Genomic DNA, 144179 nt, shown 5'->3' on the forward strand with positions numbered 1-144179 from the left:
CTGCACATCATTAGCCATGACCTGGTGGTAACAGCCTTCAAAGCTAATATAGTCATCGCTGGACCACGATCATTCCCTCGAGTTTCCCCCTTCAATTGTTTCTTCAAGTCCCATGTTCCCAATTGTGACCATTACTGGACCTCAAGCCTCCTGTCAGCAAATCTAAGGGCTCTTCACCCCGGTAATGCTAGAGTGTCACAAGCTTAATTTGAATCTCCAGTGGAAAATGGGGCAGGGGGATAGCAAGATAGAAAGCATATTGAGAAGGACGAAAGCATTGGAATAATACCGATGCTCAACTGGGCCCCTCAAACAAACAACACTATCCAGGGTAGAATATTTACTATGGTGCCGCAGATTAGAGATATAAATCAAATGACTCTTTCTGGCTCTCCCAGAGTTCTTTAAGCTCAATACAACAGAACTGAAACTCACTACAACCATCCCTCAGTCACTTATTCCTTTTCCTCATCCCTGTCTGATTATAATTAATGAAGCTTCATCTAATTAAGAGACCTGGGAATTATTACCAGTGCTTCTGTCCTCCTCACCACCTCCAAGTAATTAACTGCTGGTGAGCTTAGTCAGCTGATCCACAAAGACTTTGTGTAAATTTACTTTCGTTAAACTCACAGTAAGACTTCTACACACAAACAGGTTCCATTCTGAGAGCTCATTCGTTAACTCAAATTTGTTCCTAAGTCCAACAAAGTTAGCCTAGGTACCCAAATAACACAACTGGTTGTATAGTACTCTACTGTAATAGAGTTATAATACTTTTCATGCAAATAATACATAAGAAACAAAAAATAAAGGAAATATTTTTAATCACATAGTACAGTACCTTGAAAAGTACAGTAGGACAGTACAACAGCTGGCATCCAAGGGCTGGCATCGAGTGAACAGGCAGGAAGAGTTACTGACTGAGGCGGGGAGAGGAGGTGGGAGATGACAGAATTGGAGGATTGTCAGCAATGGGAGGTGGAGGGCGAGCTGCAGTTTCCCTCCTGCCTGACACGACTGGATGTGCAAATGCACATTCGCATCTTTGAAAAGTTCGCAACTTTAAGGTTCATATGTAGGGGACTTATTCTATCTGTTAAACAGGCATTCAACAGTGCAAAGGTGATACACAAGTAAACTTGGACCCAAGTAAGTGGACCTGACCGGCCAATAGCCTCCTTAATTCCTTCCAGAGATGTGCCAGAAGAATGATGATCAATGCTAGCCACATAGAATGAAAAAATTCTACCAATCAGAGAATCCCGCCTTTGCGGGTTTATTCTGTACTCTTCGGCTACTGGAGGGACCATGGCAGCACACAAGTGTTCCCCGCATTACCAGAGAAATAACCATATGCTGCATCCCAGACATACTTTTGTGATATTTTTCCTACGGAATCACCAGGTCTATTGAGGTTGTTAGCACTGCACAGGGGTCCATGACCCGTTCCCCACACCGATGCTAGCAACTCTTCCTTTCTGAGAGCTGTGACACTGTTGCCCCCGTTCATATCCACTGCCACTGCTTCAGATCAAGTTCTGATCTTGTCTTATGCTTTGGCCCCATCCCCCTCTACCCACCATCTGCACGGCAGCCTCTTATCTTTCAAAAGTGCAAAGACATTCCTGCCGTGTTCAGGCTAAAAACATTTTATTGCCAAATAAAGTCTGAACTCCTTACTGTGGCACAAAAGGCCTTTTATTCCCTCACCACTGATTTTTTTCTCTGATGTTATTTCCCGTATTATTTGTCCTACTTTTACTCTCATTTCCAGCGAATGCCCAAACTACAGCTCTACGCCATCCCTGCCTTCACATACATGTTGCCCTCACTATGAGGCTGTTATTCAAGATCACATAGCCCAATGGAATACTACTCAGCCATTAAAAATAATAAAATCATGCCATTTACAGTGACATGGATGGATCCAGAGATTGTCATATTGAGTGAAGTTACGTCAGAGAAAGGCAAATATCATGATATCGCTTATACGTGAAGTTTAAAAAATGATACAAATAAACCTATTTACAAAACAGAAAGACTTGCAGATACAGAAAACAAACTTATGGTTACCAAGGGAAAATAGGAGGAGGAGGGATAAACTGGGAAATTAGGATTGACATACACACACTGCTGCTGCTGCTAAGTCGCTTCAGTCGTGTCCAACTCCGTACGACCCCATAGACAGCAGCCCACCAGGCTCCCCCGTCCCTGGGATTCTCCAGGCAAGAGCACTGGAGTGGGTTGCCATTTCCTTCTCCAATGCATGAAAGTGAAAAGTGAAAGTGAAGTCGCTCAGTCGTGTCTGACTCTTCGCGACCCCATGGACTTTAGCCCACCAGGCTCCTCCGCCCATGGGACTCTCCAGGCAAGAGTACTGGAGTGGGGTGCCATTGCCTCCTCCAATACACACACTACTATATATAAAATAGGTAATTAACAAGAACCTACTGCATACCACAGGGAACTCTACTCAATACTCAATAGTCTATAATGATTTATATGTGAAAAGAATCTGAAAAACTATAGGTATATGTATATGTACAAGTGACTTACTTTGCGGTACACATGAAAGCAACATAACATTGTAAGTCCACTTAGTCTAATAAAAATTAATTTAAAAAATAGATCATGTATTTCAGTGATCACATATTTAAAAGCTTTATGCCCAGTACTGTGCTAGGTGCTAAGGATCCAAAGTCAGGGAGATGTGATCTCCTGCAAAGAATCTGCAATTTGGGAAAAATCCAAGCACATAAATCAACAGGTATGATATAAAGAGATCCATTCTTAAAAAGGTCATACTGAGAATTATTATGTGGTCCCAGAAGAACATCCACTTAAGGAGATGATGGGGAGCCCTGAAAACTTGCCAGTATTTTTGTTCGATTTTAAGAATAGAAGCTAACTTAAAACTGAACAAAAATATTGGCAAGTTTTCAGGGCCTCCCCCCTTTCCCTTGTAGCTCAGTTGGTAAAGAGTCTGCCTGCAATGCAGGAAGCCTGTGCTCCATCCCTGGGTCAGGAAGATCCCCTGGAGAAAGAAATGGCAACCCACTCCAGTATTTTTGCCTGGAGAATCCCATGGACAGAGGAGCCTGCCAGGTTACAGTCTATGGGGTCACAAAAGTCAGACAGGACTGAGCTAAGCACACACACACAGAAGCTTTTGGTTAAATGGAACCTTGATTTCTCCCAGGAGAAGTCCTGAGTTGGTTCAAAATCAGATGCTATTTGAAACATATACACTACCATATGTAAAACAGATAGCTAGTAGGAAGTTTCTGTATAACACAAGGAGCTCAACTTATTGCTCCATGACAACCTAGAGGGGTTGTGACATCCCTAGAGTGGGATGGAGGGGTATGGGAGGGAGGTTCAAGAAACAGGGGATATACGTATACTTACGGCTGATTCATGTTGTTGCTACATGGTAGAAACCAACATAATATTGTAAAGCAATTAGCCTCCAATTAAAAATAAATTTTAAAAGATTAGATGCTTGGTGTTTTTTTTTTAATTTTTATTTATTTTTTTATTTTTTAAATTTTAAAATCTTTAATTCTTACATGCGTTCCCAAACATGAACCCCCCTCCCACCTCCCTCCCCACAACATCCCTCTGGGTCATCCCTGTAGACTGCCATCCTCAACTTCTAGGTAGATGGAAGTATCACTTTCTAGTCTAGTGGGATTGGTGAATAGTCAGGACCTCTTAAAAGGTTTTTTTTTCCTGTTGGGATTTGGCAAAGCCTCATTACATAAGGGAGAGAAAAAAAAAAAAACTTCTGAGGAATGATCCATGGGTACCAACTTTCATGAGGGTAAAATAAAGTTATCAAAGATTAGTGGCACATTACTGATGTGCCACAGGAACTAATTTGCTAGTGTGTGGAGAAGGACAATACTGTGCTTAGTCTGTGAACTGCTAAAACAAAACATCACAGAAGGAAATGGATTTCTCACAGCTCTGATGGTGAGAAGCACCAGTCAGAGTGCCAGCCTGATCAGATCCTGGTAAGAGCCGACTTGCTGTGCCCTCACATGGTAGAGGGGAAAGGGGTCTTTGTGAGGTCTCTTTTATAAAAGCTCTAATCCCACTCCCACAGGCTCTGCCTTCATGACCTAAGCATCTCCTAAAGATTCCACTTCCTAAAATCATCACAACAGGCAATAGGTTACAATACTGGAATTTAGGGTGAGGAGTACCAAACATCCAGGGCACAGAATGTGGGATGGGATGACAGCTGGCAATTTCCTTATACTGAGTATACACCCCTTTGCCTGTCACCTACAGGTCTTGACCCACTGCCTTGGGCAGGTTCCAATCTCCTCCAGCCGAGTACCTTATCCCATTTTTCTCCCAACTACCCACCTAAGCAACACCCACCAAATCTACCTGGGATTTGGCAATCTTTCTCTAAAAGTTCATGCATAATGCTAAATGGATGCATCAATGGATAAGTGGTATGCATGTATGAATTACTATTTATGGGATAATACCTGCTCTATGTCCTTCTGTTAGAATAGCCTTAATTATTTCTAGGATAATGAATAATTTATGAGATGCAAAGAGGATGTTAATGGAGGACATGTACATATACTTTTATTAAAACCCCTGTTTTATGTACATTTCTTCCCTGATGCGTGTCTATTACTTCTTTAAGACCCAATTTAATAATCTCTATGAAGTCCTCCTGACTCCCAAGTGACTTGATTCTTCCCTCCTCTATGATAAAACTATATTCTGTATACCATTACAGTTGCAGTTCTCACACACTTATTTTTCACAAGCCCCACTGGATGGAGGCAGTAAGGACTGCAGCTTGTGTATACACCGAGAGGTTCCCCATGTCACACAGTCCTACAGGGCCGTGCCATTGGTCTGGCTTTGTTGAGGGAGGCTTCCTCCAGATTAGAATGTAAACCTGATACCTGACATAATTAGAAGCAGGTTTTCATCCCAAATTATGACCATCCTATCTTTTCAATCAGAGTACATTGAAATTAATTTTACTTGTCTTTTTACTCATGACCATTACTTAGAACTGTTGCTACAGATGTGTTTCTAAAGTCTATCAAAGTGTGGCATGCTTTCTTGCGTGTTTTACAATCATTTTTACACTACTTCTCTTTTGCTTTGCTATAAGTCTGATCTTTCCATTCTTATTGTTAGTATAGCTAAGGATATTGTTAGCATGTTCTTAGGACAGTGCCCATCCTCAGGTTTCTTCAATGTGCTGCTGCTTTTCTACTTCAGCTTATGAATCCAGAAAAAGTCACTGGGGGTGCACCTAAATAAATATAGACTTTGGAGTGAGAGTTAAGGGGACTTTCTGACAGGCAAATGACATGACATTAACTTGCATCTTTGCTGTTCTAAAACTTGTAAAGGAAAAAAAATAATTATTCTTCAGTCTCAAGTCTCCAAGTCTATTCTGGATGAGTGAAGTCCTTCCAACAAGTGAAACCCACAAAGAAACATTGGGGACCTAAATACTGTAGTCAACAAAAGCATAAATACTATACAAATAAACACTAAAAACTAGCCCCCCAAATTCCCACCAATGTAACTGTTTAGAAAAAATGTTAACCCTTGGAAATTTTAGTAATAGATATAATCCTTTTACAGCCTTACATCTTTGGCCTGAATTTATTCATTTAATTTGCACATAAAATAGTAACATTTCAGTGCTGTGTGTGCATATATGTGTACACACATACTCTCAAGTGGCAAGTACACATCTGTAATCAGGCAAAACTTCTGCTTTATTGAGACGGGAATTAAAGGGAAAGAACAGATGTGGGAAATACTGAGGGTGAGTACAGAGCATGTATGCCTAGAAATTTAGCAGTATCCTTGCTCGAGGAAATAGTATCCTTTTTCTTCAATTCATTAAACATTATTGGAAATCATCTCTTTACATCAGAGGAGACATTTGTTTCATGATCTGTTGAACAACCTCTATGAGACATTTCAGCTTATTAAATTTTCTTAATTCCAATGAAATTAACTCAACTTTCAAGCAGCAAAATGCTCAGATGCTTTCCCATAGATGTTTCCTAATACAAAACAGTATCTTTTTATTGTCTGCAAACACATTCTAGCTTTCACCACTGCATAGTACACATAAAAATAAAGACACAGCATGATAAGAATTATTTACTGTTTGCAGAGTACTTTACAAACATTAATTAATATTTTTTGTGCCTGATTTTGCATATACTAAATTTTTAAATAGGAACTAATCTATGTTGAGATTTTCTCTAGAACTAAAATTAAATTCTGCTCTGCCAATGGCAGACATTGCTATTTCTCATTAGTATAATAAAGAATTAATCTACGTGTGGTAGTTTAACTGTAAATAATTCATAATGTAAGCAGATATCAGTCTTCAGGACTTGATGTTTCATCACTACAGTTTTATAATTTCCACTTGTAATAAAGCAGAATTTCTTTGAAAATCAGATGTGTATTTGTCAACATTTATATTAGCAAAAAAAGTCATCTAAATTTTACTATAACACCTGAAAAATTATTTTAAAAATCAGCAGACATCTCAATAATCATCAATGAATAAAGCTGCCTTGAAGCTCACTATTTATTAAGAGAGAGAAGTCTTATTTATGTTGTGATTATTATTTGCATATAATTTCACTAAATGTTACTGAAAACATTATGAGTGCTTTTTTTTTTTTTTTTTTTTTTTGCCATTATGGGTTTTTTCTTTTTGCTTTGGTGGCATATTGACATCATATAATAGAATTTGTAAGCCATTTGCTTTGTTCCTATATTCCATGAGGCAGTTTGTTTTTAATCCAGAGCCTTGCTCTTCAAAGTATACTCCATGAGCCAGAAGGATTAGCATAACCTGAACGCTTCTTAGAGACACAAAACCTCAGGCCCACTGGATCAGAATCTGTTCTTTAACAAGATCCCCTGGTGACTTGAAAGCACACTGAAGAACCACTACCCTAAAGCAATAACTGTGTGTGCATATTATTGGAATTTGTAATGTGAACACTTAATACTGAACCTGGGAACTGTTGCAACTGAATTTTTATATTGAAAGAAAAGAATTGTACCAAAATTATTGTGTTCACTTAAAAAAGTTATGTTGATGCTGGCAAACTTACATCCCTTAAATGTTTTTTTGCAATAAATAATATATAAGAGAGTAAAACAATCCTAAGGCTAGTGCAGCATCAAAATCTATATGTCACTTATATAACAGTATTTGGCAGGATCTTCAACAATCAACAGCACCAGGTACTCGGACTGTGGTAAAGGACAGTTCAGTCACTCAGTCGTGTCCAGTTCTTTGTAACCTCATGGACTGCAGCATGACAGGCTTCCCTGTCCATCACCAACTCCTGGAGCTTACTCAAACTCATGTCCATAGAGTCGGTGATGCCTTCCAACCATCTCATCCTCTGTCGTCCCCTTCTCCAGAAAAGCAAAAATGTCTAACATACAGTTACCAACCTCAGGGAGATCATGTTCTGATTCAGATATGGACCAATAAGCAATTGTGCAATAAAAAAATAACCACAGCCAGTTGGAGTGTATATAGTGAGATACATTATTCTGAAATATTAATCATTTCTCCAACATTTTCATCCAGCTGATATCAGGGTGTATTCACACTATTATATCAAGATGGCAAACAAACAACATAAAGAAGGTCGTTCTTATCATTGTTATTAGCTGTGTGATCTTCCAACTTGACTGCAGAGTGGGAAGATGAGAGGTGGGGATAAAAAGAAGATCATAGTGGACTACCTCTCACTTAACTGACCAAACAGAGAAGAGGGAGATCAAGGGTGGCTCCAAAAGTCTTTCCTCTCCAGGTGGCAAGGAGTAAGGAGATAGGTTTGTAACCTCAGGGAGACTGAGATAAGAGGTCTGGATGGGAGACAGCAAGGAAAGGAGGTGAGGGGTGGGGGAGGCAGCATCAGAATCTGAGAACACCACTCCTTTCAACCCCTAGCAGCTGAAGTGAACCTGAAACCAGCAGAACAGCCAAGAAGCTGGTCCTCCAGTGACTGTTGGCTGTGAACACCTGCCTCAGTAGCTGCCTATAACTCATCCTCAGTTTGGCTCGGCAAAATGCTGACATTTTCCTTTTTAATGACCCCAAATCACTGTATCACTACCAAAACAAACAAATGACTTTAAGGAAAAAAAATAAAAGGATGGATCTCTTTAACATGCAGGGCAGTGGACCATCAAAGTGGGCATGGAAAAGCCACATAATCCTAGTGGGACTTCCTAGCTTCCTAATGGGACTGAACAATGTGTGTGCTTACTGTGTGCCAGGCAGTGGGTATGTACTGCATCTTATACTTACTGCCACCCTAGAGTGCAGGCATTAGTAACAGTAGCCTTGTTCAGGGAAAAATGACATCATTAAATGATGCCACTTGCTTACTCAAGAATACACAGAATTCAAATGTAGGTAAATGGCAGACCTAGACCTGATTCCACAGAAGTGCTTTTAACCTCTATGGTATAGAAGCAAATCATAAGAGGGAGGAACACATTTTTATTGGGAAGTTATTATACAGAAGGTTTATTTTATTCTGACTTTGGAAGAGAGTAGAAATATGCTGGAAAAGGTGACATCTGTGCCCCGTCTTTAAAATGAGGACAGGGCTACTAAGACGGGGACGGGAGACTCCAACAAAAGGGAAAGCAGGAAGCAAGCTCCAAGGAAGGTCACAGCCTGGAACCTAGGGCAGGGAAGGGGAGGACCCAGTATTCAATGTTGCTGGAGGTGAGAGTCACTGGGGGGAGAGGTAGGGTCAAAGGACTAAGGCTGAAGACATGGGGGTGGGAGTCCATTTTACAGCATGTGAAATAATGTGAGCTATAAACATTTTAAAATAGATATATAAACTAAAGACTTTAGCCCTGGAAAATAAAACAGATAAAATGCTGTTCCAAAGAAAGCAACATAACTTAGGAGTCATAATAATTAGAATTTGTGTCAGAGATGAAAACACTGAAATATGGTTCCATACAGCACATTTTATGTATCACTTATATAATCATGTTGTATCACTTATTATTGAGCAGTTTCATTATCTGCCACTCCCATCTGACCCCTTTCCCTAAAGTAAATTTTTCCATGGCTAGCTTAATAATTGGCATATTATAGGATATGTTGGCTGGACATTCAGTAAAAATAGTAACTCTTGAACATATTTGAACAGATCATTTTTCAGAAAAGGAAACAAATGATCATAAATATATGAAGATATGCTTAACCTCATTCATATTAAGAGAAATAGAAATACAAACTACAAGTGAAGGGGAATACCTGCTTTGTCCTAACAGATGGTATAAGTCAGAAAGACATGCCAATTTGACAAAATCTGTCAATATTTTAAATTCATTATCCTCCAACCCAGTAATTCTACTTCTAAAAAGTGATTTTGCAGTTCTACTCAAATGTGTGTTCAAAAATCTTCACTCTGTCATTGAACGATGATATTCTCTTTGCTCTATGTTCAATCCCTGGCTTTCTGGATCCTTCTGCTTCTTTTTTAAGTCTCTCATCTTGTTGTGACAAAACCTCCCATCTACTCCTAAGATAGCCAGAATAATCATTTTGATTCCTTATATGTTTCAAATGTCTTTATACCACTTTCACAAGTATATCAGTGTAGCTGGGTATGGAATTTTAAGCTGGGAATAACTGTCCTGTCTTTTAGCTCCCAGGGTTAAAACTGAGAAGCTTAAAGCTTTGTATATCTGTTTTTCTCTTCTAAAAAGCTTCAAAATCTCTTCTCTTTCATTCCTTCAGTTCTGGAGGAACTTCACAATGATGTGCTGCACTGCTTTTATTTCCTATGTCAGTATTCAATGGGTCCTTTCCCCTTGGGTTTTTTTTTTTTTTTTTAAGATTTTTTTTTGGACATGGATCATTTTTTAAAATCTTTATTGAATTTGTTACAATATTGCTTCTGTTTTATGTTTTGGTTTTTCGGCCACAAGACATGTGGGGTCTTAGCTCCCCAACCAGGGGTCAAACCCACACCTCCAGCCCTGGAAGGCAAAGTCTTAATCACCAGACCACCAGGGAAATTTCATCTTCCCTCTTATTGCAAATAACACCATTATGTTCTAAGTTACATTTATTAGCTCATTTAGTTCTCACAATAATTCTATAAATAATACTATAAAAGTATTTACTATTAACTCATTGTACATATAAGGAAACTGAGAAGGAGAAACAGCAGATACTAATAATTATAACGATTAGCCTAAAGTCTAGAAAATAGCAGAGCCAGCCTCTTAATCATTTTTCCTCACTGGGGAGAAACTTCTATGAGCAGCTTTATAAATTTTCAGTGGTTATTTTTTCTGCTATAAAGTTGTATTAATTTCAAAAATTTCTCTCTAGCTTTATAATTTTATCTTTTGTGTAGTGATTTGTTCTTTTTTCATATGCACAATATATTTTTTAGAACTTTCAGGTTTTGGAGTGTCTGCCTCCTTTACACATTGTTTCTCTGAATCTAATATTTTTTTATTTTTGTTTTCATCTCTTTCACATTAAAATGTATACTATCATGTAAGAATTGAATCGCCAGTCTATGTCTGATGCAGGATACAGCATGCTTGGAGCTGGTGCATGGGGATGACCCAGAGAGATGTTATGGGGAGGGAGGTGGGAGGGGGGTTCATGTTTGGGAACGCATGTAAGAATTAAAGATTTTAAAATTAAAAACATAAATAAATAAAAAATAAAACATTTTAAATCTTAAAAAAATAAAAATAAAAATTAAAAAAAATTAAAAAAAAATAAAATTTCCTTCAAAGGCTTAGTGATAGTGAGGGAAACACTAAGGGGCAAAGTGGCAGCTCTGGGGATAAGGACACTATTGTTGACTGATGGGCATCACTCCAGGGCGTGGTTCCCAATCCTGGCTGCTGGTTGCTTTAAGTACTAATACTTCAACCCCAAAATATCAACCCAGATATTTTGATTCAACTAATTTGAGGCAAGACACAGGCATTGGAATTTTCTAAATCTCCCCTAACAGATTCTAACATACAAATTTGAAAATCACTGATCTTGGAGGGGTTCTTGACATTATCTTGGGCTAGTCATTTTATGCATGGGAGAGATTTTACAATCCCCTTGGAGTGGGGAATCAGGTGAGGTTGACAAAATAAACTGTGCACATCCAAGCAATGAAGATGGGAAAGCAGTGAGATAGTGGCTAATCATTATGTGAGTAAACTTATTAAATCTCTACTTTTAATAACAAATCCCACCTCCATCCTAGAGTGTGTCAGATGTCTCAAGTGCAAAAACCTTCTAATGTCACAACTATCCCACTCCTAGGCATATATCCAGACAAAACTGTAATTCAGTCTCCCTGGAATTTTCTACATCAGAAGAAATTTTCTTGTTTCCAGGCTTGCTCCATGTACTACAACACAGTAGATTTCTGTGATGACTGAATCAGTATGTATCACTTGCTTTTCAGGTTCTAAAGGACTGATACTTTTCATCAGCTGATCTCTCTTTGCCCATCTGTTGTCTTGTATATTTGTGCCCTTTCTTTACTCTCTAATTTTGAAAGGTTTTAGATGAAATCTAATTTCTTAATCATAAATCTCCCTCTTACTGGTTCTAAATTCAGCTAGGGATGACTGATAAAGAACATGAACCTAGGGACTCCCCTGGTGGTCCAGTGGCTAAGACTCTGTGCTCCTAATGCAGAGCAATCCCTGGTCAGGAAACTAAACCCCGTATGCTACAACTAAGACCCACTGCAGTCAAATAAATAATTTTTTTTAAAGAACATGAACCTATAAGCCACAAAATAATATCAAAACATGGAAGATGATAGCAAGTCATTTGAAGAAATCCTGCTGATATTTCACCTGTGTTTAAGCTGCAGGAAAAGATTTTACAGCTGTAGTTCCAATAATATCAACACATGTGTTTACTATGCCCGGGGCTGGTCATTCTTCAGTCTGAAAATGAGAAGACTATTTCATGAATCATTGATTGAAGATATTCTTTTCGATGTTTGCCCCAGACGAAACTGTGGATTCCTCAGTTTTGTTTGGAGTGTGTAGTATAGAATATGATACCAAGTGGAAAGCCATTTTGTTGTTGTTTTGACAATAAATTTTGTCAGAGGAGTGGGGAGGGAAGGGAATACTTGTTCTCAGTAACTTATTTAAGATCTAGAGATGTGTGAATAATGAGACTGCAAGTTTGATTAACTCAGTTATTGGAGATTTGCTATGTGCCAATCCCTATGCTACACACTTTTCATATATCCTATCGTAAATTGCTTGCTTGACAATACTAGTAGGTAGGAGATAGCTTCAAGTTCAAGGTTGGGAAACCAAGCCTCTGGAAGGATAAGTGGCCTGAGCTCACAAAGTTAAACTGGTTTTGGAATATACTGATTTTTCTGATCCCCAAGCTTACACCGGTAACACAATACCACCTCAACTGATGAGTCAGAAATGAAACTCAATGCACTATAGTTGTCTTCCCCTCACACACACAGAATCACCCAGCACATAAAGAATGTCCCTACAGCATGGCAATCAGCTTGAGGAAAGGATTGGCATCCATCATTTGCAGGCCCACTTGTCATCAGTGTGTCTTTAATGACCCTCACATACTGATCAGATCTACTTAAATAAAATAGCCCTGTGGAAACAAACTATGCCTAACCCAAATTCCTTCTACTACAATTTAAGCCCACATATTCTCTTTATCCTCAGGAGAAAGGGGAACTATCTCATAATCTTCATTCTTTTAATTAGAGTGCCACACTTTTGAAACATTGTAATTTATAGTGTCTCTTACACAGTAGCAAAAAAAAAAAAAAAAATCTTACTGTACTCAGCACTGGCCAGACTTACTACTTAAGTATTCATTTTTTATTGGATTTATACAGTTATCTTTCCCCTGAAGAGCTCCAGGTTCTACGAGAGAACTTTTAAGCAGCAAACATTATTTCAACATAATGAGCCTGACTCTATCTCCTAGAGAAAGCAGAATATCATAAGCTTAGCCAGAAAAGGATTGCTGACCCGTAACAAGCCAAGCCCAATTTATAAAGGCAAAATGCCCAAAGAAGGGCATTGCCAGTGAGAACAAGCATAGGAGCAGAGCCAGAGGGGAAAGTATGCACTGAAAGGCAGAGAAAGCACCAGCGTTCTGTAAAAGAGAAGCACCAGTCCTCCTTCCCCGGGAAGCTCATCTGTTGCCATGAACACAGGAAAGAGTGTGGATGAGGTCCCGTGGTGGGAAGAAACAGGAATGGATGGGGACGGGGGCGTGAAGACTACAGAAACAGCTGTGTTGGGAGAGCAGCCATTCCGGGGGCGGGGCGGGGCGGGGCGGGCGCATGCGCGCACGTGCTCAGTTCCTCAAAGAGTCATGTCTGACTCTACGACCCCGTGGACTGTAGCCCACAAGGCTCCTCTGTCCATGGAATTTTTCAGGCAAGAGCACTGGAGTGGACCTTTAGTAAAGATGACAAACAGAAGAGAAGCAAGAGTGGAAGGTGAGTGACGTCATACCTTTCATGGAGCACCGGGGAGCAGGGGACTGTAAGACACCCTGACCTTGACATTAATCCTGCCATTATCTGTGGCTTAAATACAGTCATCAATGGCCAAGATGATAAGCTACCTTTTATTTCTACACACCAGCTTTGTTCCAGACACTGGTATTATAAACAAATTAACTGGATCATATGGTTAAAACTACAGTCTCCTAAATTAAGAAAAATTCCCACCTGTGGAGAATTTCATTATTTGTGTTGGGGTGGGGGTACATGGGGGTGGGGGGCGTCTAGCTAGGAGCCTGGACAACCCAGATGCAAATTCTCCAGAGTGCTGGAGTCTGTTTGCCGGGATTCATATGCCCTGAGTAGACCAAAGACCTCATCAGACTTGAGGTCTTTGACTGATCCTGGGTCACCCTGGCGTAATGACTCCACCACGGTGGTCCCTGAAGCAGCTGGTTTAAGGGTAGGCCATCCAGTCAGATTGCCCATATCAACTGACTCTTTGAGAGAGAAAAATCGCATTGGTTGAGCCGATTTTACTTCCTAACTAGAAAATCTTGTTTAATAACCTCAAGGAGGGGACATCCCTGGTGGTCCAGGGGCTAAGACTCCACACTCTCAATGTAGGAGGCCCAGGTTCAACCCCTGGTCAGGGCACTGGATCCCATATGCCACAACTAAGAGTTCACATGCTGCAACTAAGACCGAGAACAGTCAAATAAATAAAAATGAGTTTTTTTTTTTAAACCTCAGGGAAAATACTGTCCAAGTTGGAAGAAATATCTTACAAAGCTACTTAGAGTAGGGTGATAGTGTGAGATTCTCCCCCAAGGGAATACTTGAGAAGAAAAGTTAGTCATGAAATAGCCTTCTGGAAAGAGTGCATCTTATCTTAGCAGGACAAAGCTACAGAAAAAGCAGAGAATTTATTTTTCCATACTTATACCAATGGCACCATATGAGGGTTAAAAATTTAAGCTGTAGACTCATAAAGACTTCATTCTGCTTCCAGGCCTTGCTATGTAATGGCTGGATAAGTTACTCAGACTCTTCCCTAGTTTTATCACTAGGAAATGGGACTAGTAATTATATCTGCTTTGTGAAGTTTTTGTAATGATGTAATAGGGAAGAATCTTTTGTATTCTATTACAAGTTAATCACTAGAAGGATGTTGCCTGTAAGATTAAATTATACATAAATTAAACATCTCTAGGAACCCTGGCTGCCAGATAATGGGCATTAAGCTAAAAAACCTTTGTTTAACTCCCAGGAAACATCCTGACCAGGCCCACCTGTGAAGGACTACAGGAAGGAAGAAAGTAATATATCTCCTCCAGAGGATGACTGAAACCAGGAGTTGTTTAACTTTACTCCCTTCCTCTTTACTATAAAACAATTTTAGTTTATACTAAACTTAATTCTAATTCCAACATGATAATTCTTTGGAGCACAAGTCCACCATCTTCTGGGTCTGCTAGCTTTCTGAATAGAGTCACTATTCTTTGCCCCAGTAGCTCATTTCCCATTTCATTGGCCTGTTTTGCAGTGAGAAGTACGAGCCTAGACTCAGATAATCAATGAAATAATTCATATACAATGGCCTATATAATGGGTGATTGTCTGTGAGCACCCAATGAACATCAGCTTTTATCAGCATCATTATTATTATACTATTAGAGCTTCAGACTTTTAGCTCTCAGGCAATAAAGTGAAGAAATAACCATACTTCTTACTTATTGTCCCGCGTGCCTAAACATCCTTCTATTTCATAAGTGCTTTATTTTTTCTTCTCAGTGTTCATACTTTATTTTCTTTTTCGTGATAACTACAGTTTATTTAATCCTAAAGGAAATCAGCCCAGGATATTCATTGGAGGAACTGATGCTGAAGCTGAAGCTCCAATACTTTGACCACCTGATGGGAAGAACCGACTCACTGGAAAGGACCCTGATGCTGGGAAAGATTGAGGGCAGGAGGAGAAGGGGGTAACAGAGGGTGAGATGGTTGGATAGCATCACTGACTCAATGGACATGAGTTGGAGCAAACTCCAGGAGATGGTGAAGGACAGGGAAGCTTGGCGTGCTACAGTCCATGTGGTTGCTAAGAGTTAGACACCACTGAGTGACTAAAAGAGTTGGACACCACTGAGTGACTAAAAGAGTTGGACACCACTGAGTGACTAAACTGAACTGAACTTGACTCCCTCATGAGAATATGAGCACCAGGTGGACAGGTCTGTATTATTCACTCCGTATCACCAGCACAGCCAGGAACACTGCAGACACCAGTATAAGTCTGCCTAATGAGAGAAGCGGGCCTGGCTCACAGTGCCTACTACATAAACCTGTAATTTGATAGGTATGAATATAAACAAATGCATGAGTCCAAAGAATAGTTGGAAACAACTCCATTTTATGTGTCCGTGACTGTTCTGAACAGGCCACTTCTTATCCAGCAGGCTCCACAGTGAGTGGCAGCTGCTTTATTACTGATTGAGGACTGGTTAATGAATTATGACTGCTTAGCATAACTGAGAGGTGAGTAAATTTGAAGAGGGCCAGGTTGATCAGCAGAGTGATTTAAATGTTAGAAAATAGGATTTAGGATGAGAGGCTAAGGGAATTGGGGGTTATTTAGCCTGGAGAAGAATATGGGAGGAGGTTACGCAGCAGGCGAAGGCCAGCTGTTCTCCATTTTTAGAGACTAATCCATGTAATAAAATGCAGGAGGTGATGTGTTAAAGTAAATTCACCAAGGGACTGAGGATTTTTTTAAACATACATTTATGTTATGACTTTGGGGAACTCTCGAATTTTAAATTATAGAAAAGGATTTCAGTTGAAAAAAGTCACAATTAAAATAGCCATAATGAGGTATTTGGGAATACGTATGTGGGTTTATATTAAGTAAAAACACAAAATATACAAACAAACCTGAATACCTTAATTGTATATGTGAGTGTTAAATCGCTTCAGTCAAGTCTGACTCTTTGAGGCCCTATGGACTGTAGCCTGCCAGGCTCCTCTGTCCATGGGGATTCTCCAGGCAAGAATACTGGAGCGGGGTTGCCCTGCCCTCCTCCAGGGGATCTTTCCCACCCAAGGATTGAACCTGAGTCTCTTGTATGTCGCACTAGCAGGCAGATTTTTTACCACTAGAGCCACCTGAAAAACCCAAAATGTATATATAGTCCTCACTTAATACATCTGTGGTACATTCATTATTTCCAAGATAATTTAAATACAGTAATATTTTGATTTAATTCTGATTCATCACAGAGTTTCTCCCCAGCAAATAAACTAATCTAGAACTTTATGGGTAAAAGAAATAGATAAAGTAACATTTCACATAAACTTGATTCACTACTGAATGTACTAGAATATGATGATTTAGAATAATCATCCTAATTTTCATCTCACTTTATGTAATTTATAGAACACGTCAATTGTATCATATTATGAATGCTTGAAAACAAACTACAACTTCAACATGTATCACTTTATGAATCTCTTCAGTTCAGTTGCTCAGTCGTGTCCCACTCTTTGCAACCCCATGAATCACAGCACGCCAGGCCTCCCTCTCCATCACCATCTCCCGGAGTTCACTCAAACTAATGTCCATCGAGTCAGTGATGCCATCCAGCCATCTCATCCTCTGTCGTCCCCTTCTCCTCCTGCCCCCAATCCCGCCCAGCATCAGGGTCTTTTCCAATGAGTCAACTCTTCGCATGAGGTGGCCAGAGTACTGGAGTTTCAGCTTTAGCATCAGTCCTTCCAATGAACACCCAGGACTGATCTCCTTTAGGATGGACTGGTTGCAGGATGTCCAGGATGGACTCTCCTTGCAGTCCAAGGGACTCTCAAGAGTCCTCTCCAACACCACAGTTCAAAAGCATCAATTCTTCGGCACTCAGCTTTCTTCACAGTCCAACTCTCACATCCACACATTACCACTGGAAAAACCATAGCCTTGACTAGACGGACCTTTTTTGGCAAAGTAGTATCTCTGCCTTTCAATATGCTATCTAGGTTGGTCATAACTTTTCTTCCAAGGAGTAAGTGTCTTTTAATTTCATGGCTGCAATCATCATCTGCAGTGATTTTGGAGCCCCCCCCCCAAAAAAAAAAAGTCTGACACTGTTTCCAGTTTCCCCATCTATCTGCCACAACTTAATCCTCAAATGCATAATTCTGAAACTACGTGTTTAACTAATGTTTTAGAGTGGAGCAGACCTATGGTCAAAATATATGTTCTAAGTTTACTCAAAGGATGGAATGTTTGCCTTAGTAATTTTCTTCATAATAATTTCTTTTCACGCAGATGATTTAGAGCTTGTGTGTAGAATGAAATCACGTTTTATTAGGCATTTTTTGAAAATAATTGCTCTCATAAACTGAGTGTGTACTGATTGTAAGCACTGTGTGAATTACTTCTATATCTCACAGCACTCCTTAAAGGAAGCACAAACCTGCAGTTACTTTCCAGATAGAGAAATGTATCTTAGATGAAAGCACTTGTGGTGGCAATCAGTGGCATTCTGTCCAAAGATGCAGGACTCTAGAATAGATATACCTACTACTTTCAAATGTTTATGAAAAATAATTGGCTACCCATAAGAGTAACAGTAAACAAGGGATGTATAAACAGTATATTCTATTAATCTGGGATTCAGGCTTCCCTGGTAGCTCAGATGGTAAAGAATCCACCCACAATGCAGGAGACTGGAATTCAGTCTCAGCCTCAGGAAGATCCCCTGGAGAAGTAAATGGCAACCCACTCCAATATACTTGCCTGGAGGATTCCATGCACAGAGGAGCCTGGTGGGCTATAGTCCATGGGGTCTCAAAGAGTTGTACATAACTGAGTGACTAACACTAACCTGGGATTCAAATTTTAAGTAAAATCTTTACAGAGCTGATAGAGCCTAGTGGTTAGGAGTATGAGTTTTGAAATTAGCTGCTGTTGTTTAGTCTCTCAGTCATGTCTGACACTCTGCAACCACATGGACTGTAGCCCCCCAGGGTCCTCTGTCCATGGGATTTCCCAGGAAAGAATACTGAAGTGAGTTGCCATTTCCTTCTCCAGGGGATCCTGGCGACCCAGGGCTCAAACCCAGGTCTCCTGCATTGCAGCCAGATTCTTTACCATGAAGCTACCTGGGAAGCTGGCATGGGTTCAAATATTGGCTCCCAATATTTGCCATCTTTAAACTAGCTTCAACTTTCTGTAAGATGGATTTGATGAGAGTGATACCTACGTCTCAAAGCTTTTTGAGGATGAAGTGAAATCCTGAATGCACACCAGATACACAGCAGATGCATAATGATGGTTGCTGGAGATGCTAAATGACACGTTTAATGCAGACACAGAAAGCCCATATTCATCTTATATGGCAAAAGAATGAAATTCTGAGCATCAGACTAGCACATATGCCTTTGATATATTGTTTTACTATTTCCTTTTTTGACATTCTCGTACCTTCATTCCAGCATTGTTGTTGGAAAGAACAATGTTTGCAGAATCCTGTATCTTTGAAAGTGCTTTGATTTGGTATGTTAACTGTCTTGTGGGCGGCTGCTGTTTAATAGTACACTTGCAAGAAAGCCTCTCTCTTAAATTAAGTTGTTTACATTTCAAATGCAATATGGAAAAATGCAAGTATATTGTTGTTATGCCACAGCCTTAGGAGTCATGCCTTCCAATTCTTGGAAAGGATGTTGTTTTTCAGCTTCATTGCTGCCTAAATGATCTTAACAGATACATGAGCACCATCTTTTGGCAAACATGAATCATGAACTTAATTTTTATCCTAACAGCTCTTTCAATTCCTATCTTGTAGGTGGTCATTCTAAAATGGACTCAAATGTAGATGACACTGAAATAGTGTCAATTTTTCTTTAAAGTGACTTTCGCTTTGAAAGAATGAATCAAGCAACTTCTTTAACTTCTCCTATGATAGCTCTAAAGATAAATAACAGTGATACAGTTTAATAGTAAATTTTGTGGATCCAGAAATCTCATTACCATTCTGCTCACAAAACACATCCATCCAGGAATGGAAGATTCACAGAAGAGCACAAACTCCCAGTGTTAGTGCTATGTCATGCATGCCCAGATCTTATTCCAGAATTCCATGAGATTCTGCCAGTATCCCCAGAAGATGCTCCACCAACCCCTGATGTTCCTAGGCCAGAATAACTTCATTCTGAGGCTGCATGGGTTCCAGCCCTCTGCCTTTCTCCACAGTGTGTACCACTGACACTTTTCCACTGTAACACTGTGAAAGGCCTTGTTCTGACTATACCACTATTTAATATTTTAAAAATAAATCTACAAAAAATACTAAATTTACACATATTCAACTTCTAAGAGGACCCTGAGTTGCACAAATACAATGAAGTCACTATGTTTCGAGTGTGTGTGTGTGTATGTGTGTGTGTGCTTGCACGCTCAGTCATGTCCAACTCTTTGGGACCCCATGGACTGTAGCCTGCCTGCCTCTTCTGTCCATGGGATTTCCCAGACAAGAATACTGGAGTGGGTTGCCATTTCCTTCTCCAGAGGATCTTCCCAACCCAGGGATCGACCCCATGTCTCTTGAGTCTCCTGCATTCGCAGGTGAATTCTTTAACCAGTTGAGTCACTGGAGAGTGTTCATGTCTTTAGAGAAGCAATAAAAAGGGGGGAAAACCTTCCATGTTAAACTCTTATTTACACCTGTGCTTGCATGCAGTAAAATATGTTGAAGATTATTTGTTCACAGAAAATAAGAACTTTACATTTATTATTTTTAATGCTAAAATATTATAGGTACTAAGTGTGTGGACCATCATTTTCAGTAGTACAAAATGTTCCCATATCTCAGAATACATGTTGATTTTTAATGGAAAGGGAAAAATGTGAGATACTAAGTTAGTCCCTCCCTTCTTCACCCTCCCCCTCTCATTATATAAAGGAAAAAAATGAAAATTTATTGGGGAAATAAGACATGCTCAATCTATTTTTCCTAATAGTTTGTATGTAGTATAGTACAATGGCATTAATAGAACAGCATGAGTCCAAAAAAGTAAGAAATTCATCCTACTGCCCAAGGGTACACTCACAAGTAAAAATAATATTTTGATTTGAAAGCATTGTATATGATCACCTTACCAGCATGTCAGATTACAATCTCTGGCTCCGCTCTTGAGATGGAGATTTGTATGCAGTGAATTTACTGAGGAACACAGCTGGTACCCAGACCTCTGAGTGGATGGGGAAAGGAAGATTAGACAGAGGGGAACAGAAGTCCAAACCGATTCTTTGGGGAGTCTAGGAGCAGCCATGGCTCCTCAGAGATGTGCCCAATTTAGGCAAGGGACCTGAGAGCTTGTATGGGTGCACTCAGCAGTCACCGGATGTGGGTGTTGCCCCAAGGGAGAGGATATAACCTTGTGCAAGGCAGCAGATTTGGACCACATGCAAGTCCCAGGAACCAACAGTCAGCACCCCAAGCAGCTGTGGAATGTTTCTCATCTGGGGGGCAAGGTGGAGATGCCCTTCAGCGCCCCTTGCATCGCAACAGAAAGATAAGTGAGAGTGTCCTGTTGTTTAGTTGTAATTCTAGACTTCCTCACTAATTTGATATATCCAGTCCATCCTGTCAACTCAAATACCACTTTATGTAGAAATTCTTAGACTCACAGTGAAGTCTAAGATAAGAACGTTAGACTTACAGGCTCTCAGCTCACAGTGGCTTACCGGTTACCATGTCTTGAACAGATCACTACATTTCTAAGTAAAAGAATGGATTATCACAGTAGTTTCCAATGCCAGGCTCTTAGCATCACTGTTTCCAAACTATGTGCCAAGGCACTCCGGGCACTGAAGCAAACTCACTGGAGAAACCTGGGATATTTTTAAAATTCCAAGGAAATGCAGCAGTGTCAGACAGAATGTGAAATACTCCCTCAAGGTTGTTCACAGTTTTAACATTAGGTTTAAGAACGGCACATTCTTTTTGAAGATGTATGTTTGTAGACCTGTGATTTCTCAGTAGAAAAGCTAAGATTGTGAAAATATCCATGTGGAAAGACAAAGGAGGGTGGCCAGATCCGATCTAATCAAAGGTTTGAGAAGGGAGGTACCCAACAGAAGCATGCATCCCCCTGATAAGTAACTGTGGTGAATAATTGCTTCCCAATGTTGTTTTGGTTTCTGCTGCACAACAGCATGAATCAGCCATAAGTAGACATATATCCCCTCCCTCTTGAGCCTTTCCCCTGCATCATCCCACTCATACACAGGTCATCACAGCAACTTCCCTCTCACTAGCTACTCTACACATAGTAATGTATGCATTTCAATGCTACCTCTCAATTCATCACACCGTCTCCTCCAATTAAAATAAAAAATAAGTAACTGTGGTGAATAAAGAAATGTAAAATGCACAACTGTGTATAAAATAGATAACAAAAGAGAACCTACTGTACAACACAGGGAACTCTACTCAGTGCTCTGTGGTGACCCAAAAGGGAGGGAAATCCAAAAGTGAGGGGGTATATATACATATGGCTGATTCACTTTGTGGTACAGCAGAAACACACCATTGTAAAGCAACTATACTCAAATAAAAATGTTTAAAAAGAACTGTAAAATATTACCTTTCTTCCAACATAAGCATATTACTTTTTTTAAATGGCTACTGAGTTGTTAGGACATAAATATGCATCAATACCAACAGGCACTATTTAAAAAACTACTGAATCATTAAAAGCATCATGAGCCCAGCAGCTGTGGGAACCCTTGACTAACATTCAGTCACAGTTGGGAGAAGGATATTCCAAGAGGAAGAAGCTCCATGTGCAACAGCCCTGAAGTGAGGGAGTGTCCGACGTATTTAGACCAACGTGTCTGTTCATTATAAGAAGACACTACTATTCATGGGATGGATTGGCACAAGAGGATGCGGCAGAGAGAGAGAGCTGGCCAGTTCTGAAGCACACTGCAGACCTATTAATTTGATATTATTCTCTGAAGACAATAGCGAGGGTTTTAACACAGGGGTGAGATATGGCCTGAGTTGCGTTCTAAAAACGTAATTCTGGCATCACTGTTAATAACTATAGTACTTTGGAAGTGTTCCAGGTGATTTAATGACCCAGGAGAGACATAAAGAAATAAACCAACACACATTCAGGTAGAGTAGAAAGGTCAGATTTTTGATATATAATGAAGAAAGACCAGTTATCAACTGGATATGAGTTATAGAGAAAAGAGAAATGCAAAAGTGACTAGCAGACTTTTGTCTTGTAGGCCTTGCAGATCAGGCTACATGACAAGAAAAGGAATGCAGTAAAGGAACATGCTTTCACACAGAGACGTTGAGTTTTGCTTTGGCACATGGAGTATTTAAGTAGAGCTCTCTAATAGAGCTATACACAAGGATCTGGAGCTCCATGTTAGATCAAGTGCTATTTTACGTCATTCGAGTGGAGGATGTTACCCTTCCACTTTGCAAGTGGGAAGGGAAGGAAGGCCTAACCTCTGGGATGGGATTTGACCCCTGGGCTTGGGCAAAAAGAAAAAAATTTCAGAAGAATGGTAGGAGTGTAATACTGAGATGACTTCACACCAGCATCAGGGACTCGAGGCCCTAGTTTCTGTTTCCTCAAGGTCAACCCAAGCTCCAAGATGGTGGCTGCAGCTCCAATAATCTCATCAGGCAGAAAAAGAAAGGGAGCATGCCCACACTCTAAAGGGAAAGCTATGCCCCATGTGACATGGTTGGTCATCCTAGTCACATGATCACATCCCAGAGCAAAAGAGGCTAAAACAAGCAATTTTTAAGCTATTGATAAACAAACTCAATTTAAATGGGTTTTGCTGCTAAAGAAAAAGGGAAAAATGAACATTTCAGCATATGGGAAATGCAGTAGATATGGGTAAGCAACCAGCAATGTCTTCTATAATGGTGATCAGTGTTCAAGACTTGGAGCTCATCAGTACTTATGAGATGAATGGAGAAAGAAAAGGTCGTTAGGAAGATTGGAAAAAAAGTACCATTTGAAATGGAGAACAACATCAAATGACAGAAATTACAACCCTATTCATTATCAGAAGACACTACATTTGTCATTATAATAGTGTCATTATAATAGAAGACACTATTACAAAACAGACAAACAGCTCATGTAGCTCAATATCAAAAAAGCAAACAACCCAATCAAAAAGTGGCAGAAGTTCAAACTAGACATTGCTCCAAAGAAAACATACAGATGGCCAGAAAGCACATGAAAAGATGCTCAACATCATTAACTATCAGAGAAACGCAAATCAAAACAATGAGAGGCATCACCTCTCACCGGGCAGGATAGACATCATCCAGAAGTCTACAAGCACTAAATGCTGAAGAAGGTATGAAGAACAGGAACTCCCCTGCACTGGTAGTGGGATTATAAACTGATATAACCACTATGGAAAATGGTATGGAGGTTTCTTAAAAAACTAAAAATAGAATTACCATACGATCCAACCAACTCTCTCATGGGCCTACATCTAGATAAAACCATAATCTAAAATGGTGCATGACTCCAATGTTCCTTGCAGCACTATTGACAATAGCTAAGACATGGAAGCAACCCAAATGTCCACTGACAGATAAATGGATAAAGAGAATGCAGTATGCACATGCAATGGAATAGTCGGTCAGTTCAGTTTAGTCGCTCAGTCGTGTCCGACTCTTTGTGACTCCATGGACTGCAGCATGCTCAGCCTTAAAAAAGAATGAAATGATGTCATTTGAAGCAACACTGATGAACCCAGAGGCTAGCATACTAAGTCAGTCAGACAGAAAAAGACATATATTATATGATATCACTCATATGTGGAATCATGTTTGGGAACGCATGTAAGAATTAAAGATTTTAAAATTTAAAAAATAAAATAAAATTTTTAAAAAAATGATACAAGTGAACTTATTTACAAAACAGAAACAGACTTACAGATATTTAAATCAAATTTCTGGTTATTGTTTAGTTGCTAAAAGTCATGTCTGACTCTACAATCTCAGGAACTGGAGCACACTAAGCTTCCCTGTCCTTCACTATCTCCCAGAGTTTGCTCAAACTCATGTCCATCGAGTTGGTGATGCCTTCCAACCATCTCATCATCTGTCGTCCCCTTCTCCTCCTGCCTTCTGTTTTTCCCAGCATCAGGGTCTTTTCCAATGAGTCAGCTCTTTGCATCAGGTGGCCAAATATTAGAGCTTCAAGTCCTTCCAATGAATATTTAGAGCTGATTTCATTTAGGATTGACTAGTTTGATCTCTTTGCTGTCCATAGGACTCTCAAGAGTCCTCCAGCACCACAGTTCAGAAGCATCAATTTTTTGGTGCTCAGCGTCTTTATAGTCCAACTTCATATCTGTACATGACTACTGGAAAAAGCATAGCTTTGACTATATGGACCTTTGTCAGCAAAGTGATGTCTCTATGGTTACCAAAGGCAAAATGTTGGGGGGAGGGATAAATCAGGAGCTTGGGATTAATATACACACACTACTACCTATAAGATAGATAAGCAACAAGGACCTACTATATAGCAGAGGGAACTCTATTCAATTTTCTGTGATGAACTATATGTGAAAAGAATCTGAAAAAGAATGGGTATATATATAATTGCATCACTTTGCTGTAACCTCATACTAACATCATAAATCAACTATATGCCACTGAAGCTAAAATTTTAAACAACTATCTTTACCATCATCTTTGTCATTGAAGAATGTACTAAGCCAACAACACCAACAACAAAAAATTACAAGAAAAGAGCAAATTTTAAAAGGAAAGTTTCACCATATAATCAAATGTTACAGATAAAACCTGAAAAATATCTCCCAGTTGAGTTATAGCTAAAAAGTAATACAGCCCTAAAGTTGGGGTAAGTGTGCTCGGGGTATCTATCAAGAGAAAAGTTATCAAAAACTGGAAAGAAGTGGGAAAAGGAGGGTAAGAGGCAAATAAAAACAAACCCCACTTCCATTAAAACTTTACCTATCTATTTATCCATTTGTTTCTAATGCCAATCCTGAGAGAGGGTGGGCTTCAGTTTTTTCTCAGTTTCACTGAGCTGACATATAACACTGTACAAGTTCAAGGTGTACAACATAATGATTTGCTGCATATTTTGCAAAATTATTACCTCGGTGAGGTTAACCCATCCACTACCTCACATGGTCAGAATGTGTATGTGTATGTGGTCTACTCTTAGCAGCTTTCAAATATCCACAACAGTGGGGTTAACTAAGGCCACTATGGTATACATTACACCTTGAGAACTTATTCATCTTATTGATTTTATAACTGGAAGATTGTACCCTTTGACTACATTCACCCAATGAGCTATTGCCTCACACCCATTAGGATGGCTATTTTCCAAAAAAAAAATAAATAAATAACAAGAACTGGCAAGGGTGTGGAGAAAAAGGAACCCTCATGCCCTGTTGTGTGTGTTCTCAGCTCTTTGCAACCCCATGGACTATAGCCCATCAGACTCCTCTGTCCATGGGATACAACAGGCAACAATACTAGAGTGGGTTGCCATTTCCTTCTCTGGGGGATCTTCCTGATCCAGGGATCGAGCCCGCATCTCTTGCATCTCCTGCATTGGCAGGTGGATTCTTTACCACTAACGCCACCTGTAAAGCCCAAGCACTGTTTCAGGGATATAAACTGGTTCAGCCACTACGGAGTACAGTGTGGAAATTTAAGTTTCTCAAAAGATTAAAAATAGAACTACCATATGACCCAGAAATTTTACTTCTGAGTAAAGCCTGGAAGGAAATGAAATCAGATCCTGAAGGCAGATCTGCACGCCCAGGCTCATTCCAGCTTCATCTGCGCTAGCCGAGCCCTGGAATCAGCCCAGGCGTGCTCCACAGTCACCCTACACTAGTATTTCAGTACTCTCTGAGCACACACACTTGCTTTGCCTGGAAACCTTGTTTCTTCTGACAGAGAGCTTCCTATAATTTAGGCGCTCCATCCCGGCTGCCTTTTGCTTCCTGGCAACCTCACAAAGTACTTTGTGCCTGCGGTAGGCACTGCCCACTGTCAACATCTGTTCAGTGAGTGAGGAAGGTTCAGGGGCTTCATTCCTAAGCTCTCCTGAGTATGATCAGAAGATTCTGGACATGATGTAAAGTGGCAGAGGTTACGGGTTTTGATGGCAAAAAGAAACATAACTCCGTGAAAAAACAGGACCCCCCACTTCCTACTTATTCCAGCTTGCTCACTCAATTACTTCACCACACAGGGTTGATCTTCTCAGGATTTGAAGTTCCTCAGCCACCCTGATGCTTTGTCCTTATGTACCAGCATCCCATGGCCTTCACTTCTTTTCCTCTCCAGCTTAGAGGTCATGGCCCATCACATCAACCACGCTTTTTTCCAACACCCTCCTTTCCCCTCTCCTCCTCCTGGCAAATCTCCACCTTGATAAACCCAGCAGCCTAGCTTGTCCATCCCAGCTGAACAGCACTCAAGTGCTGCTAGTGAAACTCACATTATACTCTTTGCCTCTCAACGGGGAGTCTCTCACCCATTCTTCACAAAATACTACTTGATTCTCAAAAGTCAGGCCACTTTCTACAGTCCCCTGCATTTTAAACTCAGCAGACCATCTCCCCTTCTACCTCACAGATCAAAGAGAAGCCATCAGCTAGGAATGGCTTCAACCCCAGCACAGCGACAAAATCTCCCTGCTGTAATAGAGGAGGTGGCTTTCCTATCTCCCCAGGAGTGCACTGAACTCTCTTTCTTTGGAGTTTCTTCCTTTTTCTTGTTAACTGCCCTCTCTTGCACACCATGGTATTTTTTTCCTTTTTTTCCACAAGCAGGCAAAAAAAAACCTCTCCAAATTAAAAAAATTTTCTTTCTTGATTCTTTTGTTCTCACCCTCTCTTTATAATCAAATGCATGAAATACGTTGTTTATGTTCACCATCTCTCATTTATAGTCTTCCCAATCATTCTACAACTTAACCCAAGCTGGACTCTGCCCCTATGGCTCCACTGAAATGACACTCAGTGAGGTCACAAAGCCCTGTCATGTGACTGCTGCCAATGAACATGTTTTATACTCTTTTTACCAAACTGTGAATCAGGACATGATAGGACTCAAAAGTCAGATCTAAGTTCAAACCACGACTTTGCCATTTGCTAACTGTGAGATGCTGGGCAAGTTCGTTATGATCTACTTTTATCTCTAAAATGGAGACAAGAAGGAAACTTGCCTAAAAGAGTGGTTTTGATTAGTAAATGAGAGAAATAATACTCAGTACAGTGTAGAGCTCAAAACATACGTCAAATGTACATTAGTTTTGGTTTGTAATTATTTTCTCTCTCCCTTTGATGGGTGACAAATTCCAGGGATTCCGCACATTGTTGCATATCATGAAAGCAGAGGCACAGACAGACTTCTGTTCTGAAATCCCTTCTCAAAGGTTCTTGTACATGTTATCTTCTTGGAAGATAGACTTTCTCCAGACAGAGGGCAGATTATTTGCTGCCCTGCACCCCCGATGGCTTAGTGGGTAAAGAATCTGCCCTCAGTGCAGGAGACGCGGGATAGATCCCTAGATCTGGAAGATCCTCTAGAGGACGAAATGGCAACCCATTCCAGTGAGTTCCAGTTGCAACCCACTGAAAAAAATCCCATGGACATAGGAGTCTGGCAGGCCATAGTCCAAAGGGTCACAAAGAATTAAACACAACAGAGTGACTAAACACATACAGAAAAAGTAATGTCTCCTGAGCAAACTTGGGCAATCTTGCTTAAGGTCCACATTAAAAGACTGAGGTTTCCTAAGCTCAGAGATCCACAGCTATCAAACAAACTCACTGTGTGCAGCACACACCTAGGCCCACCTTTCACCACCTACCATGGAGTACAGGGTTGGGGGGGCAAGCGAGGAGAACAGACACAGACATGAACTTCAAGTGGCCTTCTCAGCCACAATTAAGTCCTTTGGCACTGACTCAAGAATCTCGTGTCCTTACAGATGGCCAACAGGCAAGTGAAGAGTCTTTTAATATCATTAATCATTACAGAAATGCAAATCAAAACTACAACAAGGTATCACCTCACACCAGGCAGAATGAACAAAGTTAAAAAGACCACAAATGATAAATTTTGGGAGACTTCCCTGGCTGTTCAGTGGTTAAGACTCCATGCTTCCAATCCAGAGGGTGCAGGTTCCATCCCTGGTCAGGGAACTGAGATATCACATAAGTTACTGCACAGCCAAATAATAATAATATTCACTGGAGAGAGTGTGGAGAGAAGGGAATCCGCCTACACTGTTAGCTTTGGGATGCGAAATTTTTATTTAATTGAGATATGACGTAAAACATCATATTAGTTTCAAGTATGCAACATATTAATTTGCTATGTGTATATGTTACAAAATGATCACCACAGTAAACCTAGTCAACACCACCTTCATACACAGTTAAAATTTTTTCTCTTGTGATGAAATCTTTTAAGATTTACTCTCCTCAGTTCAGTTCCGTCGCTCAGTCGTGTTCGACTCTCTGCAACCCCATGAATTGCAGCACGCCAGGCCTCCCTGTCCATCACCATCTCCCAGAGTTTACCCAAACTCATGTCCATCAAGTCAGTGATGCCATCCAGCCATCTCATCCTCTGTTGTCCCCTTCTCCTCCTGCCCCCAATCCCGCCCAGCATCAGGGTCTTTTCCAATGAGTCAACTCTTCGCATGAGGTGGCCAAAGTACTGGAGTTTCAGCTTCAGCATCAGTCCTTCCAATGAACACCCAGGACTGATCTCCTTTAGGATGGACTGGTTGGATCTCCTTGCAGTCCAAGGGACTCTCAAGAGTCCTCTCCAACACCACAGTTCAAAAGCATCAATTCTTCGATGCTCAGCGTTCTTCACAGTCCAACTCTCACATCCATACATGACCACTGGAAAAACCATAGCCTTGACTAGATGGACCTTTGTTGGCAAAGTAATGTCTCTGCTTTTTAATATTCTATCTAGGTTGATCATAACTTTCCTTCCAAGGAGTAAGTGTCTTTTAATTTCATGGCTGCAATCACCATCTGCAGTGATTTTGGAGCCCAGAAGAATAAAGTCTAACACTGTTTCCACTGTTTCCCCATCTATTTCCCATGAAGTGATGGGATCAGATGCCATGATCTTCGTTTTCCAAATGTTGAGCTTTAAGCCAACTTTTCCCTCTCCTCTTTCACTTTCATCAAGAGGCTTTTTAGTTCCTCTTCACTTTCTGCCATAAGGGTGGTACAATCTGCATATCTGAGGTTATTGATATTTCTCCTGGCAATCTTGATTCCAGCTTGTGCCTCTTCCAGCCCAGCGTTTCTCATGATGTACACTGTAGCTCCTCCATCCATGGGATTTTCCAGGCAAGAGTACTAGAGTGGGATTCCATTGCCTTCTCCCACTCTGCATTTAGTAACTTTCAAATATGCAATACAATACTATTAACTATGAAAGTGAAAGTGAAAGTCACTCAGTCGTGTCCGACTCTTTGTGACCCCATAGACTATTCAGTTCATGGAATTCTCCACGCCAGAATACTGGAGCGGGTAGCCTTTCCCTTCTCCAGAGGATCTTTCCAACCCAGGGATTAAACCCAGGTCTCCCACATTACAGGCAGATTCGTTACTAGCTGAGCCACAAGAGAAGTCCATTATTATTAACTGAAGTCCCCACTATCAGCCCTTTTCTTAACTAGATTTTCCTTTATTGAGTGGCTGACCCCAAGCATCAAAACCTATTTGTGCAAAGATTTTGTCTGTCCTGTTCATCACTGTATCTCAGAGTCTAAAAGAACACCTGGCATATGATACATGCTTAATATCTGCTAATTTAATAAATGAGCAAATGGATGGATATACAAGTCATACCAACCACTGACTTCACATGCCAAGACATTTAATTATCTTTAGATATTGATAGATACTTTAGATGCTTAGAAAGGTTTCCATAGAATGTTTTCTTCCTCTCTTCTACTTATCTATCCCTCAAGGCCCAGTTGTATTTTGGGACCTACCTAGTGACTTTTTTGAATAATTCCATCATCACTAATTTTTTTATTTTCTGAATTTATACAGCCTGAGAGATTCTTCATAGAGTCATCATTTCACTGCATATCCTTTATCAACTCAAAATTTAAATTACTGGCGTGCACAAGAGACTACAAGCTCCCTGAGAGCTGTCCTTTTCATATCTGCTAATGTACACATTTTATTGGTGTACATTATTTATTCATTGATTTACAAAATAGTGGATGATGAAATAAACATAATAGATTAAAAGTGGAAAGACAATAACAATTTATAAATTAAGAAAAGAAGTGATAAAAGGGACTTTCCTGATGATCCAGTGGTTGAAACTTTGCCTTCCAACACACATGGTATGGATTTGATCCCTGGTCAGAGAGCTAAGATCCCATATACCTCAGAGCCAAAAAACCAAAACATAAAAGCAATATTGTAACCAATTCAAAAAAGACCTTAAAAATGGTCCACACCCCCCCAAAAAAAAAAAATTAAGAAAAAGAGAAAAACAACAAAAGTATAGCTCTCTAACCATTTGCTGGCTTTGAGTGGTCAAATGAGGTCATTTTTCAGTTCAGTTTTATTTTTCCTATTCTTCTCACTGAAAAAACAAATGGACTTAATATGCTCCTGATTGTTAGCATCTGACAGTCGTTTAATCACCTTAGTTTAGCTTTTCTCCAAAACTGTGAATTGTTCTAAACCATAAAAGAAAGATTGTAGTACCTGGCATTGGCCTTTCCTCTTACCTTATCTATGAATTCTTTAGATGTGCTCAAATTCTTACTGCCCCTAAAGTTTTCACTAGTTGATTCAGTCCAGACTGAGTGTCCTCTAAAACTTCTCATGTATCCCTCTTAGTCTCTGGTACACTGGTAAGTTACTATGCTTAAGTATTTATTGAATAGATTACTTTATAATCACTAAAGCAATTTAGCATTTAAGGAATAAGAAAATCATGTACTCTGAATCAATTAGAACACCAATACATTTCAAACAATTAAAAGAAACACAGAACCCATAAATCACTGAAAAGTGCAAAGGGAACAGATGCCTGACGCTAAACTTAAGCAAACTAAAAAGACACGAGGTACAATAAAGAAGATCAGATGAACCATCACTTTTAAAAACGAGTAGCAAAAAAACAAAACTATCTACTGTGATTTTTAAAAGGAAAAGTGAACCATCCGTTGAGAGCAAAGATGATTTAACTTGGCTGCAACAACATGTGAAGGATTAAGACGCAATGTAATGTTTCTCAGATAGGAAGGTGACAAGAGACGCGGAATGAAAAGAAACTGAGATGGGAAATACAAGAGTTCACAATACAGAGAGAAAGTAAGTGGAAAGAAAAAGAAAGCAAAGACGAAAATAAATCATCTGTTGAAGGGTAGGATAGAAAATAAGGACAATTGTATAAAGGAGAAAAACAGCCACATCTCTCAAGAGTGTCAAAGAATAAAAGCAGACTTACTTGAAGAGACAAACACTAAGTGCCTTAAATCTGGTGAACTACCTGGAACAAAGGAACAGAATATTATTGACACAGACAGGGTAGACGTTGAGATCAAGTGAAGTAGCCGAGATGCAGAGAAGAGATTAAAGATAACCTTGGGATAAATTAAAAGACTTCAACAAAAGTAGGCGAGATACAAAGGGAATCCATTGTCTGCAGAGGAAAATAAAGCACTTATACTGTGCAAAAGGAGAAATCTTGGTTACTGTGAAGCCCGTGTTCAAGAAAATATAATGCATGAGGAGTTAGAAGTGAACACAGGATGTGTAACGTGGATGAGGCAGGAAGCTGCGCCTGCCTAAGAGACCCTGCGAGGGGACTCAATGCATTGGACTCAAAGATAGTGAAGATGACCCCCATGGCACAGACATAGAAAATAGGGTGGAGGTAATCACCGAAACACAGCAAGGCAAAACATAATCCGAGATTGAAAAGCCACAAGAAAGCTTCAGAGTTAAAAGCAAAGACCAACAGGGATGTGGTTGAGACGAAATAAATTTAAGAAGAAGCATCTTATGACATTTGAGCGGGAAAAGGAAGGTCTTTAGGGAGAAAAGGAAGAGCTTTAAGTTGAAATAACAAAAGTCACATTAAATACAAAAGTCTTCATTTAATTACCATGGTAGAAAGTCAAGGTGTCTTCAAAATTCAGAAAGAGACAGCGATTACCTCTGTAATTTAGGGGTGAAGCGAGAAGGGTGAAGTGGTATTGGGGAGGGTGGGAGGTAGGAAAAAAGGATTTCCCCATGCAAATGCCAAAAGCATAATGCAACATGATCTTGGATAGGGAAAAAATAAACTCAGCCAAGAATCAAATGAAGAAAGTTAAATTAAATAAGCAATGCAAATAAATAAACAAAAAATGAGGGTGAGATACATAAACCTGAAAAAGTATTTTGTACATGTATTACACAAAATAAACTTCAAGTCTGTGAAGAACAACAGATTATAGGAAAAGAGGCAATTTGGATCATTCTGAAAAAAAACACTCCAAAATTCTCATTGTACACCCATATTCACTGTCAAATATGGTAGATATTTAAATATTAAATAATTCAATATAAAATATAGTGAATGTTTATCTGGTTTCAGGTATAAAATAATCTTCCTAAGCACATATGTGAAAGTAAACCCATTAACTGGCTTAAAAAGTATTTGCATGCCAAGAATCATCATGAAAAGATACAAAGGTAAGTTTATAGCAAACTAGGAAAACCACTTACAACCTATATGACACAGAGTTACCAATTTTAATATAGAGGGATCTCTTTTTAAAAGTAAATAAGAAAAAAACACCTTAATCAATGAAAAGGAGCAGTTCAAAAAAACAAGGAAACTAAACCTAGAACCACTTTTAAAAGTTTAATTATTTCAGGAAATACAAAATAATACTATAGCTTGTTATGCCTACAATTTGGAAAAGTAAAAAATAAAATAAAAACAAAATTACGGTAAAACTCTGTAACATTAAGATCTCATGTAAACAGGCATTCCCATATACCATAAGTCACATGTAAGCTAATATAAACTATCTGAAAGATGGCAACATGTATCATAGTCTAGCAATTCAATTCAATTGAATTCAAGATAATTTAACTAGAGTTTAAAAAAACAAATCAGGAATGTGAAACAAAAAGTTTCTCCAGTAAGGCTAGCTGCAGAATTGTAAGAAAAAAACATTGGAAGCTAATACATGGTCCACTGGAGAAGGGAATGGCAACCACTTCAGTACTCTTGCCTTGAGAACCCCATGAACAGTATGAAAAGGCAAAAAGACAGGACACTGAAAGATGAACTCCCTAAGTTGGCAGGTGTCTAACATACTACTGAAAAGAGAGGAGAAGTAACTCCAGAAAAAATGAAGAGACAGAGCCAAAGTAAAAACAACACATTATGACCATTATATCTACTACTGTAGGCAACAATCCCTTAGAAGAAATGGAGTAGCCCTCATAGTCAACAAAAGAGTCCAAAATGCAGTACTTGGGTACAATCTCAAAAATGACAGAATGACCTCTGTTTATTTCTAAGGAGAGCCATTCATATCACAGTAATCCAAGTCTATGCCCCAACCACAAATGCTGAAGAAGCTGAGGTTGATCGATTCTATGAGGACCTACAAGACCTTCTAGAATTAACACCAAAACGTGAAGTGAAAGTTGCTCAGTCATGTCTGACTCTTTGTGACCCCATGGACTGTACAGTTTAAGGAATTATCCAGGCCAGAACACTGAAGTAGGAACCCTTTCTCTTCTCCAGGGAATCTTTCCAACTCAAGGACTGAACCCAGGTCTCCCACGTTGCAGGGGGATTCTTCACCAGCTGAGCCACAAGGGAAGCCCCAACACCAAAAAAAAAAAAAAAAAAAAAAAGGATGTTCTTTTCATCAAGGGGACTGAAATACAAAAGTAGGAAGTCAAGAAATACCTGGAATAACAGGCAAGTTAGGCCTTGGAGTACAAAATGATGCAGAGTAGAGGCTAACAAAGTTTTTCCAAGAGAATGCACTGGTCATAATAAACATCCTCTTAGAGATGGCTCTACACATGGACATCACTGGATGGTCAATACTGAAATCAGATTGATTATATTCATTGCAGCCAAAGATGGAGAAGCTCTATAAAGTCAGCAAAAAAAAAAAAAAAAAAAAAAAGGCTAGGAACTGACTATGGCTCAGATCATGAACTCCTTATTGCCAAATTCAGACTTAAATTGAAGAAAGTAGGGAAAACCACTGGACCATTCAGGTATGACCTAAATCAAATCCCTTATGATTATACAGTAGAAGTGACAAATAGACTCAAGGGATTAGATCTGATAGACAAAGTGCCTGAAGAACTGTGGATGGAGGTTCAAAACATTGTACAGGAGGCCATGATCAAAACCATCTCCAAGAAAAAGCAATGAAAAAAGGCAAAATGGTTGTCTGAGTAGGCCTTACAAATAGCTGAGAGAAGAGAAGCCAAAAGCAAAGGAGGAAAGGAAAGATATATTCATCTGTATGCAGAGTTCCAAAGAATAGCAAGGAGAGATAAGAAAGACTTCCTTAGTTATCAATGCAAAGAAATAGAGGAAAACAATAGAATGGGAAAGACTAGAGATCTCCTCGAGAAAATTAGAGATACCAAGGGAACATTTCATGCAAAAATGAGCACAATAAAGGACAGAAATGGTATGGACCTAACAGAGCAGAAGATATTGAGATGGTAAGAATACACAGAAGAACTATACAAAAAAATCTTCATGACCCAGATAATCACAATGGTGTGATCACTTACCTAGAACCAGACATCCTGGAGTGTGAAATCGAGTGGGCCTTAGGAAGCATCACTATGGATAAAGCTAGTGGAAGTAATGGAATTCCAGTTGAGCTAATTCAAATCCTAAAAGATTATGCTGGACCATAAACAAAGCTGAGCACTATGTTGTTGGAGACTTGTGAAAGTCCCTTGGACTGCAAGGTGATCCAACCAGTCAATCCTACAGGAAATCAGTCCTGAATATTCATTGGAAGGACTGATCCTGAAGCTGAAACTCCAATATTTTGGCCACCTGATGCAAAGAATTCACTCCTTAGGAAAGGCCCTGATGCTGGGAAAGATTGAAAGCAGGAGGTGAAGTGGATGACAGAGGATAAGATGGTTGGATGGCATCACTAACTCGAAGGACATGAGTTTGAGCAAGCTCCAGGAGTTGATGGTGGACAGGGAAGTTTGGAGTGCTGCAGTCTATGGGGTCACAAAGAGCTGGACATAAGACTGAAACTGAACCGAACTGATGAAGAAAAACAGACTACACACACTCCCTAGTTAACTCTGGGCAACCATATTGTATTCCAGGCTACTTTAATGGGAGTTTTCTCTAAACTCTTCATAAGAAATAGATATCAACACCAATTCATACTGATGTATGACAAAAGTCATCACAATATCATAAAGTAATTATCCTCTAATTTTTAAAAATTTGATGTAAAAAAAGAATACTGCTGAATAAGTAGTACACCTGTTTTTAAGGCATAACTATTAATAAATTGATATTTGTAGAAAATCAAGACACATAAGCTGCAAAAGTGTCTTTGTGTGTGCAGGATGGAAATAACAGTATGGAATAAGAAAGGTAACTAAGGGAAAGGAAAAACAATGAAGAAACAAGTTGGTTTAATTTGGTTATGAAGAGAAACAACACCCTTGGGAATATTTCAGGAAAAGTAGACATGGAAAATGAAAGGAGAAAGAAAAGTGTATTTTCCTGAGTCGATAATGATGAATAGCCTTTCCTGCAATAACAGGGGACAGGGAATCCATGCTTGACCTGGGCATAAATATGACACATCAAGAGTTCCAATGGTGAGGGGGAATGGGAGGCAGGTCCAAGATGGAGGAAAAAAAATACACACACACACACACACACACACACACACACACATAGCTGATTGACTTCTTCGTACAGCAGAAACACAACACTGTAAAGCAAACATACCCCCCCCCAAAAAAAAAAACAAGAGTATCAATCAAGGAGCAGTAAATAAAAGAATTTTAAAGTTGATAAAAAGATCACGTTCTGGGATCATTTGAAAAATATACTATTGAGCTCTTACTCTTAAAAATATCATTGTTTTAAGTGTCATGGTGGGTACAAAAAAAAAAAAAAAAAGATTTTGAGAGAGAGAAAGAGATATTCTGCCCTTACGATCCATCAATCTAACTGAAGAAACAGGAAATACAAATAAATGCAAATATAAATGGATAAATAAATATGCACATACTTAGACAATATTGGGTTCATATCAAGTAAGCAGTATCAACCACGAGGGAAGAAGGAGCTAAGAGCAAGCTGCAAAAGGGCTGGGATTACCCAAAAAGTTTTCCCAGAGAAAGTGGAATTCTGAATACCACTTGGACAGCAGAACATGGACAAAACCAACATGACAAGGCACCTAGGGTTATTTGAAGGATCACATCTCTGTTGCTTCTTCACAGAGGAACAAAAAGCATCTAAAGCAAGTACACCTGAGAAAAATAACAGCTCAGCTACGAGCCCAGGCACTCTGCCTTCATGTATGTACACGGGACAACAAGGAGAGCACTGTATCTCCATGTATTTGGTAATGCTGGACCAGGCAGAATCATTTCTAGCTCCACAAGTCCAGGATTCTCTAATCACCTTACAGCAGTCCCCAAACTATTTGGTACCAGGGACTAGTTTGTGGAAGACAATATTTCCACGGACTAGGGTTGGGGTATGGTTTTGGGATGATTCACGCATATTACATTTATCACACACTATTTCTAATCCAATGCTGCCACTGATCTGACAGGAGGTATACGTGGCTCAGTGGTGGAGAATCAGCCTGCCAATGCAAAGGACCCAGGTTCAATTCCTGGGTCAGGAAGAACTCCTGGAAAAGGAAATGGCAACCCACTCCAGTATTCTTGCCTGGGAAATCCCATGGACAGAGGAGCCTGACAGGCTACAGTCCATGGGGTTGCAAAAAGTCAGACACGACTCAGCGACACACACAGTGGTCCACAGCCCAAAGGCTGGGAACACCTGCCTAGAGAGCTAAGCCCCCAAAATTGCTGATGTACACACAATTAGATAGAAACAGGGTTGCCAGAGGCAAGCAAAGACAAAGGGACAAAGGGCTTGCTAAGCCAGCCAAGACAGGGTGCCTCTGACAGTCTCAGACATGATTCTCTGAGAAGAGTGAGCCAAAAGGTATACGTGCCTGTATGCAGAAGCCAACTGGCAAAGATGCAGAGGGGGGAGTTCACAAGGCAAGAGTCGGGTTTCGGCCATGCTTTGAAAGCACCGAAGGAGCCAAGGGAGAAGGAAAGCAAATGGAAATGTGAGTTGTTGTTCAGTCACTCAGTCATGTCTGACTCTCTGCGACCCCATGGACTGCACCAAGACAGGCTTCTCTGTCCTTTGACATCTCCCCAAGCTTGCTCAGACTCATGTCCATTGAGGTGGTGATGCCATCCAACCACCTCATCCTCTGTAGTCCCCTTCTCCTCCTGCCTTCAATCTTTCCCAGTGTCAGGGTCTTTTCCAATGGGTCAGTTCTTCACATTGGGTGGTCAAAGTATTAGTGCTTCAGCATCACTCCTTCTAATGAATATTCAGGGTTGATTTCATTTAGGATTGATTGGTTGGATCTCCTTGCAGTCCAAGGGAATCTCAAGACTCTTTTCCAACACCACAGTTGAAAAGCATCAATTCTTCAGCGCTCAGCTTTCTTTATAGGCCAACTCTCACATCCATACATGACTACTGGAAAAAGCATAGCTTTGACTAAATGGACCTCTGCAGGCAATGTAATGTCTCTAGCTTTTAATATACTGTCTAGGTTTGTCATAGCTTTTCTGCCAATGAGCAAGCATCTTTTTTATTTCCTGGCTGCAGTTACTGTCATCAGTGATTGGAACCCAAGAAAATAAAGTATGTCACTATTTCCATTGTTTCCTCATCTATTTGCCATGAAGTGATGGGACTGTATGTCATGATCTTCATTTTTTGAATGTTAAGTTTTAAGCCAGCTTTTTCACTCTCCTCTTTTCTTTTCATCAAGATGTTCTTCAGTTCCTCTTCTGCCATAAGAGTGATGTCATCTGCATATCTGAGGTTACTGATATTTCTCCCAGCAATTTTAATTCCAGTTTATGCTTCATCCAGACCTTCATTTCACATGACGTACTCTGCATTTAAGTTAAATGACTAGAGTGACAATAAACAGCCTAGACATACACCTGTCCCAATTTTGAAACAGTTCTAACTGTTGCTTCTTGACCTGCATACAGATTTCGTATGAGGCAGGTAAGATGGTCTGGTATCCCCATCTCTTGGAATTGTCCAGTTTGCTGTGACCCACACCATCAAAGATTTTCGCATAGTTAATGAAGCAGAGGTAGACGTTTTTCTGGAATTTTCTTGTTTTTTCTATGATCCAACGGATGCTGGCAATTTGATCTCTGATTTCTCTGCCTTTTCTAAATCTAGTTTGAACATCTGGAAGTTCACGGTTCGCATACTGTTGTAGCCTGGCTTGGAGAATTTTGAGCATTACTTTGCTAGCATTGTGAAATGAGTGCAGTTGTGTAATAGGTTGAACATTCTCTGCCATTGCCTTTCTTTGGGATTGGAATGAAAACTGACCTTTTCCAATACTATGAAAAATGCCAAATTTTCCAAATTTGCTGGCATAATGAGTATGGCACTTTAACAGCATCATCTTTTAGGATTTGAATTAGCTCAACTGGAATTCCATCACCTCCACTAGCTTTGTCCATTGTGATGCTTCCTAAGGTCCACTTGATTTTACATTCCAGAATGTCTGGCTTTAGGTGAGGGATCACACCATCGTGGTTATCAGGGTCATTAAGATCTTTTGTTGTATAGGTCTGTGTATTCTTGTCATCTCTCTTAATATCTTCTGCTTCTGTTAGGTCCATACCATTTCTGTCCTTTATTGTGCCCATCTTTGCATGAAATGTTCCCTTCGTATCTCTAATTTTCTTGAAGATATCTCTAGTTTTTCCCATTCTATTGTTTTCCTCTATTTATTTGCATTGATCACTTAGGAAGGTTTTCTTATCTCTCCTTGCTATTCTTTGAGACTCTGCATTCAAATGGATATATCTTTCTTTTTCTCCTTTGCCTTTCACTTCTCTTCTTTACTCAGCTATTTGTAAGGCCTCCTCAGACAACCATTTGGCATTTTTGCATTTCTTTTCTTGGGGATGGTTTTGATCAAGGCCTCCTGTAAAATGTTACGAACCTCCATCTATAGATCTTCAGACACTCTATCAGATCTAATCCCTCGAATCTATTTGTCGCTTCCACTGTAAAATTGTAAGGGATTTGTGTGTCTAGTGGTTTTCCCTACTTTCTTCAATTTGTCTGAATTTGCAATAAGGAAATCAGATGCTGGGCTGAAATACATAACAGAAAAGCCCTGTGCTTGTCATTTCTGCTGCAAATATTTCCCAAATCCCATGTTCTCTTGTGACCTGAGAATGAGGAAGAAATATGATGTTTTCAGAAAAAAACAATATACTAGGGTCTTCACAGGCAGGAGGAAAAGGTTTCTATTAATAAGTGAGGATAAGAGACTCTGTTGGGATAAATTGTGAAAGAAGAAACAGGGATATCGTGTGGCAAAAAGAAAGAAGAATAGGAGGGAAGGAGAATGGAGGGATGGAAGGAGACACAATCCATTAGGAGGAAGTCATCAGTGGGCTGCAGTCCATGGGTTTATAAAGATTCAGACAGGACTGAACAACTAACAACAGCAGCCATGAGAGAAAGAACACATCAGAAATGTTCCTGGGGGCATGAGAACTAAAGTGCACACTTAGCGAAAGGCTTCACAATACAGACTTCACGAATTTCAAACACGTTACAAGGCCCTACCCCACCTGAATCTCACCATCTCTCTAACCGCACCCCCTAACTTCCTCTGCCCTTCCCTGGCCTTCCCCAGGTTTCCCACGCATGGCAGATCATGCCACCAGGTTGGGGCATTTGAGTTCCCGTCCCTGTCACCTGAAATAGTCTTCATCTGGATGTCAACATAACTCACCTCCCGCCCCCCACCTCTCAACTGAAACCTTCCCTAGCCACCTACCAAAATTGCAAAACCTTCAAACACGCACATTTCTTATCATGATTCGTTATTTTTTTTTCTTCATAAGCACTTTCAGCACTCAATACTGTAAAATGGATTTTGCTTAGTCATCCAGTCATTTTCTATCTCCCCTAAGATGTATGAATTATGAAGGCAGGAATTTTTGTGCACTTTTGTGTTATCCAGCCTAGAAGACTGCCTGACACAAATAGGTGCTTAGTCATTCAGTCATGTCTGACTCTTTGTGACCCCATGAACTGTAGCCCGCCAGGCTCCTCTGTCCATGGGGATTTTCCAGACAAGAACACTGGAGTGCGTTGCCATGCCCTCCTCCAGCGGATCTTCCCAAACCAGGGATTGAACTCAGGTTTCCCACATTGCAGGCAGATTCTTGACCATCTGAGCCACCAGGGAATTCCTGACACAAATATGTGCTCTATAAATACTTGGGGAATGGATACTTACTAAAAATATGAACAGTGTACTGGTTTATTCTGCAAATAGTATGGAGGCTTCATGCCCTAATTAAAAAAAAAAAAAAAAAAACCACAAAAGAGAACTAAGTACTGAATAGAAAAGGTTAACTTAGTTGTACAGTTGTTTCAGGTAGCTGAAAACCAAACAAATGGATAAAACCTGATTTCAAAGCAAGTTTCCATAAAGACTTAATACTGAAGAAGAGAAACAATTCCCCTTATAGTACTAAAGGAAATGATGACAACTGTTCAGAGATATTTTCTGCACAAGTGAGACAAGCCGCAGTGTTCCCAGGCAGAACTGTCATGCACATCAATAGAAAAATTAATGAGCATAGTTTATATTTTTAAATGTTATGGAAGCAAAGATGCATAAGGTACCCCACAGAGAATGAAATGTATGAAGTTTGGCTATCTACGGAAAAATTCTAAGCAAGACTCTGAGAAAACCAATTAAATAAGCTGAAGATGGAGGAGACTACATCACTAAAGCATGGCTACATTAGAACAATGGATGAGCAAACTGAATTAAGGAACTTGAAGGGCCAGGTCATTGTGGAACAAGGGACAGAACTAACCCAACTCTACGAAATTGAGGCACTTCAAGAAAAAAAACAGAGTAGTAGTTTATCAGGAACAGTCATATAAGTTATGTGAATTAGAGACATACAGAATGCTGCTTCCTATGTGTCGATAGTCACCCGTCTCCAAAAGCTTAGGGCTAAGATTATACTGTACACAACAGCACATCAGCTATGTCTTCTTCATTTTGATGAGCACAGTACTTGGCACTAGGCCTTGTTCCTAGCAAACTTTGAACAAATGTTTCAGTTCAGTTCAGTTCAGTCACTCAGTCGTGTCCAACTCTTTGCGACCCCATGAATCACAGCACGCCAGGCCTCCCTATCCATCACCATCTCCCGGAGTTCACTCAGATTCACGTCCATCAAGTCAGTGAGGCCATCCAGCCATCTCATCCTATGTCGTCCCCTTCTCCTCCTGTCCCCAATCCCTCCCAGCATCAAAGTCTCTTCCAATGAGTCAACTCTTCACATGAGGTGGCCAAAGTATTGGACTTTCAGCTTTAGCATCATTCCTTCCAAAGAAATCCCAGGACTGATCTCCTTTAGGATGGACTGGTTGGATCTCCTTGCACTCCAAGGGAATCTCAAGAGTCTTCTCCAACACCACAGTTCAAAAGCATCAATTCTTCGGTGCTCAGCCTTCTTCACAGTCCAACTCTCACATCCATACATGACTACTGGAAAAACCATAGCCTTGACTAGATGGACCTTAGTCGGGAAAGTAATGTCTCTGCTTTTGAATATGCTATCTAGGTTGGTCATAACTTTTCTTTCAAGAAGTAAGCGTCTTTTAATTTCATGGCTGCAGGTCCATCTGCGGTGATTTTGGAGCCCCCAAAATAAAGTCTGACACTGTTTCCAATGTTTCCCCCATCTATTTCCCATAAAGTGATGGGACCAGATGCCATGATCTTCGTTTTCTGAATGTTGAGCTTTAAGACAACTTTTTCACTCTCCTCTTTCACTTTCATCATGAGGCTTTTTAGCTCCTCTTCACTTTCTGCCATAAGGGTGGTATCATCTGCATATCTGAGGTTATTAATATTTCTCCCAGCAATCTTGATTCCAGTTTGTGTTACTTCCAGTCCAGCATTTCTCATGATGTACTCTGCATAGAAGTTAAATAAGCAGGGTGACAATATACAGCCTTGACGCACTCCTTTTCCTATTTGGAACCAGTCTGTTGTTCCATGTCCAGCTCTAACTGCTGCTTCCTGACCTGCATACAGGTTTCTCAAGAGGCAGGTCAGGTAGTCTGGTATTCCCATCTCTTTCAGAATTTTCCACAGTTTATTGTGATCCACACAGTCAAAGGTTTTGGCAGAGTCAATAAAGCAGAAATAGATGTTTTTCTGGAACTCTTGCTTTTTCCATGATCCAGCAGATGTTGGTAATTTGATCTCTGTTTCCTCTGTCTTTTCTAAAACCAGCTTGAACATCAGGAAGTTCACCGTTCACGTATTGCTGAAGCCTGGCTTGGAGAATTTTGAGCATTCCTTTACTAGCATGTGAGATGAGTGCAATTGTGCGGTAGTCTGAGCATTCTTTTGCATAGCCTTTCTTTGGAATTAGAATGAAAACTGACCTTTTCCAGTCCTGTGGCCACTGCTGAGTTCTCCAAATGTGCTGGCATATTGAGTGCAGCACTTTCACAGCATCATCTTTCAGGATTTGAAACAGCTCCACTGGAATTCCATCACCTCCACTAGCTTTGTTCGTAGTGATGCTTTCTAAAGTCCACTTAACTTCACATTCCAGGATGTCTGGCTCTAGATGAGTGATCACACCATCATGATTATCTGGGTCATGAAGATCTTTTTTGTACAGTTCTTCTGTGTATTCTTGCCACCTCTTCGTAATATCTTCTGCTTCTGTTAGGTCCAGACCATTTCTGTCCTTTATCGAGTTCATCTTTGCATGAAATGTTCCCTTGGTATCTCTAATTTTCTTGAAGAGATCTCTAGTCTTTCCCATTCTGTTGTTTTCCTCTATTTCTTTGCATTGATCACTGACGAAGGCTTTCTTATCTCTTCTTGCTATTCTTTGGAACTCTGCATTCAGATGCTTATATCTTTCCTTTTCTCCTTTGCTTTTTCACTTCATGCATTAATGAATATTAGTGAAAATGACCAGAGTTTAAGAAAGGCACAATTCCACATTGGTATGGTGGAAGTTACAAGAAAGACGTGCCGCGCCAAAAGATACACATTAGAATAAAGTCATATGATGCCAACCTGGAACAAACAGAAACATCTCTTGCTCTTCTAAAGCAAGAGAAGTGACTTGCTCTAATCTCAATGCAAGAAATACTGGTGGATGCTTGCAATGAAAAACGATAACCCAGCCGGGTGGTGTGTGAGATGAAAGGTGTAGCAGGGCCCGGAGAACTGCACTGCTAGGAGAACAGACGGCGCAGGGCTGTCGAGTCTGTGCTGGGAAAGAGAGGAGACATGTGCACCTGTGACACGTGGGGGAAATACAACAGGCTTGGGCGCAGAAGCAGAAAGATGACTCAAGGGGGTGGCTGATAAAGAGCCCACACTTCCTGAGAAGGGAATACACAGTATCTGGATTATCTGGATGACACTGGAAACAGATGAAACCTATCGGGGCGGGGGGCGGAGGAGGTGCATCTGGAGTCCACAGAGGTGGGGGAGGGGTCAGGAGTGAAGAATGAAGGGGAGGAAGGGGTGCAGCTGATCAGTGTTTTGAGCAAGGTCCTCATGGGAACACTGAAAGAAAAGTAAGTATTCCTGAGTCTCACTAGAGGAACGTGAGGGATTTTGTGCTCACTGACAGATGCAAACCCTGTTAGGGAAGCCTGGATACAAAGGAAGCCTTGAAGAATATGTCAAGAATGGCAATGCTAATTATAAAGCAAAGGGAAGCTGCCATAGGTTTGTGCATTGGTGACAGGTGTGTAATAGGGACCCCATTCCAGCTGAGTGTTTCAAGCCCACAGAGGAAAGATAAGATAACCATGGGAAACATGATTTAAAAAAAAAAAAGTCTATCAAAGAGAAAGGAAAATTCTGGAATGAACTAGAAGTCAGTTAAAACTTCTATAGAACTTTGACAGATAACTAAAATACTTCCAGTGTCAAGGTAGGGAAAAAAAAAAAAATACCCATCAGATTTAGTGATGAAAAAAATAAGAGCCCTATGAGTGAATAGATGGTACATCTCAACTAAATATGAAAGCTGTTTGGCACTTTTAGGACACTGTAACACCAATTCTACTTTTTTTAAGATTATATTTAAGGATTTTAAATGGAAAAAAATGTAAGATTGTCACTGCATTTATATATGCGTTTCACCAGGGAATTTATGAAATATTGCTGGGATGGATTGTACTTACCCTGACAGCACACTCAAGCATGTCTGAAACACAGACACACTCACCTACAGTGTTAATCAACTTGCTTAGTATGAAATAGCACTGATTCACCTTTGAGGGTACAAATATAACAAATCATGCTCTCCCCATATGTCACCAAAAATTTGATTCTGTGGGTGAATCCTTGGATATGTGTAATTCATTTCATGAGCTATGGCTGTGAAATATAGCTACTGTAATTCCAGGATGCATCACTTACTGTTGCCCTGTAATTGTCCCTGGCTGCCTCTATAGAGTGTGAGCCTGCGTTTCCTATATAGAAAATACCTTGTTGAGCTACAAAACAGAAAGTGAATGGACTGAGATTTAGGTGTGTGCTGTGCTCAGCTGTGTCCAACTCTGCGACCCCATGGACTGTAGCCCACCAGGCCCCTCTTATCTATGGAATTTTCCAGGCAAGAATACTGGAGTGGATTGCTATTTCCTACTGCAGAAGATCTTCCTGACCCAGGGATCCAACCCTCATCTCTTGCTTCTCCTGCACTGGCACACAGGTTCTTTCCCACTGCATCACTTGGGAAGGCAGGAAATTTAAGAGGTCACGCTTTCTGATAGAATAGAACCCTTCATTTACAGTACAAAGAAGAAAGAAGCTGACATTCAGGAACGGACAAGTCTTCCTCCAGGGTTATCCGCCTCGACTGGTTAGCTCCTTCTGGGAGCCAGAAATCTGCCCGTTGTCCTACACTCTCTTCTGTTTGGGTCCACATCCCGGCAGGAACATCCTTTCCATCAGCCACTACCAATACTCTGACCCTCCAAGCCTCTCTTCTAGACAAGAGCTTCATAACTCGCCTGGCTGACTCTGCATAGCTACTGCTGCCCTCAAAAGTATCCTTCGCAGCAACCACTTCTCATCCTATCTGACAAAATCATTCCCCTGTCTATCTGCCTTTAATAGTTTCTTCTCACAAAAAGAACGAAGTCTACATGCCTACATACAGCGACAGGCAAGAAATTTCACGGCCACCACCTGGTGCTTTTCCATCCCCATCTCTCACAGTTTACCGGCATCCACCTCCGCAGTGCAAGCTCCAGGAACGCCGAATTCCCTATGAGCCAGCAGAGACCTCAGGCCATTCTACCCTTCAGGAGTTCCCTCCTCCCCATTTCATGTGAGGACCTACTATTTGCATTATCAGCGCTGCTCAGGGTCGCCTGTCTCTGAGCAGCATTTCCTCACATACTCAGCGTCAATTTTCTCCTCTGTCTGCTTATAAACCTTTGCCTCTGTGCAAACCACGCTGGAATTTAATTCCTGGTTTAAGCATATGCCTTCCCTTCTTTCTTGTAATTTTTTTTTCCCCTCTGAGAGCAAAGACTATTCCTTACGTAGCTTTCAAATTTCAACATTTTATAAAATGCCATGTATAGTTAGCTGACAGTTTTTGTTTTTGCATCTATACAGCCCAGATTAATTGAATAAAAATAACCTGGGAAAATTTGGGATGCACTAAAAAAAAAAGGGAGAAAAATAATAAAGCATACATTAAAAGAAAAATTATAGAAACTAATGTGGCCTGGGACAAAAATATAAAATACAATTGCTGGTGGTAGGTTTAGTCGTATCTGACTCTTGTGACCTCATGGACTGTAGCCCACCAGGTCTCTCTGTCCATAGGATTTCCCACGCAAGCATACTGGAGTGGGTTTCCATTTCCTTCTCCAGGGGACCTTCCGAAGCCAGAAATTGAACCTGCATCTCCTGCATTGCAGGTGGATTCCTTACCGCTGAGACACTAGGGAAGTCAAAATGCAGTTCAGTTCAGTTCAGTTCAGTTGCTCAGTCGTGTCCGACTCTTTGCGACCCCATGAATCGCAGCACGCCAGGCCTCCTTGTCCATCACCAACTCCTTCAGTTCACTCAGACTCACGTCCATCGAGTCAGTGATGCCATCAAGCCTTCTCATCCTCTGTTGTCCCCTTCTCCTCCTGCCCCCAATCTCTCCCAGCATCAGGGTCTTTTCCAATGAGTCAACTCTTTGCATCAGGTGGCCAAAGTATTGGAGTTTCAGCTTTAGCATCAGTCCTTCCAAAGAACACTCAGGACTGATCTCCTTTAGAATGGACTAGTTGGATCTCCTTGCAGTCCAAGGGACTCTCAAGAATCTTCTCCAACACCACAGTTCAAAAGCATCAATTCTTCAGCGCTCAGCTTACCTATGAAATATGACTATTACAGCAAAACAGGAGGGGATTCCCCTGGTGGTTCTGTGGTTAAGATTCCATGCTTCCAATGCAGGGGGCAAGGATTCAATCCCTGGTCAGGGAACTAAGATTCCATAGGCTGTGTGGCATGGCCCCTCAAAAAAAAAAAGCCAAAATTTTTTAAAAAAAAAGAATAACATAAAAAAAAACAGGAATCCATCTGTTTAAATATAGATAAAAATATCTAAAAATTATGCACAAAGTCTTGAAGACTTTTAGAAAATGATAGCTGTATAGATTCACCCTCAGTAAAATAAAATACCTCTGTGTTATGGAAAGAGAAACAGTGATATATCACTAAGATAATAAAGAATATAAAAGTGATTACTGACTGTCTGAATGGGAGAATATAGTGCATTCTGCCTGATGTGCCAAATAAAAAGGAAGTTTTATAAGGCAACACAAGAAATAAGATGCTCTGAAACTCTTAATCACGCAAAGGGTATATACAGCAGGCTCAAGTTGTAGGAAGAGTCCCAAACCAAAAACATCACATGAAATACAAAATTGATGAATAATAGATATAAGTGATGATAAAGTTTATTTAGCAAGAGAAGAGAAATAGCAATCCATCTGTTGAACAAGAGGTTTAAAAACTTGAGAGAAATAAAGAGTGATGGTTTCATACATGGAGAAGAAAAAAGAATTTTCTGAACTTGAAGAGACTTAAATAGAGAATCCTAGGTTGAAAGACAAGAGTAGGAATTCGCCTGTGGGGCCGTAATACCAGTACTGGTTTTGGGGATACAATGGAATAGCTTCACAGAGCAAAGGGTGCTGCTTCTTTGTAGCCAAAGGCAGGATGGCCAGGTAGAAAGAGCTGGCCACCCACAATGAAAGAAGAGACCCTAGACAGAGGAGCAGAGTAGAAACCTGCTGGCCTCATTCAAAAACAACATTGACTGATGGATAAAAGAAAGTTTCAAAGAATGAAAGGTATATAGTATAGAGAGCAAAGAAAACACCAGGTATATAAAAGGAAACACTTTGATCTTAGACACTATGAGAGAAATCCAATGATAAAGGCATAAGAAACTCTGATGCACCAGATGTACAAAAATAAGGAAGAAAACATCATTCTTCTCAACTGTCTACTGGGAAGGAGGAAAGTAACTTTTTTAAGCTCAGGAAACTCAACGCTTTCCTGAGAAAAGGAGTAAAATTTTTAAAGGAGAGTTCTGAGAGCACTAAGGAAGATGGAAATATAAGTAAGTGACGAGAGAGTATAAAGGGAAAATTACTATGAAATTTAATAGACCAAAATAGGAAATAATTAATGCCTATAGAGAGTGATCTATATGGTCTTATGTAAGTGTGAGAGTTCTCAAAATCAGGTTTCTTTTCCCTAGATGGGAAATGAGAGGCAATGATGGTACATGGAGGCATGGTACCCAGAGGAAGAGAAAGACACTAGCCCTTCATCTCTCCCCTTCATCTCATCCTCTTATAATCACGTCCTGGGAGACAAGAAAACTATGATATCCTCAAATGAAGATAAAACAAGATTAATATACTGAATAAGAAACCGATATTTTTTTAAATCTGAGGTTTTGTGAATAAAAAGAACATGAAGTTTTTCTGTTAAGTTTGATCATAAAAGTCATGAGGGAGTTCCCTCCTGGTCTAGTGATTAAGACTCAGTGTTCCCACTGCAGGGACATGAGCCCAATCCCTGGTTGGACAACTAAGATCTTACATGCAACACAGAGTGGCCAAAATAATTTTTAAAAAAATAAATAAATAAAAACCATGAGGTCTGCCATAGTTTTTATTTAGTAGCAGGGAAAAAAAAAATTCCTGCTGAATACAATTTAAATGGAGAGTAGGAGACCAATAGTATGTTTCAACTATATCCCTAAAGTGAGTGAGTGAAGTCGCTTAGCCGTGTCCAACTCTTTGCAACCCCATGGACTGTAGCCTACCAGGCTCCTCTGTCCATGGGATTTTCCAGGCAATAGTACTGGAGTGGATTGCCATTTCCTTCTCCAGGGGATCTTCCTGACCCAGGGATCGAACCCGGGTCTCCCGCATTGTAGACAGATGCCTTACCGTCGGAGCCACCAGGGAACTACAAGTAGTAGTTTATATCTCTAAAGTAGTATATATTAAATATGCCAGTTAAATCTATTCATTATTGGTGTGAGTGTTCATGGATATGTATTTGTATATGTATATAAAATGAATCTGTCCACCTGCTTTGTAGAAAGGCTAAAACCTAACTGCCAGAGAAGAAAAAACTAAGCACAAGCTACTATAAGTTTTAGGCATTTATGACCTAATTAAATCATGAAAATAAACATGAAAAAGGAATACTAACAAAGGAATTAAATGATTTATAGTCATAAGGCAACGTTAGAAATGTAGTAATTTCTTGTGATAATTTTTATCAAGTAATTCAAAGGGAGAGTACATGGATTTAGAACAAAATTTCTCAAGTAACCTCAAAAGATTTTATAAGAAAGTCCAATTAGCCGAATCTGGAAGGAAAACATTATTTAATTATATGGGGGGTGGGGAAGAAACAAGGATTATACATTCTGAGGACAGAAACACTGAAAATAAAGCACAAATAAAGGGTTAAATTCTGCATAATATTAAGAGAAAAATAATAAATAATACTTCCCTAGACTATAAATGAGATGTTAAGGTCATGGTGGATTGTTATTGATTCAAACCCCTCTCCATCTTCTAGATTGATTGAGGTTCACTGGGGGAAGCTACAAAGTTAAGATCTGTTTTCCCAGATCTCCTCGCTATGGTCTGAGAACAGGGTGACATTTGATTCTTAAGCCTGAGGCTTTTAGAAAACAGATATGCCTGCACTGTGTTGACTGAAGTAAAGAATGACAAGCCATCAGAGCAGATGCAGGAGCCATGGGACAGAATGAGCTTGAATGCCTGAGCCACCACAAGGAGCAAAGCTGGAAAATCCTTCCTGGACCATCATGGTGAAGGTCTCAAGTTAAAGTCCAATATTCAAAATCCCTGCCTTGTTAATACAGTGAATAGGAAGCTATTAAAACAACTGTTTACAATCTACAGATTCAATGAGATCCCAATCAAATTACCAATGGCATTTTTCACAGAATTAGAACAAAAAAATTCACAATTCATATGGAAACACAAAAGACCCCAAATAGCCAAAGCAGTCTTGAGAAAGAAGAATGGAGCTGGAGTAATCAACCTTCCTGACTTCAGATTATATTACAAAGCTACAGTCATCAAGACAGTATGGTACTGGCACAAAAACAGCAATATAGACCAAAGGAACAAGATAGAAAGCCCAGAAATAAACCCATGCACCTATGGGTACCTTATTTTTGAAACAAAGGAGGCAAGAATATATGATGGGGTGAAGACAGCCTCTTCAATAAGTGGTGCTGGGAAAACTGGAGAGCTGCATGTAACAGAATAAATTAGAACACTCCTTAACACCATACACAAAGATAAACTCAAAATGGATTAAAGACCTAAAGGTAAGACCAGAAACTATTAAACTCAGAGGAAAACATAGGCAGAACACTCGATGTCATAGATCAAAGCAAGATCCTCTATGACCCACTTCCTGAAGTAATAGAAATAACAAAAGTAAACAAGTGGGACCTGATTAAACTTAAAAGCTTTTGCACAGCAAAGGAAACTATAAGTAAAGTGAAGAGACAACCCTCAGAATGGGAGAAAATAAAGCAAATGAAACAACTGACAAAGGGTTAATTTCCAAAATATACAAGCAGCTCATACAACTCGGTGCTAGAAAAACAAATAACCCAATCAAAAAGTGGGAAAAAGACCTAAACAGACATTTCTCCAAAGACATACAGATGGCTAACAAACACATGAAAAGATGCTCATTGTTGGAGAAATGCAAATCAAAACCATAATGAGATATCACCTCACACAGGTCAGAATGGCCATCATCAAAAAGCCTACAAACAATAAATGCTGGAGAGGGTGTGGAGAAAAGGGAACACTCTTGCACTGTTGGTGAGAATGTAAATTGATACAGCCACTATGGAATATGGTATGGAGATTACTAAAAATATTAGGAGTAAAACCACCATATGACCCAGCAATCCCACTCCTAGACATACACCCTGAGGAAACCAGGGTTGAAAAAGACACATGTATCTCACTGTTCACTGCAGCACTATTTACAATAGTTAGAACATGGAAGCAACCTAGATGTCCATCAGCAAATGAATGGATAAAGAAGTGGTGGTACATATACACAATGGAGTATTACTCAGCCATAAAAAGGAATGCATTTGAGTCAGTTCTGATGAGGTGGATGAACCTAGAACCTATAATACAGAGTGAGGTGAGGCAGAAAGAGAAAAATAAATGTCACATTCTAACACACATATTTGGAATATAGAAAAATGGTAGTGAAGAATTCATTTACAGGGCAGCAATAGAGAAACAGGTATAGAGAAGAGATTTATGGACATGGGAAGAGGGGAGGACAGGGTGAGAGTATAGAAAGAGTAACATGGAAACTTACAGTACCATATGTAAAACAGATAGCCAACGGGAATTTGCTGTATGGCTCAGGAAACTCAATCAAGGGCTCTGTATCAACCTAGAGGGGTGGGATGGGAAGGGAGATGGGAGGGATCTTCAAAGGGAGGGGATATATGTGTACCTATGGGAGATTTGACAGAAAACAACAAAATTCTGTAAAGCAATTATCTTTCAATTAAAAATTTTTTTAACCTGCTTCAAAAAAGAAGAAAAAAGAAACCTTTTATCAGATCAACTGAGTCAGAATCTCTAAGGAGGAGAGGACTGAGGATCAATATTTGGTAAACACTTCCCCCAGTGATTCTAATGTGCAAATCTGAACTTAAGAACTACTATCTTAAAGGCAGGGCATGCCCTCCCTATTGACCTTTGCCCTCTTAGATTGTACAAACAAAAAGCAGACCTCAAAAATGAAGAATTGTGGGTTCCTGAAATCTATTAGCTTAGACTTTTATAGATTATCTAAAATGGCTGTCATTTTCTAGCATAATATTTCATGTTTCTCTCACAGTAGCCCAATCTGTATCTTCACTGAAACATATACTTTGATCTTGATTCTATCACTGTCACTTATAGGGTATTCAATAACAGAGAAATTCCTTTACACTTTTCAACTGAACTATTTCATCTTTTAAGATGGGTGCAGTTACATTTCATAACCATTTAGGAGTTATAACAGCTAAAGAACCTGGAGCAAACATTAGGTACTAAGCTAAGTGAACAAAAATTGAATACTCCAGTTTGAATTTAACTTGACTAAAAAGCCTCTTGATGAAAGTGAAAGAGGAGAGTGAAAAAGTTGGCTTAAAGCTCAACATTCAGAAAACGAAGATCATGGCATCCGGTCCCATCACTTCATGGCAAATAGATGGGGAAACAGTGGAAACAGTGTCAGACTTTATTTTCTTGGGCTCCAAAATCACTGCAGATGGTGACTGCAGCCATGAAATTAAAAGACGCTTACTCCTTGGAAGAAAAGTTATGACCAACCTAGATAGCATATTCAAAAGCAGAGACATTACTTTGCCAACTAAGGTCCATCTAGTCAAGGCTATGGTTTTTCCAGTGGTCATGTATGGATGTGAGAGTTGGACTGTGAAGAAAGCTGAGCGCCGAAGAATTGATGCTTTTAAACAGTGGTGTTGGAGAAGACTCTTGAGAGTCTCTTGGACTGCAAGGAGATCCAACTAGTCCATTCTAAAGGAGATCAGCCCTGGGATTTCTTTGGAAGGAATGATGCTAAAGCTGAAGCTCCAATACTTTGGACACCTCATGCGAAGAGTTGATTCATTGCAAAAGACTCTGATGCTGGGAGGGATTGCGGGCAGGAGGAGAAGGGGACAAAAGAAGATGAGATGGCTGGATGGCATGACGGACTCGATGGATGCGAGTCTGAGTGAACTCCGGGAGTTGGTGATGGACAGGGAGGCCTGGCGTGCTGCGATTCATGGTGTTGCAAAGAGTCGGACACGACTGAGCGACTGAACTGAACTGAAACTCCACAACAATACTTTTCACAAATAATAATGTTCACATTTTACAAACAAAAGAAATTGGATCCCAGAGAAATTAAGAGAAGTCCCACGGTTATACAGCTAGTAAATTGTGAAGCTGGGAAACTAAGCAAACATTTTAGCTTCAGAGTCTGTGTTTTTATCAGAGGATCAATGAAATAAGAATTAATCTATGAAAGCACACATTAACATGTTTATCACATAGTAGGCATAACCAAGTCTTTTCTCTTTCTCCTTCTTCAGTTCAGTTCAGTTCAGTCGCTCAGTCGTGTCCGACTCTTTGCGACACCATGAACCACAGCACGCCAGGCCTCCCTGTCGATCACCAAACTAGATAGTACATTCAAAAGCAGAGACATTACTTTGCCAACTAAGGTCCATCTAGTTAAGGCTATGGTTTTTCCAGTAGTCATGTATGGATGTGACAGTTGGACTGTGAAAAAGGCTGAGTGCCAAAGAATTGATGCTTTTGAACTGTGGTGTTGGAGAAGACTCGTGAGAGTCCCTTGGACTGCAAGGAGATCCAACCAGTCCATTCTGAAGATCAGCCCTGGGATTTCTTTGGAAGGAATGATGCTAAAGCTGAAACTCCAGTACTTTGGCCACCTCATGCGAAGAGTTGACTCATTGGAAAAGACTTTGATGCTGGGAAGCATTCGGGGCAGGAGGAGAAGGGGGCGACAGAGGATGAGAAGGCTAGATGGCATCACTGATTCGATGGACGTGAATCTAATCCCCACTAAATACACACACACACACACACACACACACACACACACACACACACAAATACACACACACATTTTTTTTCCCTTTTTGGCCATGAGATTACTTACAGTAAACAGGAGTCTTCCAGAGAATGATAACAAGGTGAAAACTCAAAAGGCAATGAAGGAGAGTTCCTTTAGCATGAGCGTGCATGTGTGCTGTCCCTTCACCATGTCTCTGTGTGACTCTACAGACTGTAGCCCACCAGGCCCCTCTGCCCATGGGATTCTCTAGGCAAGAATACTAGAGCAGGTTGCTAAACCCTCCCCCTAGGGGATCTTTGCAACCCAGGGATCAAACCCCCATCTCTTATGCCTCGTGCATTAGCAGCTCGGTTCTTTACCACTTCAGTTCAGCTCAGTTCAGTCGCTCAGTCGTGCACGACTCTTTGCAACCCCATGAATCACAGCACGCCAGGCCTCCCTGTCCATCACCAACTCCCGGAGTTCACTCAAACTCATGTCCATCGAGTCGGTGATGCCATCCAGCCTTCTCATCCTCCGTCCTCCCCTTCTCCTCCTGCCCCCAATCTCTCCCCACATCAGGGTCCTTTCCAATGAGTCAATTCTTCAAATGAGGTGACCAAAGTATTGGACTTTCAGCTTTAGCATCATTCCTTCCAATGAACACCCAGGGCTCATCTCCTTTAGGATGGACTGGTTGGATCTCCTTGCAGTCCAAGGGACTCTCAAGAATCTTCTCCAAAACCACAGTTCAAAAGCATCAATTCTTCGGCACTCAGTGTTATTTACAGTCCAACTCTCACATTCATATATGACCACTGGAAAAACCATACCCTTGACTAGATGGACCTTAGTCAGCAAAGTAATGTCTCTGCTTTTGAATATGCTATCTAGGTTGGTCATAACTTTTCTTCCAAGGAGTAAGCATCTTTTAATTTCATGGCTGCAGTCACCATCTGCAGTGATTTTGGAGCCCAAAAAAATTAAGTCTGACACTGTTTCCACTGTTTCCCCATCTATTTCCCATGAAGTGATGGGACCAGATGTCATGATCTTCGTTTTCTGAATGCTGAGCTTTAAGCCAATCTTTTCACTCTCCTCTTTCACTTTCATCAAGAGGCTTTTTAGCTCCTCTTCACTTTCTGCCATAAGGGTGGTGTCATCTGCATATCTGAGGTTATCGAGATTTCTCCCGGCAATCTTGATTCCAGCTTGTTTCTTCCAGTCCAGCGTTTCTCATGATGTACTCTGCATAGACGTTAAAAAAGCAGGGTGACAATATACAGCCTTGACGTATTCCTTTTCGTATTTGGAACCAGTCTGTTTTTCCATGTCCAGTTCTAACTGTTGCTTCCTGACCTGCATACAGATTCCTCAAGAGGCAGGTTAGGTGGTCTGGTATTCCCATCTCTCTCAGAATTTTCCACAGTTTGTTGTGATCCACACAGTCAAAGGCTTTGGCATAGTCAATAAAGCAGAAATAGATGTTTTTCTGAAACTCTCTTGCTTTTTCCATGATCCAGAGGATGTTGGCAATTTGATCTCTGGTTCCTCTGCCTTTTCTAAAACCAGCTTGAACATCAGGGAGTTCACAGTTTCATGTATTGCTGAAGCCTGGCTTGGAGAATTTTGAGCATTCCTTTACTAGCATGTGAGATGAGTGCAACTGTGCGGTAGTTTGAGCATCTTTTGCATAGCCTTTCTTTGCGATTGGAATGAAAACTGACCTTTTCCAGTCCTGTGGCCACTGCTGAGTTTTCCAAACTTGCTGGCATATTGAGTGCAGCACTTTCACAGCATCATCTTTCAGGATTTGAAACAGCTCCACTGGAATTCCATCGCCTCCACTAGCTTTGTTCATAGTGATGCTTTCTAAGGCCCACTTGACTTCACATTCCAGGATGTCTGGCTCTAGATGAGTGATCACATCATTGTGATTATCTGGGTTGTGAAAATCTTTTTTGTACAGTTCTTTCATGTATTCTTTCCACCTCTTCTTAATACCTTCTGCTTCTGTTAGGTCCAGACCATTTCTGTCCTTTATCGAGCCCATCTTTGCATGAAATGTTCCTTTGGTATCTTTAATTTTCTTGAAGAGATCTCTAGTCTTTCCCATTCTGTTGTTTTCCTCTATTTCTTTGCATTGATCGCTGAAGAAGGCTTTCTTATCTCTTCTTGCTATTCTTTGGAACTCTGCATTCAGATGCTTATATCTTTCCTTTTCTCCTTTGCTTTTCGCCTCTCTTATTTTCACAGCCATTTGTAAGGCCTCCCCAGACAGCCATTTTGCTTTTTTGCATTTCTTTTCCATGGGGATGGTCTTGATCCCTGTCTCCTGTACAATGTCACGAACCTCAGTCTATAGTTCATCAGGCACTCTATCTATCAGATCTAGGCCCTTAAATCTATTTCTCACTTCCGCTGTATAATCATGAGGGATTTGATTTAGGTCATACCTGAATGGTCTAGCGGTTTTCCCTACTTTCTTCAATTTAAGTCTGAATTTGGCAATAAGGAGTTCATGATCTGAGCCACAGTCAGCTCCTGGTCTTGTTTTTGTTGACTGTATAGAGCTTCTCCTCTTTGGCTGCAAAGAATATAATCAATCTGATTTCGGTGTTGACCATCTGGTGATGTCCATGTGTAGTCTTCTCTTGTGTTGTTGGAAGAGGGTGTTTGCTATGACCAGTGCATTTTCTTGGCAAAACTCTATTAGTCTTTGCCCTGCTTCATTCCGCATTCCAAGGCCAAATCTGCCTGTTACTCCAGGTGTTTCTTGACTTCCTACTTTTGCATTCCAGTCCCCTATAATGAAAAGGACATCTTTTGGGGGTGTTAGTTCTAAAAGATCTTGTAGGTCTTCATAAAACAGTTCAGCTTCAGTTTCTTCAGCGTTACTGGTTGGGGTATAGACTTGGATAACTGTGATATTGAATGGTTTGCCTTGGAGACAAACAGAGATCATTCTGTCGTTTTTGAGATTGCATCCAAGTACTGCATTTCAGACTCTTTTGTTGACCATGATGGCTACTCCATTTCTCTGAGGGATTCCTGCCCGCAGTAGTAGATATAGTGGTCATTTGAGTTAAATTCACCCATTCCAGTCCATTTTAGTTCGCTGATCCCTAGAATGTCGACATTCACCCTTGCCATCTCGTTTGACCACTTCCAATTTGCCTTGATTCATGGACCTGACATTCCAGGTTCCTATGCAATATTGCTCTTTACAGCATCGAATCTTGCTTCTATCACCAGTCACATCCACAACTGGGTATTGTTTTTGCTTTGGCTCCATCCCTTCATTCTTTCTGGAGTCATTTCTCCATTGATCTATTGTAGCATATTGGGCACCTAATGACCTGGGGATTTCCTCTTTTGGTATCCTATCATTTTGCCTTTTCCTACTGTTCATGGGGTTCGCAAGGCAAGAATACTGAAGTGGCTTGCCTTTTCCTTCTCCAGTGGACCACATTCTGTTAGGCCTCTCCACCATGACCCACCCATCTTGGGTTGCCCCACAGGCATGGCTTGGTTTCATTGAGTTAGACAAGGCTAAGTTCCTAGTGTGATTAGATTGACTAGTTTTCTGTGAGTATGGTTTCAGTGTATCTGCCCTCTGACACCCTCTTGCAACACTTACCATCTTACTTATTTATCATTTATCTTTATCAAAATATCTTATTCTTTATCTTTATCAAAATAAAATGATAGATCTTATAGTGAGAAAACAAACATCATAGCAGCAAACCAACACTGGAACTTTTGTTTTGCCAAAAAAAGTTCAAAACATTCACAGTAAGAGTAATCCATTCTCAGGAAATATAGTTGAAATGTAGATGCCCCAAGGGCAGAAAAATGTCACAAACTGAATGCATGCTGGAAAGAGACGTCCCTCCCTGAACAACATTAAATGGCAAAGACTGTCACTCACCAGACATGTAGACAGGAAAGATGTCCTGGTGGGGTAGAGAGGGGGGTGTGCTGCTGGAGCATATGGTAATGAAAGACAAGATGCTAGAATACAAAGGAGGAGTATGAGTGACCCACATGTCATAAGAGATTACACACTGGAGGGAAGAGAGGACTTCTCAGAGAAGTTAGTAGGTAAAATATGGAATGTATTACTGTTACTGAGACAGATGTTGCCTTGTGAATAGCTCTTCGGAGTCAGTTTACCAGGCTTCTTTTGTTTCTTTTCACATTGAGGGGTGGGGCCAAGGAATTACAAGGAAGCCTCCTGAGATCTTCCAGTCTCCCCAGCATTCCCCTTGTTTTTACTGAATGTGTTTAATAATTCAACACAATGAGTTCTCCAAATCTGTTAAGAATAGCAGAATAATTTTCATTCCAAGAAGCGATAAACAAAGCCAGAAATATGAAAGTCTCCAAGCAAGTTTAGGAATGTATAAGCAAAGGCATTTTCTCCAGTAATTGTTACTATGAAACACCTGCCATCTTGGCTTTAAGATAATTGCTGAACTGTCTACTTCTTCATCCATCTTATGCATCTAATCTTCAGTGAACATTAGATGCATTTTTCAGTAAGTGAAAATCTCCTTTACATAACTTTATTCTTAGAAGGTGTTTGGGCTCAGATCTACTGTGAAGGGAGAACAAAAAATCAATGAAATACCACAATGACTATGGTTCCAAGGTACCCCCAAACCATTAAAATTCCAAAACTCAAATTATTTTCAAAAATTATTAATCTTCAAAATAACAAATGTCTGCCTGGTAAAATGCTTCAAAGGAAAAGTTAAACTCAACTTTCTAAGCTGGAGAGGCATTGCCACTGATATCCTGAGCTTTTTAAAGTCCTACCTGTGCCCAAATGTGATAAGAAGGCCACTGCTAAAAAAAGTTGTATCCACAAACAGTATAGATTTTGGAAGAACTGTTTTGGGAGGTGCTGAGTCAGAGCTTTTAAAGTGAAACAGGGCTTCCCAGGTGGCACAGTGGTAAGGAATTTGACAGTCAACCAAGAGACATAGGTTTGATCCCTGGTCAGGAAAATCCCTTGTAGGAGGAAATGGCAATCCATTTCATTGTTCCTGCCTGGAGAATCCCACGGACAGAGGAGCCTGGCAGGCTTTAGTCAAAGGGGTCGCAAAGAATCCAACACAACTTAGCAACTAAACAACAGCAGCAACAAGAAGTTAGGAGATGGTTTTCATTCTGTCTGTGCCTCTTAGTAGCTTTGTGATTATAGGCCAGCTACCTAACATTTAATTTTCTCAGTTTCATCTTCTATAACATCAGAATCATAATAGTCTATACACCATTGGCTTTCCTAAGGATTAAAAAAATTAAAATTTATACAGTGCTTAAAATAACAGTTGGTACACACATTTGATATTACTATTATTATCATATGACCTATTATAAATACATCCTCAGCCTGTTGCCCAGATATAGGTTAAACCTGAATAAATAGAACATCTTTTCTTTTAAAATTTTCAAAATATCAAGATACTGTATTTTCTCTATCAAAATAGCAAGGATTAAACATCAATGAAAATACTTAATGCTCTTAAAGGAATGGGAATGGTTCAGTAAGCTTTTATCTTCTCCCTCTGCTGGCGCATAGCTACGTTGCTATTCCCATCTTAAGAGTCTAATAAATTACTTTGCCATATTTTCTTGGAGAAGAATGGAAGAAAATACACCAAAACAGTGGTTACAATTTTGGAGCATGCACTACATAAGCGTTATTTTTGCTCGTACAGAATTGGCTAGAATATGCCCCTAAAGCCTGTATGCAAATACTTAAAAGCACAAGATAGACATTTCTAGAATATCATAAGAGATATAAAGAATGCTCTAAGGATTTGGGTTGGAAATGTTGCTTCCAATTGAAAGTAACTGCATCAAGTTTCAGGTGATCTTGGCATCTGTGCAAACTGGAATTTAGACTGTCAGACAATGGATGTAGAGAAACCTTTGGTAATACAAGAAAAGCTGCAGATACAGGACAGCACTGAGCATAGTCAGGAAACAGTCGGCCACCCAGTTTGTCTGCAAAGTGATATATATGGACAGTCTTTTTTATGTCCCATAACTGAAAAAACAAAATCATGTAGCCATGTTATATTGGGGCAGTTGTTTTAAAAAAATCAACAGTCAGGCAAAATGATGTTTAGCTTTTTTTTTTTTTTTTTTTGGAGTAAGGCTTTAAAATCATGAGATTTCAAATAAAAATCCCCATTTCTAGAACATTTGGGGCTGACACATACATGCTGCTGCTGCTGCTGCGTCGCTCCATTCGAGTCCAACTCTGTGTGACCGCATAGACGGTAGCCCAACAGGCTCCTCTGTCCCTGGGATTCTGCAGGCAAGAATACTGGAGTGGGTTGCCATTTCCTTTTCCAATGCATGCATGCATGCATGCATGCTAAGTCGCTTCAGTCGTGCCCGACTCTGCACATACACACTATAGGATATAAAATAGATAATTTATAAGAACCTACTATAGCACGGGAAACTCTGCTCAGTGCTCCATATGGGAACAGAATCTAAAAAGGTGCAGGTATAAGCATAACTGATTCACTTTGCTGTATAGCACAAAGTAATACAACATTGTAAATCAACCATACCCCCCAAAATTAGAAGTAATAAAGTAAAATTACAAAATTTCAAATAAAAACCCCACTTTCTGGAAATAGCCTGCATACTGGCGGAAGTGGCTGGGTCCCCTTTGTGAATGGATGTGCTTCCCTGGCCATCCCTAGACTCATGGTGCCTTCACGCTGAGCCTGCCTCCAATCTCAGCTCTGCTCTTGGCCTTCCCCAGGTGCTGGAGTCTGACGTCCATAGAAGGACATTAGAAGCCTGATGAATGGAGTGACTGAGATATTATTTCAAGACTGTACTATCTTTTCCAGTTAAAAAAAAAAAGTGGGAGGGGAGGTGGGGGTGGGGGGAGATTTATTCATTAGGTAATTTATCCCAGGGTAGACCAAGTCCAGGAGGAATGGCAGGGCTTCACCACTATGTGTATGTCATGTAGAGGGAGGGAACTGGCTGCTGATTTGGTTTAAAGAATTTGTTCTCAATTTCCCCCCTTAAATCAAAACCAGCTCAAATGTCATTTCTCTCTTCTTCATTCAAACGTGCTTTTTCCTTCCCTTCTTTCAAATGACATTAAAAAGGAACACAGGCTGTTCTTTCTCATGGACAAATGTTCTGAATAGTAGAAAGCTCTTTGAATGTTTAATTAATATTCATTCCATTAGCTTAGTCCTTTTCCCAGTCCATGATGCTAATACTTTCTGCCATGTATCAGATTAGTATGTTTCTTAATGCTCTTTAATGTCATTAATTTCCTTATGATCTTGAGCTCCTGTTAAAAAATTTTTTTTTTCCATTTTCATTTTTAACCAAGATGCTGAGTTTCTCAAAGGAGCTGATCTAGTAGAAATTTCCTCCTAAGATTTTACAGTTTAAAGAATATAGGGTCTTTTCTGTGTAAAAGGTTTCCATGTACAAAGGACTGTGAAACATAGGAGATGTTAGATGCCTTGAGAACGGGAACCTCTAGTATATAATGATAGTATTTACTGAACGCTTATAATGAGTCAGACCCCCTTCCTTTTGTACTAAACACGTATTAACACCTTTCCTCTTCACAGTGATTTCAGCTTCAGAATTTACAAGGCAGCCACTCTTTTTCCCTCCACACTGCACGGATGAGGAATTGAGGTGCAGAACAGGAAGTAACTGTCTCAGCACACAGCCAGCTGGGAGCCAAGCCAGACTTCGAAGGCAGGCTGCTCCGGCCGGCCACCTAGACCCACCAAGCCATCTGCCTCCCACCTGTCCTGGCCCAGGTGACACATGGCCCAGCACGTAGGATGTGGTCCAAGAACACTATCAGCTCTGCTTCTGTTTCATTATCAAGGGCTTGGCTAAGTATAGGGTCACACAGGAAAAATAGAACCTGTGAATGTGTAGCGATCATTTCAGGTGGCAGAAAACATGATAAAACATGGGATGGTACCTCCTTATCTGTGGCTTTCATTTGCACATTGTCTTTTTTTTTTCTTCTTTCTGGCTGCTCTGTGCAGCACATGGGGTCTTAGTTCCGCAAGCAGGGATCGAACCTGCATCTCCTGCACTGGGCTGCCAGGGAAGTCCCGTTCTGACACTTTTTTATACACATACATGCACCAAGTGTAGGTGTAAAATGTAAGAGATTCGTATATCATGATTGTTTTAATTAACTATACATTTTGTTTTTTAAATTTTGCAATTATAGACGAGTATAGAAAATTATATAGTAAAGGTTCAGATTTCCATCACCCTAGATTGACTGCTGATAAGGTGTTTTCTTTATCTTTCTTGGTGAAATCAATAAGACAATGAAGATAAAGTTACAGTGCCCTCTGGGGAACATAGCTCTTTTTCCCCAGCATGATCTCGTTTTCTTTGATCTAAGATGCTGGTTCACTGCCAAGAATGAATCCTTTTTCAGTCAAAGATGAATCTTCCCTCATAACTCACCTCCCCCTCCAAGAAGCATATAGAAAGATTATCTCTGAAGCTGTTTGCAACTGCCTTGCTAAGGTCAGCTGAAACTCTGAATCGTCTTTAAATATATTGTTTTATAATGGCTTCAATTTCTCCTGTTATCCATTAGGATAACTTAATAATAATCTATTTTCAACCTTGCAAATACTCCCTCTGTAATATTATTTATAAGCCAGTATCTTTCAAGCCACATTGCTGAAGACCTTGACATTTTTCCCTATTTTTCTCATAAAATGTTTTTTAGGTTTCAAAATAGGTTTCAGAGAAATTCTCCACAGAAAGCACAAGAACCAATAAGTGTTCCTTAAGCCTCGCACCAGTCAACAAAATCCTTTACTCCTATCAGCGGAACTGGCACTCTGTGAAGAGCCAAGTTTCATCTTCTCATCATCCCCTTTTATATGTTCTGCTTCAGGGAAAAGGTATTTAAAGTATTAATATATAACCTTCATGCTCCCATCCCTCCTTTTTCTTGTTTCTGAAATGACCAACTATTCTGTTCCTGCCATACTCCCCTGCATTAGCTTCTAAAACTTTTCTCCTGACTATGAGTGCCCAGCTGCTGCTTTCCTTGCCGGAATAGCATATATTTTGTCTGTGTTGGTGTGTAGGAGATAGTAGTGATACACACTTAATAGCATAAACAAGATCCCCAGATCCAGCAATAATTTCTACATCCTTGGTCTGCCTAGTTGTGGACAGACAAATACTAGTGCACCTGGAACTGGAAAACATCGCATCAACATTTGCTTTTATTTTTTACATAAAACCTATATTTCAATTAGTTGCATCATGATTCAACCTGTGTAAAGATCATCACTGTTTATAACCACAGATCCACACATACAAAAAAGCCCACTATAATTTGGAGCTATACATGAAAATAAAGGCTGCGATAATACTATTCTGTATAGTAAAACATGTCAATCACCTCTCTGTATATGACATAATGCAAACATCAGTTCAGTTCAGTTGCTCAGTCATGTCTGACTCTTTGCAACCCCATGAATCGCAGCACGCCAGGCCTCCCTGTCCATCACCAACTCCCGGAGTTTACCCAAACTCATGTCCATTGAGTTGGTGATGCCATCCAACCATCTCATCCTCTGTCATCCCCTTCTCCTCCTGCCCCGAATCCCTCCCCACATCAGGGTCTGTTCCAATGAGTCAACTCTTCACATAAGGTGGCCAAAGTATTGGAGTTTCAGCTTCAGCATCAGTCCTTCCAATGAACACCCAGGACTGATCTCCTTTGGGATGGACTGGTTGGATCTCCTTGTAGTCCATGGGACTCTCAAGAGTCTCCTCCAACACCATAGTTCAAAAGCAAACATACACTCACATTAAGAGGTAGAACTGTAGGAGGGAGATGGGAGGGGGATTCAGGATCGGGGGACTCATGTATACCTGAGGCTGATTCATGTTGATGTATGACAAAAACCATCACAATATTATAATTATCCTCCAATTAAAATAAATACATTATTTTTTAAAGGTAGAATTATAAAAATAACCAATATTGTTCTGTAGCTTTTCTACAAGAATATGACGAATGCATTTCAGAAAATGAAATGAGATTAAACAGTGAAAATATCTAGAGATAGGATGCACAGATCTGATTCTAAGGTGCTTAAACAGACCCCACTGCAGACCAACACGTGCTTCTGTGATCACCTCCTGCTCACTATCCTGTCTATCTGGAACAAGAGTCTTTTGTCATTATTCCTAATAATCCTTTAGAGATTTGCCAAAACTGTCTCCTGGAAGACAAAAGTCCTGCTTCAGGCGTATTTGTATGTAAGAGGCGCCAAACAGAGTTTTCATCCTGGGTCCCCACCAAGGTCAGACAGTGTCATTCCTGACTTACTGATCAGTTAACTTTTCCAAGAGTTTCTGTATCATTCTTCTTAACACCCAAAAGGGTGGTAGCTTCCAGTCCCACCCATGACAAGACTACCACCAGTCTTAAGTTTCAAAAGGAAGAGTAGTTTGCACCACTGATACATTTGCTTCCAAATTCCCCCAGCTCTAGAATAGACAGGGACCGAACTGTGGTGTTGGAGAAGACTCTTGAGAGTCCCTTGGACTGCAAGGAAGTTGGATCCAGTCCATCCTAAAGGAGATCAGTCCTTGGTGTTCACTGGAAGGACTGATGTTGAAGCTGAAACTCCAACACTTTGGCCACCTGATGCGAAGAGCTGACTTATTTGAAAAGACCCTGATGCTGGGAAAGATTGAGAGCAGGAGGAGAAGGGGACAACAGAGGATGAGATGGTTGGATGGCATCACTGACTCAATGGACATGTTGGGTAGACTCCAAGAGTAGGTGATGGACTGGGAGGCCTGGCGAGCTGCTGTTCATAGGGTTGCAAAGAGTCAGACACGACTGAGCGACTGAACTGAAGTGAACGAACACTACTGAGATGCCTGTGTCATAACCAACGTTACTGCCACTGTGCTTCTGTATTTCAACGTCCTTCACATTGGTTGTAACTCACACCCCTCCCATGCCTGTCACTGTGACTGCGGATACTACAGCCCTTTACGCTCCTTGCTGGGGGGTTGCAAGTCTCTGCTACCCTCATCACAGTCCCCGAGGGGAATTACAGCCTGGCTTCTGAGTCACTGATTTGCAAGACGGTATTAAAATGATGACATGAGGGGTTTCTCTGGGGGCTCTGCAGTAAAGAATCTGCCTGCCAGAGCAGGAGGCACGGATTTGATCCCTGATCCGGGAAGATCCCAAATGCCGCAGAGCGACTAAGGCCATGCACCACAACTACTGAGCCTGTTCTCTAGAGCCCATACACCCTAGAACCTGTGCTCTGCAACAAGAGAAGCCACCACAATGATATGCCCTCGACCTGCAACTAGAGAGCAGCCCTTGCTCGCTGCAATGGGAGAGAAGCCTGAGTAGCAGCAAAGACTCGGCCCAGCCTGAAATAAACTCATTTCTAAAAAAAAGATGACATGAGTTACTGCAGCTCCCTGGCCACCACAATATAACCTCAGATTTCTAACTTCCTTCGCTGGGGAACATGACAGTCTTGGAGAGATTCCCTGGCCAATCCAGAGTGGATCCACTAACATAACAAGTCTCCGGTGCTCCACGGCATCACCAGGAATTTCCTCTAACTAGGTGCATGACATCCTCAAGAAACTGCCTCGCCTATAAGGCTGAGAATCTAGCCTGAACGATGCCAGTCACTCTCACAAGCCTGAAGGCCAACACACATCACTGCTGTCTTGTCAGGACCCCTCTGCCCATAAGATGGGGAAGCCTGTCCACCACAGGGCTCCTAACACACTCATGAAACACCATGGGCCTGGGTTATCACATCCTTAGAGGCCCTGTTTCATAGCAGTGATGAGTTAAACCATAGTTTTCAGTCAGTTATGTTTCCTAATGTGTAAAACTCCACAGGCTCTTATCCATCTCTCTGCTCATGAGCGCTTTCTAATTCATCTGCATTCTTCTGATACCAAAAAGCCTGCACAAAGTTTAGTGGTCCATGTGAAATATCTTTGGAGCCCTATGAAAAGAATCTCAATATAGGCAACTATAAGATATTGTTGCCATGGTTTTGTCTATTAATTCAGGAGATGCACACTTTTTTTTCTTTTTAATTGGAGGACTCTTTCTTTATAATATTGGAATGGTTTTTGCCATACATCAACATGAATTGGCCATACACATACATGTGTCCCCTATCTCCTGAATCCCCCGATCACCCTCCCATTTCCCTCCCCACCCCCGCCCCTTTAGGCTGTCACAGAGCACCAACTTTGGGTCCCCTGCATCATACAAACTCCCACCAGCTATCTGACTTTTACATGGTAATGTACATGTTTCAGCGCTACTCTCTCAAATCATCCCACCCTCTCCTTCTCCCACTGAGTCCAAAAGTCTATTCTTTGTGTCGGGCCTCCTTTGCTGCCCTGCATGTAGGATCGTCAGTACCATCTTTCTAGAGTCCATATATGTGTTGATATACGATATTTGTCTTTCTCTTTCTGACTTAGTTCACTCTGTATAATAGGCTCTAGGTTCATCTACTCATTAGAACGGACTCAGATATGTTCCTTTTTAAAGCTGAGTAATAGTCCATTGTGTGTATGTTACACACTTAATTTCATGTACCCCTTGGTGTTTTCTGCATCAGGACACACTTTCCCCCATAATAAAATCCTGTATTCTGTTTTTCACTTTATTTTGTTACATTTGCTATTTTGTCCCATTTTTGTCCCAACATTGCTCTTCTCTAGTCTTATTGTTACATCTACTCTCTTCAAATTTCATTGTATAAGAAAAGATAACATTAAATAATATAAAAGGCCATCTGTATGAAAAAGCAAAACAGACCAATTTAGGTAATGGCCCACTTTAAATGACAGCACAGCAATCAATTTGTAAGAGTTTATTACGTCATATTTTTACTTCTAATTTATACACTGAAACTGGTATTTAAAATAAAAAATTCATATGCCAGGATGCCTTGTCAAATATTCTGCCAACCAAGCCAAATAATGTTCACACTAAGTGACGTCTCAGATACATAACTGTACCTTCTATGGAGGGCAAGGAGAGAAAAAAAGAGAGAAAGGGGAAGATGTGAGCTAAAAAGGGCTAGATTTCTTTAAGTATGCATTATAATATATACTGTTCACTGAGCTATTTTCCGAAGGTTATCAGCCAGTTTCAGGAAGTCATTTGCCATCTCAATTTTATACATGAGTTTCCAAAACATCAGGGTTTTCCAGCACTAAAGGACTATTGGATACCATGCTATCCCCCACTAGTCCATCTCCACAGGGCCTGGAAGAGCCCAGGTTATCTCAGAATATGTAACTGAAATCAGTGTCAAAGGCAGCACAAGAATTTTCATGGTGGTCCAGTGGCTAAGACTCTGCACTCTCAATCTAGGGGGCCCAGGTTCCATCCCTGGTCAGGAAACTAGAGCCCCTGAATACTGCAACTAAGAGTTTGTATCCCACAACTAAAGATCCCTCATGCTGCAACTAAGACAAGGCACAGCCAAATAAATAAATAAATAAAATCTTAAAAACACACACACACACATAGCACAAAGTCAAAAATAAGAAAAGAGAGATACAGAAACAAATCAAAACCCGGCAGAAAATAACATTCTGGCCCCACCTACCTGTGATGTAAAATCCTGATCTAGTTCATGCTGCATTTATGGCAGACAGTTCATCTACAGAACCTGGGTGGTGCCGGTTTATGATTTCTTAAGGTCTTTAAATTTACTAAAAAGAGTTTTAATATTTTTCAGTATAGAAAATTGTTCCATAGCTGCCAAAGCAAAAGTTTACATAAAGAGATCTTCACGTATAAAGAAGACATAAGAGAGAAAGACAGAAGAGAATGAACCTCTACTGAAGAGGTGGATCTATGCACTCACCTCCCCTTACGGCACTACGGATGTTCCCAGTGGGTAACAGAAATGCAGCAGGTGTTCCCTTTTCTCAATTTGTTTTCAATGTCAAAGGATGACGTTATTTTCTTTTATCTAGCTAGGATATAATCCCATCACCTTTGTTTGCCTTGTATGTCTCCTAGAATTAATCACAAATGAAATGCCTTCATTTTTTTAACATGTCATAAGTCAAAACAATGATTCTAACAGGTTACCTGAGCATCTAAAGTGCTTGCCAGCCAGAGATGGGCTGGTGTATCCTTTTCTCATTGAATCTGTGTACGAAGATCTGTGTATTATCACCTACCATACCAATAAACAGATGTAGCGGCCATCAAGCCATCAGCCATCGCAGCCACCAGGACTGTGCACCCTGAGGGTAATTCCGGATGGAGGAAAACAGGATCCTACTTTCAGTTAAGGTGCCTATCGAAGGAATGATTTTAATGAGCCCTGCTGCTAAGTCACTTCAGTTGTGTCCGACTCTTCGTGACCCCATGGACTGCAGCCTACCAGGCTCCTCCGCCCATGAGATTTTCCAGGCAAGAGTACTGGAGTGGGGTGCCATCGCTTTCTCCGCTAATGAGCCCAGACTCTTGCATCTTCCCATATATGGAAAAGTGCTAAATTCATTAACTTGAGATGTCTGTTTTTCTTTATGTGTGCATGTTCAGTCACGTCTGACTCTTTGTGATAGCCCACCAGGCTGCTCTGTCCATGGGATTCTCCAGGCAAGAATATTGGAGTGGGTTGCCACTTTCTTCTCCAAAGGATCTTCCCAACCCAGGGATTGAACCTGCATCTCCTGCAATAGCAGGCAGATTTTTACCACTAATGCCACCTGGGAAACTGTGTTCTTCTTTAGTTAACAGTAAATTTTGATGTTCTGACTACCTGATTTCTACTTTTTTTTTCCCCCAAAACACTCCTGTATATAATGGCTCCTCCCTTACCTCCTGGGAATGCTCCCTCAGAGTGATTCGAGAGGCTGTCTCCCAGGCTTGAGTCCTCAGTATGTCTGCCAAATGAGATACAATTCTCAACTCTCAGGCTGTGCTGTTTTCAGACAACTCCAGGGTCGGCATCCAGAGCCTCTATTCTATGATACCTGCAGCTCTTGTGTTTTGTAAAAGTTGTACTGAAGAAAGAATCCACATTTAAATGATCAAAATTACCACAAGACTATCAGGCAGGACTATGCCAAGAAGGGCACAGTGTCAGTGGCCATGCCTTCAAAGCTGGGCCCGCTTTTAAAGGCTCTTTCTCTTGATAGAGATGGAGAGAGACAGTGACAGAGATAGGGAGAGGGAGAGAAGGAAGAGTGAAGATACAAAGGTAATTCAGGCACTGATGGTGCACATTTTAGAAAGGGAATCTAATAGACAGTGTAGTGAATATGGGCAGCAATATTGTTTTAGAACCCTTAAACTTGCTAAGAGATTAGATCTTAGTTATTCTGAAAACAAAAAAGAAACTATAATTATGTGACATGGTAGCATTACTATGGCTACAATAGCAATCATGAGTGAGTGAGTGAAAGTCGCTCTGTCGTGCCCGACTCTTTGCGACCTCATAGACCATACAGTCCATGGAGGTCTCCAGACCAGAGGACTGGAGTGGGTAGCCTATCCCTTCTCCAGCAGATCTTCCCGATCCAGGAATCAGACCGGGGTCTCCTGCATTGCAGGCAGATTCTCTACCCACTGAGCTATGAGGGAAGCCCAATAGCAATCATATCACAATATAAATGTATCAAATCAACATGCTGTACATCTTAAACATACTTAATGCCATCTGTCAAACATACTTCAGTGAAAAGGAAAGGGGTTCCTCAAACAGACCCCAGTGTTGTTTCTCTCCAACTCAAAGGCTGGGATGCAAAGTCACCCTTGTTGCTCTGAGATGTTCTAATTACATGAATATTTTTTCTACTGTACAATATATGGGAAATTTCAGTTTCTCCAGTAACAGCTTACATCCATTCCTCCAGTTACCTCTGCCATCGAGAACACAGTTCAACACCTAGGAATCACTTTACTCCCAGACTTCATCCAGCCCTCAGAGCGGCCGCACTCAGCTGCACGGAACCTCTCTGTGTCTCTGGGCTCACCAAGACCTTTGTCCAGCTGTCCTTTTACTTGAGCATCAATGTGAGGAGGTCTTGTTCCCTTTATCTGGAAGCTCTCTCTGTTTCTTAAATTCTTATTAAGTACTTACAGTTTCAAATGCCGCTCAACTTTCACTTGTTTGAATGACTTTCCAATTTCCTCCTCTGAAAAGATAAAATATCTGATTTTTCCTCTCCAATCTCTGAGAGTATGTCTATATGGTTTCATTTTGTGTTTTCTTTATGTTGAAGTGGGTTTTTCACTCACAAAAGAACATGCATTTTGAGGCCCAAGGAGAAAAGGTCTGGCATATCTTATGTAATGATGGGCTGCTGGCTAAATACACAGAATCTTTTTTAAATATCAACTACTCAGACCTAAAGGAATTTCTACATGATGGCCAATAAAAATACACTGAATCTTTATTCTAATCACAACTGTAGGCATAGGACAAACTGTAAAGAAGATAAACTTTATAGCATTTATTCACTTTAAATTACAGTCTCTCCAGTTCTTTCCTACTGAAGTCAGTTTTGTGTTTCCCTAGCTGCCTTGTGGTTGTTGTTCAGTTGCTAAGTTGTGTCCAATTCTTTGTGACCTTATGAACAGAGCACATCAGGCTTCCTTGTCCTTCATTATCTCCCAGAATTTGCTCAAACTCATCTCCATTGAGTCGGTGATGCCATCCAACCATCTCATACTCTGTAATCCCCTTCTCCTTCTGCCTTCAGTCTTTCCCAGCATCAGTCCTTCCAATGAATATTCAGGGTTGATTTCCTTTAGAATTTACTGATTTGATCTCCTTGCTGTCCAAGTGACTCTGAAGAGTTTCCTCCAGCACCACAGTTCAAAAACATCAATTGTTTCATGCTCAGCCTTCTTTCTGGTCCAGCTCTCACATCTATACATGACTACTGGAAAAACCATAGCTTTGACTATATGCACCTTTGGCAGCAAAGTGATGTCTCTGTTTTTTAATATGTTGTCTAGGTTTTTCATAGCCTTTCTTCCAATGAGGAAGCATCTTTTAATTTCATGGCTTCAGTCAATGTCCTCAGTGATTTTGGAGCCCAAGAAAATAAAATCTGTCACTGTTTCTGCTTAGGATTCTCTAATTTTTTTTCCAGCCTCCAACCTAGCCTTTTCAGAACAAAGTCTCATTTTCCAGACTCAGCTCTTGCCTGAAACTCAGAAAACCAAAAAAATTACCTTAGATTTCACACACAGGAGACAGGGTGACAGAAAGCCTATTTCTGAGGACAGAAGGCTCCAGAGGACAGTTGGTGAGTTGGCTGCCAGGAAAAGAGGAGCTGGCTCCAGTGATCCAGCCAAAGTACTGCACTTGGGGGTCCTTTATAATGAGAAGAAACCCACCACCTTCTCCTGCCTCTCCCAGAGACCACAGAGAAAGGCAAAAATAGGCAACCTTCTCTCTTAAAACATGCTGTCTTTTACATTAATTATTTTGTTCATGTAAAATACTCTAGAGTTGTGTTTTATTTTTTATTACATTTGAACAAATATTTGCCCCCCTCTTTTTTTTCCAAAAATATACAGACTGATGTCCTGGACACTGCAACCCCTGGCAGTGAATATATGAGATTTTTCTTCCTTTCAAAATTCACAGGTTAGAGGCCCATATTTCATTTTGAGCAAAAGCTCAGTTTATTCAAAGAGGTGCAAATAGAATACATGCTGACTTTTCTCCACACTTGTATCCTACAGAGAGTAAGCAGTATCATCTGTAAGTTCAGCTCAGTTCAGTCACACAGTCGTGTCCAACTCTTTGCGACCCCATGAACTGCAGCACGCCAGGCCTCCCTGTCCATCACCAACTCCCAGAGTTCACTCAAACTTATGTGCATCGAGTCAGTGATGCCATCCAGCCATCTCATCCTCTGTAATCCCCTTCTCCTCCTGCCCCCAATCCCTCCTAGCATCAGAGTCTTTCCCAGTGAGTCAACTCTTCACATGAGGTGGCCAAAGTATTGGAGTTTCAGCTTCAGCATCATTCCTTCCAATGAACACCCAGGACTGATCTCCTTTAGGATGGACTGGTTGGATCTCCGTGCAGTCCAAGGGACTCTCGAGAGTCTTCTCCAACACCACAATTCAAAAGCATCAATTCTTCAGCACTCAGTTTTCTTCACAGTCCAATTTTCATGTCCATACATGACCACTGCAAAAACTATAGCCTTAACTAGACAGACCTTAGTTGGCAAAGTAATGTCTCTGCTTTTCAATATGCTATGCAGGTTGGTCATAACTTTCCTTCCAAGGACTAAGCGTCTTTTAATTTCATGGCTGCAATCACCATCTGCAGTGATTTTGGAGCCCCCAAAAATAAAGTCTGACACTGTTTCCACTGTTTCCCCATCTATTTCCCATGAAGTGATGGGACCAGATGCCATGATCTTAGTTTTCTAAATGTTGAGCTTTAAGCCAACTTTTTCACTCTCCTCTTTCACTTTCATCAAGAGACTTTTTAGTTCCTCTTCACTTTCTGCCATAAGGGTGGTGTCATCTGCATATCTGAGGTTATTGATATTTCTCCCAGCAATCTTGATGTAAATATTCCTTCAAATTCTTGGTAGATCAATGCAGATCAAAGTAGATCTCATACAGAAAATCTTTGCCTGGCATTAAAGTTATGCTTCAGTTAAGGGTAAAAATAGTGTGAGTTCTGCCAAAAAAAAAAATGTAATTCATTTTTCTAAATGGAAAGTGGTAAATATAGACCCTGTAATGTGTTAAGAACATGGGTAATGAGATCAGAAAAGAACTAAATTACAGATGCAAGTTTAACAGTTCCAAGCTGTGAGACCTCGAAGCCATTTCTTCATTCATAATATAGAGATAATAGAAGTGCATTCTGAATTGGCCTCTGGACAGAAAGTAGAAAATCAATGACACCATTACTCCCGCCCCAATAGTAAGAACTAGATGGATACACTAAATCTCTATAGTTTCTAGAAACCATTCAAGAGTTGAGGATACAAGGAAATCTAAATGAACTAAATTCCAGTAAGTGATGAACCTTTCTGAGGAGAAGAGAGACCTGTGTGTTTTTCATCCCTCACAGAGTGGTGAAAAGAAACCACAGCCACGCTTGTAGGAACATGTCATGGCTACACATGGGATTTCTGGTCAGGTTACAGTTCCAAGGCTCCTCCATCACACATAAAGTCTTCACCCATCTGCCGAACCCATCCTGCAGGCTTTTACCAGGGGAGACTGTACCAAAGGCTGAGACAGGTCATGAGAGCTGAGGGAGACCCCTGCTCAGAGTCAGGACTCCCCTGTCCAGAGCGGGACAAAAACTGACAATGATAAGGCAGGAAACAAAGTTACCACTAAATGGCCCTCTGCTGCTGCTGCTGCTAAGTCACTTCAGTCATGTCCAACTCTGTGCAACCCCCTAGACAGCAGCCCACCAGGCTCCCCCGTCCCTGGGATTCTCCAGGCAAGAACACTGGAGTGGGTTGCCATTTCCTTCTCCAATGCACAAAAGTGAAAAGTCAAAGTGAAGTCTCTCAGTCGTGTCCGACCCTCAGCAACCCCATGGACTGCAGCCTACCGGGCTCCTCCATCCATGGGATTTTCCAGGCAAGAGTACTGGAGTGGGGTGCCATTGCCTTCAGGAACATAAAAGTAAACCATTTAATGGCTTCCCTGGTGGTCAATGATTAAGAATTCCCCTGCCAATGCAGGAATCATGGGTTTGATCCCTAATCCGGGAAGATCCCACATGCCAGGGGCAACTAAGCCTGTGCACCACCACTATTGAGCCTGTGCTCTAGAGTCGGGGAGCAGAAACTACTGAGCCCACATGTTGCAAGCAGTGAAGCCCGCACACTCTAGAGTCCATGCTCCGCAACAAGAGAAGCCACCGCAATGAGATGCCTGTGCGTCGTAACTAGAGAGTAGCCCTCACTCACTGCAGCTAGAGAAAAGCCCGCACAGAAGTGAAGACCCAGTGCAGCCAAAAATATACAAATAAATAAAATTATTAGCAAAGAAAAAAAATAAGAAAATTAGCAGATTAAATCCAGCAATTTGTAAAAAGGAGACTCCAAATGGAATGTAACACTTGTTTTAACATATGAAAACCGTCCGTGTCCATGACATATGTTAATGTATATTATGTTAACATATGGGCTTCCCAGGTGGCACGGTGCTAAAAAATCTGCCTGTCAATGCCAGATGCAGATTTCATCTCTGGGTCAGGAAGATCCCCTGGAGAAGGAAATGGCAACCCACTCCAGTATTCTTGCTAGGAAAATTCCATGGACAGAGAGCCTGGTGGGCTACAGTCCATGGGGTCAAAACAAGTTGGATATGACTGACTGCACACACAAACGTCAACATACAATAATAGTGTGCTATAATGTTAACAGAATAAAGGAGATAAACCATATACATATCTCAAGGTATGTATTAAAATTAATAATAATATCCATTTGAGATTAAACTTATAGGTAATGTTATATTTAGCAGTCAATGCAGATTCACTGAACAGCCAATATACATGACATATTATCAATATGTAATATAATTGCATTATAATATGCTAGCAATAAAATAATTGGAAAATACAATCTAATAATATAGATAATTTACAGTAACATTTTTAAATGTCTACACTGAAAACTAGTAAAGAATGCTGAGAAAAATGGGCATAAATAGATATTTATTCAGTGCTCATGCACTGAAGAGCACAATGCTGTTAAGATGTCCGTTCTTTTCCCACGTTCTCTATAGATTTAACACAATCAAATGATCAGCACTTTTTTTTTAGAAATTGGCAAGTTGATTTGAAAATTTATATGGAAATTCAAGGTATCTAGATCTTGTTTTGCAAAGCAAGAGCCGAGTTGAAGAATTTATACCATCACCTGATGTCAAGAGGTGCTATAATACTACAGTATTCAAGATAGTCTGAGATTGTCATAGAAAGGACAAATAAAAATCAACGGAACAAAACAGAAAGCTCATAAAGAGATCTTCGCATATAACCTCAGCTGGTATTTGAGAAAGGAAGCAAAACAATTTAACAGGGAAAGTAGTACCTTCTTAATAACACTGAAATAAACAAATATACTAATATGAAAAAAAAATGAAAACAACCCTTCCTTATTCAACACACCAAAGGCATTTATATTAGACCATTAACCTAAACATAAATAGGTAAGAACCATAAACCTTCTAAAAAACACTTTGGAGAGTATTTTCACAACCTTGCAATTGACAAAGCATACTTTAAACAAGGCTATAGAAACTCTAACCATAAAAGAAAAAAATTATAAACTGGACATTACCAAACTTTAAAAATTATATTCATGAAAAGATACCATTTTTAAAAATAGGGAGGTATAATTTAGGAAAAAAATATTTACAACACATAGCTGACAAAGAATGCGAATATAAATATATAAAGAATTTTTCTAACCAACAATTTTTTAAAAGTGAAAAACTTGGCAAAATTCTTAAACACTGTTTGCAAAAGAAATAAATGGCCACTGTATCCTGAAAAGGTGCTAAACATCATTAATCATCAGCAAAAGGAAAAGTAAAACCTCAAGAAGACACCATTTCACAAACTATAGGATAGTTAAAATCAAATCACATCATCAAACTTGGAGCCACCAGAACTCTCACATACTGTTACTGGTAGAGGTGAAAAATGGGAAAATGTCATCTTCTTATAAAGTTAAACATACACTTCCCCTATGATCCAGAAATTCCAATCCTAGCTACTTACTGAAAAGACATGAAAACGTATATCCACAGAAATATCTGTACAGGAATTTTCAAGGAAGCTTTATTCACACTAGCCAGAAACGCAAACAGCCCAGATGTTTATCAACAGGAGACTGAATTGTATTACTGTATGGTACAGTAATACAATGGAAGACTCCTTATCAATTAAAAGGATCAAATTACAGATACACAGTACAACATCGTTGTTGTAGTTGTTTAGTTGCTAAGTCATGTCCAACTATTTGCGACTTCATGGACTGTAGCTTATCAGGCTCCTCTGTCCGTTGGATTTCCCAGGAAAGAATACTGGAGTGGGTCACCAGTTCCTACTCCAGGGGATCTTCCTGACCCAGGGATCAAACCCACATCTCTTGCACTGGCAAGTGGGCTGTTTATCACTGGGCCACCTGGGAAGCCCCAGTACAGCACTGAATGATGTCAGAAAATACTACACTGAGAGAAAGAAGCTTAACACAAAAGAGCACAAAATACATGGTTATGATTATATGAAAGCTAAGAACATCTAAAGTCACAGAGATGTCATACAGTTCCTCTGGGGTTGTGAGTAGGAGGCAGGCTGACTGCAAAGGAGCAAGGGAAGACGTTCTGGAACCGTGAACACATTTTACATGTTTTGAGGTGATGGTCAGATGGATATATGAAACTGTCAAAGCAAAACAAACCAAATACTTAAGGTTACATTATAATACCTGAATTTAAAAAGTAATATATATACAATACATAGTATATCTTTCATTGATCCTTATATGAGGTTCTTAGCACAGTTCTAGATATGTAATATATCAAAGCTTAGCATGGTTTCTGCCAAAACTGATAACCAAAATAATTTACGACAATATTATCTTAGAAGTGGTACCTTATTCCAAGAAGTGGGCTCATGTGTAATAAAAACAAACAAAGAAACACTGAATGGAAGGACAGAGGTCGGAGATCCAATCACCATCCACGTTCCCTTCACAAGTTATTTGGTCTCTTGTATAATGAGATCATCACCCACATCTCATACAGAAGCTCTTACGAAGAAGAAAAGAAAGTTCAAAGTAAGTGAACGTGTTATGAAAAACTTTAAGGTTCTGGAAAAGTGTTTGGAATCATTATGATGAACTACCACCAAATGCAGCTTCCCAGGTGGCTCAATGCTAAAAAATCCTCCTGCCAACGCAAAAGACACAGAAGACTTGAGTTCAATCCCTCTGGAAGATCCCCTGGAGGAAACAGCAACTCATTCCAGTATTCTTGCCTGCAGAATTCCATAGACAGAGGAGCCCGGTGGGCTACAGTCCCTGGGGTCACACAGTTGGACACGCCTAAGCACACACGCACCACCAAATGCATCATCAAGGAAACGACTGTGGTTTGGTTTCTTTCCAGGCTGTGAGGGCCCTAAAGAAGCAGGCGTTAAAGCGTTGCCTTTTAAAGATACAACTGAGCTTGCAATCCAACCTGACATGCTTTATTTGGGAATGGACATCTTTAATCTGCTGCTGGCATCAGCGCAAGGCAAACTGTAAAGAGAAACAAGCTCCCAGCCGGCCTCTCAGATGAACAGGGAAATTCGATCTTGACAAGAAAGAAAAGTTGGAAGAATAAACAGGCCCAACAGGATTCCTGACTGTTCAGGAGACAGCCTCTGTACTGAGCACAGTGGAGGAAATTACATTTTTTGGTGAACTTGCCCATTTTTTAAAATCACATTCCTCATCCACAGGGAGTATTAGAACCCTGCCACATTAAGCTTTTATTATCTGGGCCATTTGTGACTTGCAGATATGTAGTATAAATTAAATCCCCTTGTTTTACTTTCTTCAATAAATCACAGAAAGGAAGCCTTTGTATATTTTCCATTTTAAATTATCCAAATCTATCTGAAGATTTTATTCAATTACCATTTGATTGAATACTATTCTGAAATACATATAACTGGGATGACGTCTCAGAAAGAATGATGCTAACAAAAAGTGTGGGAGAAATCATGGAACTCTTCTGTGATGTAGTTTTACACACAGAATGACCTGGAGAAAACAAACACACAAAAACAAAACACCACCACAACAAAAACCCACTTCTGTAAAAAAAGTTCTGTGGGAAAGAAAGTTAAGAGAAATGCGCTCCTCAGTCTCTCTGTTCATAAGCAAAGGGGTAGGGCTTCCCTGATGGCGCAATGGTAAAGAATCCGCCTGCCCATGCAGGGGTCACGGGTCAATCCTCGATCCGGGAAGATCCCACATGCTCCGGGGCAACTAAGCCCATGCGCCACAACTATTGAGCCTGTGCTGAAGAGCCCAGGGGCTTCAACTACTGCAGCCCACGCACCCTAGAGCCTGTGCTTTGCAACAAAAGAAGCCACTGCAATGAGAAGGCTGTACATTTCAACTGGGCATCAGAGCCCTTGCTCTCCGCAACTTGAGAAAAGGCCTGCACGGCGACGAAGACCTAAAACAGTCATAAATAAATTTAAAAAATTATAAGCAAAGGGGTAACACAAATAAGAGATCCTGGGGCAAGTCCAGTAACAAAGGGCTTCAGCTAATCCGAACGTGGAAACTTTTTTAAAAAACACTTATTAATATCACACTTGGAGAAATGTTGAATTATTTCACATGGACCTGAATCTGTGATACATTGTGCAACTCTGTGACTAATGATCCTGAAGTTTCTATTTAAAGCGGAAACTTGGAAGATGGGCTCAAAGTCCCATCACAAACTTCACCATTCATTTTGCAGAAACAACTAATTCATCATTTCATTCTAACTTCCCTGGAGTTTATTTCCCACATTAGAAAGAGAAAATGACAAGAGCAAGAATAGTGAGAGATTTAATTTCTAGGCAGGTTGATGTGAAGTTCGGGGTCCCCCAGGAGGAGAAAGGGGTCTGGGGCTCCTGAGGAGGAGAGAGAGGTCTGAGGCTCTCAAGGAGGAAGAAAGGACAAATGTCTTTTTTTTTCTCTACATTCCTTAGTATTAGCCACATAAAAGGTTTCTTTCTTTATAAAACGTTTTTTCTGATGATTACACATCAAACAACTCAGTTTAAACTCTGAACTAAAGATTATATTTACAACAATGTATATGTAATATATATATAACATTATATAACAACAATGTATCCTGCTTGAGGACAGTTTCTCCTTCTGACTAATCCTGATATCTTAAAATGTATATTATGGGAGTGGGTCTGGTAAGATCTTTCTATTATTAGTTCTAATCCTGTCATCTTAAAATGTAAATTAAGGGAGTGGGTTTAGTAAGATATTTACAACCTTGAGACATTCTTTTTACTTATTGTAATAACCAATTAAAAAAGTAAATACTTTTCTTGTTAAGACTAGCTATCCAGGGACTCTCCATCCCCCTTCTGATGTCTATGTCAGAAGCTTGCTCTGTCCGTTTTCCAGTTCAGTCAGTTCAGTCATTCAGTCGTGTCCAACTCTTTGCGACCCCATGAACTGCAGCACGCCAGGCCTCCCTGTTCATCACCATCTCCCGGAGTTCACTCAAACTCACGTCCATCAAGTCCGTGATGCCATCCAGCCATCTCATCCTCTGTCGTCCCCTTCTCCTCCTGCCCCCAATCCCTCCCAGCATCAGAGTCTTTCCCAATGAGTCAACTCTTTGCATGAGGTGGCCAAAATACTGGAGTTTCAGCTTTAACATCATTCCTTCCAAAGAACACCCAGGGCTGATCTCCTTTAGAATGGACTGGTTGGATCTCCTTGCAGTCCAAGGGACTCTCAAGAATCTTCTCCAACATCACAGTTCAAAAGCATCAATTCTTCGGCACTCAGTTTTCTTCACAGTCCAACTCTCGCATCCACACATGACCACTGGAAAAACCATAGCCTTGACTAGACAGACCTTTGTTAGCAAAGTAATGTCTCTGCTTTTGAATATGCTATCTAGGTTGGTCATAACTTTTCTTCCAAGGAGTAAGCATCTTTTAATTTCATGGCTGCAATCACCATCTTCAGTGATTTTGGAGCCCCCCAAAAATAAAGTCTGACACTGTTTCCACGATTTCCCCATCTATTTGCCATGAAGTGATGGGACTAAACGCCATGATCTTAGTTTTCTAAATGTTGAGCTTTAAGCCAACATTTTCACTCTCCTCTTTCATTTTCATCAAGAGGCTTTTTAGTTCCTCTTCACTTTCTGCCATAAGGGTGGTGTCATCTGCATATCTGAGGTGATTGAGATTTCCCCTGGCAATCTTGATTCCAGCTTGTGCTTCTTCTAGCCCAGTGTTTCTCATGATGTACTCTGCATATAAGTCAAATAAGCAGGGTGACAATATATAGCCTTGATGTACTCCTTTTCCTATTTGGAACCAGTCTGTTGTTCCATATCCAGTTCTAACTGTTGCTTCCTGACCTGCATATAGGTTTCTCAGGAGGCAGGTCAGGTGGTCTGGTATTCCCATCTCTTGAAGAATTTTCCACAGTTGTGATCCACACAGTCAAAGACTTTGGCATAGTCAATAAAGCAGAAATAGATGTTTTTCTGGAACTCTCTTCCTTTTTCCATGATCCAGCAGATGTTGGCAATTAGATTTCTGGTTCCTCTGCCTTTTCTAAAACCAGCTTGAACATCAGGAAGTTCACGGTTCATGTATTGCTGAAGCCTGGCTTGGAGAATTTCGAGCATTACTTTACTAGCATGTGAGATGAGTGCAATTGTGCAGTAGTTTGGGAGCATTCTAATTGGAATAAAAACTGACCTTTTCCAGTCTTGCGGCCACTGCTGAGTTTTCCAAATTTGCTGGCGTATTGAGTGCAGCACTTTCACAGCATCATCTTTCAGGATAACTCTGCTACACAAAAGCTCTTGAGTGATCCATGTTAGGACCAAACTGAAGCCAGGACAGGCTCTAAGGGGCGGGCTAGGCCTGAGAAAAGCTGAGGCTCTGGGAATTCCCGCAGGCAGCGTAGCTTGACCAATCAGAAAAAATCCCCGTAGCCCCCTGCCCGTGCCAGACCTGAGCCAATCCGGATAGGGATGCGAGGTTTAAAAGTCCCGCATGCGTGTACGGTTTAACCAATCAGCTATGCTGTTACAGAAACAAAGAACCATCTGTATAAAAGTATATGTGATTCAGAGCTTGGGGCCTTTGTCTGATTCCACTGTGCTGGATGAAACATGGGTCCTGGCTCGCTCGAGCTGGTAATAAACCCCTTTATGCTTTTGCATTGCTGTGGACGTCTTATTCTCTCAGTTTTGGGGACTCGGACTCTGGGCATAACAATCAAGCCTGGCCCCTGGTCCTGAAGCTAAACCTTCTCCTTTGGAGATCAGGAATCCAACACCATTACCATAAGCTATCATTAGGTAAAGAGGGGAAAACCGCTTGGCTCTAATTTGGGATTTAGACCTTCAACAATGAAGTGAAGGTTATATTTACAGATAGAAAGTGCTTCCTGCATATGGATACTCAGCCTTTGAGAAAGGAAATACAGATTTTCTCTGAGCTCCATGTGACCTTGAGCAAGGAATTTTACCTTATTTATCCTAGATTGTCAGGCTTCTCTGGTGGCTCAGATAGTAAACAATCTGCCTGCAGTGGAGGAGACCTCAGTTTGATCCCTGGGTCAGGAAGATCCCATGGAGAAGGGAATAGCTACCCACTCCAGAATTCTTGACTGGAGAATTCCATGGACAGTCCGTGGGGTTACAAAGAGTCGGACATGACTGAGCAACCAACACTTTGACTCTCATGTCAACTTCAAATTGGCGCTTACCAAGAGCACTGCCAACAACCGAACAACAAAGGCCTTTGCTGTCTGCCTCTTTGGAGACTGAACCCCAGGCTGCTACAGCAGTTGATCTTCAACAATCCCTGAGGGAGTTCAGGGTGGAGTGAGGCACTCTGTGCTCCAGGCAATCTGGTGGGACAGGTCTTCAGATAGTTGGATGTTTTTAGAAACAGATTTTATGATCTCAATTCTTGCATCTCCTCATATCTAGAGAAGCACTAAATCCCTCCATGGTGCCATCAGATCCTCATGACAACCAAAAACCTTTTGTAAAGTGAATGCTTCATGGCATTGAACTCCCCCTTCACCAAAACCTTATATATTGACTTTCCCCCACTCCCCCCAACCCGCCGCCTCTTTGGAGCAGTCTCTCAGAGCCATCTAAGATGCTGCCTCCCAGGCTGCAGTCCTCATTTTGCCCCAAATAAAACTCAAAACTCTCAAGTTGTACATCTTTTTTTTAGTCAACACTCACGTGCAAAAGACAATTGATAATGTCTGCCCTAGCAAACTAGGTCTGCAGTGGGGATAATATTCAAGAGAAAGCATTATTTAAACGGGTTTTGAAAAACGCAAAATGCTGTCAAATGTGAGGTATAATTTAAGTATAAATTTCAAAGGCAGAAGAGCTGGCCACCTTGTAGACAGGGTCAGAGTCCAGGAATGACTGGCAATTTTCCCGGTAAGTACATAATTGCTGCTCAATGTCTAGCACAGGCTTTCTCTTAACCCCTTGGGACAGGGCTGGAGATATTTAGTTTGGAGGCTGCCAAAATGGCCAGCAGCTGAGAAGTGTACAGTTTTTACTCTCTTCAGGCTTAAATCAATCGGAAGCTCCCTGACCTTCCAGGATTGCCAAGAACACTAAAGGTTTTCATTGAACCACACCATTCATGTGTGTGTGTTAACGGGATAGACACTGATAATTTCAATAAAAGCATGTTACACTTTTGCAAATAGAAAGTCAGGTATCTACTCTCTAGATACTGCTCAACATAGTGAAGTCTCTCAACATAGTAAAGATAACCTTTTTATAATATTTAAATTTCATAATATTTGTAATATTTAAATTACAAATTGTAAATTTTCATATTTAAATTCAAATGGCTAATAAGTGAAGTGAAGTGAAAGTCACTCAGTCGCGTACTACTCTTTACAACCCCATGGACTACACAGTCCCTGGAATTCTCCAGGCCAGAATACTGGAGTGTGTAGCCTATCCCTTCTCCAGTGGATCTTCCCTACCCAGGAATCAAACCAGAGTCTCCTGCATTGCAACTGAGCTACCAGGGAAGCCCAAATGGCTACTGAAACTACCCTAAATATGCTGACACCAGGCTTCCCAGGTGGCGCTAGTGGTAAAGAATCTGACTGCCAATGACGGAAATGCAGGAGATATGGGTTCGATTCCTAGGAAGATCCCCTGGAGATGGAAATGGTACCCCACTCATATATCCTTGCCTGGAAAATTCCATGGGCAGAGGGCCCCAGTCCATGGGGCCACAAAGAGTCCAATGCGACTGAGCACAAAAATACTTACACCTGCAGAAGTTACACTTTTCTTCATCCTTTTGTATTTAAATTCCTGTCTTTGTATGAATTCTTTGTTCTGTGCCTTGCTCCAATACTGCCCCGGTCTCTTCACTCCCCACAGGACTACCTCTGGAAAGTTGATGTGAAATCAAAGAATGCAGTTACTCCGTGGCAGTAATTTTCAATGTTATATGTAGACACTCCAGTTTCAGAAACGCCCCCGAAAATGCCCACCTCCTTGGAAAACTCTCATGGGCTTATTCCCCTCTCTGGGTCACCCTGAACTCTGGCTCTTCTTTCTCCTCCAAGCTTCTCCCAGAAATAAAGCAAACAATCTGTGAACAAAAAATGTTGTCTGCCATACCAGTAAACAAAGGATGTTGCAACCATCAAGTTACCCCATTTCAGCTGCCCCAGATGGTGAGTGCTGAGAGAACTCAGGATGGACACGGAATGCCAGCCATCAAACCATCAGCCGCCATAGCCACACCCCCAGTGGTACACCCTGGGTCGATGCAAGATGGGAAAACATGGGGTACTGGCCCCAGAGAGCTGAGGTGTGCATTTAAGGAATGATTTGTGTATCTTTCCATACATAGAAAAGTGCTAAATTCATTAACTTGAGATGTCTGGTTTTCTTTAATAATAATCTTTTGATATTCTGATCACCCAGTTTTTAACAAAACTCCTGGGAGCATCTCTTACGCACTCAGAGCAGCCCCTCAAGCTACCTGAGAAGCTGTCTCCTGGCCTTGCAGTCCTCAGAAATTCCACCAAGTAAAACATAATTCTCAACTTTTAGGTTCTGCTTTTTTTTGTTCAGTCAACAAATGTATATTTTAACATTAATAAGAATTACAATCTACTGTAATTTACAACAAGGATTATAGTCTGGAAGAAAGTACAGTTTAAACACTACTCGATTTTTCTCAGAAGAAAGATGAAAACTGGAACGGAGACTTGGGGAAGATGCCATAGCCTCTACCTTCTGAAGCTTATGAATGGGCTACAGGGAAATTAAAGGGTAAAATCGAAAGAAACTGGCCCTTCTTAAAGGAAACTCTTCTTTTTGGAGTAAAATTAGATCTCCATATGATTTTTATGTGGACAAGAAAGGATTGCATTTCTTCGTAGAATAAGGTAGGAACGATGTTCTACTGTGTAAAGCTGGGTGATCAATAAACGTGTGTTCATTTTATTATTCATATATGTTCGTGTTGTTGTTCAGTTGCTACATCGTGTCCAGCTCTTTGCAACCCCATGGACTACAGCACACCTGTCTTCCCTGTCTTTCACTATCCCCCAGAGCATGCACAAACTCATGTCCATTGAGTTGGTGATGCCATCCAACCACCTCATCCTCTGTCGTCCTCTCTCCCCCGTACACATATTCTGATTCACCACAAACTCATTTTTTTAAAAACCAAGCCATTTTTGCCAAACTTAAAAAATGTTAGTCACTCAGTTGTGTCTGACTTTTTGCAACCCCATGGACTGTAGCTCACCAGGCTCCTCTGTCCATTGAATTCCTGGCAAGAATACTGGAAGTAGGTTGCCATTTCCTTCTACAGGGGGTCTTCCTGACCCAGGATCAAACCTGGGTCACCTGCATTGCAGGTGGATTCTTTACCATCTGAGCCACTAGGGAAGCCCTAAACTTAAAAAAAGTGAAAGCTGAAAAAAAAAAAAAGTATTTCAATAAATAAACAGAGAGAATAGACTTATGGACATGGGGAAGGGGAGGAGGTAAGATGTATGGAAAGAGTAACATGGAAACTTACATTACCATATGTAAAATAGATAGCCAATGGGAATTTGCTGTATGGCTCAGGAAACTCAAACAGGAGCTCTGTATCAACCTAGAGGGGTGGGATGGGGAGGGAGACAGGAGAGAACTTCAAAAGGGAGAGGATATACGTGTACCTATGGTTATGACCAACCTAGACAGCATATTAAAAAGCAGAGACATTACTTTGCCAACAAAGATCCATCTAGTCAAGGCTATGGTTTTTCCAAGAGTCATGTATGGATGTGAGAGTTGGACTATAAAGGAAGCTGAGCACCAAAGAACTGATGCTTTTGAATTGTGGTGTTGGAGAAGACCTTGAGAGTCCCTTGGACTGCAAGGAGATCCAACCAGTCCATCCTAAAGGAAATCAGTCCTGAATATCCATTGGAAGGACTGATGCTAAAGCTGAAACTCCAATACTTTGGCCACCTGATGCAAAGAACTGACTCATTAGAAAAGACGCTGATGCTGGGAAAGATTGAAGGCAGGAGGCAAAGGAGACAACAAAGGATGAGATGGTTGAATGGCATCACCGACTCAATGGGCATGAGTTTGAGTAAACTCCAGGGAGTTGGTGATGGACAGAGAGGCCTGGGGTGCTGCAGTCCATGGGGTCACAAACAGCTGGATACGACTGAGCGACTGAACTGAACTGATGGCTGATTCATGTTGAGGTTTGACAGGAAACAACAAAATTCTGTAAAGCAACTATCTTTCAATAAAAAAACAAATAAAGGGAAAAAAATAAATCCTACGTCAAGGTACTTATTATAAATGTCCTTAAGAGTAATGAAGGAAAAACAGCTATAGGAGGAGTTTTGCTCCATGAGCAGGTCTCTTTTATGTTTCTGCAGAAGCAACAGCTAAGGAAAACCTAACAGCGCAGTGGACTCTGGCCTGCATTAAAAAACTAACTGGGACCCAAGTTCTAGCACAAACTCAGAAACTAAGAAAGAGTGACCTTGAAAAAGTCATGTTTCTGAAATTTATCTGTGAAGCAAGGATTACATTTTCAAACCGAGAGAGATTACCAAATTCAAACTCTTATTTTATAGGTGAAGAAACCAGAGATGGTGATAAAGGCACTTATCCAGAGATGCCGCTGCTCTGATCACAAAGCCTCCAAGAACTAAGGCCCAGAACCCAGGCTTCCAGAAGTCTAGCTACAAAATAGACATAAACAGCCCCTGCCCTGTCGACCTAAAAGGTTTTGAGGGTAATGTGCAAGAGATAAGAAAGCCTTCCTCAGCAATCAACACAAAGAAATAGAGGAAAACAATAGAATGGGAAAGACTAGAGATCTCTTCCAGAAAATTAGAGATACCAAGGGAACATTTCATGCCATCTCTGCATGATAACGGGCTCAATAAAGGACAGAAATGGTATGGACCTAACAGAAGCAGAAGATATTAAGAAGAGGTGGCAAGAATACACAGAAGAACTGTACAAGAAAGATCTTCACGACCAAGATAATCACGATGGTATGATCACTCACCTAGAGCCAGACATCCTGGAATGTGTAGTCAAGTGGGCCTTAGAAAGCATCACTACAAACAAAGCTAGTAGAGGTGATGGAATTCCAGTGGAGCTATTTCAAATCCTGAAAGACGATGCTGTGAAAGTGCTGAACTCAATATGCCAGCACATTTGGAGAACTCAGCAGTGGCCACAGGACTGCAAAAGGTGAGTTTTCATTCCAATCACAAAGAAAGGCAATGCCAAAGAATGCTCAAACTACTGCACAATTGCACTCATCTCACACGCAAGTAAAGAAATGCTCAAAATTCTCCAAGCCAGGCTTCAGCAATACGTGAACCATGAACTTCCAGATGTTCAAGCTGGTTTTAGAAAAGGCAGAGGAGCCAGAGATCAAATTGCCAACATCTGCTGGGTCATGGAAAAAGGAAGAGAGTTCCAGAAAAACATCTATTTCTGCTTTATTGACTATGCCAAAGCCTTTGACTGTGTGGATCACAATAAACTGTGGAAAATTCTTCAAGAGATGGGAATACCAGACCACCTGACCTGCCTCTTGAGAAACCTATATGTAGGTCAGAAAGCAATAGTTAGAACTGGACATGGAACAACAGACTGGTTCCAAATAGGAAAAGGAGTATGTCAAGGCTGTATATTGTCACTCTGCTTATTTAACTTCTATGCAGAGTACATCATGAGAAACGCTGGGCTGGAAGAAGTACAAGCTGGAATTAAGACTGCCGGGAGAAATATCAATCACCTCAGATATGCAGATGACACCACCCTTATGGCAGAAAGTGAAGGGGAACTAAAAAAGCCTCTTAAAGAAAGAGAAAGAGGAGAGTGAAAAAGTTGACTTAAAGCTCAGCATTCAGAAAACGAAGATCATGGCATCTAGTCCCATCACTTCGTGGGAAATAGATGGGGAAACAGTGGAAACAGTGTCAGACTTTATTTTGGGGGGCTCCAAAATCACTGCTGATGGTGACTGCAGCCATGAAATTTAAAGACACTTACTCCTTGGAAGAAAAGTTATGACCAACCTAGACAGCATATCGAAAAGCAGAGACATTACTTTGCCAACAAAGGTCTGTCTAGTCAAGGCTATGGCTTTTCCAGTGGTCATGTATGGATGTGAGAGTTGGACTGTGAAGAAAGCTGAGCACCAAAGAATTGATGCTTTTGAACTGTGGTGTTGGAGAAGACTCTGGAGAGTCCCTGGACTGCAAGGAAATCCAGCCAGTCCATTCTAAAGGAGATCAGCCCTGGGTGTTCTTTGGAAAAGAAAGTGAAAGTTAAGTCACTCAGTCGTGTCCGACTCTTTGTGACCCCATGGACTGTAGCCTACCAAGCTCCTCTGTCCATGGGATTCTCCAGGCAAGAGTACTGGAGTGGGTTGACGTTTAAGGAATGCTAAAGCTGAAACTCCAGTACTTTGGCCACCTCATGCAGAGTTGACTCATTGGAAAAGACTGTGATGCTGGGAGGGATTGGGGGGCGGGAGGAAAAGAGGACGACAGAGGATGAGATGGCTGGATGGCATCACCGACTCAATGGACGTGAGTCTGAGTGAACTCCGGGAGATGGTGATGGACAGGGAGGCCTGGCGTGCTGCGATTCATGGGGTCACAAAGAGTCGGACATGACTGAGCGACTGAACTGAACTGAACTGCAAGTGAAATGAAGAAGTACCTAAAGGATTATCATTCCTTGGCTTGAAGTGATGGGTTGTTACTTCTGTCTAATTTCAGGATGAACTAGAGATCTGTTTCTTTTTCTGACATTTTCCTCTTCTGATTCAAGTCGAGTGACACTCCTTTCTTTCAAAGTTGAAGGGATAGACACATTTCTCTAGTCAACAGCGCCATCTGGTGGACGTCTTAAGAATGGCTGCCTTTGCTTACAGAAGGACTATAGGAATCTTCAAGCGTATTGCAACTACAGAGAAAACATTAGAAAGACTTGATCTTACCGTGGTATGAGAGGCCAAGAAAACAGAAATAAGATGATAAAATTAGTTTTAGTAATAATAAGAGAGTTTCCAAGTAGCTAGAAATCAACTAAGGAAATATGTTTTGAATAGACAACAGACATCTCCCTGGTAACTCACTTCATCTTAACACAGTATGTTTAACGTATGGAATCAACAAATGAAAAGCACATTTTATTCTTTTCTTCCTCGTTACTCTTTCCATCATTGCTAAAGAAGGGGAAAGTTTGGAAAAACAAAGCAAAATAGTAGTAACAAACACAATAAAGAAAAATAATAGTTTTGAGGTTCAAAAAGTCTAAACACTAGTGACAAGAAGGAGGACTTTCCTAAGGATGCAGATGTGAAAGTGACCCAGATTTAGACAGGGGAAGTGTCTTGGGTGGGCAGGAGGCAGGTGGTTTCTGAGAACTGCAGGGAGAGTGGAGGAGAGGGGGGATGTGGATAAGCCCATCAGCTTCTGCTGCTCCACGCTGTGGCCGTTTCCAACGAGACAGACTCCATCAGGGAATGCCCCCCTCGCACATCTCAGCAGACGATGCCACAGAGTTTTGCTGACAGTCTTTTGTATCAGCAGTTAAGGAAGCACCAGACTGACGCTGCACTCACAGGACCACCTGAGACCACACACCTGAGAGGCCTGGGAAGTAGGGCCAGGAGAATAATGGCCTTGGCTGTCTCAGTGGATGTCACGTGGACTGAGGGCGTCAAAGATGAGATGGTCCCCCACAAACACACTGAGCTCCCCACCTCAGTGGTGCTAAAGAAACTCTGGTGGTTCATGTTATGTATCAGCTTGGCTTGGTCACAGTATAGAGGTATGTGGTTAATTATTCTAGAGGTTTCTGTGAAGGTATTGTTGAGATGAAATTAACATTTAAATTAGCAGACCTTGAGTAAAGCAGATTACCCTCCATAATATAAGTAGGCTTCATCCAATCACTTAAATGTCTTTTTTTTTTTAATTTTAAAATCTTTAATTCTTACATGCGTTCCCAAACATGAACCCCCCTCCCACCTCCCTCCCCATAACATCTCTCTGGGTCATCCCCATGTACCAGCCCCAAGCATGCTGTATCCTGCATCAGACATTGACTGGCGATTCGATTCTTACATGATAGTATACATGTTAGAATCCCATTCTCCCAAATCATCCCACCCTCTCCCTCTCCCTCTGAGTCCAAAAGTCCATCATATACATCTGTGTCTTTTTTGCTGTCTTGCATACAGGGTCGTCATTGCCATCTTTCTAAATTCCATATATATGTGTTAGTATACTGTATTGGTGTTTTTCTTTCTGGCTTACTTCACTCTGTATAATCGGCTCCAGTTTCATCCATCTCATCAGAACTGATTCAAATGTATTCTTTTTAACGGCTGAGTAATACTCCATTGTGTATATGTACCACAGCTTTCTTATCCATTCATCTGCTGATGGACATCTAGGTTGTTTCCATGTCCTGGCTATTATAAACAGTGCTGCGATGAACATTGGGGTACATGTGTCTCTTTCAATTCTGGTTTCCTCGGTGTGTATGCCCAGCAGTGGGATTGCTGGGTCATAAGGTAGTTCTATTTGCAATTTTTTGAGGAATCTCCACACTGTTTTCCATAGTGGCTGTACTAGTTTGCATTCCCACCAACAGTGTAGGAGGGTTCCCTTTTCTCCACACCCTCTCCAGCATTTATTGCTTGCAGATTTTTGGATTGCAGCCATTCTGACTGGTGTAAAAAAAAAAGACTGCAGTTCCCAGAAGAGAGAGAATTCTGACAGCAGATGATCTTCAGACCCAGACTACAACTGTTTCCTGGGTCTCTCTCGGTCAGCCTGCTTGGCTGTACCTTCATGATCATATGAACCAACTCTAGAAATAAATTTCTCAAAATTAGAGGCATAGAAGACATGCACACACACGTGCACACACACATGCACACACGCGCACGCGAGCACACATACACGGACACACCCACCTTATTGTTTTATTGATATGTTTCTCTGGAGAACCCTTACTAATACATAAACCTCAGAGATTAGACACAACTCAGGATAAAGTACGCATATATATTAAGGGAAAGAGGTTAATTGAGAGTAAGTTACTGCACTCCTGGTAGTGTAGAAGATCTAAATAGGAATCAGATTGTTAACGGAAAAAAAAAAAGTGTGCATTGAGGTTTGCATGCTAAAGCACTGCATCCATGATAAACAGAGTTACAGAGGAAACAGGCTTTTCTGCTGGAATGAGTGAATCCAGGGCAGAATAGTCAAGTGCTTGTTATTCTTGTCCTTTGTTAACACTGGCTTGTCAGATTTATCAGCAGCATTGTTTTCAAAAACTGTTCAAATGTCATTTTTCATTAAAAGAAATATACAATGCCAAACTGTTATAGGTAAATTTCTAATATTGGAACAAAAAGTTGTCTTAAACTGAACGTCAGTCTGACTGTAATACATCTCAATCACCTCAAAATATGTACCTTAGAGTGTACTATTTTCAGATATAAGAGATCTACTATTTCAATGAAAGAATTCAAGCTAGTTATTACTTAGATGAGAAAATTCTCATTTCAGAAGTTGCTTAATTTTTCTTACATGGCTGTTGACTCATAAGAATAAGTAATATTTTACAACAATTTTTAATTCATCTGTACTTTACTTTTAGATCTTACATTATAAAATCTTCCTCCTATCTTTAAGTTTGATTTCTTCCTAGGTTTTTCCTAATTAATTTTAACACACTCAGAAAATGGCTTTCCAAAGAAAAATGTTTTAATTTTTTTTAATATTCTTCCACTGATAATTCAAAGACATTAATGCCAAATTATGCTTAATTCAGATACGAATCTTGTGCTTACCAGAGAAGAGCTTGTATTAGCTTTTAAAATAGAAAAATATCTACATCAGCATGATACAGCCCATGAGGGAGACACTGTCATTTTGATATAATACACCTGTTTACTGCCATCTATCTGGGAATAAATCGAGGGAATAGATTTGGCCACTGGAATGTTTGAGCAGCGAGTTACCTTAAAAAAACAGGTCAATAGCAATACTTGAGCTATTTTGACAAAAGTCACAAACTGGGCTAAGAGATTGTGAAGAGTCTCAGAGATCTCTCTGATGGGGTTAACACAACATATCTTAACACTTCATGAGTACTGGATGAGATCCACTAGAAATATTTTACTAGAGAAAATTTAAGGCATTTTATTTTTTATCTACTGAGAAAAATGACAAGATATTATATCAGGAGTTGAATAACAGTAATTTTTAAACTACTTTCATAGACTTTATATTCACCCATCCTGGTATGGTATCCAAAAGTCTTTAAAGCACGTTCTTCAAATTAAAAAAGAGAGACCAATATTGACCTTAGTTTTAAACAAAAGACATTTACCTCTTTCCATATCTCTAACCACATACATATGCGATTGTTGTTGTTTAGTTGCTCAGCTGTGTCTGAGCTCTTGTGACCCCGTAGATTGTAGCTCACCAGGCTTCTCTGTCCATGGAATTCTCCAGGCAAGAATATCTTGGAATTGGTTGCCACTTCCTACTCCAGGGATTGAAGCTGCGTCTCTTGCACTGCAGGCGGTTTCTTTACCACGGAGCCAGCAGGAAAGACCTACATGTGCTATATAACCATATATATGCTTACACGGCATGCATGTATATGCTTAATCCTCACAATACTATGACATTCAAAAAACAGCACAGACAGAAGAAAAAGCAAGGCCTGATGTGTTTGATCACTGTGTGTCCTTCCCAGGTGACCAGACCTGGCCCCAATCACCGTCTCACTTGCTACGGATGAAAAGGCAAAAGCCATGCTAAGAAATGAGGGAAGAGAGACCGCAAGAGCAAAACCTTGTTGCTTTAAGATGGATTAAGCCTGTCTCCTCCTATGAGTGGCCTCATAGCATCATCATTAATTAAGAACAGCACTGTGCTTGGCTAAGAAATTGGCCATATATTTACACTTCCCATTGGCTCGGTAAAGTTAGGACTGCAGACATATTCAAAGTTTCATCTCTGTCAAATCCAGGGTTTTGTTTAATTTAGAAAGATAAATAACCAGATGTTGACGGAAATGAAGCAATGCCCCCATTCAAAAATTTAATCTTTCTGGCCTTTGTTAAAGAAACTTCAGGGGAAATTGATGACCATAAAGATTTATATTTATTAATCTGGAGGGATTTCTTTCTAGCTCTGGAATGATAATAGTTATTTGAGTTATGGCTGGATAATGGAGACTATTGAATCGGGGAGTCCCCTTATGGTTAACACTCATTAATCACTTTTATAATTAAAAATATATTTCTCAACTGGTCTATTTTCTATGTAAAGAATATTTATCAGAATAAAACTTTTGAGATATCCAATAGGAGGCATTATTTTTTTTAAAGTGATTGACAAAGGGTAAATTCAATCAACTGTGTGTCTATATATAAATAGAGATACATTATATAAGCCATATATAAATAGATACATTCCATTATAAATATGGAATGTTTTAATAACACTACACATAATGAAAAAACTCCTTTGTAAACCAGAATAGTTTTATTTCTGTTTATATAAATTGTGCACACTCACTGAAAAATTTCAGATATAAAATACTGTAAACTAAAAACAGCCTTCTTCCTACTTCCCAGAGATAACCAAGTTTAACGTCTTAGTGACTAGTTGTCAGACACTTCCCCACACATACACTCAGGAATAGACATGGCTCACACTGAACACCCACAAGATGTACATACTAGTATGTAAGTTATTCTGGAAGTAATCAAAGACTACTTTAATGAGAACACACAGAGGTTATTTATTGGGAGTCTGCTCTAGCAAGGGATTCAGCCCTCATCGCTTGTATTCAGCAGAGACTCAGAGGCTGGTGCGAATGTGGAATGCCTTATAGTGGGGAAAAGAAAGTTTCCGGCATGTGGAATGGAGGTGACTGGCCTGGAGACCTAGAAGCAGGGTCTACTACATAACTGTACAGGAGAACAGACTTGGCTTTCTCTGGATAGTTCAGTTAGGAACAGGGATAAAGAAAAGGGGAACCTGGCAGACACATGTGGACCTAGCACTCATCGTTCTGAGCTATTTGCTGCAGAATTTCTGGCTTGCCTTCCCCAGTTGGTTGAAGCTCCCGTTTGCTGCAGAGATTGAAGGTCAGAATTCTATCAACACACACAGCCTGGCCACCATATATTCATATATTTAGGTCCCCACTATGCATGATCATTGCTGTTGTTCAGTTGCTATGTCGTGTCTGACTCTTCGCAACCCAGAGAGCGGCAGCACGCCAGGCTTCCCTACCCCTCACTATCTGTCAGAGTTGGCTCAGACTCGCCTGTTGAGTCAGTGATGCCATCCAACCATCTCGTTCTCTGTCACCCCCCTCTCCTCCTGCCCTCAATCTTTTCCAATGATTTGGATATAACTTGGATTTTTGTTTTCTAACCATAGGTTCAATGAACTCACTGAAAACATTATTTTTAAATGCCTGAAAAAGATTTCATTTTATACATATGCTCTACTCTATAGATACGCTGTAATACTAATCCTCTTTTTAATGCCATTTGAAGCATTTCAAATTTTCTGTTTTCACAGTGATGAAGTAAGCTTCCTTAGAGATAGTTATATTTCTGTTTATCCCTTTACATTTTAAATATAAATTTCTAGAATAAAATTTCGTGGTTAAATACATTTGTACATATTGAATTTGAATACAGAAGGCTAACCTGCTCTTCAGTTGAGACAACTTCCCTAAGTAGACAAAAGTGACAGGTATCATTAATACAGTCATTTTAAAAAATTGCTGATCCAACAGATGGCAGATTTTCATTGATTTATGAGGCTGACCATCTTGAATTTACTGACCATTTGTATTTTTCTTTTCTCGGTTGTCAGCTCATATGATTTGCCCATGTTTTTATTGGTATAATCTATTTTTCTTTTGATTTATGAGCTCTTTACTTTTTATGCTGAGAAATGTTTCCAACTTCTCATTAGTCTTTATAATTTTTTTAAATGGCATTGTGCTTTGTTTCTACTACACAAAGTGCTTACTTCTAACGGTATTTGAAGAGTTACAGAGACTTTCTGCCTACATGTTTAGGGGTTCTGGTCAGATGGCCTATCAGATCAACAACCTTTATTGTTGTGATTAGAAAATAAAATTTAAAAGAACAAGAAGAGTATTTTCCAAATTACTCTATAAGAGGGAACCAAATATTTTAATAATAAATATCCCCAAACTCAGGATACCAAGAAAGGTGACATTCTTTTATACACTCCACTTCTGGCATTTTCTCAGTTTAATTTATAATTATAGACACCAGGTGAACACTAACCCCTCAGGCTTTCTTCTCTGCTCTTGCTGAGAGGATCTTAATTAGCAAGTTGACTTATCCATATATAGAAGCTGAGCAGTCTCCTGTTAATGAGCTGGGTGACCAGGACCGGCAGCCCCTCTTCCCATGGAGGTCTTCTCAACACTCGTATCTCTACCCACCATAGACCCCTGTAACCTCTCCTCAATCTGGTAACTAACTACTCTCCACGAGTGTCTCAGCAATTCTCGTTAACGGCTAAATTCTCCATGGAGTATATAAAAATTCTCCTGATTATCTCATTCTATCACCATAAATTCTGATTGAATTGACCAAAAGGGAAATCCAACCATCAGTATATTTTTTTAAAAGTTCTCTGGGTAATTCAGATGTCCATCCAGAGTTAAGAATCAATGTCTTTTATTTACTGATTTTTCCCTTACCTTTTATCAAAAGGTCATGTATAGTATAAAATTTACCTTCCACAATGATCTGCCCATTATAATATGAATGAGTTAGCTTGCTTAACTAAATCTACCTTTTAAAGTATTCTATTATGTCTTGAATAATTTAAAACAAAATGAAAATAGCTTATAAGGATTTAACAAAATTTTCTTTCAATATTCAAGTCAGATCATTATTGGACTTAACACTCAGTCTGAAAGATTCAAAAAGGTTCCTACAAATTATACCTAGAAGGGATCATAGATATCATCTAGTTATACCTTTCATTTCACATATGATAAACCTGAGACCCAGCATTAAGTCACAATGCTATCCATTAAGTGTTAGGTTTAATGCTATAGAGGGCCTTCCCTGGTGGTTCATCTGCCTGCAGTGTGGGAGACCAGGGTTTAATCCCTGAGTCAGGAAGATTCCCTGGAGAAGGGAATGGCAACCCACTCCAGTATTCTTGCCTGGAGAATCTCATGGACAGAGTTGGGTGAGCAGTCCATGGGGTCACAAGAGTCAGACACGACTGAGCAACTAACACTTCCACATTTTTTTTAATCCTATAACATCAATGTGTGCTACATTTGTTATCAACCACAGCATGAGAAGTTAGCCCAAAATGTAGCAACAAAATTTAAAAAAAAAAAAAAGGACACACATGCATAATCATGTACATGTCATACAGCTACGGATCATGAATTCAGGAGTGGCACGGCTTTGTTATTTCTGACTCACTGCATTTCATGAGGTTGTGATCAAGATGCTGATCTGATCTATAGTGATCTGCAGGCTTGACCAGGGCTGAAAAACTTGCCTCCAAAATGGCCCACTCACATGGGGGCTGTCAGAAGGTTTCAGTTCTTTGTCACAGGGATTTTCCATTGGGCTATTCCAGTGTCCTCATGACTTGACAGCTTCAGTTGAGTCCAGTTGCTCAGTCGTGTCCGACTCTTTGCAGCCCCATTAATCGCAGCACGCCAGGCCTCCCTGTCCATCACCAGCTCCCAGAGTTCACTCAGATTCATGTCCATCGAGTCAGTGATGCCATCCAGCCATCTCATCCTCGGTCGTCCCCTTCTCCTCCTGCCCCCAATCCCTCCCAGCATCAGAGTCTTTTCCAATGAGTCAACTCTTCACATGAGGTGGCCAAAGTACTGGAGTTTCAGCTTTAGCATTATTCCTTCCAAAGAAATCCCAGGGTTGATCTCCTTCAGAATGGACTGGTTGGATCTCCTTGCAGTCCAAGGGACTCTCAAGAGTCTTCTCCAACACCACAGTTCAAAAGCATCAATTCTTCAGTGCTCAGTTTTCTTCACAGTCCAACTCTCACATCCATACATGACCACTGGACAAGCCATAGCCTTGACTAGACGGACCTTAGTGGGCAAAGTAATGTCTCTGCTTTTGAATATGCTATCTAGGTTGGTCATAACTCTTCTTCCAAGGAGTAAGCATCTTTTAATTTCATGGCTACAGTCACCATCTGCAGTGATTTTGGAGCCCAAAACAATAAAGTCTGACACTGTTTCTACTGTTTCCCCATCTATTTGCCATGAAGTGATGGAACCGGATGCCATGATCTTCGTTTTCTGAAATGTTGAGCTTTAAGCCAACCTTTTCACTCTCCTCTTTCATTTTCATCAAGAGGGTTTTTAGTTCCTCTTCACTTTCTGCCATAAGGGTGGTGTCATCTGCATATCTGAGGTTATTGAGATTTCTGGCAATCTTGATTCCAGCTTATGTTTCTTCCAGTCCAGCGTTTCTCACGATGTACTCTGCATAGACGTTAAATAAGCAGGGTGACAATATATAGCCTTGACGTACACCTTTTCCTATTTGGAACCAGTCTGTTGTTCCATGCCCAGTTCTAACTGTTGCTTCCTGACCTGCATACAGATTTCTCAAGAGGCAGGTCAGGTGGTCTGGTATTCCCATCTCTCTCAGAATTTTCCACACAGTCAAAGGCTTTGGCATAGTCAATAAAGCAGAAGTAGATGTTTTTCTGGAACTCTCTTGCTTTTTCCATGATCCAGCGCATGTTGGCAATTTGATCTCTGGTTCCTCTGCCTTCCCTAAAGCTCTTGATCTAAGAGAATGAAATGGAAGCTATAATCTATTTTATTGAAGAGTTTTGGAAGCCATGCTCCATACCATCTGCAATATCCTGTTGGTTACACAAGACATTTCTACCCACTGTAGGAGGGGAACACACTCATGCATGAACACCAAGAAGCAAGAATTCACTGGGCGCCATCCTGAGGGCTGCCCATCACATGAATCTTGGCACATCATCCTTCTATTTTATCTCAAAATAAGTCTTAAATTTTAGATCTTTGGAAGTCCTTTGCAATTCAGGTAAGTTTTTAACACAAATAACATGACAAATCATGTCTTTCCATCACTTGATATTTCATTATTTGACCATGTATTATCTAGTAACAAGAAAACAGAGCTTTAAAAATGCATCATTTCAATGATTTGTGATACTTTAACAAAATCTGCATTAATCTCATTTGACATTTTTGGCATTTACCTTAAAAGTTCATTTTTTTCAATAATCTGAGAATTCTAAGTTGAGGAATTTTATTTTTCTGTTTTAATAGCATTGAAAAACAAACTTTGCCTCCTCTGACAAGACATGCAATCTTTTCTATCTACAATAGATAAGATCATTTCTCTCAATCATGATATGTGATCAACATATCACCTGCACACTAGGGATCAATTAATTCTCAGCCTGAGATTGTCATGAGGTTCAGTAACGAAGCAAAATATGTATTAACAGTGTTTTTTAAGTTAAAGGGAATGCTAACATTTTTCATTCTTTTACTAGAAAAACAATGTTACAGTTGAAAATTTACTCTTTGTCTCCATTCCTCCAGGTCTGTGTCTTGCTGAGTTATACAACTCATTTTTCCTTGTCAATTAACTTATACCTCATCTGATTCCAAAGAGAATGTGAGGTAGCTGCAATAGCATATAGGCACTACTTTCTGTACATGATGTGTCTCTCCTCTGTATCTCTGCATTTGTCTTCCCCTGTCTTTTTCCTGCCTCATTCCAAGTTCACCAATAACCCTAAATTTAACCATAAGTGTTTCCTTTTCTCATCTTCATTAGCGACTTTGTCTCATTACTCATTATATGGGCTCCCACATAGTCGGAGCATCAGTTCTGCCATCTGTTTCCAAAACTTTGACTAACCTTTTAATGACTGCAGGGGACTTTACCACCCCCACTGCCTCCCAAATGCATCACAAGGAAGCTTTGCAGAAGTGTGCTGCTTAAACTCCTGATCACAGCCTCCATCCCCAAGCTCTTTGAGCATCTATTGCTGAAGTCTATTCCTGTAATAGATCTGTCCCCAGCAGAGGTGGTTTAGGGGTCCCGCCCTTGTGCAATACCATTTAATGAGCACAGAAAAAAAAGGGGGCAAAAATCACAGGTACTGGCTTCCTTTTGCTTTCCTTAAAGTTGATACCTGCAGTTACCACTAATTGAGACAGTAATCAAAGCCAGGAATTGAAGCCAATTCAACCCTTAGATCTATGTCTCTTAAAATGAACCAAAATTTCTAAAAACACATCTTTAAGAAAAAGAATTTAGATTAAATGATCAGATTCATGAAAGCCCTCTCCCATAAGCCATGGAAATAAGATTTCTGAAAACAAAAGGTGAGGAAAGAGTGTAAATATTTAGGACATCTTGGGCTTTAGTCTCCTCCCCCCACTGAATTCCTTTTATTTATGGACAGCCTGATGAGGCAGAATAAAGACAGCAGTAAATGATTTGGCATTTCTTTCCTAGAAAAGTAGATTCTCTACCTCATGACTTACAATCTAGCTTGACCATATTGACCAGTTTGACCAATAGACTGAAGTAGAAGTGAGAAGATGAGACTGCTGAGGCTAAGATCTAATCAAAAATCTTTCCATTTCCTCCAAGTTTACTAGAACATTGTCTCTGAAAGTCCTCAGCCACCACATAAGCAGTGAGACTTCCCCAAGACCAAGGTGCTAGAGAGACCACAGGAAGATGCTCCAGAAAACCATTCCAACTGAGCCCTGCTTTCCAGCCTCCCTGCCAAAGTGTCAGACGTGTTACTGAAGCTATATTGGGCCCTCCAGTCTGGCCCATCTGCCAGGAGAATATTAACAAGTGATCTCCATGAATCAATGCACACAGAATAAAAGAACAGCCAGCTTGAGGCTGCTGGGACTCCCAACATGGTCATAAGATACAATAACACAGTTGCTTTTAAGCCAACTATGTTTTGGGGTGGTTGCAGAAGTAGGTTGCACCTTACTATCCTATCTGGGTTCTCTCCTTCCCAGACTTGCAAGTGAAATTACAACTCCCTTCTTGACTTCCAAACAAGACAAGCATCCAACACATACCCAACTCCTTCTGAGCAACCCTGGTGTGTGTGTGTGTGTGTGTGAAAGACAGAGAGCCACAAAGAGTGAGAGCAGAATGGAGATATTACCCCCACTACAGACACCTAACAGAGTTTGTGCTTATGACTTTTGTCAACATCAAAGTTCTATGGAAAATCGACTTGCTTCTACAGGGACATTAGAGAGCTGCATGTAACCATCCATCTCTCTCCTACTATACCTCTTTATGATCAATACTTGTTGCTTTGGGCCTAAATATTAACTGGATTCCTACTAGTATAGTCACCAAATAAAAAGTCTGTATTTCAGAAGCAACTTGGAAAAAGAACTATTGACCCTACTGAGTTTCATGTAGACAATAAATATTTGCTTATGGATGAACTGAAACTTTAACATGAATATCTCTGTCAGTAAACTTCTATTGTTCTATGTCTGTGTTTCAGGAGCAGAATAGACAGAATATATGTATAGTTTTTGCCCTTGAGGGCAGGAAGGTGCTGCCATGTTTCACTACCTGAGATCACTCTCTGGTACTGAAACATCAGATAATTTCCAGAAAGGAATCCCCCAGACGTTACTTTTCCAGTAAGTGACAACAGGAAGAAGGATAGCTGGAGGCTACAGACCTGACTGAGCAGACTCCATGGTGTGAGTCTTTTCACATCTAATATACACTGATGGGAAACATGCATTTCTCCAGCAACGTACACATTTTGTTGTGGGAAAAAATTCCTTCCCCCGTGGGGCCTCAGATTCCCAACTGTTCTAATGGGTATCTCTACGGAACCCCACCACAGGCATCATTTCATGGAACTGTGCTTCAGGCAGCGACCATCACTCTGACCGTCATGGTGGCCCTCGGGCTGTACAAGCCAGCACTACTGGTCCTTCACGTCCCTCTTTCACTGTTCTCTTACTTCTCAGCCTTATGTCTCTACGTCTCAAACAAACTATGATCTCATGTGCCTTTTCTAACTGATAATAACGCTCCTTAAGACCACATTATCAGAATCATTAAAGTTCCTAGCTTTCTCTAGACCTGGGAGGGGTTACTATACAAATATTCCCTGAGGGGAAATGTTTTTATTCCTTTAAGGAAATGACAGTCACTGCATCCACGAAATCCAAAGACGCTTGCTCCTTGGAAGGAAAGCTATGACAAATCCGACAGCGTATTAAAAACCAGAGACATCACTTTGTCTACAAAGGTCTGTATAGTCAAAGCCATGGTTTATTCAGTAGCCATGTACAGATGTGACTGTACATAAAGAAGGCTGAGCACCAAAGAATTGATGCTTTTGAATTGTGGTGCTAGAGAAGACTCTTGAAAGTCCCTTGGACTGCAAGGAGATCAAACCAGTCAATCCTAAAGGAGATCAACCCTGAATATTGGAGCTCCAATATTTTGGCCACTTGACACAAAGAACCGACTCACTGGAAAAGACCCTGATGCTGGGAAAGACTGAAGGCAGGAGGAGAAGGAGGCAACAGAAGATGCAATGGTTGGATGGCACCACCGACTCAATGGGCATGAGTTTGAGCACACTCAGGGAGATGGTGAAGGACAGGGAAGCCTGGCATGCTGCAGTCCATGGGGTCGCAAAGCGTTGGACACAACTTAGTGACTGAACAACAACAAAGGAAATTTAGGAAAGGCAGAATCGGTCTAATATAGGAAAGGAAAAGGAAATATTCAATTTTTCCTAATAGGTTGACTGAAGTTCTTAACAACACTGTATCTGAATACAACAAATACCAGAGATCCATCTCCACTGACCTCCACCTAAAATCATGTTCCTTTTTCTCTTTGTTCCTAGGCAAAGGGCCTGTTATGGGTTGAATTGTATCACCCCAAGTTAATAGTTGAACCCCATATACCACAGACCATAACTATCGATTTGGAGATAGAATGCTTGAGATTCAAATTAAGTTTATTTTGGCTATAAAGGGGAACTATGAGGGGAGGGGGCTTATAAATCAAGAGCTCAGGATTAACATACACACAATACTATATAAAAGACAGGCAACCAGTAAGAACCTCTTGTGTAGCACAAGGAACTCTGCTCAATATTCTGTAAGAATCTATATGAGAAAAGAATCTGAAAAAGAATGGATGTATATATATATGTATAACTGAGTCACTTTGGGGTACACCTGAAATACAACATGTAATAAAAAAAAAAAGGCAACTAAATTTAAAAAAACGAAAAAGGTCATTACAACTGGCTCTAACCCAATCTGACTAGTGTCCTTTTTAAATTCATTTATTTTTAATTGGAGGATAATTGTTTTATAATATTGCATTGATTTCTATCATACATCAACATGAATCAGTCATAGCTATAAATATGTCCCCTTCTTCTTGAATGTCCCTCCCCCATCCCACCCCTCTAGGTTGTCACAGAGCATGGGATTGACTTCCCTGTGTCAAACAGCAAATCCCCACTACCTATCTATCTTACATGTGGTAACATACATGTTATCATAACATATATGTTTCAGTGCTACTTCCTTCCCCCATGGGGTCCACAAGTCTGTTCTGTATGTCTGCATCTCCATTGCTGCCCTGCAAATACATTCATCAGTACCATCTTTCTAGATTCCATATATACATATATATATATGTCAATATATGATATTTGTTTACTCTTTCTGATTTACTTCACTGTATAATAGGCTCTAGGTTCATCTCTGCCTCATTAGAACTGACTCAGATGTGCTCCTTTTTATTGCTGAGTAATAGTCCATTGTAATTCCACTGTACCACAACTTCTCTTTTTAAGCAGAGGAGATTAGGACTCACAGGAGAGATCAGGCACACACACAGAGAAAAGCCTGGGTGAAGACACAGCAAAAAGACATTCATCTATGAATCAAGTAGAAAGCAGCTTCCAGCAAAACTAAACCTGCCAAAGCATCCATGTTGGACTTCTAGCCCCCAGAACTATGTGAAAACAAACTTCTGTTGTTTAAGCTATGCTGTCTGTGCTACAGATGCACCTCAGAGATACTACGGGTCTGGTTCCAGACCAATGCAATAAAGCAAGTGCCGCAACAAAATGAGTCACCAATTTTTTGATGTCCAAGTGCATATGAAAGTTATACTTACACTAGACTGTGTTCTATTAAGTGTGCAATAGTGTTTCATTGAAGAAACAAATTAATTTTTAATTAAAAAGACTAAAAGTTTTACTAAATATTGCTAAAAAATGCCAACCATCATCTGAGACTTCAGTGAATCATAGTAGTCACATCCAAGATGACTGATCAGAGATCACCATAACAAATAATGAAAAGGCTTGAAATATTTCAAGAATTACCAAAATGTGACAGAGAGGCAAAGTAAGTAAATGCTGGGGAAATGGTGCCATCAGACTTGCTTGACACAGGGTTGCCACAAACCTTCAATTTGTTAAAGGAAAAAAAAAAATGCAGCAACTACAAAGCCATAAAACAAAGCATGTCTTAACTTTAATATAACAGCCCAAGTAAACCAACAAAGCCTAAACAAAAGAAAACACTCTAAGGCTTAGATCTCTTATAGATATCTAACATAAAAAAAAAAAGACAACCGATATGACAGAAGTTCTATAATTTTTGGTTGTGATCAACCAATTCCAGGAAAGGGACCAATATTCTCACTGAGAGTAACACCTTCTTCCTCTGAAAACTACAAGGTCATGACAAGCAGTCTTATAAATGAAATGTTTTTTCTTCTCTTTCTGGAAAGGATCATTTAAGTACACATTCTCTCCCTGTGATGAGACTTACCTCATTCGTGTAGATGAAACCACTCTACACTTCAAACTCCAGCCTTCAGCAGTTTTCTCCAAGGGTACAGATTCTCAAGCAGCTCTCATTCAACTTTCTACCATAGTATCCCAGTCAAACCTTAGGACAGCTTTCCAAAATTGACTGGCACTTTTCAAGTAATAAAATTTAATTACGTAAGATAGACACTAAAGGTTAAACTTGAATACTAGAACACTTATCCATTTCCCTGGGAATAATTTGGTTTTATACAGAATTTTTCTCTACTGCAGGCAAATTCTAATTCTGCAGTACCAAATCTGGACGAATCCAAAAAGTTTCTTATATTTTCGTGATTCCAAATCCTTTACCTATTGCTATTATTGGGCTTCTCAGATGGCACTAGTGGTAAATAACCCATCTGTCAATGCAGGCGACATAAAAGATGCAGGTTTGATCTCAGGGTTGGGAAGGTCCCCTGGAGGAGGAAATGGCACCCCACTCCAGTATTCTTGCCTGGAAAATCCCATGGACAGAGGAGCCTGGCGGGCTGCAGTTCACAAAGTCGCAGAGTCAGAGACGACTGAAGCTACTTAGCACACAGCATATACACTGCTATTATTATATTTAACTTTTTATCAGTGTTCATAATGTTCATGCTTCTATTACCATTTGCCCTAAAACAATTTGTGCATATTTTCCTTTGATGACTCTCTAAATCCAAAAAGAAAGGATCTCTTTATAACGCCTTTAGCGTGCTAGCTTATTCTTAGAAAACCTCAAATTCCTGAGCTGCTATTATCAATGTCCTCCAGTGAACTTCATCTCCTCCAGCCCTAAGACAACCTCTACTCAAAATGAGCATGTAACTGTCAAGCCCCTATCTTTTGGGACAGAGACACTGAAATATCTGTCCCTGGGATTAGGAACTGCTTTCAGTTTTCCATCTTTAGCAGAACAAATGGTGAACTTTGAATAACCTCATTATGTCACTTCAGAACCAGGTTTTAAATTGGGTCATCGTTAACTTTGCTGTTTGTCTAAAAAGTGCATGATGAATTTTAGTTTATATAAACTCTGACATAGAAGTTTAATGTAAAATTAAGACTATATGATTGCCTCCCCCATCAAAACATGAGTAATGCAATAATTTTAGCCAGAGTTCTTTCCACATCTCTCAAGAATTTCACTCTTGCAACTCGTATCTTCTAAACTAAATTCTTTTCAGGATATTAAATTCAGGATTAAGAGAGAGGAAGATTAAAGTGGGGAGGGGGACTCTGTCCCTCAACAGCTATCACCACAAAGCATGTAAAGCAGGAAACTCCCAAATAATAAAAACCGCCCATCCCTAGCCTTCAACTGATATGTTGTGTAGTTGCTAAGTCATGTCCGACTCTTTGGACTGCGCCAGGCTTCCCTGTACTTCACTATCTCTGGAGTTTGTCCAAATTCAAGTCTATTGAGTCAGTGATGCCATCCAACCATCCCATCCTCTGTCATCCCCTTCTCCTCCTGCCTTCAATCTTTCCAAGCATCAGGGTATTTTCCAGCGAGTCAGCTCTTCACACCAGGTGACCAAAGTACAAGAGCTTTAGCTTCAGCAACAGTTCTTCCAATGGATATTCAGGGTTGATTTCCTTCAGGACTGACTGGTTTGATCTCCTTGCAGTCCAAGGGACTCTCAAGAGTCTTCTCCAGTACCACAGTTTGAAAGCATCAATTCTTCAGTGTTCAGCCTTCTTTGTGGTCCAACTCTCACAACTGTATGTAACTACTGGAAAAACCCTAGTCCTAATATTTCTTTCTCTCAATAGGGGAATCTCATTATTAACACTAAGCTTAGTTTTTATCAACATATCCAGTAAACTGAAGAGAGAGTGGAAAAACCTGGTTTTGACTTGAGTCCTTACAGGGAATGATGCGTACAACTGGTCACCTAGGCAGGTTACCAAGATGACCCTAGCTATTCCTCACCAGGTATCTGCTGCTTCCTTTCAGAGAATTATTGCTCTACACGTCAGGGACAGCCTGAGAGGAGGTTGCCTGCTCTTATCGTCCTGAGGGGCAGACAGCCTCTTAAAGAGCAGAGAAGGCAAGTATTTGCCCAGAGTAGGCACCAAGTGTAAAGTCTACAGTCATATAATGAATGTACTATTTATGATACCACCCACAAATCTACTTTTCTTTTATTTTTTAATTTCACCTACTGTTTGATTCCTAGGAGAAGGAAATGGCAACCCACTCCAGTGTTCTTGCCTGGAGAATCTCAGGGACGGGGGAGCCCGGTGGGCTGCCGTCTATGGGGTCGCACAGAGTCAGACACGACTGAAGCGACTTAGCAGCAGTGTTTGATTGTGCTGGGTCTTTTGATTTGCTGCACGGCTTTTCTTGAGTTGCAGCAGGCAGGGGGCTCCTCTCTGATTGCGATGTGCAGGCTTCTCATTATGGTAGCTTCTCTTGTAGAACACGGGCTCTAGGGTGTGCAGGCTTCGGTAGTTGAGGTGTATGGGTTCAGTAGTTGTGGCTTCCAGGTTCCACAGCACAGGCTCAATAGTTGTGGTGTTCAGGTTTAGTTGCTTCTCAGCATGTGGGATGTTCCAGATCAGTGATCTAACCTGGGTCTCCTGCAATGGCAGCAGATTCTTTACCACGGAGCCATCAAGGGAGCCCCAAGTCAGCTTTGCTTGTATGAGTCTTTTATTTGTTCCATTTCCCCAATTCAATGGCAAACTTGGCAAGAGGGGATTTCCTCAGCCTTCTTTAGGACAATATCCCCTTTCTGAGGCCCTTTTAATGTCATGTAGTTATCCCTGATACAACAGCCAGGCTCCAAGCATTATTTCACTTCCCATTATTGTACCCTTTTTAAATGACCTATTAAATGCCTCCTCGCCTGCCTCAATATTTATGGCCTCCAAATAATTACAGGTTATTATGCTCTCCCAACTGGCCTAAAGTAACTGCTCAGCTCTGATCTAATGCCTTTCAACAGTTGAGTGTAAATCACCTTCTTTGTCCATTAACTTTGAATGGATTTAGAAAACTATGAACTCACAGAAGGCATAAAAGTGAAGGAAATAGTCTGACATACCTAATTGGCCCAACATCTGTCTTTCAGTTTCACTCTCCTTGCTTCTGGTAAAACTGAGGAAGGATTCAGAGCCACCCGGGGAGCCTAGTCCTTCCAAACAATGAATTAAGACTTTGTTTTCATCAGTCAAGTCACTGAAGACTTGTAGGTATTGCTACAGCAATAAAGTAGTCCCTCTTTGAAATGTTACATATTTTGTCTTCCTAAGGATCCTACAGAACTCACATTTGCCAACAGGGCAGCTGCAGTGTCAAAGTGACACCATCCCACTTCCCTGGTCGCAGCTGGGACGCTCGCAGGAACTGTCAAAGTAGCGAGTTGTCAAGATAGTTGGAGAAGTATCCTGCTGCTACCATGTGTCCTTCTGCCCTAGTTTCCTAGCACAATGAAAGTGTCAGCAATTCCCATCACGCCTGAGATCATAAGCTGGAAAGTTACTCTCTTCCCTTTTTTATTTTCTATCATCAATCTGACAAAGACTTGATATTCTAATATAAGAGGTCTAGGGTAAATCTCTTTGAAAGATAAAAATGGCCACCATTTGGAATCTATTGGTTCTTTTAACTGGCGGTGATTAAAGGGGGCTTGGGAGGAACAGCTTGTCCTTCACAGATTCATCCTAGACTTGGGACCAAGAGGGAAAGCAATGAAGAGCAGCATCCAGAAGCCAGGGCCATGCCACTGCAGCTTACAAGGAAATGGCCCTGCCACTCAGAAGTTCGTTTCAGGTTTCTTCTCCCATTTTCTGAAAGGACGTATTAAATGCACATCAATTGTATTTAGCTAATAGCCTCCAAGTCCTCAACTGCTTTGGCTGGAAACAGCAGCCTAAGTAGAACTGCTTAATTAAGTTGACTAAAATAGACTTTAGGAATTATTGCATCCAATCCTTTTACTTTATGAAGTGAACGTTAGAAACAAAGATGGAATTTCATGAGATTATAGCATGAATTCATGCCCGAGGGAGGGCTAAAAGACTATAGCTTTGTTTTTCCCCTATAACTCATACTCATTATTGTTACATAAGTGAATCACACTTTCTCCACAAAAAAATAACTTTCTATTACAGCACCATGGAACTGTAAAGTTTCTGTGTGGTTTCTCCTCCTTTCTGTTTTAAAAGAGACCCCAAAAATTATAAATGCAGAAACATATTTTCAAAAATCTCACTTTAGACTCACCCCAAAGTAAACAAGTAAAGATGAGTCACGATGAAGGCTACCCTGTCTCCTCTAAAAGCTGTCTCAGGGTATCAACCTTGAATATTCACTGAAAGGACTGATGCTGAAGCTGATACTGCAATAGTCTGGCCACCTGATGCAAAGACCCAGCTCATTGGAAAAGACCCTGAGGCTGGGAAAGACTGAGGGGATGAGGAGAAGGGGATGACAGAGAATGAGATGGTTGGATGGCATCACTGAATCAATGGACCTGAGTTTGAGCAAACTCCAGGAGACAGTGGAGGACAAGGAAGCCTGACGTGCTGCAGTTCATGGGGTTTCGGAGAGTCGGACACGACTAGTGACTGAACAACAAAACAACAGGCTTGGAAGTTTGAGAGGTTTTATGGATGCGGATGGAGAGATTAAATGGATAAGCACCTTGGTTCCTTCCAATTTCAGGAATTTCTGAGGAAGCCAAACAATATATTAAAGAGAAGGAAAATTGCAGGTATCATAATAGGAGAAATTGTCAAACGCCTCATAGCTGTTTGCAAAACTTCTGCAGTCAATCTTACAAGAGCTAACCATATTTACCTCTCTTACAGCATATATATTATAGAAGCAGCAGCAGTCGAAATCTCTGTCTGCTGTGGAACTTAGGTTCCAGGGAATTGTGCATGAAACTGACTATTTAAGACAAGTGGCAAATTGAGCTCTCAATCTAGAACCCAAGAGAAAAGGAATCATTGATCCTTTCATTGTTGCTTTTTTTGTATACCATTCTTCTTTTATTATCAACATTTTCAGACTCAAATAAGCAGAAAATGAGCTCAATAAAGCATTCAAGAGTCAAAAGTGCCCACTCTCCCCATATTCCATTCATTCTGTAATTGATCTCAAAATTTAGAGCTTGTTCAAAGCTTCCCCCTTAGAGTACACATACAAAATATTGAAAATCAATGCACCTTCAAGGATTCACACTAGTATAAAGATATTCTGAAGCTTAAAAGGAATAATATGACCTCTGTATACCTGAGATCCAAAGATCCATAACAATTTTTAATGTTCTGTAAGCAGAAAATCCTTCAGTCAGACTAAAATGAACCCAAATTTGGCAAGTTAATAGCCAAAGTGCTTTTCCTTTAGATGTTGCACAGTGGAAAAGGAACAAAATTTTAAAAGCTATGCATCAGGTATAGAACTATAAAGCAAAGCTGATGGTTTTGTTTCATTCACAACCAAATAGTCCTTTTTAAATGCATAGTGAAAGTCATTTCAAGCTGTCCTATAACTTGCTAGTCTTCTCATTTGTAAGCAATCAGGGGAAATCTGCTTTTCTGAGAGTCCTACAGTCTACTACAGGTAGAATTTTCTTGGCAAAAATATTTTTTCTCTGTATTCTCCACAAGACTCTTTGGGAAAGCCTGAAATGTTAAACCTTGGCTTCCCAGGGTGCACTGTATCTCTGGGTACTTCAACTCCTGATTTTCAAGTATTTAAACTGTGATCATTAGGCAGTCAAATATACAGCTTACATCCTCAATAAACTTGCTATTTGTGTTTTATTTTTTGAGTACCATAGCTCTCTTTTTGCTCCGTGTAATTACACATAAATTAAGACTCCTGAAGCAGGTGGGTTGTTTCTGTATTTTGACCCTGAGGACCATGTTTCAATTCTGAATATATTCTAACAGACATGTGAGAACCTGGCTGCTGACTTTAACCTTTCCTGTATCTGTCTACAGGTATCTCCTGATTGTCTTCACTGTCCTGTTGATTTATCTTTGTCTTTGCTCATCCCTAGTACAGGAATAGAGAAACTGTTAGACAAAATGTGAACATGTATACAGGCACAACTTGTTTTATTATGCTTTGCTTTATCATGCTTTGTAGTATCGTGTCTTCTATAAATTGAAGATATGTGGCCACCCTGTGTGTTAAGCCATTTTATCAGCAACACTTTTCCAACAGCATTTGCCCACTTCCTGTCTTTGTGTCACATTTTGGTCATTCTTGCAATATTTCAAACCTTTTCCATTAGTGTAATTTTTGTTATGGTGATTTTTGATCAGGATCTTTGATGTCCCTATGTGTAACAGCTTTGGATAAATGTGTGTTCTTGCTACTCCACTCACAGCTGTTCCCCCATCTCTCTCCCTCTCCTTGTGCCTCCATATTCCCTGAGACCCAACAAGATTGAAATTAGGCCAGTTATTAACCTTACAATGACCTCTAAGTGTTCAAGAGAAGGAAGAGTCACACATCTCTCACTTTATATCAAAGAAATGATTAAGCTTAGCGAGGAAGGCATGTTGAAAACAGATAGGCTGAAAGCTAGGCCTCTGGCAATGAACAGCTAGCCAGATTGCAAATGCAAACGAAAAGCTCTTGACGGAAATTAAAAGTGCTACTCCAGTGAACACACAAATGATAAGAAAGCAAAACAGCCTTATTGATGACATGGAGGAAGCTTTATCAGTCTGAAGAAAAGATCAAGTCAGCCACAACATCCTTTAAGGCAAGGATAATCCAAAGCAAAGCCCTAAGTCTCTTCAATTCTATGAAGGCTGAGAGAGGTGAGGAAGATACACAAGAAAAGTTTGAAGCTAGTAGAAGGTGGGTCATGAGGTTTAAGGAAAGAAATTGTTATATACCAAAAGGACAAGGTGAAGCAGCAAGCATTAATGCAGAAGCTGCAGCAAGTTATCCAGAAGTCTCAATAAGCTGATTAATGTGACCACACTAAACAACAAATTTTCAGTGTAGATAAAACACCCTTACATTGGGAACAGAAGCCATCTAAGTCTTTCATGGGGCTTCCCTGGTGGCATGCCTGACTTGAGAGCTTCAAAGGACAGGCTGACTCTCTTATTAGGGGCTAGGGCAGCTGGTGACTTTAAGTTGAAGCCAATGCTCATTTACCTTCTGAAACGCCCAGGGTTCTTAAGATTTATGCTATATCTGCTCTGCTGTGTTCTCTAAATGGAACAACAAAACCTGAATAACAGCACATCTATTTACAACATGCTTTACTGAATATTTTAAGCCTACTGTTGACACCTACTGCTCAGAACAAAAGATTCCTTTCAAAATATTACTGCTTAGTGACCATGCACCGGGTTACACAAGAGCTCTGATGGAGCAGTATGATGAGATGAATGTTGTTTTCATGCCTGCTAACACAGCATCCATTTTGCAGCCCCTGTTTCAAGGAGTAATTTCAACTTTCAAGTCTCATTATTTAAGAAATATATTTTGTAAGGCTATAGCAGCATAGACAGTGAGTCTTCTTACAGATATTTGGGCAAAGTAAATGGGAACCCTTCTAGAAAGAATTCACCAATCTAGATGCCATCAAGAACATTCATGATTCACGGGAATAGGTCAAAACAGCAACAGTAACAAGAGTATTCAAGAAGTTTATTCCAACCCACATGGATGGGGTTCAAGACTTCAGTGGAGGAAGTAACTGCAGCTCTGGCAGAAATAGTAAGAGAGTTAAAAGTGGAGCCTGAATTGCTGCAATCTGATGACAACACTTGAATGGATGAGGAGTTGCTTCTTATGCATGAGTAAAACAGGGAGTTCTTGAGATGGAATCCACTCTTGATGGAGATTCTCTTGAAGTGACAATAAAGGATTTCTAAATATTATATAAGCTTATGTAATATTTAGAATATTACAAAAATTGATAAGCAGCACCATAATTTGAGAGGTTTGACTAATTTTGAAAGAAGTTCTACTATAGGTAAAATGCATTATACACTCAAAAGAAATAATTCATGAAAGAAAAGAAAGTGAATTGATGCAGCAAACTCCAATGCTGTCCTATTTTAAGAAGTTGCTACAGCCACCTACAACCTTCAGCAACCACTACCCTGACCGGTCAGCAGCCATCAACATCAAAGTAAGACCCATCATCAACAAAAAGATCAAAACTTGATGATGCCCCAAATGATAATTTGCATTTTTTAGCAAGAGTATTTTTTATTCATGGATGGAGGTTCCTAACATTTTACATGAGATGGAGATTAAAACCAATCCCAAAAAAAGAAATGCAAAAAGGCAAAATGGTTGTCTGAGGCAAAACAAATAGCTAAGAAAAGAAGAGATGCTAAAGGCAAAGGAGAAAAGGAAAGATATAAGGATCTGAATGCAGAGTTCCAAAGAATAGCAAGGAGAGATAAGAAAGCCTTCCTAAGTAATCAGTGCAAAGAAATAGAAGAAAACAATAGAATGGGAAAGACTAGAGATCTCTTCAAGAGAATTAGAGATACTAAGGGAACATTTCATGCAAAAATGGGCACAATAAAGGACAGAAATGGTATGGACCTAACAGAAGCAGAAGATATGATGAAGAGGTGGTGAGAATACATTGAAGAGCTATACAAAAAAACCTTCATGACCCAGATAACCACAATGGTGTGATCACTCACCTAGAGCCAGATATCCTGGAATGTGAAGTCAAGTGGGTCTTAGGAAGCATCACTATGAACAAAGCTAGTGGAAGTGATGGAATTCCAGCTAAGCTATTTCAAATCCTAAAAGATGATGCTGGTAAATTGCTGCACTCAATATGCCAGCAAATTTGGAAAATATTTTGCCATAGGATTGGAAAAGGTCAGTTTTCATTCCAATCTCAAAGAAAGGCAGTGCCAAAGAATGTTCAAACGACCTCACAACTTCACATACTAGCAAAGTAATGCAAAATAAAAAAATTCTCCAAGCCCAGCTTCAACAGTACGTGAACCGTGAACTTCCAGATGCTCAAGTTGGGTTTAGAAAAGGCAGAGGAGCCAGAGATCGAATTGCCAACATCCACTCTATCATCAAAAAAGCTAGAGAATTCCAGAAAAATATCTACTTCTGTTTCATTGACTGTGCTAAAGCCTTTGACTGATGACCACAGCAAACTGTGAAAAATTCTTAAAGAGATAGGAATACCAGACTATCTCACCTGCCTCCTGAGAAACCTGCATGCAGGTCAAGAAGCAACAGTCAGAACCAAACATGAAACAAAACACTGGTTCCAGATTGGGAAAGGAGTACATCAAGGTTGTATATTGTCACCCTGCTTATTTAACTTATATGCAGAGTACATCATGTGAAATGCCAGGCTGAATGAAGCACAAGCTGGAATCAAGATTGCCAGGAGAAAACACATGAAAAGATGCTCAACATCGCTCATTATTAGAGAAATGCAAATCAAAACCACAGTGAATATCACATCACACCAGTCAGAACAGCCATCATCAAAAAGTCTACAAACAATAAATGCTGGAGAGGGTGTGGAGAAAAGGGAACGCTCTTGCACTATTGGTGGGAATGTAAATTGATACAGCCACTATGGAAGATGGTATGGAGAGTCCTTAAAAACTAGAAATAAAGCCACCAATTGACCCAGCAATCCCACTCCTAGGCATATACCCTGAGGAAACCAAAACTGAAAAAGACACATGTATCCCATGGTTCATTGCAGCACTATTTACAGTAGCTAGAACATGGAAGCCACCTAGATGTTCATCAACAGATGAATGGTTAAAGAAGTTGTGGTACATATACACAATGGAATATTACTCAGCCATAAAAAGAATTCATTTGAATCAGTTCTAATGAGGTAGATGAACCTAGAACCTATTATACAGAATGAAATGAGTAAGAAATAAAAAGATAAATACTGTATTCTAATGCATATATATGGAACCTAGAAAAGTGGTACTGAAGAATTTATTTAGGGGCAGCAATGGAGAAACAGACATAGAGAATAGACTTATGGACATGGGGAGAGGGAAGGAGAAGGTGAGATGTATGGAAAGAGTAACATGGAAACTTACATTACCATATGTAAAATAGATAGCCAACGGGAATTTGCTATATGGCTCAGGAAACTCAAATAGGGGCTCTGTATCAATCTAGAGTGGTGGGATGGGGAGGGAGATCAGAGGGAGGTTCAAAAGGGAGGGGATATATATATATATATATATATATATATATATATATGGCTGATTCATGTTGAGGTTTGATATAAAACAGCACAATTCTGTAAAGCAATTATCCTTCAATAAAAAATAAATTAATTAAAAAAAAGATTGCTGGGAGAAATATCGATAACCTCAGAGATGCAAATGACACCACCCTATGTCAGAAAGCCAAGAGGAACTAAAGAGCCTCTTGATGAAGGTGAAAGAGGAAAGTGAAAAAGCTGGCTTAAAACTCAACTTTCAAAAAACGAAGATCATGGTATCTGGTCCCATCACTTCATGGCAAATATACGGGGAAACAATGGAAACAGAGACAGATTTTATTTTCTTGGAATTCAAAATCACTGCAGATGATGACTGCAGCCATGAAATTAAAAAGACACTTGCTCCTTGGAAGAAAAGCTATGACAAACCTAGACAGCATATTAAAAAGCATAGACATTACACTGTCAACAAAGATCCATATAGTCAAAGCTATGGTTTTTCCAGTAGTCATGTAGAGTTGTGAGAGTTGGACCATAAAGAAAGTTTAGCACCGAAGAATCAATGCTTTTGAACTGTGATGTTGGAGAAGACTCTTGAAAGTCCCTTGGACAGCAAGGAGATCAAACCAGTCAATCCTCAAGGAAATCAACCCTGAATATTCTTTGAAAGGACTGATGCTGAAGCTCCAATATTTTGGCCACCTGATGTGAAGAGCCAACTCACTGGAAAAGACCCTGATGCTCGGAAATATTGAAGGCAGGAGGTTAAGGGAACAACAGTGGATGAGATGGTTGGATGGAATCACCAACTCAGTGGACGTAAGTTTGAGCAAGCTCCGGGAGATGGTGAAGCACAGGCAAACCCAGTCCTGCAGTCCATAGGGTCGTAAACAGTCAGTCATGACTCAGCGACTAAACAAATTTTTTATTTCAGTTATGCACACTTTTAGATACATTATTTCATACTTAATAGACTACAGTCTAGTGTAAATATAACTGTTATATGCACTGAGATACCAAAAAATGGGAGACTCATTTCCTGATACTTGCTTTATTGAAGTGGTCTGGAACCAGACCTGCAACACCTCTGAGGTACACCTGCATAAGAAAAAGTAAATGGCATTATATTGAGTTGGTCACTTTCTAAATAGTATTTTTTTCTGCTTTATTATCATTTGAATATTCCTGGTCCCACAGAAAATAGGTAGCAGGACTATGCTTTGAAGATGGGTCTGTGTGTTTCCAAAGATCAAGCTCTTTACTTCTGTTATAATTTTCTATTAAGTGTTATATAATATATCCTTTGCAGGTTGGATCCCTGGGTGAGGAAGATCTCCTGGAGAATGAAATGACAACCTACTTAAGTATTCTTGCCTGGAGAACCCCACGGACAGAGGAGCCTGGCAGGTACAGTCCATGGGGTCACAGAATTGGACACAACTGAGAGACTGAGCACACGCACAATATATCATTTAGAAGAAAGTATGAACAGTTCTGGAATCAGAATGATAAATCATTTGCATAGTTCCTGAGGGACCACAAGTTTGTGTCTCTACAAGTCTGTGATGCTCAGAGAAGGACAGGAGTGGACAACCATATCAAATCTCTATCAAGACAGAGACTGAAGACGTACCTGATTAGAAGACTGGGCTGGCAAGTACCCAAAGACACAGAGATTTGGTGAGGCTTTTCTTCCTCCCCTCATCCTAAAGAAGGACAAACAGCCTAAACTTTCTCAGGGTAATTCATTTTTTTCCCCCATTATAAAGGGGGACAAAATCTAGGAATGACCTTTTAAAGTATTTCTTCTCAAACTGTATATATGTCTTGTAAGAAACATGAGGTGGACCTGTGGGCATGGTCTTATTGTTGGTACAACACTAAGTTCTGTTATTTGTTTTGCATTTCTAGAAGCAAACTACTGAGCTTAATGGTCAACTTTCATGGTATAATAAAGAATATATCGGTTCTTTACCCCAGGTTTCTGGCACAGAGCCTCAAAAACCCTTGGAATTTCCTAAGTGACAGGAGTGTCTTTGTTAAGCTAATGAAGTGATTCTTGGTGGGTCCTTAGATAGCTCAGAGTAGGGGCGGGTCACAGAAAGACCAACCACTAGTGATTAGAGGATCTGGAACTTTGAGCCAGTTGTATCTCCAGGAAGAGACTGATGGAGGGATCAGGGAGGTCAGAGATTGAATTTGAACATATGGCCAATGAATTAATCAATCATAGCAACACAACAAAACACCAGTAAAAATATCTGGACACGAAGACTCAAAATGTTTCCTAATTGAACACACTGATGTGCCTGGATCATTATTCACTTGGACTCCTCTAAGAGAGGGTATAACAGTTCAGTTTCCCTTCTACTTCCCAGACCTAATCCTGAGCATCTCTTCCATTTGACTGTTCTTCAGTGGTAGCCTTTACAGTAGAACTATAATCATTAGTATAGTTCTTTTAGTGAGTTTTTTTAGTCCTTTAGTAAATTATTGAACCTAAGAGGGAGCCTAAAGGGGTCATGAGACTCCAGAATTTATAGCCAGTCAGTCAGAAGTGTTCCCTGGTGGCTCAGCTGGTAAAGAATCTGCCTTCAATGAGGGACACCTGGGTTCAGTTCCTGGGCTGGGAAGATCCTTGGAGAAGGGAATGGCTAACCACTTCAGTATTTTGGCCTGGAAAATTCCATGGGCTATACAGTCCATGGGGTCACAAAAAGCTGGACACGACTGAGTGACTTTCACTTTTCAGTCCAAAGTGTGGGTGGGCTTTGAGGGTTTGCTGCCTGTGTCTCAAGTGGGAGCAGTCTTCAGGAAGAATTTGCATTTAATCAATGGGGTCTATACTAAATTCAAGAATTACAGAGAGAGAAGAAATCCAGCTCCACCCACCAGAACTCCGACAAAAACTTCTGTAACCAAGAAACCTTGACAAGCCACTGATACAACCCCATCCACAGTGAGGAAAGTCCATAATAAAGAGAACTCCACAAATTGCCAGAATACAGAAAGGCCACCCCAAATGCAGTAATATAACCAAGATTAAGAGACAGCAGGTAAAGGAACAGGATAAATGCCCACCAAACCAAACAAAAGAGGAAGAGATAGGGAATCTACCTGATAAAGAATTCCGAATAATGATAGTGAAAATGATCCAAAATCTTGAAATCAAAATGGAATCACAGATAAATAGTCTGGAGACAAGGATTGAGAAGATGCAAGAAAGGTTTAACAAGGACCTAGAAGAAATAAAAAAGAGTCAGTATATAACGAATAATGCAATAAATGAGATCAGAAACACTCTGGAGGCAACAAATGGTAGAATAACGGAAGCAGAAGATAGGATTAGTGAAATAGAAGATAGAATGGTAGAAATAAATGAATCAGAGAGGGAAAAAAAATGAATTAAAAGAAATGAGGACAATCTCAGAGACCTCCAGGACAATATGCAATGCTCCAACATTCGAATTATAGGAGTCCCAGAAGAAGAAGACAAAAAGTAAGACCATGAAAAAATACTGGAGGAGATAATAGTTGAAAACTTCCCTAAAATGGGGAAGGAAATAATCATCCAAGTCCGAGAAGCCAAGAGAGTCCCAAATAGGATAAACCCAAGGCAAAACACCCCAAGACACATATTAATCAAATTAACAAAGATCAAACATAAAGAACAAATATTAAAAGCAGCAAGGGAAAAACAACAAATAACACACAAGGGGATTCCCATAAGGATAACAGCTGATCTTTCAATAGAAACTCTTCAGGCCAGGAGGGAATGGCAAGACATATTTAAAGTGATGAAAGACAATAACCTACAGCCCAGATTACTGTACCCAGCAAGGATCTCATTCAAATATGAAGGAGAAATCAAAAGCTTTACAGACAAGCAAAAGCTGAGAGAATTCAGCACCACCAAACCAGCTCTCCAACAATTGCTGAAGGGTACTCTCTAGACAGGAAACACAAAAAGGGTGCATAAACCCAAACCCAAAACAATAAAGTAAATGGCAATGGGATCATACTTATCAATAATTACCTTAAATGTAAATGGGTTGAATGCCCCAACCAAAAGGCAAAGACTGGCTGAATGGATACAAAAACAAGACCCCTATATATGCTGTCTACAAGAGACCCACCTCAAAACAAGGGACACATACAGACTGAAAGTAAAGGGCTGGAAAAAGATATTCCATGCAAATAGAGACCAAAAGAAAGCAGGAGTAGCTATACTCATATCAGATAAAATAGACTTTAAAACAAAGGCTGTGAAAAGAGACAAAGAAGGCCATTACATAATGATCAAAGGATCAATCCAAGAAGAAGATATAACAATTATAAATATATATGCAACCAACACAGGAGCACCGCAATATGTAAGACAAATGCTAACAAGTATGAAAGGGGAAATTAACAATAACACAATAATAGTGGGAGACTTTAATACCCCACTCACACCTATGGACAGATCAACTAAACAGAAAATTAACAAAGAAACACAAACTTTAAATGATACAATAGACCGGTTGGACCTAATTGATATCTATAGGACATTTTACCCTAAAACAATGAATTTCACCTTTTTCTCAAGTGCTCACAGAACCTTCTCCAGGATAGATCACATCCTGGGCCATAAATCTAAGCTTGATAAATTCAAAAAAACTGAAATCATTCCAAGCATCTTTTTTGACCATAATGCATTAAGATTAGATCTCAATTACAGGAGAAAAACTATTTAAAATTCCAATATATGGAGGCTGAACAACACACTTCTGAATAACCAACAAATCACAGGAGAAATCAAAAAAGAAATCAAAATATGCATAGAAATGAATGAAAATGAAAACACAACAACCCAAAACCTGTGGGACACTATAAAAGCAGTGTTAAGGGGAAAGTTCATAGCAATACAGGCATACCTCAAGAAACAAGAATAAAGTCAAATAAATAGCCTAACTCTACACCTAAAGCAACTAGAAAAGGAAGAAATGGAGAACCCCAGGGTTAGTAGAAGGAAAGAAATCTTAAAAATTAGGGCAGAAATAAATGTAAAAGAAACAAAGGAGACCATAGCAAAAATCAACAAAGCCAAAAGCTGGTTCTTTGAAAGGATAAATAAAATTGGCAAACCATTAGCCAGACTCATCAAGAAACAAAGAGAGAAAAATCAAATCAATAAAATTAGAAATGAAAATGGAGAGATCACAACAGACAACACAGAAATACAAAGGATCATAAGAGACTACTATCAGTAATTGTATGCCAATAAAATGGACAACGTGGAAGAAATGGACAAATTCTTAGAAAAGTACAACTTTCTAAAACAGAACCAGGAAGAAATAGAAAATCTTAACAGACCCTTCACAAGCACTAAAATGGAAACTGTAATCAGAAATCTTCCAGCAAACAAAAGCCCGGGTCCAGACAGCTTCACAGCTGAATTCTACCAAAAATTTCGAGAAGAGCTAACACCTATCTTACTGAAACTCTTCAAGAAAACTGCAGAGGAAGGTAAACTTCCAAACTCATTCTATGAGGCCACCATCACCCTAATACCAAAACCTGACAAAGATAACACAAGGAAAGAAAACTACAGGCTGATATCACTGATGAACATAGATGCAAAAAACCTTAACAAAATTCTACCAATCAGAATCCAGCAACACATTAAAAAGATCATACACCATGACCAAGTGGGCTTTATCCCAGGGATGCAAGGATTCTTCAATATCCGCAAATCAATCAATGTAATTCACCACATTAACAAATTGAAAAATAAAAGCCATAATGATTATCTCAATAGATGCAGAGACAGCCTTTGACAAAATTCAACATTCATTTATGATAAAAAACTCTCCAGAAAGCAGGAATAGAAGGAACATACCTCAACATAATAAAAGCTATATATGACAAACCGACAGCAAACATTATCCTCAATGTTGAAAAATTGAAAGCATTTCCCCTAAAATCAGAAACAAGACAAGGGTGACCACTTTCATTGCTACTGTGCAACATAGTTCTGGAAGTTTTGGCCACAACAATCAGAACAGAAAAAGAAATAAAAGGAATCCAAATTGGAAACGAAGAAGTAAAACTCTCACTCTTTGCAGATGACATGATCCTCTACATAGAAAACCCTAAAGACTCCACCAGAAAATTACTAGAACTAATCAATGAATATAGTAAAGTTGCAGGATATAAAATCAACACACAGAAATCCCTTACATTCTTATACACTGTTAATGAGAAAATAGAGAAATTAAGGAAACAATTCCATTCACCATTGCAACGAAAATAATAAAATACTTGGGAATACATCGACCTAAAGAAACTAAAGACCTATATATAGAAAACTAAAAAATACTGGGTGAAAGAAATCAAAGAGGACACTAATAGATAGAGAAATATACCATGTTCATGGATCAGAAGAATCAATACAGTGAAAATGAGTATACTACCCAAAGCAATTTATAGATTCAATGCAATCCCTATCAAGCTACCAACGGTATTTTTCACAGAGCTAGAACAAATAATTTTACAATTTGTATGAAGTACAAAAAAACCTCGAATAGCCAAAGCTATCTTGAGAAAGAAGAATAGAACTGGAGGAAGCAACCTGCCTGACTTCAGGCTCTACTACAAAGCCACAGCCATCAAGACAGTATGTTACTGGCACAAAGACAGAAATATAGATCAATGGAACAAAATAGAAAGCTCAGAGATAAATCCACATACCTATGGACACCTTATCTTCGACAAAGGAGGCAAGAATATACAATGGATTAAAGACAATCTCTTTAACAAGTGGTGCTGGGAAAACTGGTCAACCACTTGTAAAAGAATGACACTAGAACACTTTGTAACATCATTCACAAAAATAAACTCAAAATGGATTAAAGATCTAAATGTAAGACCAGAAACTATAAAACTCCTAGAGGAGAACATAGGCAAAACACTCTCTGACATAAATCACAGCAGGATCCTCTATGACCCACCTCCCAGAATATTGGAAATAAAAGTAAAAATAAACAAATGGGATCTAATTAAAATTAAAAGCTTCTGCACAACGAAGGAAACTATAAGCAAGGTGAAAAGACAGCCTTCAGAATAGGAGAAAATAAGAGCAGATAAAACAACTGACAAACAACTAATCTCAAAAATATACAAGCAACTCCTGAAGCTCAATTCCAGAAAAATAAGTGACCCAATCAAAAATGGGCCAAAGAACTAAATAGACATTTCTCCAAAGAAGACATATGGATGGCTAACAAACACATGAAAAGATGCTCAACATCACTCATTATCAGAGAAATGCAAATCAAAACCACAATGAGGTACCATTTCACACCAGTCAGAATGGCTGCGATCCAAAAGTCCACAAGCAATAAATGCTGGAGAAGGTGTGGAGAAAAGGGAACCCTCTTACACTGTTGGTGGGAATGCAAACTAGTACAGCCACTATGGAGAACAGTGTGGAGAGTCCTTCAATAACTACAAATAGAACTGCCTTATGACCCAGCAATCCCACTGCTGGGCACACACACTGAGGAAACCAGAATTGAAAGAGACACGTGTACCCCAATGTTTATTGCAGCACTGCTTATAATAGCCAGGACATGGAAGCAACCTTATGTCCATCAGCAGACGAATGGATAAGAAAGCTGTGGTATATATACACAATGGAGTATTACTCAGCCATTAAAAAGAATACATTTGAATCAGTTCTAATGAGGTGGATGAAACTGGAGTTGATTATACAAAGTAAGCCAGAAAGAAAAACACCAGTACAGTATACTAACACATATATATGGAATTTAGAAAGATGGTAACGATAATCCTGTATGCGAGACAACAAAAGAGACACAGATGTATAGAACAGTCTTTTGGACTCTGTGGGAGACAGAGAGGGTGGGATGATTTGGGAGAATGGCATTGAAACATGTATAATATCATATAAGAAACGGATCACCAGTTCAGGTTTGATGCATGATGCAGGATGCTTGAGGCTGGTGCACTGGGATGACCCAGAGGGATGGTACGGGGAGGGAGGTGGGAGGGGGGTTCAGGATGGGGAACACGTGTACATCTGTGGCGGATTCATGTTGATGTATGGCAAAACCAATACAATACTGTAAAGTAATTAGCCTCCAATTAAATTAAATAAATTCATAATAAAAAAATAAAAAGCAGAGACATTACTTTGCCAACAAAGGTTCATCTAGTCAAAGCTATGGTTTTTCCAGTAGTCATGTATGGATGTGAGAGTTGGACTATAAAGAAAGCTGAGCACTGAAGAATTGATGCTTTTTTTTAATTTAAATTTATTTGTTTTAATTGTCTCTTTCAATTTTGGTTAATTGTCTCTTTCAATTCTGGTTTCCTTGGTGTGTATGCCCAGCAATGGGATTGCTGGGTCATAAGGCAGTTCTATTTGTAGTTATTGAAGGACTCTCCACACACTTCTCCATAGTGGCTGTACTAGTTTGCATTCCCACCAACAGTGTAAGAGGGTTCCCTTTTCTCCACACCTTCTCCAGCATTTATTGCTTATAGACTTTTGGATAGCAGCCATTCTGACTGGTGTGAAATGGTACCTCATTGTGGTTTTGATTTGCATTTCTCTGATAATGAGTGATGTTGAGCATCTTTTCATGTGTTTGTTAGCCATCCATATGTCTTCTTTGGTGAAATTTCTGTTTAGTTCTTTGGCCCATTTTTGATTGGGTCATTTATTTTTCTGGAATTGAGCTTCAGGAGTTGCTTGTATATTTTTGAGATTAGTTCTTTGTCAGTTGCTTCATTTGCTATTATTTTCTCCCATTCAGAAGGCTGTCTTTTCACCTTGCTTATAGTTTCCTTCGTTGTGCAGAAGCTTTTAATTTTAATTAGATCCCATTTGTTTATTTTTACTTTTATTTCCAATATTCTGGGAGGTGGGTCATAGAGGATCCTGCTGTGATTTATGTCAGAGAGTGTTTTGCCTATGTTCTCCTCTAGGAGTTTTATAGTTTCTGGTCTTACATTTAGATCTTTAATCCATTTTGAGTTTATTTTTGTGAATGATGTTACAAAGTGTTCTAGTGTCATTCTTTTACAAGTGGTTGACCAGTTTTCCCAGCACCACTTGTTAAAGAGATTGTCTTTAATCCATTGTATATTCTTGCCTCCTTTGTCGAAGATAAGGTGTCCATAGGTATGTGGATTTATCTCTGAGCTTTCTATTTTGTTCCATTGATCTATATTTCTGTCTTTGTGCCAGTAACATACTGTCTTGATGGCTGTGGCTTTGTAGTAGAGCCTGAAGTCAGGCAGGTTGCTTCCTCCAGTTCTATTCTTCTTTCTCAAGATAGCTTTGGCTATTCGAGGTTTTTTTGTACTTCATACAAATTGTAAAATTATTTGTTCTAGCTCTGTGAAAAATACCGTTGGTAGCGTGATAGGGATTGCATTGAATCTATAAATTGCTTTGGGTAGTGTTCTCATTTTCACTATATTGATTCTTCTGATCCATGAACATGGTATATTTCTCCATCTATTAGTGTCCTCTTTGATTTCTTTCACCCAATATTTTTTAGTTTTCTATACATAGATCTTTAGTTTCTTTAGGTCGATGTATTCCCAAGTATTTTATTATTTTCGTTGCAATGGTGAATGGAATTGTTTCCTTAATTTCTCTATTTTCTCATTAACAGTGTATAAGAATGTAAGGGATTTCTGTGTGTTGATTTTATATCCTGCAACTTTACTATATTCATTGATTAGTTCCAGTAATTTTCTGGTGGAATCTTTGGTGTTCTATGTAGAGGATCATGTCATCTGCAAAGAGTGAGAGTTTTACTTCTTCTTTTCCAATTTGGATTCCTTTCATTTCTTTTTCTGCTGTGATTGCTATGGCCAAAACTTCCAAAACTATGTTGAATAGTAGCGGTGAAAGTGGGCACCCTGTCTCTGCTTTTTAATATGCTGTCTACGTTTGTCACAGCTTTCCTTCCAAGGAGCAACTGTCTTTTAATTTCATGGCTGCACTCACCATCTGCAGTGATTTTAGAGCCCAAGAAAATAAAGTCTATCACTGTTTTCATTGTTTCCCCATTCTCCAATAACTTCATTTGCAAAGGTACACTACATGGAAGATAACTTTAAACTTTGCATAATAAAAATAACTTTATCCCACCCACATACTCGGTGTGTCTATTTTTCCTGGTATGGGGTTATAGTTTGCACATTATGTTCACCTGGGATTTTGATAGTATTTTCGACTGTCTTGAGCCTTCATTCATGTGCCTCTTGGGCCGGTCCTTTACTGTTTTCCTAGTTGACTTTTATACCTTTTTGTCATCTAAGGAGATCTACTTTTGTTTTATGTTACTCAGTTTTACTCATGGTTTTAAAAATATTAACTAGCAACTTAATTTTGAACAGTTGTTTCTTATTCTCTGAATGTTCATTTAGATCGCATCCAGGTCCTACTTAATAGACACAATATTCTTCTCTTATCAAGTAGAGAATAAGACAAATTACAGGAGTTTCTCTTTAAGTTTCCTGTGTTTCCTGGATTGTCCATTTAGTCTTTTCTTATTGTTTCATTTAGGCTCTATCTTTCAAGTTAAAGACTCTTCTCAAATATGTTTGAATCTCTGCCCTAACATTTATATCAGAGACTGCTGCATCACTGAACATTCCACCATCCTTTATTAGTTTCTTAAATCCTCCCTATATTTCTGTAAATAGTCCCTTCTTATAATTCTTTTTAATGATCTCAATGGCTATGTTATCTGTAATGCCACATTAGCCAATAAAAAAATGCAAACCTTCCCTCTTTCATAATTTCCAGACCCAGTAGGCTAAAAATATATATTGATTAAATCAGTTAAATCACAAGACAAATTTCCTTTGACAAAGTTATTTCATCTGTAAATCTAAAACCCATAGTGCATATGTGCAGCTTTTTCTTGAAAGAGGGGCCACAGCTTCCATTAGGGTCTCAAAAGGATTTATAATTTAAATATACTTAGAAATGATTCTCTTTAACATTGAATTTATCTTCCAGAAATATTAGATCTGACATTGTGGTAACTGATACATGGTGGCAAAAATACAGTATGTAATTTAAGTATCACAACTCTTTTCTAAGAGATGCTGATTTTATTTTAGAGATTAAAAACAAGGCTTTGACTTGAACATTTTCTTATAAGTGTTATGCTAACAAATAAATTTTAAGTAACATTTCTTGCCTAATAAGAATCACTAAGTTAAATTTAATTGAACCAAGGTTTCAGTAAAATTTTATTATTTTAATGTTTCCAAAGTAGTACTATGCATGTTGCCAAGAATTTTACTCTTTGTTTATGAACTTCATCTCCTTTTCCAAAGGTTTATATGTCTTCATATATGCAGAAATTTTAATGCAAAAGAAAGCTTTTATGTTTAAATTATGGGTTTTCCAGACATTGCTTCACCTTTTTCAATTATTTTTAACTATAAAAAAAAGATTTCAGCAATTATACTTGAATGTTTATAAATCATTGGCAGGATGTAACAAATCCAAAGAAAAATATTGAAGGGCTAAGTTAATGCCCAGGATAATTAGAATAGTGTCTCACTATACAAAACAGCATGAAGCAAAATTCAGAACTAATGGACTAAGTCTCATGAGCATATTGTTTTTAATAATTGAACAGGAAAACAGATATTCAAGATTTTTCAAAGTGACATTAGTAAAAGCTATTGAAAAGGCAATATTTCCTTTTGTAGAACTGACTTAATTTTCTTCCTGTCTTGCTGTGCCTAATATCTTCCATAATTGTTGAAGGCAGGCAATTTATATTGAGTGATAGGGCAACTTAAATATTAGAATAAAGGTTGATTTCTTCTCCCTACACTTACAAAGCCAAAAACAAAATAGAGAATTAGATGTCTCTGGATATGTGGCAAGTAATCAGTATATAATACACCACATCATTTATTATTTTAATTACACATTAAGGTATTTTACAATTTTAGCTGATAGATCTTTTCTTTTCAGTCTGCATTCATGTAGCAGCTATGTTGCAGTGTGTTTCTTATGCCTTCCGAGATTATCTGAAGACCCAACCCTAGCAGTTCTTATTCCCTAAAATCAGTATAGCTGCTCTCTCTGACCCTCCCTGGAAACACAGCTTTTGTTATTTATGTCACTCATCTGTTAACTCTGGCACATAGCTATCCTGTGGGAAAACCATCGCCTGTGATGGTGAAGATGTGACCTGACAAAAATATTAAAGGAGAATGTCTACCCAACTGGATGTTTCATTATAGAATCAACTCCACCACTGAATAGCTTTGTGACTTGGGCAAGTCCCTGGATTTCTTTGAACTTCAACTTACTAGTTTGTCAGGGAGAAGGGTCTTACCTGAACTTCTTCCCTTAGGATCTGTGAAGGTTAAATGAGGCAGCATTTAATATGGTCAAGTGCTATGTTATTTTAAGGCATTCTTCTCTAATGTACAGGTAATAACTGCTAACATATATTAAACACACGCTTTGTTCCACACTAGATCTTTTATAGTCATTGTCTTATTTCAGCATTAGAAAACCCTATAGAGTGAGGACTATTATTACACCTATTTTACAGATGAAGAGTCTGAAGGATAAATAAGTTAAGCAATTTATTCATGATCACACCAATAGGAGGTGATAGAAACAGGCTATGAACCCAGGCAGGCTGGCTCCTGAGGCCATCATGTTCTGTTGAATTCTGCTACATTACCTTCTGTAAAGCCAAGATCTCTTTTCACTCCTTTTGAGGAGACACCGTGTTTTAGAAGAGCAATTCCACTATCACACCACTGGAAAATCATACCATCCATACCCATCTTAAAAATCATGCATCTGAAATTGCCTGATGCAACCCAGATAACGATAACACCCCATGGAATTCATACCTTCTCCAACCCCTCCTGCCTAATAATAACTATTATGCTAACTGCACATCACTCCCAGTAGAGAAATGTCTTCTTATCTTTTGACAAGGAGCTGTCAGTATAATTTCCTCATTGAACTTGTCAACCAGGAGCTGAGATTTTGCCACCACAGCATCCTTGGGACAGCATGCTTCTTCCCTTCATGCTCAGGCCTAAAACCAGTCATGTTACAGGTATCTGTTCCTACTTCTGTCTCCCCAGGAATTAAATTAAGACTCTCATGTTAAGGCAAATTGAAAAAGGAGCGCTTATGTTTAACTGTCATTCTCATTGATAGCAGAAACTCTTCTGCAGAGGATCTTTGAAAAACAAACTTTTAAGAACTTATCCATATGAACATTTAAAATCAAACACAAGGCTTCACTGGTGGTTCAGTGGATAAGAATCCACCTGCCAATACAGGGGACATGGGTTCAATCCCTGGTCTGGGAAGATTCCATATGTTATGGGGCAACTAAGCCTGTGCCCCACAACAGGAGAAGCCATCCCAATGATAATCCCACACACTGCAATGAAGAGGAGCCCCTACTCACCACAGCTAGAGAAAGCCCACTAGCAACAACAAAGATCCGTGCATGCTTGATTGCTCAGTTGGGTCTGACTCTCTGCAACCCTGTGGACTGTAGCCCACCAGGCTCCTCTGTCCATGGGATTCTCCCAGCAAGAATACTAGAGTGAGTTGCCATTTTCTACTCCAGGGGATTCTTCCTGACCCAGGGATCCAACCCACATATTTCATGTCTCCTGTACTACAGGCAGATTCTTTACCAGTTGAGCTATCAGGGAAGCCCAACAAAGACACAGAGCAACCAAAAAAATAAAATAATTTTAAAAATCAAGCATGAGACAGATATACAAGAAGTCTTGTTCAAAATGGATTTAATCCTTTACTGGCTGTGTGGTACCTCTTTATCTGCCTCATACATGTTTTAAGTTTAAGACTGTCAATATTTGAGACTTCCAAAAGCACAAGACATCTGCATGGTAAATTTCTGAGCAAAGTAACTTGGGATAAGATGTCTTAGCAGATTGGTAATTTTGTAGAACATATTTTGAACAATTAACCTCAAAGGGGTATGATAACAGTTAATATCTGACTGAGCGATCACTATCAGGCATATACATTATCTCATGTAAACCTTAAAGTTATACCTAAGTAGACACTGCTGTTAGGTCTATACATTAAGAAGAATGAGGCTTAGAGATGTTGAATAATGTCCCCTAGTAGAGACAGCATATAAGCCCAGTCCTGAGTTCACCCACAGGCAGTTTAACCCCTATGCTTTCCGAAGCAAAGCCACATTACGCAAACACGGTAAGTTACCAAGTCAGTTCTCCTAACTGGCATTCTAACAGTAATTTCTTTCCTGTGTGAAGGCCATTCCAAATCCAGGGCACACCCATATTTGTGATGGATCTCTCAGCCCTCCATCAGAGAACGGGAAAAAAAAAATTCAAATTGCTAGGGCTCATTCAAAATACGTGAAGTCACAAATTATATGTTGAATAATTAGTAAGATAGAATGAAAGGCGACTCGACCTTAACATGTTTCTCCTTCTCAAGTTTTCACTTTCGATGTAATTATCTCTTTTCAGGGAAAAATGATTTTTGAAGAATGCTCGGGTTGCATGCATGTGAAAAGTCAGCCTCAGTCATCCTCTACTGTCACTGTTAAGGGCGATATTGTCAGGTTTCCTTAACAACTAGGAACAGCAAGCACCCTCCACCGGGAGTCAGGTCTGGTTCTGTTCTCTCTCTGCTGTACTGAACTGCTTCTCAGTGAACTCAGGGAGCACCTTTCTGAGGAGAGCTGTTCAAATCTGCAAAGTGGAAAGAGCCTCACACAGTCTATTTTGAAAAGAAGAGATTTAAAGATCAAGTAAAAATAAATCTGCACAGTTTGGTGGAAAAATAAGTTGCTAGAAGCTTACAAATATAAAAAAGTCCCATCTTAAAATCAGCAGCTCAGAGCTGTAACGGCATTCTTATTATCTCCATACCCATGCACACGATCTCTGTCAAGAAATTAACTGAGCTGCTTTTAAGAGACATGAAGTCTTGCCTACTTCAGTGCAATCGAATTTTAAGTCTTTTTCACATGCTATTGTTAAGCTGCTTTTCCAATTTTCTGTAATTTTCTCTTTGCTTTTACTGAAAGTATAAGAACTTGCTTCAGTTGAAAATAAGCTACATAAAAGTAGGGACTTTTGTTGCTTTCTATTTGCTGATGTATCTATAGCAATTAGAGAGGCATCTGCCACATGGTAACTCAAAAATATTGCTGAACTAACTGAGCAAAATGTGATATAATTTCGTACTAATTTCTAAAGAAAATTCCAGTACATGTGTATCATACTGCACTACAGATACAGTGCTGGGTGAGTTATATACACAGTTTCATGTAAGTATTACACAATATTAAGAAGAAAGTAACTTTCAGGAAGAAAAACAAAAAGATTACTTCTTTTTCTTTACTTCCATGTTTATAACTTCAAAAGTCACTTTTTATGAGCTGAAATAATTAGTAATTAAAATAACTGCCATTTATGGAATATTCCAAAGTAGATGATTTTACAAATCTTTACAGTCAACACATCGAGAAGGCATTATTCTTATTTTAAAGATGAGGAAATCAAGACACAATGAAGAGCATAGAGACAATGACCAATAAATCCCCGTCATTCATTCTGCCATCACCCTAGCACTTTCGGCCTCACTCAGTCCCCCAGGTCACCTCTTCCATCTGCTATCATGACCTTTCCACTTGTCTCTCTTCAAGGCAGCGTGAGACCTGGGAACACAGAGAACTCGCTGAATTTTTTTTTGAAAACAAATGGTTGTATCCAGTATGTGAGAACCCTCAAACAATTAAGATTTTGATCCATGAAAGAGTATTCAGGGACTTCTCTGGTGGTCCAGTGGACAAGAATCCGCCTGCCAGTGCAGAGGACACAGGTTCCATCCCTGGTCCAGGAAGATCTCACATGCCTCAGAGCAACTCAGTCCTGGTGCTACAACGATTGACGCCCACGCACCTAGAGCCCACGCTCTGGAACAAGAGAAGCCACCGCAATGAGAAGGCCAAGCACCGCAAGAAAGGGGACCCCTGCTCACAGCAACCAGAGAAGGCCCGAGTGCAACAACTAAGACCCAGCACAAGCAAAAATAAGTAAATGAACAAAATTTTTCTAAAAGAGTATTTGGGCGCTTCCCCTGTGGCTCAGCTGGTAAAGAATCTGCCCACAATGTGGGAGACTGGGGTTTGATTCCTGGGTTGGGAAGATCCCCTGGAGAAGGGAAAGGCTATCCACCCCAGTATTCTGGCCTGGAGAATTCCATGGACTGTATGTATGGCCCATGGGGTCACAAAGAGTCAGACACAACTGAGCAGCTTTCATTTTCACTTTCTTTCAAGAGAGTATTCAGGACTTCCTCAAATATAGGGCAGCTCACAAAGTAAAAGGGCTCTGGGATCAAACACATTTCAAAGATGATGAAACAACTCCATTTCTGAGCAGGACCTCTTAGCACCATTGTTTAATGTGTTACATAAGTCCTGTTGGGGTTTCCCTGGTGGCTCAATGGTAAAGAATCCACCTGCCAATGCGGGAGACGGGTTCATTCCCTGGAGGAAGAAATGGCAACCCACTCCAGTATTCTTGCCTGGGAAATCCCATGGACAGAGGAGCCTGGTGGGCTTCAGTCCATGGGATCACCAAGAGTCAGACATGACTTAGCGACTAAACAACAATGATTCCTGTAAAAACTTAACCAGCTTTTCTCCAAATGTGTTTTACTAGAGATACTCCTTTTAGAGTAGGCATCATTTAGGTTAGTATATGATACATACCAGTGTCTAGCTACATATTTGTAGTAATTTTTTTTAATCCAAAAATGCTCTTCCCCCATAAGAGGTATCAACTAAACACTGAGTGATGAAATGGAAGGGGGTCTTGTCACTTCTCTGGTATTTTGATAACTGGAGTCTAAACATCACTGCTTAAGTTTTAAATGTCTCATGTGAAAATAAAGTTTTTAAAAAATAAAACAATGAAAAATAAGCTCTTGAGTTTAACACCAGAGGAAACAATTCATTAGAATCTTAATATAGTATCTGTAAAAACTAGCTCTCTGAAAACACTTGCAATGCTAATAAATTTCCTTCTTAAAACTTGAATTAAATATATAAAGGTAATATGTTCCTGCTGAGAAATAATTTCCTAATGAGTGACTAAGTCATAGAACCTATTTAGCAGAGTTATTACAGTTGTTACTAATAAAATTGGCCTCTCCTTTAAATGTGGAAAAACTGCAATAGTTCCAATACCCATTATACATTATCCCTAAATTACATATTGAAACTTGGCAGAATTATGCCAAGATGTAATCAGAAGGAATCATGAGGTGAGCAATTTTCAGAAGCTTAATTTAATTCAACATCTTTTTAACTGTATCTTCCAAAATAATACTTACAAAGAGCAATTGGTTTGATTGAAGGGGGAAACCTTACTGCTTCATTGATCACCATCTTCCATACTTGTTTGGATGGTATTGCACATGATATGCTTTGTAGCAATCCAATCATGAAGACAATAGCACCACAGATATTTCTTTAATAGAAATAGATATATCTAGCAGAAGCAGTATAAAAAGTCAAAGGGCTTTCTTTCCAGAACTCACGGTCACAGAATACATATGTGTGTCTCTGTTTTTCAAGGCAATTAGTGCATCGGCTGGTCAGAGAGATTACGGGCTGTTGAGTAGAAGAACAAAGGATTGATTATCCAAAAGTTTGTCCCTTACAATCTCCATGACATGAGGCAAGATGCTTAGCTGATATTCCTTCTTTACATCTAAAACAAGAATTCTGAGCTATCTTTACAGAATTACTGAGAGAATTAAATGGTATACGTAGATATCACCCACACAACACCGTATATACCATATATGAGTATTTTATTCCAGGGTATCTTTACAAGAATGTCTGTAGAGCAAATAGCCTTGAAAAAATAGAGCATTTCCTTCTGGTATGGAGGGCAAATTTGTCTCCCAATGCACATAATAAGAACATAGCCTCGCTTCGGGGCAAAGGATGGATGGATTTTTTAGGGGGCACAGACAGACCACACAGCGTCCCCCAGGTCTGCTCTGTGTCATCACCGCCACCACCTGGAAGTGGAGGGCAGGGGGATCCCAGGCACAGGTGTTGCTCAGACCACGTGCTGCACCCTCAGTGGTGACATCCTTTCTCTCCCTTGACAGCCTTGCGTATGCACTCTGCACATATGAAACGGTGGCAGGCTACTGGTTTCCTGTAAGAAGGGTTGCATTTCAGCCCCTTCAGTTCTTGACAGCCACCACAAACAGAGGCACTTAACACAGAAAGGTCTTATTCCACACTGGTTTAAATTGTCCTTTAAAAAAAAATATATTGGCACATAACAAGTGAAGGTATCAGTGACCTCACTTTATGTGTAAACTGTATATTGTCAGGGAAGCATCTGTGAAATAAACGCTACCACTGTGTATTTGCTTAATAAGCATTGCCCAGCATCTCTTAACTCCTCCTTAGGATTTTCCTTCACCCAATCAACAGTGTGGGTAGAAAACTTGGGAGAGAAAATTCAGGCATTTGACTTAACCAGGAATCTGGGTCACTTCATGTGGCTGTAAAGCCAGAAAGCTGGGGAATTAAAACCCTGACAGCACTGACTCCACTGACTAATCAAGCAAACTACACAGACCCGCCTTCAGTGGGCCATTCTCATGAAGGAAATAGCGTCTTGGGTAGCTTTTTCTTTAAAGAAAATCTGGACAAAATTATTATTTGGAAAAATATATGAATAGTAGGTGAAATATTTTACATGGGCCCTTCTTTCAGGAATTTATGTAATTATGAATGAAACCCTCTATTTCATCATACTACACTAACCAATATTATCACTCCATTTTAAAATAAAGGTAAAGGAAAAATAGTCCTTCAAATAATTCTCCTTTAAATTATCCTTCAAATAATTCTTTGTTTCCTAGTTTTGTTTTGTTTTTTTTTTTTTCTTTTCCTGTTTGCATGCTTGCTAAGTAGCTTCAGTCATATCTGATTCTTTACAACCCCATGGAATGTAGCCCACCAGGCTCCTCTGTCCATGAGGATTCTCCAGACAAGAATACTGGAGTGGGACGCCATTTCCTCCTCCAGGGGATCTTCCCAACCCAGAAATCAAACCCTCGCCTCTAACGTCTCCTGTGTTGGCAGGCAGGTTCTTACCACAGCAAACAGCAGAATCCCCCTCTTAATTTTCAATCTGTCTCACAGTCTGGAGTAGAGATTCGCATTAGAGCATACTAAGTCTTTCATTAAAGTGGAGGTGATAATGGTCCACTGATCAGAATGACCATCATTAAAACGTCTACAAATAACAAATGCTGGAGAGGGTGTGGAGAAATGGGAACCCTCCTACACTGTTGGTGGGACTGTAAATTGGTGCAGCACTATGGAAAAAGTCTGAGATTCCCCAGGAAACTAAAAACAGACCTACCATATGATCCAGCAATCCTACTCCTGGGTATATATCCAGACAAAAGTAATTCAGAAAGATACATGCACCCCCATGTTCATTGCAGCACTGTTTACAATAGCCAAGACAGGGAAACCACCTATATGGCTGCCATCAACAGATGAAAGGAGGAGGGAGACGTGCTACCACACCACAGAAAAGAATGGAATAGCACCATTGGCAGCAACATGGGTGAAATTAGATTATCATACAAAGTGAAGTACGTCAGAAACAAAGAAACATATGATATCACTTATGCGGAATATAAAATATGACACAGATGAAACTACCCACAAAAGAGAAAAAGAGTCACAGACACAGAGAATAGACTGGATTGCCAAGGGGGAGGGAGGTGGGAGAGGGGTGAATCGGGAGTTTGGGTTTAGCGGATGCCATCTATTTTGTGTGTGTGTGTGTGTGTGTGTGTGTGTGTGTGTGTGTGTGTGTGTGTGTGATGGGTAAACAAGGTCCTACTGTATAACACAGGGAACTAGATTCAATATCCTGTGATAAGCCATAATGGAAAAGAATATATCCATATGCCACAGTCATTCTGCTGTACAACAGTAATTAACATATCACTGTAAATCAACCAAACTTCAACAACAAAAACGCATAAGTGATGCTGCTCTTTCATGCCTTTGGCATGAAACAGAATGGGATTGGGCTGCACTGGACCCAGGTACAAAAGGAGCAGTAAGCACATCCTGCAGTCCATCACAGTCTACCTAAAAAATAAAGCTGCCTCTTTAAACCTCAGTTCTCACCGACTGCCCTTTCCCCAAAGTGTTAGAAAAACTGTAAGATCCAAAGATAACTTGGAAGATAATGTATTTGAATTTTTCTCCAAATTAAACTTGAGGGAGCTCACCAGTGAAACTTAATTTCTTAAGAATAAGTCACAAGTTCAGCATCAACGTGACCCTTCCTTCATTTGGATCTCTAGACTGTGTGCCTTCATATGGGTGTGTGTGCTCGTTACAGAATCTTTGTAACAATCATTTAACGCTGAACTTGCCTTTCTGAAGGACCTTTCATTAGTCTTACCTGAAACAAAGGAAGATAAATTGGAGAGAACTAGCAAACTCTTTATTGAAAAGGAGCTGCTCTGAAGAGCAGCAAAATCAGTTTGACTCATCAGCAGTCTTTCTCTCCACATGCTTATTCTAAAAAGTCACAGTACACTCATTTGTTGTTGTTGTTGTTGTTGTTTTTACCTGGGGTGGTTTTCTTTTTTGCAAGTAACTGACTTGGAAATGGATAATATTTCAGCCAATCAAAATGAGAGGGGATTTCCAGAAAAGAATTCCTGATTCTTGTATGAATAAGTTAAAAGACGCTGAGAAAAGGTCCCTTTTCTTTCCAGTTGTAGTCACATCTGCCTGCGATGCTAAGCACAACTACAGCATCTTGAGATCATGAATTAGTGAGTAAAATTCACAGACAAAGGATGTCAAAGCAGAGATGGGGAGACGTCTGGGTTCTTGGCTATTAAATCAACCAAACTGCCTGACCAATGAAGTTTTCATAACATATATTTTTTTTTGTTTATGCCAGTTTGAGTTTTCCAGCTGAAAATATCACTAACAATATGCTATCCAGGGCCTCCCTGATGTCTGATTATACTCAGCCATCCTACAAATTTTCAGTGTTATAGAGAAGACTGAGATGGAAGTTGATTAGAAAATAGTAAAGGCTTACTTCAATTCTAAGGTTCTCTTAAGCTATAATTTTATGCATATCATATCACTGTTTTTAACGAGTAGAGTTAACTTTATAAAAGAAAAGAGAAAACTATCTTATTGAGTATATATCACACCAATCCTAACTATTCATTGGAAGGACTGATGCTGAAGCTCCAACACTGTGGCCATCTGATGCAAAGAATCAATTCATTGGAAAAGGCCCTGGTGCTGGGAAAGACTGAAGGCAGGAGGAGAAGGGAGCTACAGGGGATGATATGGCTGGATGGCATCACCAACTCAACGGACATGAGTTTGAGCAGATTCAGGGAGATAGTAGAGGACAAGGAAGCCTGGCATGCTGCAGTCCATAGGGTCACAAAGAGTCAGACACAACTGAGCAATTGAACAACAACAATATAAGGCAGCAGGCACCCGATTCAGTGCTTTTCATTCTGCACTGGAACATCAGAGTGGGCCAACAGACGAGACGGTGAGTGTTGCCATTTGCTTTCCATCCTGCAGCTGTGGAACTACAAAAGCATTCCTGGTCTTCTCGATTGGATTGTGAGGAGAAACTATAAGCTGCCTATGATGGCCATTTCTGTATTTACTGCCACGTCTGGAGAGTCAGTGAGAGCACTGTCTGAAGATGGGTGAGCTGAGCTCATCTCTACCTCCTGCCAGGTCTTCCCACTCCTCAACCTATACCACGGCCACAGAAATGGACAAGAAAAGCTCAAAGCAACAAATAAAACTGTGGTGGAGAGTTACAGAATGGGAAAAAACAATAATTAGCCCAAATAAAAAATGGTCTGCAGTGCTGACTTATATTAATATTACAACCAGCCTGTAGGGAAAAATTGTCTAAATATTAGTAAGTTGGATGAGGATTTCTCTGAAGTATATTTTCCACATAGTATCTGATGTGGTAACTCCTCCATGGAGCTATAAAAAATGAAAAATGCTAATTATTCTGTACTTCAAAATCATGAATAGAAAAGACTTGAGCATTACAATTACATTTAGAACTTGCATTCATTTTGAGTTTTAAAAAAATGACAACACATTGTAAATGCTTTATTTAAAGAAAAACGAGATAGATACCCTGTAGAGCATTTTGCTCCGCATTGTGATGCTTGTCAGTGAGTGCTAGGATACCGCGCATTTTGGCACTTAGTTATACTTTGTCCTCTTTTATCATCCAAATGTCCAGTTTGTGTATGTCTTGTTTTGCTAAACATTGTAAACTATTTGATAATAGTCAATTACAAACATCATTTAAAAAAAACACAACTTGGACTTAGCACAACAAGAAAAACAACTCTGCAATGCATAAGGACTCTATTAAATGTTTTATTACAGTTATGTTTAAAGTTAACACTAACCTATATTTTCTATTAATAGTATCCCAGGCAATGAGAGGGCTTCCCTGATAGCTCAGAACTTCCAGATGTTGAAGCTGGATTTAGAAAAGGCAGAGGAACCAGAAATCAAATTGCCAACAGCCGTGGGATCATCAAAACAGCAAGAGAGTTCCAGAAAAACTATACCAAAGCCTTTGACTGTGTGGATCACAACAAACTGTGGAACAGTCTGAAAGAGATGTGAATATCAGATCACCTGACCTGCCTCCTGAGAAATCTGTATGCAGGTCAAGAAGCAACAGTTAGATATGGAACAACAGACTGGTTCCAAATCGGGAAAGGAGTTCATCAAGGCTGTATTTTGTCACCCTGCTGATTTAACTTATATGCAGAGTACATCATGCAAAATGCCAGGATGAATAAAGCACAAGCTGGAATCAAGATTGCTGGAAGAAATATCAATAACCTCATATACACAGGTAACACCCTTATGGCAGAAAGCAAAGAAGAACTAAAGAGCCTCTTAATGAAAGTGAAAGAGAAGAGTGAAAAAGTTGGCTTAAAACCCAACATTCAGAAACCTAAGATCATGGCATCCAGTCCCTTCACTTCATGGCAAATAGATGGGGAAACAATGGAAACAGTGACAGACTTTATTTTGGGGGGCTTCAAAATCACTGCACATGATGACTGCAGCCATGAAATTAAAAGACGCTTGCTCCTAGGAAGAAAAGCTATGACCACCCTAGAGAGCATATTAAAAAGCAGAGACATTACTTTGCCAGCAAAGGTCCATCTAGTCAAAGCTATGGTTTTTCTAGTAGTCATGTATGGATGTGGGAGTTGGACTATAAAAAAGCTGAGTGCCGAAGAATTGATGCTTTTGAACTGTGGTGTTGGAGGAGACTCTTGAGAGTCCCTTGGACAGCAAGGAGATCCAACCAGTACATCCTAAAGGAAATCAGTCCTGAATGTTCATTGGAAGGACTGATGCTGAAGCTGAAACTCCAATACTTTGGCCATCTGATATGAAGAACCAACTCACTGGAAAAGACCCTGATGCTGGGAAAGACTGAAGGCGGGAAGAGAAGGGGACAACAGAGGATGAGATGGTTGGATGGCATCACCGACTCAACGGACATGAGTTTAAGCAAGCTCCAGGAGTTGCTGATGGACAGGGAAGTCTGGCATGCTGCAGTTCATGGGGCCAAAGAGTTGGACACGACTGAGCTACTGAACTGACTGAGGCAAAGAGACAACATAGTTGGCTAAAAACAAGAGTCAACTACTCTATTTTTACTTTTAAGGGACCTCCATATTGTTCTCTACAGTGGCTGTACCAATTTACATTCCCACCAACAGTGTGGGAGGGTTTGCTTTTCTCCACATCCTTTCCAGCATTTATAGCTCATGGATTTTTTTTATGATGGCCATTCTGAATAAAACTAGAGCTACTATATGATCCTGCAATCCCACTCCTGGGCATATACCCAGGGAAAATCATGACCCAAAAGAATACCCGAATATTCATAGCAGCATTATTTATAATAGCCAAGATACGGAAGCAACCTAAAAGTCTATCAACAGATGAATGGATAAAGATGTGGTATATATACACGGTGGAATGCTACCCAGTCATTTAAAAGAATGAAATAATGCTTTTGCAGCAACATGGATGAACCTACAGATTGTCTTATTGAAGGAAGTCAGACAGAATGATAAATATTACATGGTATCACTTGTATGTGGAATCTTTAAAAAAATGATACAAATGAACGTATTTACAAAACAGACTCATAGACTTAGAGAATAAATTTATGGTTGAGGTGGAAGGGATAATTAGGGAGTTTCTAACTGACATGTACACATTGCTATATTTAAAATGGGTAACCAACAAGAACCTGCTGTATAGCACAGGGAACTCTGTTCAATATTATGTAACAACTTAAATGGGAAAAGAATTTGAAAAAGAATAGATACATTTATATGTATAACTGAATCACTTTGATATACACCTGAAACTAACACAACTGTGTTAATCACCTATACGCTAATATAAAAAGTGAATTACTGATTCTTGCTCACATTTTCATTTGCAGTGAGTTTCTTTTTTAAAAAACATGAATGTCTGAGGCTAATGGACAGAAACAAGCATTATCAATAAATCAACCAGCAGTGGAGTATTAGCTGAGTATCTACTACATTTTCTGTGTTGAATGGATACTCAATATCCCCTTAATTGATTGATTATGTTGTTTGTTTCTGCCAACTGTCATCAGCTATTGATTTTTTTCATTTCCTTTATTTTTTCTGATAAGGAAATGATGACATTTCATTGCTTAAATTTGGAACCAGCATAAAGTAAGATAAAGTGCTGATGTTAAATGTAAGCTGCAGGTTTGAGAACTGTCAAAAACAGTATGAATAAATTGCCACTGGAGAATTCACCTTTCAGTTGTGCGGCAGAGCTAATTGATGGAGAAAATATTCTGGTAGACTTCCTCCTACTTGTGTAGCATATCACGTTTGCTATGATAGGCTCAAAGTTCAACTGTATTTGAATTTTTTACTTCAAAAATTAAGTTCCTAAATTCAGTTCAATAGATAAAATAAGAGCCATTAAATGTGTAGTCACTGACATTTAAATGAGGGCATAGTGGCAGAATCTTTTCTTTTTCATGATTTCATGATTAGGGCAAGCTACTGAACTGATCACTGTAAAGTACAGTTTGAAATTCACAAATTAGCATATTTACATGTTAAAGGCTAGGGAGCCAGAGCTCATAGCACCTACCAAAGACAGAAGAGTCTGTGATGTCTTAGAAACACCTAGACCACTGTGCTAACAACTTGATACACAGGCCAAAGAAATACTGATTAAAGCAGCAGGAGAGGAGGAGGAAGAGAAAGTTAGTACTTGTTCATAAGCTTTGTGGAGGTGAGCGTGGAAGTGGGCAGCCTTGGTGCTGGTATAGCGCCCCCTGGTGGCACCTTCCTGTCCACAGTTTGGATGAAGGGCAGTTAGGCAGGTGTCAGCTGACAAAAGGCACCAAAACAGTCTTTAAAGGTACTCTGAGTAACTTTAAAGTACCTTCTTCTTCCTGAATTCAGCACTAAACAAGTAAATAACTTTGGTCTGGCCTCAAATTGTAACCCTGAAAACTCTTAGTGGGAGGAAATTTGTCCTCCATGTGAAAACTTTAAGCTTGTAGGAAAGAAGTTCAAGCAATAATTGTAAATAAGTTCATAGTGTATAATTTTTTGCTTTCTTAAAAAACTAAAATTTTTCTAGTATAAAGTTACTAGATGTAAGACCATATAGATTTTTTATTATTACAGCTTCATTTTTTAAAAAATCAACATTTTACAAGTTTGCCCATGGGCTCAAGTTTAATTTGTAAAATGCACTTCAAATTAAGTCCTTATTTAAAGGGATATACATATTTCAAAAGTGTTAAGCCGCTAAAGCTCTGTTTCTATTTTGAATCGATATTAAATACAGTTTAAGAAACTCAAAAAGTTAGCTATTTAACAACCCAAAGCAAATGAGTTGTTTGATCTTATAAATTTGGGGAAACTTACGATATGAAATCTAATGCTGTGCACTTTTTATGAAAACCTGCCATCCAGTGGACATTTTATGCTAAGGCAGCGTCTTACTTAGTGCTTTTATGGACAAGATGCTTCAACAACTGTTTTTAAACCTGTCTTTAACAGTTATATTCTAAATGTCTAGTTTAGAATAAACCTAATAGCTAGTTACCTAGAACCCATTAACCCTATAGCTAGTTAAATACAAAATGGTAGGAAAAAAAAAACCTCTAAGGCCTAAAATTTGAACATAAAATAATTCTGTGATCATAAATGTTTATATATGTTATCAATACAATTTGACAACCAGTTCAATGTTAACAATCCTACTATAATCAAAATGTTTAAGTAAAACCTAGAGCCCTATGTGTCAGTTTCCTTATTGGTAAAAACAGGTATTATCAATAGTATGTACCTCACTGCTGGTATAAGGAAAAGAGAGTCAATATAAGTTAAGCTCTTAGAACTGTAATTAGCACAGAATTGCTCAATTGTCACTAGTTCCATTAGGCCAATGATTTTCACAGGCCCTCATCGGGCCTAATCAGGATTTCCTGAGAAACTCTCAAGTTAAAGCAATTTCCTTCCTTCAAGATCCCCCACAACCTCTAGTGGTTCAAGCTGCCATCTCCCTCCCTTCCTTCTCCTAGACTCATATACTGAATCAATCCACCCAAAGCTCTTTACTGATTAAAAGAATGATTTTAAAAAGTTGAGTTGATCCATGTGTATCACTGTAAACAACTTGCTCAGAACCCCAACCTAAATAATAAATAAGCCAATTGTCCTAACTCACAGAAGCATTAAAATAAAAGATGAGACACTCTGTAAACACTGCAAGGAGGGTACAGCAGTTTCCTATTGCCACTGCAACAACTTTGGTGGCTTCAAACAACCTAAACTTGATCGGGAGACCAAAAGTCTGCAATGGGTTTCATGGGGCTAAAACCAAGGTGTCTGCTGGGCTGTGTTTCTTTTTGAGGCTCTGGGAGAGAACTGGTCTTCCAGCCTTTTGCAGCTTCTAGAGCTGGTCTGCGTTCCCTGACTTACGTTTCTTTCCCCCATCTTCCGAGGTACCAACTGCATCCCTCTGACCTCTGCTTCTGTCCTCATCTCTTCTGATTCTCCTGCCTCCCTCTTTCAGTTCTCACGTCTACAAAATCTTTTGCTGAGTAAGGTAACAGGTTTACAGGGTCCAGAGATGAGACATGGGCATCTGTAAAGAACCATTATTCCCCCCTCCCACCGAGGTAGATTATTTCAATGGGACAACAGGAAGAGCAAGAGGCAATCTGGACTCCTGGGAAACAAATCAACACAAATTTCATGACGTGTTGTGTACTTACATCATCAATAGTGAAAATCACATGCAAAAGTAGCTGCTATATACTAAGATGAATAACCAACCACACACTGTGTGTGTGTATAGCACAAGGAACTCTGCTCAGTATTACGTGGCAAGCCTGGATGGGAGGGGAGTTTTGGGGAGAATGGATGCATGTGTATGTATGGCTGAATCCCTTTGCTGTTCACCTGAACCTATCACAACATTGTTCATCAGCTGTATCCCAACATAAAATAAGCGTGTGTGCTAAGTCACTTCAGTCGTGTCCAACTCTTTGCAACCCCGTGGAATGTAGCCTGCCAGGCTCCTCTGTCCATGGGATTCTCCAGGCAAAAACACTGGAGTAGATTGCCACATCCTTCTCCACCAATAGAAAAATAAGTTTAAAAAAAAGAATATATGTATTTATATATACACACATATATAACTGAATCACTTCGCTGTATACCTGAAACTAACACATTATAAATCAACTATATTTCAATAAAAAAACTTTTTAAAACTAGCTAGAGGGAAATTAATAGACCATTCATCACTCAACACACTTTAATAAAGAATTTACTTAGGGACTTTTCTGGTTGTCCAATGGTTAAGACCACAATTCTACTGCAGGGGGCATGTGTTTTAACCCTGGTTGGGGAGTTAAGATCACTCATGCCCCAAAGTGCAGCCAAAAAAAGTTTATTTCAAAACATTTTGTAAACCAATGTGATACAGAGAACCCATTCTCTCACTCTCTAGCTGTGTGACTTGGAAGGTTTAGATATGGCCTCTCTGAACTTTTTCTCAACTGTGAAAAGGGGTTAATTACAAGTAGAATGTGTACCTGATTGCCTGACACAGTAAACATAATAAATGTTGGTAATAACTGAATTCAAAATGATTTAAAGTTCAGTTTTTCAACACTACTGATAGAACTTGCTATATATTCCAGGGAGCCATGTGAGTCCATACTAAAATCATCATCTGTATCAGGCTCGCACTGTGCATTTGGGTTGGTTTTTGTGCCTTTAATTTCAGGGCAGTGCCACAGAATAAAATGAACTCCGAGTAATTCCTAATAGTAACAGTAAGACTATTAAGAGCTAATAAGTAGTGAGTGCTCAGAGTTACAGCAAACACTACTCAAAATGTTTTACTGATTTCATCTATTTTTATCCCCACAAAGATTAGTATATAATTTGTAATTTGTCATCATCTTGGCAGGACCCTTCTCAAGCTAAGACTTCTGACTCACTGGCATGTTACACAAAACTGAATTGTTAATCAAAGGGAAAAAACAGTCACACGGGATGTAATACAATTTCAGGAAGCGTCTGAAATCATCGTCTAAAATAAGCAGCTGAGAGAGTGTTTGTTACATAGATCCACTTGCCTGCATTATCCACTTTCCAGCAATATTTATTTTTTTAACTGTTTACAGTGCTTACAGGCAAAGGCCCCAAAGGCAGGAAAACCACCTGAGTTTCAGCCTCCAAACCAAGAGTTCGTGTGTAGAGCAGGGTTTTGTCATCTTCCTCTCTTACTCTGCCCTAGGCTTTCTGTCAGAGGTTGCTTCTAGTTAATACATACAACCTCTTTTGGCTTCCAGATTAGTCATCCTACCTAAATACTGCTTCTAATGAACTGAGTTAAAACAGGGACCAGAAATGGATATTCTGCTGTCTGACAAGGAAAGAAGAGATAGGGAAAAGCCCTACAGCATAAATGCCATCACTGGGCATGAACACAGTGTCTATTACATCTTGCAGCATGGACTGGAAATTCAGACTTTACTGCACATCCGTGAACAAATCAAAATGAGGGGAAAAAAAAAGAAAATATGTACTTTCTCTTTAGGGAGCACTTCAACCAAAGTAAACTAGGAAAGTATTGATCCGCGGGGTTTTCTGAAGACCAGTAATTGTGATCATTCTTAACCTGGGAATTACAAATAACCCAGCTAAGGACATAGAAAATGCCCCTAGGATCTACCAACTTTCTTTTTCATTAATCTGATTTTTAAAAAAGATTTGAAGCATGACGGCAAGAACTACCAACTAATTGGAATTAAAATGAACTCTCATAATTCTAAACAAAAACGAGTTATCAAACAGAACTTTGAGCACCTCCTGCTGCTGCTAAGTCACTTCAATCAATAATGTCCAACTCTGTGCGACCCCATAGACAGCAGCCCACCAGGCTCCCCTGTCCCTGGGATTCTCCAGGCAAGAATCCTGGAGTGGGTTGCCATTGCCTTCTCCGAGCACCTCCTAGAGTTTAAAAAAAAAAAAAAAAACACCATGAAAAGCAAGTAGAGAACATCTCCTTCTTCCTCGATATCTTATGCTTTATGTCAATTACAAAAGAAAGTTAGCAGGAAGAGCTGTCCAAGCGTGCAGGCAAAATGATTAATATACTTGGATGTGACTTGAATGCCACTGAAAGGCCAGTGTGAATATAACTGAGCCCTAAAAGCACAGTAGCTGTGATACCTGAAACTATTACCAGAAGGCTGGTTCTTTGAAAGGCTTCTGGAAACGTGCATATTTACTGGGTTCAAACTAACATTTTTAAATGTGTATATTCATCTGTTTTAACCACTATTGCCACTTGGCAAAGAGCATTCTCTAAGAAATGAGAAAAGAGAATAGGTATGATCTGACAGGGAAGAGTAAGGATCCCCACACTGGCTTGTGGGGCTTTGAACACTGAATCCAAGAATTCCATTGAAATATTTTGTTCATTTGGTCTTTTTAATTCTTTAGCACAGCATTTAAAACATAGATTATTGTTGTTCAGTTGCTAAGTCTTGTCCAACTCTTAAAAGACCCTGTGGACTGTAGCATGTCAGGCTCCATAGGGTTCTCTAAGCAAGAATACCAGAATGTGTTGCCATTTCCTTCTCCAGGAGATCTTTCCAAAGCTAGGATTGAACCCGT

Source organism: Capra hircus, chromosome 16, assembly GCF_001704415.2.
Source record: "Capra hircus breed San Clemente chromosome 16, ASM170441v1, whole genome shotgun sequence".
NCBI classification, from domain to species: Eukaryota; Metazoa; Chordata; class Mammalia; order Artiodactyla; family Bovidae; genus Capra; species Capra hircus.